Source organism: Stegodyphus dumicola, chromosome 3 (genome assembly GCF_044657685.1).
Source record: "Stegodyphus dumicola isolate Sdum_Otavi_A_Nest chromosome 3, ASM4465768v1".
In the NCBI taxonomy this organism is placed as follows: Eukaryota; Metazoa; Arthropoda; class Arachnida; order Araneae; family Eresidae; genus Stegodyphus; species Stegodyphus dumicola.
The window spans coordinates 18,202,174-18,309,659 of record NC_140770.1 but is presented as its reverse complement, the minus strand read 5'-3'; the positions used below and the strand labels follow the sequence as shown (position 1 = coordinate 18,309,659).

The 107,486-nt window shown below is 32.3% G+C and overlaps 2 protein-coding genes across 4 annotated transcripts; one reads left to right on the top strand and one right to left on the bottom strand.

Annotated features, from left to right (window-relative positions):
• Positions 1-1,078: 1,078 nt before the first annotated feature.
• Positions 1,079-34,998, bottom strand: LOC118195529 (uncharacterized). Of its 2 annotated transcripts, none has more exons than XM_035366853.2 (11): positions 34,866-34,998; positions 29,016-29,118; positions 26,443-26,500; positions 19,529-19,607; positions 14,852-15,026; positions 14,307-14,367; positions 8,924-9,009; positions 6,900-6,959; positions 5,442-5,549; positions 2,129-2,211; positions 1,079-1,947 (listed from the first exon to the last, which is right to left on the bottom strand). In XM_035366853.2, exons 2-11 carry the CDS (start codon positions 29,100-29,102, stop codon positions 1,134-1,136), a joined length of 1,611 nt encoding a protein of 536 aa, XP_035222744.1. In that variant the 5' UTR covers positions 29,103-29,118; positions 34,866-34,998; the 3' UTR covers positions 1,079-1,133. The 2 variants fall into 2 exon arrangements, with proteins under 2 accessions (XP_035222744.1, XP_035222745.1); XM_035366854.2 differs by lacking the exon at positions 34,866-34,998 and adding an exon at positions 34,107-34,125.
• A 525-nt stretch (positions 34,999-35,523) lies between these two features.
• LOC118195530 (glycosylated lysosomal membrane protein-like) lies at positions 35,524-69,285 on the top strand. Of its 2 annotated transcripts, XM_035366856.2 has the most exons (7): positions 35,524-35,796; positions 35,959-36,216; positions 44,773-44,967; positions 49,322-49,555; positions 56,925-57,193; positions 68,053-68,092; positions 68,239-68,396. In XM_035366856.2, exons 1-6 carry the CDS (start codon positions 35,713-35,715, stop codon positions 68,069-68,071), a joined length of 1,059 nt encoding a protein of 352 aa, XP_035222747.2. In that variant the 5' UTR covers positions 35,524-35,712; the 3' UTR covers positions 68,072-68,092; positions 68,239-68,396. The 2 variants fall into 2 exon arrangements, with proteins under 2 accessions (XP_035222747.2, XP_035222746.2); XM_035366855.2 differs by lacking the exon at positions 68,053-68,092 and having other exon boundaries at positions 35,526-35,796; positions 68,239-69,285.
• The last annotated feature ends 38,201 nt before the right edge of the window (positions 69,286-107,486 follow it).

Sequence of the window (107,486 nt, the reverse complement as noted above, 5' to 3'; positions counted from 1 at the left end):
CAAGAAATTACGAAACGTTGATGACAGAAATAATGCAGATTGATAAAGTCTCTTGACGCTGGTCGTGAAATTGTCATGTCAAGTGGTGGTATTGCTGAGCAAGCTATTGTTCCTGCAATGTCACAGCATGCCATCTTGCAACTCGTAACAACTCCAAGATTGTGACTTGTAAGGAGATCACATGCACAAATTTCTTATTTCTGTGTGGTCTGCTACAATACTCTGCTCTTCACTGTATACAATATGTATGAAAATTCTTCATCTCAATTTAAACTTAAACAGCACATTTTATGAATTTTAGTTTCCCATGCAAACCGTTCAGTTAATCAATAAGTATTCCCAAGAAATGCTTATACATTCACTGCATCAAAACTTCAATTGCTTTCAAAGTTGACTATCAGAATTTATACTCCTAGCATTTTTCTAAGGTTTCAGCTACTTTAAATTTCCGCCAATTCTTATTTTCAGCAATAAATTAATATATATATATAGAGAAGTCATAAATACACTGGTGTTAAATTATGAGAGCAAATACTTTCTTTTTTACATTCCTAAAAAATATCTGACCAAATTTAATGAAATTTGATAATGGATACTACAGTTTTTTGTCACAACAGTGAAAGTATCCACTTATGACTGACTGTAAGTAATGCTCATGGGAGACAGTTTGTACAAAACTGACATTACAGAATGGTTCCTAAAACAAGGCTAATGAGGATATGAACATCTCTAAGAGATACACAAGATCTTTTAGTGGACATTCACCACATTAAAAATAATCAAAATATAAAAGGTTAAGCTTCAAAATTAGACATCCTTCAAAATTTCTAGCCACCCCAAACTCAATTTATATAAAGATTATTTAACATATTATTTAGGAAATTAAATACTACAAATGCATACTTAAATGTATATTCATGGCATAAGATGCCTATGCAGTTTATTAAGCATAATTATACATGTTGGGTATATTATTTCAAAAAAATATCAAAATGGGTGTAGTATCAGTAATAAATTTACAGATAATTGCTTTGTAAATTTCTATCTTTCCAATAGTGTAAGAAAATTACAAAAGAAATGAGTATTTTTATTTTATTCCTCAATACTTATATTTTAAAAAGCAAATATACAAATTAATTTAGTGCATCAATTAAAGACTTCATTTCAGAGTGTCTGTCTTTAGCACACTTAATGCAATGCATTAATGAGTCATCTTGCACAAATCCGGAAGAATGGATACAAGTTGTATTATCTTCCTTTAAGAATATTGTTACTGAAGTATCTTCAAATGTTTCTTCTTCTAAAGAAGGATCAGCAATCACATTGTCTTTGATAACAGCATAAGTTACAGAAAATACATAGCTACTTAGATCTAAAGCAACAGTATTATTAGTTACTTCAATACTATTATCATCAGGATTTATCACAACTTCAGGCAACCTTGTGTTTTTCAGTGCAGCTATCAATGCTAAAACACAAGCATCTAATATGTTGCCATCATAACTTAAACAAATCATTTCAGCAAAAATACACCAGGCAAGTTTATCTTCAAGAATGCACAATTTTTCAGGTGACAAAAAATCTGAATTTTTCCATAAATCCATAATCAATTGAGTATAAACCTGGGCTTGTTCTGATGGTGGCCCGGGTGTAAACCGATTAGAGCATATGGAAGTTAATGTAACATTGGGCACAAAAAATCCTTTATTTGGTTCATTATTTGTAGGATTAGTTAATTCCACTTTCACTCCACATAACACTGAAGTCCCACTCAATCGAACAAGCGCTGAACCATTAGCTGTTGCAAAAGAACCAACATCTATAAGAACAGGTCGAAATTCTATCAGTTTTCTCCCATCTGGACGTATATTATTTTCCAGAAAAGTAGTGATATACTTCTGAGGTTGGAAAAGTTTCAATTCATCAGCTGTTATGTTATCTACAGATCTGAAATAAAATAGCAATATTCTTAGAATATGTTCATGAATGACTGAATGACTGTAAACAGAATATAGAATGTAATACAGATAATTTATAAAATGTGTAAGGGGTGAAGAAATATACAAGATAAATCTTAGATTCTAAGGGATAGCCGAATAAGCACTGAGGAAAAAATTAAGGAACTAACTCTTTGTTTAACAGATGTTGTTTTACACATTCACGGACATCTATTAAAATGTTCTCGCAAGAAGTCTGTAAAATTTTCAAACCCTGAAAAAGAAGAAACCACCACATGTTATTTATAATAATAATAATAAAAAACTTTTATTTCTTTGTTAATTTAAAACATAAACAAAGAAATAAATTACAGTAATTATTGAACAAGATTAAAATATCTGATGATTAAATTTAGAAAACTATAATGACCACCATTTAAGATAACTACAAATAATAGTAAAATTGTATGAAAGAAGATGAAAAATCATTCACAAAAAATTAGGGATACAGTATATTTATAGTAAAGCATTTCATGCCCAGAAGTATAACATTAAAAAAAAAAATACTGTTACATATAATACAGGTTTGTAATGGATTGAATGCACACAGAACCGATGATAGCTTGAAACAATTTATTTCCCCAAAAGACACATTTCACAGTTCTGGAAGTTTTCATAAACATATTCATACAGCAGTTCTCAGTATGACAGAGCATAACCAATAGTTACCACTTCAAACTACTAAAAATGATAAACACAATGCAATGCAAAGATCATCTACAGAGTGACGCTTGCACTAAACTGTGAACTGAAGCCCTCTCCAATCTTATACAGCTTTTCCCTGGCCGCCGAGAAATTTACAGTACCTTCAGTTTCTCGAAACTGTTGGAAGGCATACACAGTTATAATTACATAATGATCAAATTTTCGCCAAATGGCTACCTAGTTCAGCGACTTCTTGCCATATTTGGCAACAAAAATTAGTTGCTAAAATTATTGCTAGCTTGGTGCTACATTTACCTCAGCGTTAAATGTGCCTGTCCCTGTAATCTTACTTTTTTGGTGAATCCTTTCATGTTACATTATACAAAAGATACTAAAATTTTACATATAATTTAACTCTTTATACATACAAAATTCACATCAATATGACTGTACTCCAGATATAATGAATGCACCTTTTGGTCATGTCTAATTTCCTGTGCACTTTATTTATATTACTATACTAAACTTCTAGGTAAGAAAAGCGGGTATAACAAACTGTAAGAATATTTTTGATTGCAACTTTTCTTTTTAAATTTTCATTCCCCCCCCCCAGAATTTCTGCAAGTTTTAAAGAAAAAGCTACTAACCCTTCAAATCATCCACATTAGGATGGATGTTAGGATCCCCACTGCATTCACAAAGGAAACATTCTTATACTACTTTTCTTTTATCTCCACCCCCAATTTTCTCTGTTTTCTAAACAAAAGTTTCGCAAGACAAGTGTGAAACCCGATTCTATGAGAATAGTGTTATATGGTGTTACTCCATGGTGAACTAAAGAATGGGAACGGGTTCTCTGAGGCCATTCAAATTCGTTGATTTGTCAGACAAAACTCTATTTAAGACTGATGCTATGATGAAAATTTTGAAATTTTCATTAATTAAGGAAAGAGAAAGTGGTGAATCATATAAGTTTGGGGATATACAGTTGATTTGTTGAGGCAATGGAATTTTGATTGTTATTGGTTTATTTTGTTTGCTTTCCATGTTCTGTCTTACAAATGAGGGTTTTGTATTCTTTAGACATAAGACATTCTTTATTACAGTTAATACATCTCTGCTTTCTAATCTGCACTCTGTTTCAGTGTTAAAAAAAAAAAAAAAAAAAAAAAAAAAAAATCTGAAATGTTTCAGATTTAAATTACGTCCAAAGGGGCGTTTTTTTAACATTTTGTGTGTTACCTTTCTTTATTAAATATCATGTTCCTCGCACTTAAACCATAAGATCCAGTGCAACAGCAATATCGCAAAATAGTTTTAAAACGAGCATATCTTTAGAATTTCCGATACAGAGACTCACGCGCTGGAGATAAAAATGTTTTTTCTGCACAACGTTGCCATTGCTCGCTTTGAAATCCTTGAGTTTGTTAATCAAAAATTCGTCAAAGTTTTAAAAAATAGGAAATCGATCATAAAACAAATTTCAAATTTCAAATTTGGTCTTCCACATGCTCATATTCGTTGGAGGATTACGTTATTCAAAATTCGACGACTCTATGTACCGTTGTTTTATCACAATACGAGAAATATACATACATTTATGCAGATTTTTCATTATTTAATTTCTTCAAATATAATGCAGGACTCTAACATTTTGTGGCAACAGTTTGAAAAGTGAACCGACATTTATGAGTCCGACGCAAAATGCCAAAACGAAACTAATAGTCCTTCGGGATTCAAATCCCTTTGGACTAAAAAAAAAAAAAAAAACCTCTGCTTGGGAAGCTGTAAATGTAAAGCACTTTACACTGAAGAAAAAAAAAAAGAATGTTATTAGAAAAATACGAAATGGATGCAGCCAAATCAATACCTATGGGGAATGCAGTTACCTAAATTTACATCAAGTGTCATGGAAAAACCGAGACTTGATAATTTCTGTGCACAGAAAAATTCAGCAAATACAACACAAAGAAAGCCAAATATGTGATGCATTTCATTCATAAGCTTTCATTCACAAGATGCAATATCAAAAGTGATAGGAATTTTTTCAATTTTTGAACAAAAATATGGATAAAACGTCTTTGCAGTCCACACAAAGATAGCAGAAAATTACACAATATTTTTGTACTAGGAGGATATGTAAATTTATCATTTTTTGTTATTTATTTTTATTGTTTTTATATTTTTATGGATATAACAATTATTCACTGTGGAAAATGTATAATTTCATGAAAGGATTAGAACCATGATATTTATGCTAAGTAATTTATAGTGCAAAACTGTTAATGTACATAGTGAAACTGGAAAAGAATGGCCAATTAATTTAATTACTGCATGTAATAATAACTGTAATTAAATTTCAGTATTTTTTCAAAATTAGCTGCTCACCTCTTTTTGTACATGTGACACAACATTAATTTTTTTTAGGGGGAGATAATCATTTAAAATTTACCTTTAATAAAATAATTTTTTTCTGAAATAATCCATTTTTCTTTTTGGGATCGATACAGTGAACCATTGCTTATAGTAAAGTAAACTTGTAGTCCCTTACAGTTTGTTATAGCACAATTTGACTGTATATACAAAAAATTAAACAGTGATAAAAGCTGTAAATCATGAATTTTTATAAATTCTGATTTAAAACTTTGTAATGCAATATGCATATAAAAGCATTTCATGCCCAAATACTTCCAAACAATATATATGAAATAATTATGTTCACCTTTATTACAAATTTTAATGAACACATATATTCTTAACACACACATATTCTTATCAGAGTAGAATATATTAATTTACCTTATGCATTAGTTCATTCTTCACATTTCCATAACTTTCCATATAAATCACCTGGCTATTATAGGCTGCCATCATGGCAATGGTAATTTTACCAAAATCTTCTCTTAACTTAAGGAAAAAGGAAAAGATTAACATTAAACAATTGAAATAGTAATAATAATAATAATAATAATAATGAAAAATTTATTTCTAGAAGATTTCCTCTTGACTAAAACTATGACTGATCTGTGAAATAAGATGTACTAAATTTTTAAATCATAAGACTTTTGAATGAAAAAATATTTTAAATTGGTTTAATGATATGTATACAAATACTCTCTTCTTGTTTTCATTCATTTTATTGAATTACTAAATATTTTTCAAAATGGTATCTTGAAACATAAGTTTTGTTTTGCAGATAAGCAAAGATTGTTCACATCAGAGTACATATTGACAATTAAAGACACCAACTGCTGATATCAACTGAAACTTGGAATTTTTTTGCACTAATGAAGCAGAAAATTGAAACTACAGAATACTTCTGATATCTTTCAAAATTTGTTTCATTGGTGAAATTTCATAAAATTATACAATCATGGCATTGTGAAAATGGATTTTTTAGGTGGAAAAAGTAATAAAAAGAATTTCCTGTTTGGGAAAAAATTAAAGTACATTTTATAAGTTTCATTCTGGAATTTGGAGGAGAAAATCTGTTTTGTAGAGATTTCTTATTCAGGTTTAACTGTAAATGGAATTTCTTACAAATTATTAACCTTTTTCAGCTTCCATAGAAAGTTAACTGCTTATTATGACTATTTTTTAAACACTACGATGCATGTAGAAGGGGGAATATTTTCATTCACAAGAAACCATGATAATTTTGCTATAATGAATAATATTTGTTTATGATGGATAATTTGTAAAATATACAAGATTTTTCACACTAATTTTTGTACAGCCGCAAGCTAACACATCTATGAAAGATATTTTATTTTAAAATTACAGACATAAAATTAATTAACTATTACTAATTTCTAACACACTAGAGAGATGGAAATATATGATAGTTTTTAAAATTTCCATCATAAATATAAATTTTACTTAAATATTACTTTTTACATAATATCTTTGATAATTAGAAAATAATTTTATTCTGGCATGGATTTTGCAAATATCAAAATTTTTCATAAATATCATATTTTCTCCCATTATTGTATTTATTTATTTTTTACTTCTATTGCAATTACTGGATTTTTTTTTTCATATTTAAGTAGCTTTAACATTATCCCTCACCAGAATTTATGAAACTAAATATACTACAATGTATTATGTTCAAAAATTCAACCCAGAATTCTGAATTACTTTTCAATCTTATGGAATATGAGAAAAAGACATTCTGCCATTTTTTTTCTGTTATAAAATTACTACATAACTGCTTTAAATTAAATTCAAAGAAGAATTACTCTAAAAAAGACATACCTTGCTGTAACGCTCTTCTTCTGCAGTTGGATCTAATAGTACACGAGAACCACACTGTATCTTATTTAGGGAGTAAAAATTTTATGCAATTAATTTAGGATACAAAATGGGTATTTTACAGCATTTATATGTATACTACACATACAGTATACACAAGTATATATATATATATATATATATGAAAAAAAAAAAAAAAAAAAAAGACAGATAAAAAGCTTCAAAGAGTCTAAGCAAAATATTAAAGGGTAAAAAATGTTACAGTGCAAAGTCCATAATACGGACTCGTCGGAACTTCAGCGATTCTGGTTTAGCGGTTTTTCCGGGTTATACATCATCAATTTAAATCTGGTAAGATGGCATACAGAAATTATACAATTAAAAATATTAAACAGTAATTTATGAATTAAAGAGCAATTATGATCTAAAGGGTATCAAAATTTGCAAAAAAAAAAGCTTAATATTTATTTGTTTACTTTATTAAACATTTCTTTCAATGTAAGTTGTTTACTTCGTTTTTTGTGCTAAACATGCATGTGTAAACATTAAACGCGCATGTGTAAATTCATTACGTGCATAAAGAGAAATTATGATTTAAAGAAAGGGTATCAAAATTTAAAAAAAAAAAAAAAAAAAAAAAACTTAACATTTTTTTACTTTATTAAACATTTCTTTCAATGCAAGTTGTTTAAGTTGCTTTGTTTTTTGTGCTAAATGCGCATGCGTAAACGCATTATGTGCATGCATAAAGCATACAAAAAGATCATTCCGGATTACGTACTTTGTACTGTACTTGTTCTTGGATACTAATTTGATTTTATGAAAATTCTTTCCCCATTATGCAAAACCAGTAATTATTTAACCTTTTTCATAAAGGAAACACTGTTTCATCACACTTTTAAACCTATAATATAAGTAATTGGAGTCAACATTTTCATAAAAGAAAACAATGTTTTATCATTCTTTATAATTATTATATAATTAAATGAAAATGTAAGTGACATGTCACATGGTGCCAGGGTCATGAGCCATTATTTTAAGAACTGGCTGTTTGCATGGCTAGTCACCCAAAAGTGTTACTATAAAAAAAGAAAAATATATATGATTTTAATTACTGCAGATAATGTAGTTTCATGGTTTCTAGCAATAATGGAAATGAATCTGCATTTTTTTCGTTTAAATTGCTTAGTATCACTATGTTTGCTGATTAAAAGCAAAATACTTCTGTTATATCAGTGAGTTTTCTGATTAAATTTGAAACATAAACATCTTGCTGAGTGGCAACACAAAGCCTTTAAATTACTGAATTTTTAATTAAATGCTAATTAAATTTTTATAAAATATGTAATTATTTTATTAAAAAAACAAATTCAAAATTCAGAATTTGCTTTGAGATGTACATGTTCAGGTGGAAGAATGTGTGTTTAAAATTTGGTAGCTCTTGGTGCCACAGTCTGACAGAGTGATCATGTTTGACAGACAAATACATTCTGTTTTGTCAAAAGGCAAAACACTTCTTTAATATCTCTGAGTTTTCTGAGTAAGTCTGAAACAAAAACATCTTTCTAAAATTGTAACACAAAGCCTAAACCACTAAATTTTTAAACAAAGGTTCATTAAATTCACATAAAATTTTCAATAAATAAAAATAAATTAAAAATTTGGGCTTTGAAGTATACATGCTCGGGTGGAAGGTTGTATGTTCACAATCTGGTGTTCTAGGTACTGCTGTTTTTCTACAATGGTAGGAACATACATACAGATTATTCACCATTGAATAGTAGATGCAATATATTTTTTCAGTATAAGTGGTCAATACTTCTAAATAATTGAAGAGAAAGTTTACTTTCCAAATACATTATACAATATTTAGGTAATTTAAATACTACAAGACTGAAAACTAAAAATAAATCAATAACTAAATAAATAAATTGGACCAAGAAAACATTTTGCATAAGTGCACAAGAATCTATGATCTTCCACTGTGAATTACAAATTATTAGAAATTAATTGGGAAGCAAACTTACTAAACTACAGCCAATTGGAAAGTCATACATTTCCACGCCAGCATTTGATAATGCAGCTCCAGCACAAGTTATTGAAGCACTTATTGCTATAGAAAAATAAATAAATAAATAAAATAGTAAAAAATAACATTCACCATAAAAAAATTAATGTCAAACATTTAATTTCCTTTTTTTCTTTAGCATATTAAAACTTCTCTGCGCTTTTATGAAACATTTCACATCTTATGAATACTTGGATTTAAGAATCAGAAAGGAAAAAGAAAAATAAGCTTTTGCAATACACAGGGATTTGTTATAATTTTTTGTAAATTATTTTAACAATCATTTCCCAAGAGAAGGGGGAGAGACATTTAAGAAGGAAAGATTACTTAGCAAAGTACAATAATGTTACATATGGGAAAAGAGCCTTTGCAGATGATTTCTTAAGAGGAACTAACTATATTAACATTATATGTAAGAAAAATTATAAAAATGTAAAAAATCATGTAACCTGCTCACTCACTTCTATTATTGCTTCAACAATTTAGCCAGATGTAAAAAAAAAAAAAAAAAAAAAAAAAAAAAAAAAAAAGAAACCGTGTGGCTATACATAAAACAAACAGCAGTATACCACAGAGAATTCTGACAAAGGTAAATGGTAATGAGAATCATTCATATCATAACTAAAGAAAAATGTGATACAATCTTGAACATTCAAATTAATGCTAAAAGGTTAATCTTTGAAGGGTCTGGGACTGGCTTTCGGCAGTTGTCCTTTCACTAACAGAAAAATACATTAGCAGGTGTTTTGCTGTCAAGCATAAATAAAAGATGTAATAAAGATTGCTTATAATATACATGCATAATACCCACCAGTTAACATCACTTTCAGTGGCATAAATAGGGATACGGAAAGAAAGCAGCCTCATTAGAGCTCAAGATCTTAGAGGGCCCTTATATATTCTGTTGAATTAGATTTATACGTTTAAATTTAGAATGAAAATAGACTGGTTACTTTTGCTTCCATGAAAACATATATATAATGTTTTTACAGAAATTAATTAGAGGCTACATGGGGCCCATTCAGCTTTTTCCATTTTAGCTCCGTAACTTTTGTACCAGCTTTGTTTTAATGCAAGTCTAAACAGACAGCATCAGGAACTGCTTAAAAATGAAGCAGAAAAGTTGTCAATTGAAAGCAAATTCAAATACACCGAGCATTTCATTAATGATGAATGTCATTAATGATCTTACACTAGTGACAATTTGGCGATCAGTTTTAGTGCAAAAGCTATTTCCGAGTTTCTGAAGGCAAGGGCTGCTAAAATGAAGGAGCAGGATATTAGGGTTGTTACTTCATTAGATGTTTAGGTAAGAGAATCAAAAAATATTTTTGAATTATCAGTGCTCTTGGGGACATTGTCGCCTACATATCCATTAATCCTCTTAAAGTGTGGTTAGATAATCAAATTATTTGTGTTGCTCTTGTGGAGTAAAATACTGAACAAGAAAAAAAAAAGGAAATAAAACATTTTAAATTATATTTCTTTCTATTCAGTATTCTAATTTCTCCCTTTCACAGTTTCTACTTTTCCCTCTAATTTTCAGAATAGCCAATTAAAGAAATTTTGTGATGCACATAATTTCAGTGCTTATTTAAATATACTTAATTTTAAGAAAAGTACCCAAGTTCTTTGCCTAATATGAAAGGTAATTTCTTAACAATAATGTAATGTTATTCAATATGATAAGATGATTAACAAAGATATTTTTACAATTTTGTATCCCACTGATGATGCTTGTTATTACATCCTCTTGCATCCCCCCACAAAAAAGGGAATGTTATGATGTGTGGCCATTACATAAAAAAACTGCTTTAAGATGCCATTGAGGGCTTTCTGTACCGTTATTGTGAGGTAATATAACATGTATTGACTGCACTAATAATTCCAGTGTGCCTGTCTTAGAAGCTACGCTGATATCCCTTCCACAATTACAGAAAAGTGAAAGGTTAAACATTCAACTATTGAGATAAACATTGTAGGGTTTCCTAAAAAATCCAAACAACAACAATCATTTTTTTAATCGAATAATTCACGTTCCTGCAATATTTTTACAGCTTTAGAAATTTGGCATATATGGGATAGTTTAAAAGAAATCAGCATAGATCTTTCAGTTTGGGTCATTTTCAAGAATATTGAGGGAATTTCAATTAACAAATAATTCACTGCATAGTTAATGTTAATCTGAAATCAAAGTTTGGTATTTTTAAAGTACTGAAAAATGTGGCTTAGAATAGAATGTGGTTAATGACTTCAAATGACTAGAGCCCAACACTGGAATAAAAAAATTACTGAAAAATTATAATAGCAGTTGTTTTCAGGGCAAAATGCAAGTTCTATAAATGTAATGGAAACTTTTTATTTCCTTTCTATAAATTACATACAGTTAGTTATAAAATCAATATCAAGTACAACAAAATTTCATAACTGAAGTACTTGTTGAATGATGGAATTCAACTTTTGCAAACACTGCCTTATAGTGATATATAAGGACTTGGTAGCAAATGTTTCCTAGGTATGCCTAAGATCAATACCTATTCTATATTCAGTTTTTTTTTCAAACTGAATATAGTTTACAATTACATGAATTGATTACGAATTCAGACTAATACACAGAAATAATGTTTGACCATTTGTTTTGCACACAAAGCATTAACATTTAACAATTTTAGCTTCATACCTATATATATATATCAAATACCCTCATATTTTTATGATATTCTAAATTACTTTTCTTAAAAAAATAATGTTACTGATTTTTGTCTTTTGTATTACAATAAATATTTCATAATTAAAATTATATTACCATACATTTTTCTTTCTTGCATTTGGTAACTGCTTTTTATACATCTTTTTAATTTATATTTTAAAATCTCCTTTAATTTTAAAAACACTACTTTTTATAGATTATGTTTTTATTGTATTGCATTGCATTTTGCATCTTTCAGATGGCAGTATTAGTTTAGAATTCTAGTGAGCAGGGCATGGAACCACAACATAGAAAACTGTACCACCATTTAGGCATACCAGTTGATTGTCCATGATGTGGGGCTACCTACTACCGACTACCCGAGAGGGACCCACCCCAAGCTACCATTTATTTCAAAAATTCAACTTTTACAATTTAGAAATTTTACATAAACAGGTTACAATTTAGACTGTTTACATAAACATACAGAAATTCCAGAAAATATTTTGCATCAAAATGTTTATTAGTATAGGTATCATTAGTTCAGAAATATGGAAAAGTTTACAAGAGTTCTATACACTCAGTATGTTTTGTAGCTATGATTAAGTAGTGATGATTAAGTGCCTTTGAGATAATCACAATTTGTTGAGAGATATTTTATGAGATTACTTAAGTTTATAACGAAGAATTTTACTTTTCAGTAATTTAGAAAACCAAAGTTGAGCATTGTTTTGTGTATAGCGTTGAAAGTGAAGATCCTTGGTAATTTGGCATTCAAACAATGGTGCCAGGTGAATCACAAATGCAAAGATTACTATGATGAAGTCCAAAACGGAAGAGATAAACAGTGAATGCTCCATGAGCTGTAGCCAAATTAGGCGATTGAATGATTTGTAGTGATGAGATTTCTGGAGGGAGTAGGTAAAAACTGAAATGTTCTTCTTCTTGTTCTTCGTATATCCAGCTATTTTTCCATTTGGAGATGAGATTGGTTTCTAGGCAGGAATTTAAAAATGAAATAGGATTAGGAATGAATAAACGTGGCAATGAAGAAGTATTGGCTGTATCCCTGGCTAGGTTTGGTTTTTTTCTGGTTTATTTAATTACGGCAAAGCACACTAGGACTATCAGCCTAGGGAAAGGGATGCCTTCAAGGAGGACTTTCTAAAGCATCCCTGGTTAACTGATCTGCTAATTCATTGCCATGGGTGCCATGTGTGCTTTAGTCCAATGCAATTTTGGTAATAGTCTTTTTGAAAAGCTCAATAGTATTGTTTGAATGTCCTTGACTATTGGTGATTCGTTGAAGCTGGCTATTTATTGCTTGAAAACTGGAAAAGCTATGGGCAATTATAAAACTTCTTTCTTGAAGTTGATTTGCAAATGTGAGTGCTTCCTTGATTGATAATAATTTTGCTCGATATACTGAGTTTGTTATACTTAATCTGATTTGCCAGGTTTTATATAGAGTATTATGACAGAAGACAAAATAGACGCAGCCTACTCCTTTATCCACTTTGGATCCATCTGTATAAATATGAATAGGGGATTTTTTTAAAGAAGTCTTGAGCTTGAAATCATTAGTGATTAAACTGATAGGATTGATATTTGATTGCAGCGTGATATCTTCATAGTCAGCAGGTTGATAAGTTTTATTATTAAAATGTCCTGTGAGCCTGAGTCGTGATACTTTGGTTTTAACTGCTTCCTTTTCTAGGGCTAAGTTGATAGGTGGGATGCCAGAAATGATTTGTCATGAAATTCTAGTTAGCAAGAGAATTATGAGAAATTCAGTGAAAGTTTTTTTGCCCTGAGCTAATAATCCACTGCTGAAGTAAAACAAAAGGGAATTTATGCAAGCCAATAGTTTTGAGTAGTACTTACTAGTATTAAGATGTACTTAAAAAGTGAGTAGTACTTAAAAACATCATTAGTTCTAGGTAATATTTTCGTAATTCTACAAAATATGCTTAGTTGTAACAGCTTTTTTCTTTTAAAATTTTAGATAGCAAAGGTATACAATAGGTAAACAAAATTATTACATTAAATAAATTTAATATAATATGGTAAGACATAACATAGGCATGTAAAGAAATATATATCTCGATGGCGAACTGGACCAAAGGTAGTGAATAGTCCCATTCTCATCTTTGCAAGTAAAGAGACATTGGTACTGTTCTGTTGTCGGGACCGGATTCAGAAATGTATGAATGTATGTGCATGTGCATGTGGATATGTATACAAATACATACATTCATGCTTACATGAACACATACATGCATACATTTCTGGATCCGGTCCCTGATAACAGAACAGTATCAAGACATATTACAACATTATAAATACTTATTATTATACTTCAAACTAATAAATATACTCGAGAAGAATTACAAAAAAGGCAAGCCAAGAAGTAGGTTAACCCATAAGAATTTACATACTTCAGATCAATTATCATTGCTAAGTTCATTTTTGAGAAAGTTGAAAAATATATGCCAAAAGTACTTATTTCATGTAAAAGAGACGAAGTTACATTAAGATTTAATAAATATTTGTTTTTATCCATAAAACTTAAATTATTAATAAAAAATTTAGAGAAAAATAATTCACAAATAAATTAACATTAGAAAATATTAAAAAAATGCAAAATACTTACCACCACCATCATTTTCCAAAACCAAAATACAAATATCCAATCGAGCTTTTGGAAATTTGTGCTAAAAGCAAAGAATAAAAATTCATTAGAAACAAACAGGAAATTTAGTATTTGATATTAGGCAAAAAGCAACCTTAGATTGGCAAAGATTTTTTAAAGCATTTAGACACAGGACACACTTCTTCAACAAAAAGAACTAAACAAACTTAAATTCCCAAAGAATAAAAATTCACCCTTCAAGAGTGTTCAGACAGATGCCCTTTTCCTTTATGGACAACACTCCCCTCCCAAAAAAAGAGCCATCTAAAAGTTTTATTTAACCTAAGATTGCATTTCTTCCCCTCAATTTAAAATTTTACATTTTTGTGTTCTTCTTTCAATTAGGTACAATTTAGAATTTAGAGAATGTGTGATGAGAAAAAAAATATTCAACTGTCATTGAAGTGATAGATATCAAAGACTAAAATTTGTAAAGCTATTAAATTTATTTTATATCCATTATTTTATTAAATCAAATACATTATAAAATATATTTGTCAACTTACCAACATTACTACAGGTTCTAAAGCATTTTGTATAGATTTTGATATCCCCAGCTCTTCTTCAGTTGGTTGATAAGATTGTCTCTCTGTGCAGGAAAATGATGCATATTTGAATTCACAATACAACTGACCCTTTGTTGAAGAATCACTTTTATGCAAGGCATCTCGTGGACCATTTCTAAAATAAAAAATTATCTTATTGAATCAAATTTCTACATTATTCTATTTAATCTCTTCAGTACTATAAACTTAATTATCCCTGTGATCATAACAAAGCAAAGGTAGTGAAGTTAATGTTTCTGTGTTATATTTTTAATGAGAATTTGCATTAGACACTTTCTCGGGTCCAACAATTAAATGAATGAGATATTCATGTTCTGTATTTAGATATACAGGGTGTCCGAATCAAATGTACCTATTTTGAACAGTCGATTAAAAGCAAAGCTTTTGCTCTACGAAGGCGATGTTGGCCATATGTGAGAGAGCTGAATTCGCAGAGTTTGGTGACAATACTTTTTTCTCTTGTCTGACGCAACTGCACTTTTGCTGAAGCTGACAAACTGAAAAAATGGCGTCATCGCAAGAGAAGGCACAAATTGTTCTCTGGTATGCAGGACACGAATCTATAGTAAAAGTGCAAAGAATGTTTCAAATAGCTTATAAAAGAAATCCACCAAGGCTAAGAGCATAAAAAAGTGGCACAAAACCTTTCTGGAAACGGAAAGTATACGGAAAAGCTCCGGAGGTGATTGGCGTTCACATTCTGATTCATGTGTGGAAGATGTTCGACAAGCTTTTATTCGGAGCCCTCATCAGTCGATCAGGCAGACAGCTTCTGATTTATCTATGCCACGATCAACTATTCATGATGCTTGCATATAACAGGTAGATTGCCCAACCAAATGATGGGCCACAGCAAGCAGCATTTGCTGTGGAAATGTTATCTCGCATCGAAAATTAACACAATTCTCTAAACCTCACCTTTTTTTCAGATGAAGCTACATTTCATGTTAGCATCAACATTAATAAGCACAACTCCAGAATTTGGGGCTCAGAAAATCCCAATTCACTACACGAATTGGAACGGTTCAGCCCAAAAATTAGTATCTGGTGTGCTCTATCACATGATACAGTCATAAGACCATTTTTCTTTGCTAAGACATGTGTGACGACAAACATTTATTTACCAGGACATGTTACAAATTTACACAATACCCCAAATGCAGCATTTACAACCCACTGTTATCCTCCAACGAGATGGGGACCCTAATCACTGGGGAAACACGTTGGCACATTTTTAGTTACAGCTTTCCCTAACCGATGGATAGGACACAGTAGCGCAATTGCCTGGCCAGAAAGATCTCCCGACGTGACTCCTCTTGATTTTTTTCTTTTGGGGCTATGTGAAAAACAAAGTCTGCTCAGGGAACAGCCGTGATATTGAAGACCTTGGTGCCTCCATAACCATGAATACTGCTACTATGACTCTGGAAATACTACACTGGACATGGCCGGAACTGGACCACTGATAGACATTCTCAGGGCTACCAAGGGAGCTCACGTGGAATTAATTGTATTGATTGTTTAATAAAAACTTTGTGATCTAATTTTACAGTTTTCTTACACTTTTTAACTCTCTGTTAAGAACAACAACTTCTCCAAATTAGGTACATTCGATTCGGACATCCTGAACTTATTTAACTGATGACATTTTAGATGATTAATTATATAGAATCCTTACCTGAATTATTATTGTCCTATTATCTCAGGCACCCTAGAAAATCTTTAAAAATAACTTTCCATTAAAACCACAAACCTTTTACTCCATACTGACATATTTTAGCCTTTTCCATCTAGCTTTCTTCTACATAAAACAAAATATTAAAAATGAAGGCTGAATAGCCCTTTAAGTGAGCCCTCATTCCCCAAAAAAGCAGTATGACTATAATGGAAAAGTAACTAATTTTTATTATTATTAGATTACAATATTTATTTCACTATATAAACATTTCCCAGATTATATTCATGACTGAATATTGCATTTGTGCGTTACTGATATTTTGGAGCTTTTTAATGGAATTTCACAATTTTAAGGATCGTGTACAAAACCATTAACACTTTCTCAGAATGCAAAAAGATTTTATTTATTAACAGTCTATAACTAAACATTTCAATGTATGTCACATGCTTCTAAAATTCAACATCATCAGATATTTCTAGTAGTACAAGGTTCTTTTAATAATGCAATTATATAATTATGGTATTGTTCTGTTATCGGGACCAGATTCAGAAATGTGTGAATGTATGTGCATGTGTATGTACATATGAGCAAATAGATGTATATATGTAAACACACACATACATTCATGCTTACATATATATGCATGCATACGTGAACACATACAACCATACATATATGCTGTCGCTTGTGTTTGGGTTCGTAACAGATTGAATGCACACAGGTCCGATTATAGATTAATAAAAATTATTTTTATCAAAAGAAGTATTTCAGAGTTCTGGAATTTTCCACAGAAATATACGTCCACAGTATCATACAGTACGATCAGAAGTTACACTTCAAACTGCTAAGAATGTTAAACACAACACAATGCAAAACGCATCTAGAGAAAGCTAGAAGAAAGAAATCGTGAGAAAGCTAGATCTCACGCTGAATTAACAACTTGCAACAATAACAGCAACAACTAACTAACCAAGAGCAGATGCTCTCTCCAGCCTTATATAGTTTTCAACCAGCTGCAGAGATATTTCTAGTACTTCCTTCTTCTCAAAATTACTGGAAGCAATATCGGGGTCAAATTACGGTTGCAGTTACTACAGCGATCAATTACAATACTTATTATGGTGATACAGGGACTGGACCAAAATGCTGCCAAGATTTGTGACTTTTGGTAACAAAATACGTTGCCAAGACCATTGTCAGCTTGGCAATATCTTGTTAAATCAACAAGATACCCATTTCTTTTTCTTCTTCATAAGATCCACAGCCTGTTACAGGCCAAGGCTGTCTCTCTAATTTTCCTCCACCTGACCGTATCCAGCGCAACAGCTTTCCATTGGTTAACTCATTAACCTTAAATCTTGCTCGACATCATCTATCCATCTAATGGGTGGTGTTCCTTTTCGTCTTACTCCCTCAATTCTCGAAAAGGTTATCTTTTTGGTTGGAAATACATCACCATATTTAAACACATGGCCCAGCCATCTGATACGAGATGCCTTTACAATTTTCACAATATAATTTTCACCATTCCAATATTTTCCATACTGCTATTTTGTTGTACTGGTCCAAAAATCTTTCGTAGGATTTTTCTTTCAAAATCTGAAATCAGGTCTTTCTCTGCTCTGTTAAGTATCCAACATTCACTTTCATAAATGGCAACAGGTCTTATTAAAGTTTTATACAAATTTAATTTAGTTTTTAGCCATAAATATTCTATTCTTTATTGCAATTTTTATATCATTGGAACTTGTGATCAATAGATACCCATTTACTCTATAACATTATTAAATGTTATAGAGTAAATGGGTATAAATGTTATAGAGTAAATGAGTATCTATTGATATAATGTTAAAACACATTATTCTTACTTTTACAGCATAGCTTTCCTCTTGAGATTTTTTTGTGTTACATTACACAGAGAAATACAATTTCACATATAACTGCACTAAAATCATCTATCTATATACAAAAGATGTAACAATACATTTCTGAATCCAGTTCTGATATCAGAACAGTACCATAATTACTTTATACATCAAGGGAAATGAATCTGTTTACTGGGTACTTATGTGTATTATCAACACTTAACTTAGCAACAGAAGTCACCAAACTTTTGGCAACCATGTTCATACACATTCTTCAGCCCAAAGTCGTTAATAACAATCTTTCATTCAAGTAAGGCTGCCATTTTTTACAGCTTTTATAAACAAATTATGTTATTAAACTCAATGCTAATGAAATATCACTTGTTGAATTTGCGAGGAATGGAAGAAACTATGGTAAAAGTTCTGCAGTAATTTTGCCGCAAAATAACTACAGGAAACAATGATAAGATGAACAAAGCAAAGTTTATGCAATTCTCTGACTTTTTTAAGTGAAAAAGATCACTATCTAAAGTGGGAGAAGAACAGCACTAAAAAATTAAAAAAATTCTCAAAAACGAGTCTTATTTTAAATGTAAAAATTAATCCTTGTTTAATAATTAAAACATATTTTAAAATCTTTTTTCTTTTGATATGTTGATAATGTTTATAGATTTCTTGGAAATTTCTTTTGCATAAAGTCACAAAAATCACTAGCTAGCATTAATAATATTTATCTTTTCATTTGTAAATAATGTATTAATGCAGCCACCCTGGCCCAATTTAGCTGTCATTTATAATGATTGCCAAATTGTCCCAAGGTACTTGCATTAACCCAAAAGAGTCGTTTATGGTTGTACTCAACTTTTTGTGATGAAAAAGAACTGGGATCTGCTTCTTGAATTTACAAAATTCAAGAATTTTCTGGTTTCTCCATGTGTAACATTAACAGACATTAATTTTCGTTAGAAAATTGCTATGAAGGCATCTCTTCCATGAGGCACATAGCTTTCATGTGCATTACCATAATTCAAAATAAAAAACTAAGATATTAAAAATGACAATAATAAAACTTACACAGAACATATAATTTTTGTGTTCCCACATTCTAAGTAAGCAGAGCCAGTGACTTCTGGTGTTATTCCAATACTCAGTGCTAAAAAAGAAAAGTACATTAACTTTTTAAGTAGAATGTACAAAATTTAATAATTATAGCCAGTCATAATCAACCGTTTTTCTTGATTTACACAATTCAATTTAAAATAAATTATGATTATAAAATAGCAAAAAACAAAATGTTAGATATTTCATGACATTTTGACTTACAGAATAAAGGCGTTCAAGATTTTTGAATAATTTAAATTTTGTAAAAATTTTAATTTTTGATGGAAACTATCATAAAGACCTTACTTTGTACTAATAAATCATTTTTAAGAAACTTTCCTTTGCCTTCTGATTTCAGTTTCCTGCCAGAATGCAAATTTAAATGACATATGTGCAAAATATCAATGATGGTGGTGGTAATGGATTTCTGGCGCAAAGCTCTCTGAAGGCCATACGTGCCAAACACAGGATTCCTTCTTCAGCATACAAAACTACAGTACAAATTTTACATAGAGAAAAAGTTTAAAGATAACAGCACACTTATAAAATCGAGGCAAGTCAAAAGATATTGAAATGGTGGGATGAAAATGCTGAGGAAAATATTAATGAGTTTGGAAAATAGTATTAAAGTAGCAGAATTGTAGAGTTCACAGTAGAAGAGTTAGTTACGAGTAGAAAGGATTTATGCCACGTATTTGCATGTAGCTTTGTAGTTGAATTCTTGTGCTAACCACTTACTTTTACATTATTTGATATTTTAGACTCTGCTTTGCGGTGTGCAGTCAAAAATTCTGATTTAGAATGAAGTAGGAGCCAGCTGTGCAGTTGAAATTTGATCCATTCTGATTGTACATACTATTTTGTGTTAAGTTACTTCATTACATGTGGTGGTTAGTTTGTGAGCACCAAGTGTGTCCATGTTCTGTTCAGTTTAATTAAAATAAAGTGATTGTTATAACCTTCGTTGGCAGTTATCTGTTTTTCAAGACATAGCAAGAATTAGGAATCTCGTCTTCAGTAGGGTTGACATTTTATGATACCTAAATGAATAATACTCTACACTATAAAGGATGAAATATAGTATACGGATTTGAGTACTAAGACACAGAATGATTCCAAGACCAATAGGAATAAAGAATGCAACAAATGGCCAAATACAGTCAACAACATAATTAGCTTTTCTTATAAAACTCTTTCTTATAAAACTCTCAACAGAATACGACAAATTGGAAATTTTCAAGCCTAAAAATTTTATCTATGCAATAACACATATATGAACACAGCTCATGTGCATATCATTTCCAAATCTATTCCAGTACAACTTCTAAATTTAAAAAAAAAAAAAAAAAAAAAAAAAAAAAAAAAAAAAAAAAAAAACACATTTAATTCTTGACTTTACTTGCTTGTTTCTCAAAAGACTTCATTAGTATTTTCCTTTTTGAACTTTAATTCTTAAATGTTAATTTCTAAGGGAACCATTTTATTGAAATTACTTTTGGTTTTGACTTTTACCCTTGCCTACATGAATGACGAAACACGAATTGAATGATTGGAGAGTTAGGTTTGGAGGCAACTTCCCCTTGATAAGTCTGTCTCCTGTCTACTCAACGATCATTCACATATGCATTTTTTTAAAAAAAATGTTTAATTTAATTTTAATTTATTAAATTAGTAAATTTATTTTCATGGATTGATTTTGCACTTGATTTGCTTATGCTTCTGAATTTAAATGATATTGTAGATTAGTTCGAGTATTAAATCTTTTATATGTTTGCACATTTTTTTAAAAATTATTTTGGCTTTTTTCCTTTTTTACTTTTATACGTATTTGTTTAAAATTAAATTTAAATTTGTTTAAATTCTAAATTCAATAGTCATTTTTCTGATTAGTGTTTAATTTTGCATAGAAAAGATCCACCTCTTTGTAATAAATCATAATGGGACTGGGGAGTTAACTGGCTGATAAGTGGTTTATTAATCTACCGGTTCCAGATGAACTTAATTAGGCAATACAAGTTTGGGATTATCATCCCCCGACTATTATTCTTTCTAGCATTCTTTTTCATGGACATTTGTCCATTCAAACAAAATTTACAAGAACCACAACTAACACTTGTTAGTAATTACCTTATTCCATATAAGTAAACACTATATACATATATACAAGTCTGTAGAACGCAGCACACACAGTCTTTTCCAGGCCTGTCACCTGTTTCATTACTCTTCAACCACTTGGACATGATTGGTGTGCGCCATGATGGTTTTGATCCCTTTTAAGTAGAAGTCGGAAAAAAGTGTATTGAAGCAGAATGTTCCTGCTGTTCAAAATATGCTTCAGCCTAATGGCTGCCATGTATGGGCAGTCAAGAATGTTATGTAGGGCCTCTGCCTCATTTCCTTTTGCTTAGAAGACACACATAACATTTCTTTTGAGGAACCCAATGTAGGAGAATGTAAACTTCCCATGATTGGAGTACGCTTGTAATAAAAAGTAGTTGGACATGACCCTTTCGAGACTAACCCTCGGGAAGATGTCAAACATGAAACGTCCTGTGTCGCCTTCATTCCAGCTGTGCTGCAGATTTGTATGAAAGTGTCTTTTGTTATAGTATATTTAAGAATGCCCCTTGGATTTTCACTAAGTTGTTGTTTCATTTATGGTAACCTTATTTCAATGTTGTGGAAACCCTATTATGACATAATTGGTTGCGTGATTGTGCTGAAATTGACTGATGGGAAAATATTTGTTGGATGTCAGTTAGTAGTACGTAGGTAAGTTGAAAAATAAGTTTCCCCTGTCGACTGTGGTCAGAGTTGTGTATGAAAGTCAAAAAATAGAATGAGACATTAAAGATATGACATACCTTTATTTTTCCACATAGGTACCAAGTACATTGAGACATTTGTCATATCGCTTGATAAGCTTCAAAAAGCCCTCCATAAGGGCTTTGCATATGGAAGAAGCGTTGAACGGCTATGGGCGAAAGCCGACGCAGCAGGAAAACGCGCAAGTCACCGATACACTATTGGGTAGAGGTTTCTGCAAATCAAGCAGATGGCGCTGTTGCAGTGCCTGTGCAAAGCGGAGACCAGCCTCTCATTTGAGCCCCGGTAGGTATGGAGAGAAGGTGTGCTTTGAATTCGTGGTCAAAGGAGGAAGTGAGAGCGGTTATCCGCTATGAATGGGCACGTGGAGTATCAGGAACAGAAATTCATAACCACCTCGTGGAAGTCTATGGGCCAGGTGTGATGTCGAAACAAATGGTGCGGAGATGGTGTCGCACATTCAGTGATGGATGTCAGCAAGTGGAGGACATACCGAGAGCTGGACGGATGCTCACGGCCACTACAGATGCAAATGTCAGGAAGATGGATGACATGATTAGAGCGAACCAGCGTATCACCATCGATGAAGTAGCGGAAGAACTTGGAATCTCACATAAGCAAGCTCAAAACATCATCCACGACATTCTTCGATACAGAAAAGTGTCAGCACGATGGGTGCCCCGACAATTGACCTCGACACACAAGGAACAACGCATGGGGGTCAACCTGGAACATCTCGTGCGTTACCATGAATATGGCAATGACTTTCTGTTTCGGATTGTGGCGGGGGATGAAACGTGGATCCACCATTACACGCCAGAATCGAAGGCCGCATCTATGGAGTGGAAACATCCGTCATCACCTGTTCGAAAGAAGTTCAAGACAACTCCCTCTGCAGGTAAAGTGCTCCTCACAGTTTTCTGGGACACCCAAGGAGTTTTGTTGCTGGACTTTTTGGAGGTTGGAACCATCAATGCTACGTGCTACTGTGACACCCTGTCGAAATTGAAAGAGGCAATTCGGAAAAAGCGGCCTGGCCTTCTCACATTCTACTGTTGGATGACAATGCCAGACCACATTCGGCGACGGCAACGCAAAACCATATTGCAACTCTTGGTTGGGAGGGCCTACACCATCCGCCATACAATACTGATCTCGCACCAAGCGACTTCCATCTGTTTCCGGCTTTGAAGAAAAATCTCGGGGGGAAGGCAACTGAAGTGAAACAAGCCGTTCAACGCTTCTTCCATATGCAAAGCCCTGATTTTTTCCTGGAGGGCTTTTTGAAGCTTATCAAGCGATATGACAAATGTCTCAATGTACTTGGTACCTATGTGGAAAAATAAAGGTATGTCATATCTTTAATGTCTCATTCTATTTTTTGACTTTCATACACAACTCTGATCACAGTCGACTGGAGAAACTTATTTTTCAACTTACCCTCGTACTTATTTTGTAACTACCTGGTATATTAATGCAATCAGTTTTAAATAACTGTGAATTGCAAGATGGAGGTACAAGATGCAGAAAATTAGTATATTGAAATATTAAATTATAATTTTACTTTCCCTAATAAATGAGGGGAATGCTTTTAGATATGGATTAATGAGTCATGTTATTGAAAGAATAACTGAGGTGATTCTATATCCATGGAATATTTTACAGATAGATGAAGCCCATTTATATCTGCAAGTTGCCATCAGTTATGCAAAATTGCAGAATAGGAATGAATGAGAATCTGTTATTAGTGTAACCATTGTCTATTCGTTCAACAAAGATCATTGTGTGGTGGGGCTTTATGGCAGCATTTATCATTGGTGCATACTTTTTTGAAGAGAAAGGTCCTGTTACATCTTCTACAACTGGCCAACTATCTATATAAACCTCTTTTTTACAACCACATCATTTCATCACTGCAACAACAGCAAGACAGTTGCTGAGCATACATTTCAGAAATGACATCATCATCAGCTGTCATTTTCCTACAGTTTAGCTATCACTTTCACCTGACTTTAAAAGTTTGCTTCTTTTGCCTCTGAAAGTGCCTGAAAATTTTTACATAAAGAAGTTGGGTAACTTAACGCATGTACTACGCATTACATGCATGGCATCACCACCAGTACACTCTGACCTGTTCTATGCTTTCAGACGTGCAGCAGAGTACGTTAACAGCACATTTCTTGCATGAGTTATAGGTGTTGGTTTCATGATTTCCTTTTTGCAATGTTTCGTTGAATTCTTGAAACATGTATTTTTAATAAAATTGTTATTTTGCGCTAGGCACACTGCACACACACGCAAAAAAGGACAGTTCTATATCTCCCATTCTACTGGCCCAATTGACAAAATTCAACTTGAGTTTTTCATGTCTCGAAAGTGCAACTTAGGATATGTATTAGATTTACATGTAGCAGTGTTTTAATATAGGTATGTATTTTGACACAAAATCAGACTTTTTTGAAATGACATGACAATTTTTTTCCATATTTTGATTCCACGACTCAAATTGTGCCAAAATGCGAAATTTTGTAAAAAATGACATAAGTAGTTTTTTTAAAAATTAGTGCTCAAAATTTTAGCTCCTCAGTGTTAATTGAAATTGATATATATTTGTTAATATCTTTTTTATTAAACTTACTTGATTCCTTCTTCCAGAATTTGAAATTTAAGCTTAATTTGAATATAATTCACATATTTTTATGATTTATTTTAAAAATTTATATTTTTAAATATTTCTTATAAATTTTTCAAAAATATTTTGAATTATAACCTATAAAACTTTTAACATTATTCTAAGCATATCAACATTTCCGAGATATACGTGAATTTACATTTTCACACTTTTTGAAATTTGGCATATTTAATATAAGTGATAATAACAAACATGTGGTTCACGCACTTTGTTAAAATTATCTGAAAGAATTAACGATGGACCTTTTTTTCCTCTCGTGCATCAATGTAAAATAAGGAAAGTAAGTAGGTTACTATAAATTAAGAATTCTGCTAAGTGAATTATTCTTGGCACAAACTGAAAAAAAGTATGCCAACGTAAATTTTTAAATTTCTCCATAAATGTGTTACCAAAAATTACAGATGTGTACAAGTATACAGAGTTTGCGCAATTCTTTGACTTGTTATTTCGGCTTTGAGTGCCAGCAATTTTTGGCACAGAAAATCGTCGATGTACCGCCAAAAATCGCCAATGAGTACCCATAAATATATTTTTACTGTGTCTTTTATGAGAGAGTAAAAGTGTTTTTTTTTTACTAAATCTCCTGAAACTAGAACCTTTAAGCTGATGGTTGGTAATGATGTTGGCAGCTGGGCTAGCTTGTCAGCTTTGCTTGTTTAATGTTATTCTTGGCCTACTCATCAACTGGCTCGCTTCTGGCCAACTTGGCTAGCTCGTCAGCTCGCTTGTTTCCTCCTAGTGTAGCCTGGACCAAACTAGAGTGATGGGGCGGTTGCTCATGAAAGTTGCAAATATGAATGTATGGGGGCCTTAATATGTCCATATGGGGGGGCTTTTGTGTTCCTTTTATTAAGTGCTTAATTAAGTTTTATTTATATAAGATTTATAAATAAATTTAAATAAGCTTTATAATTTTATAAAAAGATTGTAAAGCTTATTTTAATTAAAATTTATAAATAAAACTGATTACTAGTATAGTCAAGTGTGTGTGTATATATGCACCTACATCGTTACCACAAATGTGCACTCGTGCTGTTGATTTCAGTAGTTTGCAAACAAAATCCGGTTGGAAACAGAAGAAAATGTTACTGAATGAAAATGAACAGTATTTTATAATGTGCGATTTTTTGAAGCAGTTAAATGGGCCATATTCGGCACTAGGGCTGGCTTTTGCCCATCCCTGCTCAACATGTTATTATGATATGTGCCACAATAAACCATCCAAAGCACTATAACTATCATCATTTCATCACCTGCCCCCCGTTTCCAAAAATAAAAGTCAGAAATGCACATAATAAATTTCAAAATGCCATTTTCATCAATAAATAGGTTTGCTTCACAAAAAATAACAACAGAATTTTATAATTACACATAGATCTCAACTCATCAGGGGTCCTTTCATCTTGTCGCAGTCCTTTTTCATTTACCTATTGAAAAATATACTTTTACATAAATAAATATAAATAAATATACTTTTACATAAAAGTACACAAAATCATAAAATTCTTTACTATATAAAATGAAATTGAACAATACTTTAATGAATTTTACATCTACTTTGTTGCACATGCTTTAAATAACATTAATGAGATGTTGAAAAAATATTTCTGATATAAATAAAGACAGCCTTAAAATTCAGTAAACTTTGATTCTGTATTTAAAAACCTACATGATCAGCTTAGCTGCATAAGCCGATCTATTAAATTCAAATAATTAATCTCTTCCTTGAACAATTAACTGACACATATACTTTTGCTTTCACATAATACTAAAAAAAATATTTCTGTACACATAAGCTTCATTTAAGGTAACAATTTTACATTATGAATTATTTCCATAAATTTCCTCTGAACTGATATGGTAATTATCATATCAAGTTGAAGTTCTAAGAACCAAGAACTTACATTCCACAATTAATTTCATAGTTTTTTCCAATTTTCTTCTAAATTAGCTGCGCATTGTTTCTTGAAGATCGTAGGATACTTTCTGAATTCCTACAAAAAGTCACCAATTCATTGGCAACTTTGTTAATTTACGAAAAACCTCTGACAATCTTTAGGGCTCATAAGTTATGTTCTGTTCATAAATAATAATGAAAAGAAACATTTTCTGAAAAATTAGAAATTTTATGAAGGAAAACAAAAATCTATATGGCTGATCACATTTTTATAGCTGGAGAATACTGTTCAGTTTAATGATAGTCAAATAAAAAAAATTCAAATCCGTATGTGGTACATGCATGCATGTAGAATAAGAAATATGGCAATTCTATTGAAATGGTGTGTGTTGGTAATTAGAAAGTACCAATTGCAAATAAGCTGTTAAAATTACTTAATTGGTAGTAAGATTTAAATTACATTCTGCAATTATTTAATAAAAATTTTTGGCACTTTTCCATGATGCACATGCCTTGCATTTTGACAGTACTGCTGTAATAACATGCGTGTGTTTATTCCTGTTTACACACAGTGTGCCAGAGAGAACAACTTTGACCGAAACCATCGAATAGCCCATACAGGGTAGTATGTCAGACTCCCCAGATTTTATCTAAAACGAAGATCTAGCTATCACAGAACCCAAGAGAGACTTAACAATTATCTTACAGTCTCAACCTGCATAGATCATCATATAGATCAGTGTTGCAGCAATCACAATAAAATGATACTATGTAATTTAAATAAGTGTTTTTGTCTGTTCTTGAACATTTCACTTACATACGTATTGTACAATGCCACTGGCAAAGGGCCTAAGCATAGGTATAAGATTTTTATATATGACCACAGAAATGATATACATATTTATTGACTCAATTTATGACGTTTCAATTCTTTGGGCCAATCATATTACTTGTTACAAGGCAAAGAATATGCCAAAGTTGAAATAGCTAATGTTTACTAAAACGAATCAAATTTATTACAGACTGCAGATGAGTTTTAATACTTTCATTGTTAACTGGATTCCAGTTTCCAAATCTAAGCATTTTAAGTTAATTTATGAATAATTCTAATTTAATATCTTAAACAAAACATGCGGCCCCATCACCACAGATATAGGTCAATGTTTCTCAATAGCAGGCCCTTCCAATTAAGTTCCATAAACTTGTTTATGTAAAGATTATGCCAATAGGCAAATTACTAAACATACCAGTCTGTGATAAAATGCTGAAATATTTTACCAGTCCTATGAGTAAATCAGGTTGAAAAACACTGATATAGATTATGATTCTAGTAACTGTGAAGTTAGCTAATCTATTTCTTACCATCCACTCTCAATATATGGTTGTTCACACACACACACACACAAAGTCCCTAGATGATGCTATTATTGGCTTCTCAGCTCAAGTGCAGAATCGCCCACTTATATGGGTGCATATGGATGTGTACATGGACAAAGGAGTGCATAATGCCAAGTTTGTGTAATTCTTTCATTTCTTTTTTGAAGTGAAAATAGGTAGATGTGTACATGGATACTATGTGTAAGTATGTGCAATTTTTTTACTTGTTATTTTTAAGTTGGCAATTTTGAGAAACGTGGGAAGCAGTGGGCGATTCTGCACCTTTCCCGGCTTCTCTTTCAAGGGGCCAAAATGAGTGGCCCTTTGAAAAAAAAAAAAATCCTTCATATATTGTGTAGTTTAACTTACATTCAATTAAAAATAAAAACAGCAGCTATAACTTAAGCTTCTAATTGCTTCTCTGTTTATGATAGAGAATATTTCGTTTTAATATGTGAAGTTATGTCCAAAAATTAAGGCTTCTCATATTTGCTTATTTTTATTAGCAGTAGTTTAGAAACTCAAAGATAGAAAAACTTGTTTTAAGAATACATATATGCAGTAAAAAAAAAGTTAAACCAACTAATACGTCAAGATATGTGAACCATTGAATTAAATTACAGGACTGTTTAAAAACAAAACAAAATTTGAGGAATAATTTGACTCACCAAGTTTGAAATGTTTATTAACTTTTTGAATGCATTAGGTGACATACAGTTATCAGGGGCTGCGATGCGCCTATTGTCTTTACCCATTGTAAAGTTTTCTATTCTAAAAACATAAATAAAGTACATTATGTGACACAAATTTTTAAAAAATTTAACGTACAAATTCGAAAATATTTACATAAAGTATGAAGATAGCTGCAAAATAAATTATACAATGCCTTACAGAAGACACAGACTTCACTTTGTTACATTCAAATTTCATAAAGTGGATACGATATTGAGTACAGAAAATCGAAACTCAATGGTGCAACATTGCCATTTTAAGAAATTAGCCGCCAAGTAAACATGAGCATGTTTTATATACAGTTCATTTCACTTCATCATGAAGCAATAACCAACTGTTTCATGGTAGAAGGTCCTAGCACCAGGGTACCTGGGCCGAAGGCCATACCCCTTATCGAACAATGTGGGTATTTATTAATTTTGCAAGCCATAAAGTGAAAAGTATAATGTAAACAATGATAAAAATTTTGAAGTTGGGAGTGCTGCTAGAAATTTAGAATTGCTCTTCTCTTACATGCACCCTAAGATCACCAAATGTGGCGATATGGGTTCTGCACTAGTTTTTGGCACGATTGCGTGTTGTATGGCAACCCTTTTGACGTTGAATACTCTTTTGCTGGATTGTTTTAATTGCTCGTTGGTTCATGTCATGCGTGTTTTGAAACAGCCTATGTTGCAATGAGAGACGTGGTTGCAAGAAGGTCTGGGAGATTATTTTTAGCGGCTGTGCATGATAGAAGTAAGGAAACGCTGATGCAGTGTATTAAAGAGTGGATTGAGCCTTGTACAACTATTTTTTTAGGATGGCTGGAAATTTTACAGGACAGTTTTGAACATTTATTTGTGAACCATAGTATGAACTTTTTGGATAGTGTGTCTGGCTGTCATATAAATACGATAGTGATTACGTAGCGGCATGAAATTGGTATTTCTGCTGTTCGAAAAATGGTAAGGGAATTTTATTTTATTCATGGTGAGGACATTTTTATTTTATTCTTGTTCTTATTTTGTAGAATGTTATGTTCATTGTTTTTTTAGTATGAATTTCTGTTGTTATTGTTGTTTTTTTGAATTGTTTGAAATTTATTTTAGTTTATTTTGTTGATTAGTGCGTAGTGCCTAGAATGCGAAATTCGTAGATGCTTTTTAAAGTTCAAACAGAATGCCGTGTAGTCTTTGAAATTTATTGCTGCTATGTTAGTTTATTAAAGCGAGGTGTGCGTAGCTCGTAGATTCTTTCACTGTCTAGATTGTGCAATGCATAGATATTTTTTAAGTTAAAAGATATCGCTGTGTACATGGATTCTAGTCAAATATTTTTGGTTAGAAACTACGTTTTTGTTATCTAATTTTTTTTGTTTCAGATTTTTTAGCTTAAATTGTGTGTTCAAAATGTGGGTTTTGCATGTGCAAAAACTGTTTTTGGAGACATTTTAGGCTTAAAGTTTGAAACGTAGACAAAAAATTTAGATAGTAATATAGCACCGTGGAGTTTCTCGCCAAAAATGTTTGACGAGAAATTTGGCAACTTGAGGACGCATATAAGAGTAGTTCCTTTAGAATAAACATTAAGAATTTTCACCTCTCGACTGGCAAGAAACCAGTCGAGAGGTGAAAATGCCAAAGCATCTGGGAAGTTGTTGGAGCTGGTGACTTGAAATACTTTACAGTACAGAAGCATTCGGTGAGATATAAATTGGGAATTAAGTTAAGTATATACTGTAGATTAAGACACTGGTAATATAACTGTACTTTTAAGATGGGAAATAAATTTACTGAAATAAGTGGGGTGACAATCATAAGCTATGTCAATATACAAGAGTGGAAACCAGTAACCAGCCGAGAATAGAATAGGTTATTTATCAAGATACATACATAATAATTCTAACAAGATATAGAATATATATATTTTTAAAGCTTATATATAAGAAATACTATACGCTGTCATCACTTTGCATAATTATTTCTTCAAATATGTTAAATAGTAGGAAAAGTTTGTCAATTGGGTTTTCTGTCGATTGAATCTCTGGCATTTTGGCAGAAATTTTCATAATTACATTAGTTAGTAAGAGTCCTTTGAACAGATTACTTATTTCTTTAAGAAAGTTGAAAACTTCACTCGGGGAACTCAGGTTAAGTTGTTGCTATTATTTTTGTTTACATCAGAATTAGTTGGTTCTGATGAATGTCTATTAGCCTTGCTGCCATTTTGGGTAATATTTGCATAAGATATGCCATTAGTGACCTGACAATACTGAGTTTTTATGGACTTCGTAATTGTAATTTTGTCATTATTCAAGAGAAGATTAGAATTGTTTTTGCTAGGTTTAGGGAACTTGGAACCACCCCTGAAATTGGCGGTATGTCCCTCTTCCAAACAGTTACTACATCAAATCTCTTAGCTATGCATTCAGAAGTCTTATGATCGCCAGCGTACTTGACGCAACACAGTCTGAATTTGCAAGTATCCGAATTGTGATGGAAGTGCTGGCAGTTATATGACTGCACAACACTTCCATTCACTTTATATTCAACAAATTCTACACAGAAAAGTAACAAGTATTTGATTGCATAAATTTTTTCGACCCCTGGAACGTTTTCTATTTGGATTTGGAATCGTGGCATGGGCACCTTAGTCTTTAGCCTGTGCATTTGGGTTATTTTCCTCACTTTAAATCCTAAATTAAATACGGTACAAAATCCAAAAGTCTATTATCCAGAATGATCTAAAATCCGGACGTCAAAACCACCAACATTTTTCTGGTAGGCTTTACACATGCGCATTTGATTCCCCCCCTCCATGCATAATAAAACACCTGGAGAGTCCTGATTCTTATTTTCACTTGGCCACAAAATACATTACCTTGTTATTGAAGAAGCAACCATTTTAGCATAAATTTGTACGATCAGTAATTTGGTTCTGTTGCTTGGCACATATCTCAAACTGAAACATTCCACATAGATACATCATTCATCTGACGCCAGTCTGGTGAATAATTATTTATTATACTTTTCTTTCATCACCACATGTTTATCAAAACATTGCCACTTCTTGACTCATGCAGCGATACCTAATCAATTTTTTTTTATGTTAGTAATTGAATAATAAAGGAGTACAGTAACCTTTTATGTTGACATTATGCTTGACGATAATTACACATTTAAGTTAAATGCACTAAAAATTGTTGATGAGGAAAATTTTACCAAAAATTTCTCTCCCTATGCTAAAAATAGATTTTGTTGATGATACTCATTACCCAAAGATTACATTTAGAGCTATTTGAATTAAGAATAATTGATTTGTTCTTCACATAAACCCAGAACCAGTGCCAGGGCTCATATGGACGCACAGAGTCACAAAATTTAGGACCCACAGAGTCACAAAATTTAGGACCCACAGAGAATGGATCAGGTGGTAAGATATCTAGCACCAGCCCTCAATAAGGCTTACGTATTTATGGCTCTACTCTTATATGCACCCTATTATGACCAAATGTGGCAATATGTGTTCTGAACTGGTTTTTGGTGCAACTGTGTGCTGTATGGCAACCCTGTTGACGTTGAAAAATCTTTTGCTGAAGAGGTTTCATTGCTCATTGGTTCGTGTCCTGCGTGTTTTGAAATGGCCTATGTTGCAATGATAGGCATGGTGGCAAGATTTCAGACACGTATTTTAGATTGTGTGGAAAGTAAATTTAGTATTAAAAGGTACAATGTTGGAGTTAACAAAGGTGAATCGCAAAACAAAGGTGAAATTTTCCAATTAACGGATTTTGTAAAGAAATTTGGAGATGCGGTAATAAATGAAGATGATATGAAATAAGTTTTTCAGTGTAATGACAATGCTTCTCAATCATCAATTTAATTACTGAATGGTGAAATCTGTAGTATGGTTCTAGATCCAGAAAATACCACAACTGATAATGAAGAAAGTGACAGAGAAGTTACTGAAAACGAGAAAATTTCGATTGATAAGTTAGTCGGAATTCTCGAAACAGCAGTTACAGGACTTCAACAATGTTACTAAACAAGAGATTATGTCTGTCTACAGAATTAAAGAGAAAGTATAAGTACAAAAAAACGAAGCAACTTAAACAACTTGCATTGAAAGAAATGTTTAATAAACTAAACAAATAAATATTAAGCTTTTTTTTGTAAATTTTGATACCCTTTAGATCATAAATACTTCATTATTTCATAAATCGCGATTTCATATTATATTTTTAATTTTATAATTTCTACATGCCATCTTACTAGATTTAAACTGATGATCTAATATCTGGAAAAATCCCAAATCCAGAATCGCCGAAGTCCCGATTTCGGACTTTGTGCTGTAGTTCATGAATGTCATTGATGGGACAATCTAGCGGAAGACCTCTTACAACTTCCTTTACTGTTCATTCATAATTCTTTGTAATGAGGTAGTGATCCACTTTTAATTGGTCTAAATAATTAGTGATATCTCCACGATCATCTTCAGAAATTAACCTTACCAGTTAATTCAGTTTCCTGTCTCATTTTTTTCAGAAATTCCAAGTACTTGATATCAGGCTTAGCCATTATGGGTTTAATTTTTGGAGCGACAACATCAATAATTTTTGTTTCCATAACATTTTTATTATCTGCAACATCTTTGGATAAATTGTTGAATTTATTGCTTAGAGGGATTCCAATGTTACTTTTGATTAACATAGATGGCCGGGCCCTTTTTTTGGGCTAAGTGAAGCCATCAGCATCTAAGTATTGTATTATGGAGTGTTTGCTTGATTTTTTGGACGGCTGTTTAGGCATAGGGGTTTTGGAAGTCACAGTATTTACATCAATCAGTATCAGAAATTGGTAGGTTGAGAATACATTTTTCATTTGTATTCATAATACAATCATCATCCATAACCTTAGTATCATTAGAATTAGCATTATTAATGGGGTTTCCATTAATTGGAGATACATTATTAGGGATAGCATGTAATATACTATTACCAATTTTAACATAATCAGATTGCACTTCACCGAATGCTTTGCACTTACTTTCGAATAATATGAGTAATCGTTCGCAGATTGCTCTTTTCCTTGTGCGGTAAAGTGCAGAATCGCCCACTTATTTGTTTTGCATTTTTTACAAGAGTAAGAATTGGATTTTTGTCAATTTTCTTTGACTTTTAAGTGAAAATAGATCAATGTGTACATGGATAAAGTCAAGTAAGTGCGGCATGCCATTTTTGTGCAATTCTAAGATGTCTTTTTAAGTGAAAATAGGTCGATGTGTACATGGATAGCGAGTATATGCAATTCTTAAAAACGCGCCAAGCAGTGGGCGATTCTGTACTTTCCCCTTCTTTTGTAGTGGTCCATGTTAGCAGGCATTAAGGCCGGTTTGAAAACAGCGAACACATCCAGGGTTTGATTGATTACGGTCATATAATTCAGAAGTTTACGAGCAACCGCTCTAGCATCATCCAAGGGGGGAATTCTTTTCCCCCATTTGAAATAATCCAAAATAATCCAAGGGAAGCACTTATAAGCTCATCACAATTCAAGCAAACACCATCAAAAGCCGAATCATAAATGAAATAATTCAGATTTTCCAAGAGCACGAAGCTCGTGTGATAAGATCTCGGCAATTTCGTCACCGCACATCGACTGGATTCTCGCAATAACCAACATACAATTTGGCTAAAATTCAATTATAAAGCATGGCGTAAAATTATATGCACTATTTTATAAAATGTACAAAAAAAAAAAAAAAAAAATTTCAATCTAAAAAACATGCCCATACAGGCAACATACTCTTTAGCTCTTTATCCTTCTAGCTTTTTTGATCACTACTTCTAAAGTTTGCACTATTGTTTATAAACATTCCCAGCGATTGCAATCCATAGGAATAATCACATACATTCTTTGCTATTTATCACGTGGCCGCGTCCAGAATGTTTAGAATCTTTTACTACATAGTATTATAATTAATGCACTTAGAAGAGATTTTTACTAATTCTTTTTTAATTTATCTTACTTTCGGTGCAGGATTTAAGTATAAGCTACGCAAGCTTACGAATAAGTTTAGGCCTCCCCCCTGAAAAAAAATTAAAATATAGTATAAATATAATATTAAAATAAAATATAACCAAGGTCAACTAGATCTAGATGGATATCTAGTTGGACTTGGTAAAACAGACTTATAAAGGGCTAAATATCTCAAATAGCTTAGGGCCTCATCAAGTCTAAATCTGGCCCAGTTTACTTTAAAAAAAATATTTGAGCAATATTTTTCATAAATTTTTGGAATACATTGTTATATTTTAGCTGTTTCTCAACCACTTTAAATTATTAAAGGATCTGACTAATATTCAAAGGATAATAATTCATCTCAATTAACGGATAATGGATACAATATTATTGTACGATATGTATATTCTTTGGTCAGATGAAGATTCTTCCTCTGAATACTGTCATTGGGATTTTCAATCATAAGATGAAAGTGATCTTGTGTTTTAAACTTTTAAATGAATTAAGTGTCCTTTTCGAACTATGACATAAATAATTAGTTAAAATTGCATTTAATTTATTGTTAAAATAATGAATTTACGTGAATCTACATTTCTTAATTAGTATTAAAGAGTTGTATATTTAATGTAATATGTATTTACGGAATTCTCCAAATATTTGTATAGCTGTATTCTTAATTACATTCTTTTCCTGTGCATATGGAACGAAGCGTGATGTAAGTATTGCTTAATTTGATCAAGAACAACAGAAGAAATCGTTAATACTTACCTTTGAAATACTATAATGAAATTCGTAATAGATATTCATTATGTTAAATTATATAGTTTCATATTTTGTAGTCATTTCGTATTTTTAATAAAGAACTCTTATGTTACAGATACACTGCACCATTTATCATGCCTTTGATAAAAATGAAAGTAAAGAAAATGTGGATGTATTCCATGTGTCTGCTACAGGTTCTAAAGATACAGTTCATTATCTATGGAGCTCTTATAAACTTCCTAGTGTAATTATCGCAAGAACAACGAGTGATACTTTGCTAAATGTTAGCCTATCAAAACTTCGTACATTTGTAACTGATGCAATAAAATTCAGCGAAACCCCTATCGAGTACGTTGGGCTTACAATTTCAGAGGTATTTTAAGTTTTGTATCATATTGTAGTGTTTTATTGGATAAACTGAAATTAATAAATGCATAAATAAAGGATTTGGTTAATATGAAAGACATTAAACATTCTTTAAATAATTGATGTAGACAGTTTGTGATGCAGTAAATTTCAATATTTTATTACTGCTGTATTCTTACAAGTATAAGCCTTAATTTGGGGAAAGTGCAGAATGACCCACTGCTTGGCACATTTTTAAGAATTACACATACTCGGTATCCATGTACACATCAACATATTTTCACTTAAAAACACAGATGCCATGTACGCATCGACCTATTTTCACTTAAACAGTCAAAGAAAATTGACAAAAATCCAATTCTTCTTACTCTTGTAAAAAGCGCCCAAACAAATAAGTGGGCGATTCTGCACTTTAGCCTTTAATTTTTACCTCTAATTGAAAAAATATTCTCACATAGCCTGTTTATCGTCTACAATATTTATTTTTATTTTGGAGGTGTGAAAGTAGCTGAAATAAAAATCGTAGGTACAACTCTGATATACGCCCTAATTTCACCAAATGTGGCGATATGTGTTCTGCACTGGTTTTTGGCGCTATTGCGTGTTTTGTATGGCAAACCTGTTGACGTTGAAGAATCTTTCACTGGAGTTCGTTAGTTCGCATCATGCTCTATGTCTGAGAAGCTAAAATGGTGGAAGTTGTTGAATTGAAGTTCGGTAAAAGGAAATATCGTCGTGGCCATTCTGTTGAAGGGCAGTGGGTATTTGGAGGTGTGGAAAGAAGGTCTGGGAGATTATTTTTAGTGGCTGTGCATGATAGAAGTAGGGATTTGTGATTATTTGTTAATTTATTTTATTTGTGAACTAAAGTATGGATTTTCTAGATAGTGTGTCTGGGTGTCATATAAATCCGATAGTGATTACGTGGCGGCATGTTAAAGGCGGTATGAAATTGGTATTTCTGCTGTTAGAAAAAGCATTGATTGATGGTTAGTGCATTTTATTTTATTCTTGTTCTTATTTTGTAGAATGTTATGTTCATTGTTTTTGTAGTATGAATTTCTGTTGTTATTGTTTTTTTTAATTGTTTGAAATTTATTTTAGTTGTTTTGTTGATTAGTGCGTATCGTCTAAATTGTGCAATTCGTAGATGTTTTTTTAAGTTGAAACAGGACGCTGTGTATATGGTATTCTTTGAAATTTATTGTTAATTTATTAATGTGAGGTGTGCATAGTTTGTAAATTCGTTTGTTGCCTAAAATGTGCAATTCGTAGATGTTTTCTTAAGTTGAAACAGGACGCTGTATACATGATATTCTTTGAAATTTATTGTTATGTTAATTTATTAAAACGAGGTGTGCATCGTTCGTAGATTCGTTCATTGCCTAGATTGTGCCATTCGTAGATGTTTTTTGAAGATAAAACATATCGCTGTGTACATGGACTCTTGTCAAATAATTTTGGTTAGAAACTTTACGTTTTTGCTATTTAAATTTTTTGTTTTTGTTTCGGATTTTTAGCTAAATTGTGTGTTCAAAACGTAGATTTTGCATGTGCGAAAACCGCGTTTTTGGAGACATTTTAGGCTTAAAGTTCGAAATGTAGACAAAAAATTTAGATAGCAATATGGCAGCGTGGAGTTTCTTGCCAAAAATGTTGGGCGAGAAATTTGGTGACTTGAGGGCGCATATCAGAGTAGTTCCAAATCGTATTTTGACACACTGACAAAATTTTTATTTTTGGTGGAAAGGAATATACTTCTGCATTTAGCATCTCTAATTCACTGAAAACTGTCAGAGTTGTCTGGAGTCTAATATTTGTTTTGACTTGGGTTTAATATTTATCTAGTCTGCAGTCTAGAATATAGTTGTCTGTAGTTTACTAGTATCACTCTTACCAGTATTCCACATCATGTCAGCATAACCTGCAACCATGGCTAAACTTGAACAGTCCTATGTAATGTTCACCTCGCAACAATGGATTTTGAACTCTATCATTGAGCATATACTGCTGTGTTGCCATATGTTTCTATCTACTTATTTCTAATCATTTGCATGGAAGTACTCTGATATGCGCCCTCAAGTCGCCAAATTTCTTGCCAAATATTTTTGGCGAGAAACTTCACGCTGCCATATTACTATCTAAATTTTTTGTCTACATTTTGAACTTTTAGCCTAAAATGTCTCCAAAAACGCGGTTTTTGCACATGCAAAAACTACGTTTTGAACACACAATTTAGCTAAAAATCCGAAACAAAAACAAAAAATTTAGATAGCAAAAACGTAAAGTTTCTAACCAAAAATATTTGACAAGAATCCATGTACACAGCGACATGTTTTAACTTAAAAAAACATCTACGAATTGCACAATGTAGGCAACGAACGAATCTACAAACTACGCAGACCTTGCTTTAATAAATTAACATAACAATAAATTTCAAAGAATACCATGTACACAGCATCCTGTTTAAACTTAAAAAAAATTCTACGAATTGCACAATTTAGGCAAGGAAGGAATCTACGATCTACGCACTCCTCGCTTTAATAAAATAACATAACAACAATAAATTTCAAATAATACCATGTACACAGCGTTCTGTTTCAACTTTAAAAAACATCTACGAATTGTACAGTCTAGACACTAAACAACAAAATAAACTGAAATAAATTTCAAACAATTTAAAAAAACAACAATAACGACAGAAATTCATACTAAAGAACCAATGAACATAACATTCTACAAAATAAGAACAAGGATAAAATAAAATGCACTTACCATGAATTAATGCGTTTTCGAATAGCAGAAATATAAATTTCATACCGCCTTTAACATGCCGCCACGTAATCACTATCATATTTACATGACAGCCAGACACACTATCCAGAAAATTTATACTATGGTTCACAAATAAATAAAATCACAAATTCCTACTTCTATCATGCACTGCCATTAAAAATAATCTCCCAGACCCTCTTTCCACAGTTCCAAATACCCACTACCCCTCAACAGGATAGCCACAATCATATTTCCTTTTGCCGAACTTCAATTCAACAACTACCATTTTATCTTTCCCTCCTATCTTCTCAGACACAGAGGCGAACCAACGAGCTCCAGCGAAAGATTTTTCAACGTCAAAAGGGTTGCCATAGAACACGCAGTCGCGCCAAAAACCAGCGCAGAACACATATCGCCACATTTGGTGAAATTAGGGCGTATATTAGAGTTGTACCATTTGCATGTATAAGCTACATCCCTGAATTTCATCAGCTTTTCTGTGAAAAAAAAGTATAGCTTATACTTACGAGAATACGGTATAAACATTTATTATTTATAAAAAGTTATGAAAAGTAGAATTTTCTATGAGTTTCAGCATTAACATTTTCTTCAACTATGCAGTATGTGAAAACAGAACTTTTTGTGACATTTTTTATACAATAGGAGTTTTGAACAGTGTATTTGCGATTATAAAGTCCAGAGTGTCGATGACCTCTGATGACTGCCTGCTTCTCCTCTCCTTGAGCCGTGTCACTACCTGTTCTCCTTTGAAGAATCCGAGACGTGCCAAGAAATGTAGTTCAGTGATCGCCTTGTGATTCTCGAGAAATGTAGTCCAGTGATTGATTGCCTTGTGATTTTTTGCACTGAATTTTCATGAAATTTGGTTATCTAAGAAGGACAGCTTCACAGAAAGGAAATTTTTGCATTCTCTATCGTTGGACCAAGTGTTCCTAACAGAATCTGTATTGAAATCGAGGAAATTTTAAAAGGGCTCAGTTGGGATTTGATAGTCAAATATGCACCAGCAATTGATCAACATGTAAAGTATATTAAAATTTTATAACAGTTATTTTAATTTAATGAACCTTTGCTGTCTTATCTAGTTTCAACTTATAACTTCCTACCAGAATGAGTATTTAGAATCGTGTTGAATGCAAATTAGCAAGAGAATAGTATAACTAAAGTTGAACTGACTTCGATGGAGAGTTGGGATTCCTGAGTAGCGAACGTTTGCCTTTTGCACTACATCTCTCTAAGCTGTTGTAGTCTCAGCCATATTATTACGTGCCTTTTGATAGTTCACCGATTAGTTTAAGATTATAGGCCAGGCTAAATCTCTTAGTTCTTACTTCTCACTTTTGAGTTTAAACCCAAGCAGAGGCTTTACTGTACGCTTGGAGAAAGGGTCCGACTGTTAATCTTATTTTGAGTGAATAAAGGGTAATTAATCCTTCTTGCTTTCTGTTCTTGGAAGTAACTGATTATTCACTTAGCATTTCACTAGATTCCTCGATGCTTAATTTAACAGAGTAAAAGTAAGGAACTCTATAAGCATAATCAAGGTCCCATTGATTATGAAAAAGTTTTATAGACAAAATTGATAATTGGATGCTTATTGATCAAGGAAGAAAGCCTATAAAATAATTCTTAAAAATATAAGAAGCACTATGAAGAAAGTGCCTATTTTTAGTGAAAATAAATATGCATTCAGCTCTTATACAGTTAATGAATTAATTAAAGATTCAAGTCCATTGGACCCATCAGTGGCTAGCAATTGCACATTGAATGTTAAAAATCGATAACTGAGAAAACCGACCCTGGTGGTGATGCATGCTTGCAAACATTAAAGTAAGGAGTGATGAAGATTCCTTATCTCATCTTACAATACATTCTGCCAGACATTCCTCAATTGTTGCTCTAGCTCTGTTTCATTTTGGGTTGCATGAATCTAGTGGCCTATCATATCCCATAAATATTAGTTTGGCGAAAAGTTTTATGACCTTGATGGCCAAAGAAGAGTATCAACAGCTGGAAGACAGTCTAGAGATATGTGAACCATATGAAAATTAGCATCATCCTGTTCGAAAATGGCTCTAGCAGGGCGTAAGGTTAATACAAGCTGTCACAGGATGTCATCAACATATCATTCAACGGTTAACACTATATGCAGGATGACTAGTGTTAGCCTGCTGTCATGAGAGATATCACCTCCACAGCATCATACCAGGAGTGATGGCTGTGTGTCTGTAAAATAAAGGCCAATTGGGACTACTAGTCTTGGTCTCTACACACATAAACCCAATGTTCATCTGCTCCTTGATTGTAGTAGGATTCATTGCTGAATGCTATGTGATGCCAGTCAACTGGCAGCCATGATAATCAAATTTATGATGTAAAATAAGAGAGGGTAAATTTTTTTGAAGGAGGGGATTTAAGAATTAAGCAGTATTATGCCATATAATAAAATAAAATAAAAAATAAAAATGTATCAGTACATCAAGTTTAACCATCCCAATAATTGATATCAAGCTTTTGTACTATTAGAATCTGCAATTTTGTTTTGTTCATGTTTATAGAATAAAAAATAATAATAATACAAAAATCACAAATTAAATCAAATAAACCATTTTTTTTTCAAAACTTTTTGTTTACATTCTTAGTTTAATTGTTATGTTTAAGTTTATTTATATACAGTTACTTATTATGATTGGATTGTATGCTGTATATTACAGAGTAAACTGTGAGAGGTAATGAAGAAAACCGTTATTTTAAAAGGAATTGATGCAAGATAAGTGTTGAGAACACTTGTGTTAGACAAAGCATCATATTCCTACAGAAATGCAGTGGTTTCTTTTCATCAAGCAAACTCATTAGCCCCATTATGACTTGTTATGAGAAAAACATATATGGGTTAACCTTTGGATTATGGTAACTTGACGATTTTTTGGCGAACAAACCTGCTACAGCAACCTACTAGTTTTTGTTTCGACGGCATTTTGTTTCCACGAAGTAAAGGCATGTTTTTTTTTTTACTCAACATTTTTTTCCGACAATCTGCTAGCCGAATTACGCTTATGCTTGAACTTTTATGGAACAAAAATGCTTAATCATGACGAAGATTAGGTGCGAAATTGGGAGAAAGTGCAGAATCGCAAACTGCTTGCCGTGTTTTTAAGAATTGCACATACATGGTATCCATGTACACGTTGACCTAGTTTCACTTAAAAAAACATCCCAGAATTGCACAAAAATGGCATTGCTCACACTCTTGGCTTTATCCATGTAGACTGCTAAAGTCCTAGCTATAGTAACCTGTATCACCTTACCAAAATGTCACCAAACTACCTGTTACCATATTCCAAAGATTAGCCCATATATGCTTAATACAAAAAGCAAGAGAGAAAAATAACAAAAGTGCAAATCCATGTGTATTTCAACAGCTGTATGTTATGGACATCTCTGGGTTGGCCATATAAATACTTCTTGATGACATCCTTGTTTACCATGTAACTATTTTGACAGCATACTGCATTGCTTCATGAATTTTTTTTTTGTGAATTTCTGTTTGGGGATGCAAATAATCATAAGTACCTTTTTTACTAAGCACTGAATATTGCCATGGAATTTTTATTGAGATGTAGTTTCTTTATTTGTCTTCCAGAATGTGCTTTTATTTATCTTAACCATCCAGATTTTCATTGGAGACTAGTGCGTGTTTGTGGTGGGGGAGGGTAATCAGAAAGTACCAAATATCAATTTGCTGTGTTAAGAGTATATGCAGTTTGCTAAAATTTTGCCATTAAATTCTGTTTTGAGAAGAACAGACATTTAAAAATTATAAAATAAGCTTCATAAATAGTCGCAAAAATATGGGTTTGAGAATAGAAACTCAAATACTAATAAATAAATGAAATATAATAATACAGAGGCTAGCAATAAATGATACTCTAAAATGAATAGGAGGTCAGATGCTGAGTAAACTGTGTAAGGTGGTATCATTACAAAGTTACACTTCAAAACTGTAATATTTTGACTATAAATAATATAGAAGAACAGATTGGGAGGGTCAGCAAGAGAAGAGAATACCAGTAGCTGTAACTTTCTCTCGATGTACATCTTTACTTTGACATGCATTCTCTTGAATTTCATTATTTTTTTAATCATAAATTATTAAATAAAATAATTGTAACATGAGATACTTGCCATGTTACAAGAAGCCTACAGGAAGGATTCTTTGTCCAAGGCTGAAGTCTTTAGGTGGCACAAAACTATCGATGACGGAACAGAGGACATTGATGATGAATAATGTGGGCTGGGCGTCCATCAAGTTCTCAAACTTCAGACAATTTGGCTAAAATTCAAGTGCTCTTGGACTCTGATTGTTGGATGAGTGTCTGAATAATTTCGAAAATCTTGGGACTTACAAAATCGATTGTTTATCAAATCATCAGGGAAGAACTTAAAATGTGAAAAATTTGTGCCAAATTGGTTCCAAGGATTTTGATCAATGGAAAGAAAACTTTGAATATGAATTATTGGAGTGTGTAATGAGTAACCCTGTTTTTTTAAGTGAGTGATTACTGGTGACAAAACATGAGTTTTTCAGTAGGATCCTGAGACAGAGTGACACCCCCCCCCAATCTCATCATGATGCTAAAGTCCATGTTCGTTGCCTTCTTTGACACATCTTTGACAAGGGAATAGTGCACAAAGACTTGCCACCTGGACAGACAGCTAATGCAATTTTTTAGAAGAAAGTGCTTCAGAAGATGAGGACTCTAACCAGGCATAACTGCTTGAAGCTCACAAACGATTGGATTTTGCATCATGATAATGTGCTAGTCCACACCTCCTTCAAAGTGACTCAGTTCCTGACAAAACACAGCATCGTAATGCTGCTCCCACCATCTTACAATCCCGATCAGTCATCACCGGAGTGTGATATTCCCTCGGTTAAAATCTTAAAGGTCATCGTTTTGACAATCTGGAGAACTTGTAGAAAAACATAACTTGTTCTGAACAGCATTCCAGTTGAAGACTTTCAGGTGGGCATCAATGGATGGTAGAGTCACTGGCAACAATATATTAATACAGGAGAAGGCTATTTTGTAGAATATTAAGTACCTGTAAAATTATCTTCAAATAAATGAATTTTATGGAATCAGTCTCATTACTTTATGGACAGACCCTGTATGATGTTGCTGGGTATATGCTGTGCTTTGCAATTTAAATTTGCATGGGCGAGTATAAAATTGCCAGTCAACAGGATAATTCATCTTTAGTTATGAGCCAAATTTGGACTGATGTGGTTATATAAAAGTACCTAATAAAGTTATCTTATTATACATCACTTTTAATGTTTTTTCCAATATATATATATATGTATATATTTTTTTCAGTTGCTAACAATTCTAGATTGAGTAACTCAAGGAACTAAGATTTACTAAACCTTTTGTAATTTTTGTAAATTATACTAAGTAACTTTTTGTAATTAAAGATGACTTCTGTAATTATAATAAGATATAACTCCATAGGTGGATTTTAGAATATAGTCTTTTGAGGTAATGAAATCTGTTTAAATTATGGTTTCTAAAATATTCCTCATAAAGGAATGATCTAAATATTTTGATTTCTTAAAAGTAATGTTGGAATTCTTATTGGTTGCATTTCTTTTATTATTATTTTACTGTTATAAATGTGTACTTATGTAATAAATGAACATTTATTTTATGATGCAGTAAATTTGATTAACTTCTTTCTTCTTTTTAAAAATTTTTTAATATAGCTGTTAGAATTCACATATAATAGTGATACAGCAGAAGTGAATCATCCAAATTCTACCAGAAAGTTAAATTTAGAATCATTTTTGTGGTCAAGTATGAATGATTCATATAGTTGTTCTCCTAAGGCAGCCAGCACAAAATTGAATTCTTATGACAACGATGATGATTTCAGCAAAAATGGGACATTTCAAGTTCAGGTATGTTTCACTTGTTAAATACTTAATGTTATTTTTCATTGTATTACAGCCAGTATTGTAAAAGTTTGCTTTTAAATACTGTGTTGCTTAATTTTGCAGAACTGGAATAAAGAAGTTATAGCCAATTAACTATTTATAAACCTTTAATCAGGCAAATATTCATATGTATTTTTATATTCAACCATAGTATTTTTTATTTTTAACAAAATTAAATAATAAGCTTAATATGTGATATAGTATTTCAGTTCTTTTATTAAAGTTAATGGAAAGAGTTAATAGAATAGTTTTAACATATACAGCTGAACTTCAGTTTTCCAGGAAATAGGGTACTCCATAAGAATAAAGTAACCAGATATTTCTGAAATTACTTCAGGACAAGACATTTCTGGGGACTGTGAGGGAGGCACAAATTTGTTTGGAGAATAATCTTGTCATTTTAAGAACTGGAGCAGTTAATCGGTTTTTACCAATTAATGTCATGTTACAGTGTATCTATCTAAATATATTTCTAGAATCTAATTAAAATGAATGATTTGGTAAAATTATTTTCTTTTATTTACCCTAGAATAAGAAACATAAATTCTCTTCCAGTGACCCTAAATTTTTAAGTGACTTAACAAAAATGACTTAGTCAGTGCTGAATTATCTGTACTTGTTTAAGCAAAAAAGTGAATTAGAAAAGAGGGGGTTGTAGTTTTAATTGAGAATAACAAAAGTAAAATCTTTGTATTTATTAGCTTTCTTCAAATTATATCTGAATAAAGAATAGCTCAATAGTTACAAATGCAAAAACTGATTAGTGGCAAAGCCACAAAGGAATGACTTTGGGCTGTATTTATGGAGTTGAAGGGGCTGGCTGTACGACGTATTACTGCTTTTTCTCATATGTTATGTAAATATCTACTAAGTTCTCTTAGATTAAAAACAAATCCAGATAAGAGCAACTATCCTCAAAGTCAACTTGAACAATTCTTTCAGTGGTTCAGTTTAAGACAATGGACAATAACAGTCTCAGTTTAAAAACACAACAGTAATTAATTTATTCACAAGTTACTAAAGCAGAGCACGAGTGCTATCTTGCCGGTAATTATTAGGGCTGGTGACTCTCTTACAAGCATTTAATACATCTAGTTACAATACAAAATTCTAATTGTAACTTGAAGAAATGGGGAAGGTAGAGCATCTTCTGTAGGTGTTTTGCAAGGCTCTCCACCTAAACTCTTTAACACAGATTTTCTAACCAATAATTATCAATATCTGTTAGTTTGATTTACATCAGTCACACTGCAGCAAAGGAATTCTCATATTTTTCATATGATCTTCCAAACAAGTTTATCCATACAAAGGTTTCCTGAGTAAACTATTATTATAAATAATAGATGAATAAAAATACTATTAGCAGTAATAATTAAAAGAATACTAAATGAAAAATTAGAATTAGATGTATACAATAAAGAACAAAAAGAAGGATTTAATGTTATGAGCAACATATTGCTCCTAAGTTTTTCGATTCAGTCATTGAGCTCTAAATTGTAAATTAATTGATCCAGTCTTCTTATTGGTCCAGTGCCAGTTTTGATCGAACTTGAGCGAACTTTGCCATCCTTTCCTGTGTGAATTTCTATAATTCTACCCAGAGACTACATATTTCTACGGTAATGTTCTTCATTGATTAACACTATGTCTTTTGGTTTGAATTCATTCCACATATCAGCAGATCTTAAATTCAATAAAGAACCTTTTTGCTAGCATTTCTAAAAGTTATTTAACACATTATCTTGAATTTTAAATTTTTTCACGATGGATTTTCTCGATTCTAATAAAATCATCCTTAGATATTCTCAAATGGATAGCAAAGTTCATTGAGATAGAGCAGTGAATGGCCAACAATTTTTCTAAGACTTGCTTTGATTGTTCTGATAATTTTACCTCGGAATCCTTCCCATCATGCTTCCCTTTCAGCTATAAACTTCCAAGGAATATTGTAAGAAGAAAAAATTCTTTATGGAAGGATCAGAAATATAGTTCTACAATTTTTTTCAGTTCAGTGTCTGCATGCTTGAATAATAATGCATTATTGCTGTATTTTGTTGAACATAGTCCTCGTCAAGCTATGAATCATTTAAAGGCTAACAAGAATGCTTCTATATTCATGAAAGGTACCAGTTCTAAATGGATGGCATGAGTCAACTGTGCAGGTAAATGCTAGAAGGTAATGTTTGCGGTTGTTCTCTTTAGAGAAAAGTGGTCTGATATAGTCCAGTCCAGTTACAGCTAATGATGGTGATTGAAGAATTCAAAGCAGAGGAAGTGGAGCTATATCTTGAATTCCAGGGTGAATATTATATCTTTTGCAAATTATGCATCTGCTCAACAGGGATTTAATTCATTGTCACCCTTTGACTACCCAAAATTTTTCACGCAGGTGTGTCCACTCTGGAATGGAAGAGCCTGTCATGGACTGTAGAATTCTTTTCATGTTCTTTCATGTGCATTGAAAGTTAAAAGGTCGATGTATTGACACTTTGACAGCAGTATCCATGGATGCAAATTGTATTCTGCTTTTTAACTGTAGAATTTGCTTTTTGTCGAGCCCAAGATTCAGCGAGTACATGTTGGACCCTTTGCCAACTGTGAGATTTATTGAGGATGTCTTTCTTGAAATACTGAAATTGATTGTTTTTAATTCACTATTTTTCCACATTCATTATTTCAGCAGCAGCTAATGATCCACAAAGTCTTTTGAATCTAGAGTTAGAATTGTTAATGAAACTATACACGCATGCTGTTAGTTGCTATACCTTACTTAATTTTCTAAATTTATTTAAATTTAGCAATGGATTAGAAGTTTGCAGGATGCTCTTGTTCTTGCAGGAGAGTGTTTCTCATTTCTACGGATATCTCTTCCTCATTTGCTTCCATTTTTTATACTTTAGGCCATAAATTTTCAGTCTCAAGAAGCCAGCTTGGTTTGTTTTGCAATAACAGGCTTGAGATGATCTTAAAGTAGATGTATTTCTAAGCATACTTGCAAAAAATTACAGTATTTTATTCAAAATTTCTGAATGGAGATATACGTGAATTTATATTTTAGCGCGTTTTGAAATTTGGAATATTTGTTGAAAGCGATAATAACATCAAATGTGGTTTAGGCACTTTGTTAAGACTATTTGAAAATGGGAAGGATGTGAATTTTTTCTGCTCATGCACAGTGTAAAAATGTAGGAACGATATGACTTTTTTTTTCCGCTCCTGCACAATGGAAGAGAAAGGAAAATAAGTCGCCATACATTAAGAAATTCGCCAATTCTCGGCGCAAACTGAAAGAAATGTGCCAAGATAAGTTTTTGAATTTCTCCATAAATTTCGCACCATATTTTACAAAAATTAATATTTAAGCATAATTTGAGTCATAGAATCAAAATATATAAAAAAAATGGTATGTTATTTCAGAAAATGTCCGATTTTGTGTCAAAATACCTATGTTAGAATAGTGCTATATATGAATCTAATGTATATATCCTAAGTCGCGTTTTCGAGACATGAAGAACGCAATTTGAATTTCATCAATCAGCCCAGTAGAACAGAAGATATAGAACTGTCCCTCCCTTTTTTTTTTTTTTTTTTTTTTTTTGCAGGGTACATCTTGTTATAATTCAAAATTATAATTGTAATTCAAAGAAATAGGATGGTAGAGCGTCCTCTATAGATTTTAGCAGTATAGATAACTGTCTACAGAGGCATCTCTTCTAGACAGAAAGCTGTCATGTGCTTTGCCATAATAAAAATAATTTGATCTGGCAAGGAACAGTCCAGTTCATTGAAAATAATCCATCCAGATAAAGAAGTTCTTTTTTGTATAAGGAAGAATGATATAATGTTTATGATAAAGATAATCTAATTCAGACTTTTTATTTATAAGATTAATTCAAAATAAAGAATAACTTTTACACCTTTTTCTAGGTAGCAGCAGATAAGGCTTTCCCCTCTATTTTTGTATCTTGTAATAGATCTGTTTATGGATAATATAATCAATAGAATTATCTAAAGATGAAAACTGTAATTTAGATTTTATTCTAATGATGAAAACTGTAATTTAGAAACAAATAATGATTCTTAGTGTTTTTATTTTTATTTATTAATTTATTTGAATATCCTGCTTGATGTAATTTTTAAATATCCTCGTCTTTCAACCTTAGTTTAACCATACTTGTGCTTATTATTTGTATTTGTATAATTTTGACTATTATTTAAATGAAAGAAAAAGTAATTTATCTAAGAATTTGAGTGCAGTGTACATAAATGATTCATGATATTTATTATATTTGATTTATATATTTTTGTATTTTCATAGTTTTCAGTTATTGGAGACCAGGTGATGGCTGATGATTTTCCTCATTTGATGTTTACTGGAAATTCCACACAAATTAAAGTGATTTTGGATCACCTTCATTCTAATTCTTCAAAAACACGATATAGCCTAGAATTTATTGTGTTCTCTCCACAGTCTGGAGACTGTTCTTCTAATCAGTGGCGGAGTCACGTTAAGAAGGCTATAAGTGATGAACATTCTCCTGGAATTTTTTCAGTAATATAATAGTTTATATTATCTCTTTGTAATTGAAGTCTCGTGTCATACATGCAGCCATTCTAGATATATATAAAAATTGCTGAAATTATACTTTTGTATTTATGAATAATGTATTAAGGTTTTAATTGATTCAAGTAATAATGCTGCTATTCTTAATAAATTAATTTATAAGTGATAAAAAGTAAAATAATAGTCGTATTGCTTTTAGACAATTTAAGCATTTTATTTTCATCACACGTTTAAAAAATTTTTAGCTTTGCTGCTCATGTTCTCCTCCCCATTTAGCATAAATAAATGATTAAAAAGTCATTTAAAAAAGTTTCTTTGATTAGTATAAAAAAAAGGCCTAAGAGAAATACTCCTTGGGTAAAAGTATATTTACGGGTACCCCTTGGCGAGAATTGGCAATTTTTGGCAGCACATGGATGCCGAGTTAGTGCAATTCTTTGACTTGTTATTTTGGCTTTGTGTAGTGCCAATTTTAGTGCTAAAAATCGCCACTACACAAAGACAAAATAATAAGTGAAAGAATTGCACAAACTCGGTATACATGTACACACTGACCTATTTTCACTTTAAAAAAAAAAAAAAAAACACACAGAATTGCACAAACTAGGCATTGTGCACTCCCGTGACTTTGTCCATGTACACATCGATATATTTTCACTTAAAAAGTCAAAGGAGCACCCAATTCTAGGTAAAAGTATATTTACGGAACATTCAATTACTCAGGTTACCATAAATGAAACAACAACTTGACGATAAACGAAACAACAACTTGGGGATAAATGAAACAAGGACTTTGCGATAATACAAGGTTTACCCTTCAGTCTACTCTAACCACTCATTGCATATGAAAAATGAGTTAGTCTATATTTTAGGGTGCCCCTTGGTTTATCACCAAGTTGTTGTTTCGTTTATGGTAACTTGAGTAGTTGAATATTATAGAAACCGAGTTATGATGTGATTGGTTGCTTGATTGCAGTGAACTTGACCTGATGGGAAAATATTTGTAATGGCTTATTTATGTGTTGGATGTTGGTTAGGAAGTATGTTGCTTATTTTGTGCTTTACGCTGTAAAATGCCTGCTGGTGGTACAATTAACCTAATGTTTCTGTACACTTTAGAACAAAAATGGGAAAGAAAACAGTGATTGACTGGTGTGTAAATGAAGATTTAAATGGCTTTGTTCACCTCTCAGTAAATTATGTAGTGAGATTTAAGGAATTCGAAACCATAGCTCATGTCAGCACTTCGGAAGGTCTGTGGGGTGTAATAAAAACGGGTTTTTGAAAGAAATGCTACCGACAGTCTGGCAGTATGGAGGATATTTTTCATTTTTACTTTTTTTAATTAATGTGGCAACGGCAGTATACATATTCTAATTTAGATGAATTTAAACAGTTTTTGGATGCTGTTAAGGAATTCTGTGTGTCTCTCATACCGATGAAACAGAAATTTTTAAATAAGTCAATATGTCCTTTTTGTATTGTGTAGATTCCATAACATGTATTTCCATTCTTATGTTATTTTCTTATTTTATTTAAAGTGCAGTTTATTGAGATTATATAGTTTTTGTTTTAATTATGTTTTGGATGCCATTTTATTGGGGAGGGTGTTGGATGTAAACAGGAATGGTGGCAAAAAATCACCAATTTTTTGGCAGGGAGGAACATAAAATATATTTTTACCGAAAAATGCAATGTTTGTTAAGGAGAAGAAGCAGACCACTCTAAAATGCTTGTAGGGAACGAAATTAAAGGAGGAAAAATTAATTAAGAAACTTTTGAAGTATTGTAAATATTTTTTGAAAAAGTCTAGACATATTTGTAATTTATCCAACAATATATATTAAAGTTAAATAATTATTAAATTTTGAAAAAGGTAGGTTATCAAAAGTGTTGAATAAGTTTTCAAATTAAATGTAATGTTTATAAATGTATATAACAGTTTCTTTTGAAAGTTTCATTCATAGTCATTTTTGAATTTATTTTTCTATGTTAGGCTAATTAAAATTTTATCTGATGTGCTGTAATATACATGTAAGTAAATGTTGATGTAAAAATTTTGTTTTAAATATCATGTAGAATATTAAAGTGCTCTTGAAACAAAATATATAAGCTTTACATATTTTTAAAATTGCATATACAATTTCTACTCTCTGTATATGCATTAAAATTGCATATACAGAAAGTAGAAAACATGCTATATTTATACAAATTCGTCTATTTTGCTTGTCTGGTGTTTCATTATTATAAAATTCATTATTTTCATTATTATAATATTCATTATTTTCATTATTATATTATTCATTTAGATTCCTCAACGTTATTCTTTACAGTCTATATTTTTTAAATAATTGGAGGGATTTTGAAATAAACTTTCATATTGTGAGAGTTTGGAAAATTATCTGTTACTTAGAGAACTATATTTCGAGGGGAAAAAAGGATGTGTGCTCAAAAAGGTCAGGTTTAAGACTTCTGCATTTCAAATGACATTTAATCAATTTGTTTTAGAAAAAAGGGCCTAATGTTACATCCCAAATTAAATTTTTTCTTAAGAAACCACTATGATGTATGCAATGTAGTCGGTAATATAAGAAATGACTAAATGCCTTCCGGAAAAAAGTTAAATTACTGTTAATGTAAATACATACTTGTATGTGTGTGTAAATTACTAAAAGAAAAATACTCAAATCGAATTTTTTATAGCGAGAAATATATATTCATATATATAAAATAAGAGGAAAAAATCAATAAAGTTTTAGTAACAAATGTTTAACTTACATATATTTGTTGGAATGTTCTGGGTGTTTTCTTCAAAATGAAAGACCTTTTTATAATAAATCTTATAATGAACACACATTCTATTTAAGATGATAACATCTGACATGATCACTTACACGATACACTGATGTATTGCAAATACAGTGTGAAACTAAAAATGACATAATTCCAATGTGTCTTCCATCAGCTCAGCTCCAAATTAAGCTAACGTTATATAACAGTCTGCAGACAGTAAGTCTTTGAAATTTGTTACAGTGGTACCGGCAGTAGATTTGAAGAACCTATAGATCTCAAATAATCTAGAACTAATTTTTCCTAAGTTTTCAAATTACTCAAACAGAAATACAAGCCAGTAATCAGTATAACTCTTTAAACCTGTAATCATATACAGTGAAAAGTCGTTAATTCGGACACCCATAACCCGGACCTCAAAGCTACAAACTTTCTGCGCATGCGTCGCGTTGACGCATAAGACCTTTACGGCTGCGAATATGCGTGTGCGCGTGTGCAAAATACGTTTATGAATGTGCATTTAATGTATAACGGACGGTATAAGCTAAGCTAAAGTTATCTAATTCAGTTAATGTTGCAGATTGCGTTGTTCCTTAATCTTCGAATTGGATTCGGCTTATTATTTTTTGCAGACTGTTAGAGCAATTTTATAAAAGTAAGCTTGAACTTTCAATTATGTCAAATAGAATTTCTGATATATTTACTAATATGTAAAGGATCTACAAAGCGAAAGTATGTTTCGAAGTCCATTAAACAAAAAGTGGAATTGCTGCAAAAAATAGATAAAGGCATATCCTTTGTTTATCTAAACTTTAATGTTTGTTTATCTAAACTTTGTTTATATTTAATGCCGTGGTGCGCAATGAATTGGAAGTTGATTTGTCAGCACTATCCTTATCTTCAGGGCAGATGTTTTTATTTTATTTGGCTTATAATTCCTTACTAAATGTAGTATTTCATCTCGATGTACTCCGTCTTTGATTTGATTTAAATCAAATTCCTCGTCATTATCGCTCCTCGTCGCTTCCGATAGCGAAGAAAGTGACAGAGCTTATTGAAAACGAAAAAATTTCGATTGACAAATTAGTCGGTATTCTCGACACAGCAATTATAGGACTTGAACAGCGGAACTTTGTAACTGAACAAGAAATTATGTCTGTTTATAGAATTAAAGAGAATGTATTATCACATAAAAAACGAAGCAACTTAAACAACTTACATTGAAAGAAATGTTTAATAAAGTAAAAAATAAATATTAAGCTTTTTTTTTTGTAAATTTTTATACCCTTTAGATCATAATTGTTCTTTATTTCATATATAACGGTTTCATATTTTTAATTTTATAATTTCTGCATGCCATCTTACCAGATTTAAACTGATGATCTATAATCCGGAAAAATCAATAATCCGGAATCGCCGAAGTCCCGACAAGTCCGGATTAACGACTTTTGACTGTGATACTTAGCTTCTTTCTTTTTCAATAAAAGTAATGCCCAATCTTGCTGCCTAAAAAAAAAAAAAAAAAAAAAAAAAAAGTCAAAACTATACCATTTGAAAGAAAAAAAAGGGGGAGGAATGCAAGATTGCAAGTAAGTATTGCTGCAGAATTTTATTCCTATCATTCCATCTTATTTTAGGAAAGGTACCCTATAAATGCATGTTTGACAGCATTTTAATGCAAGTAAAACTTCTTACCATTGGAAAGTATCAAAGCATTTTTAAGAAGTATATTTTGCTTCTAATAGTTTACTTATTGCACTTAAAAAAATTGAATTATTAGTTAACTTATTGTTCGTATTAACACTAAACTCCCTCTTTATAATATTTGTTATGTATGATTATATATGATTTTGTTAATATCTGAAAAAACCTTTTTAGGTTTTAATAAAATTAAAGAAGGAAACATTAAATATGAAAGTTAATTAAGAAACTTTTGAAGTACTGTAGATACATGTTAAAAAGTTTAGAAGTAATTGTGATTTATCCATTGATATATATTATATATATATAAGTTAAATTCTAATATATATATAGTATTATGTAAAAATAACAAAACAATTTTTTAAAAATTATAATATAATCATGCTTAGTATTTTCGTGCATTGAACAGGTGAAAAATTATCTGTAAAGATATAAAATAAAAAATTTAGAACCAATTTTTACAAAAATTGAAATTCAAAAGTAATAAATTTCAAATAATCCTATAAATACAAAAAAGAATTTAATAAAGGTTAAAACCAAAACACTTCAAACAAGTAACACCTCAATTTAAAAAATTGACGAAATTTAAAGAAAAAAGAACACAATTGAAGAAGAATTCAGTCAACTTCAACGTCACTCTGTCAGGAGGAGAAACACTGAAATCTCTCTTCCACAAAAATACTTGAGGAATACTAAAATCAATTGAAATCTATCTTCCACAAAAATACTTGCTTTTCTGTGTCCAGAATTAGCCGACGGACCATTCCAATGCATTTTAATTATAACAATTCACCCGAAAATTCTGTCCCCTCCCCCAAGCAAAGAAAAAACAAAGTAAATCCTAATTAAAATTTTTTACCTTTACACAAAGAGAACTCTATTAAAAGAATTGAAAAAGTTAAGTGAAATAATAAAATACTTTAATGAAAAATTCAAATCAAAATATTATATTTAAACACTTGATCCAAACAGAATTGAATGAAGTCTTTTCACTAAAGTTTTATAATTTCATTTACGTTTTCAATTTGGATAATGGTCTCTTTGTTTAAAGGTAAAATTTTGATTTGAATTTTTCGCTAAAGTATTTTATTATTTCACATACGTCTTTAATTCTTTTAATTCTTTATTTAGTAAAAACTTTTGATTAGAATTTACTTTGTTTTTTTCCTTGCTTTGAGGAGGAGCCAGAATTTTCAGGTGAACTATTATAATTAAAATACATTGGAATAGTTCATTGGCTAATTCTAGATAAAGAAAAGCAAGGATTTTTGTGGAAGAGAGATTTCAATGTTCCTCTTCCTGACGAAGTGGCACTGAAGCTGATTGAATTCCTCTTATGTTCTTTTTTTTAAAAAAAATTCATTGATTTTTTTGAATTGTTTGAAGTGTTTTGATTTTAACCTTTATTAAATTCTTTTTTTGCATTTATAGTATAATTTGAAATTTATTACTTATGAATTTCAGTTGTTGGTCTTTATGAAAAATTGGTGCTGAATTTTTTACTTTTTGTCTTTGCATATATAATATTATATATATAATTATAAACATATATATATAATATATATAATTATAAACATAATTATATATATGAATTAAATAATTATACATGTATGTTAAATAATTATGAAATTTTGAAAAAAATTGCGCTATTGAAAAGTGTTGAATAAGTTTTGAAATTAAATGTAATTTTTGTAAATGCATGTAACAGTTTCTTTTGAAAGTTTTGTTCATAGTCCTTTTGAACTTATTTTTCTATGAAATATACAGTTAGGCTAATTAAATTTTTACAGAAGGGATCGTCTAAATATTTTAGTGTGAAATACAGTTTTGAATTTTTGTTTAATCAAATTTGGACGCAACAACAATTCTTTGACAAATTTGGACATTCTTTACATGTTTAATGTTTAAAAACGTTAAACATGTAAAGAATTTGAAGCAGAGAAATATAAGATTATTCAAATTTTTTGAATAATTTTAAATATTAAAAATGATTAAGTATGAGACGTATTCGGAAACTAAGTACCGTTTTGAAAAAAAAAAAAAAAAAGGTAAAACAATTTTTTTTTAATCCAATTTTATTTTTACATGAAAATACATGCCTTAAACTATTTTTCAACATAGTTTCTGCCAGCGATCAAACACTTGTCATAGCAGGTGACCAGTTTTTGTATACCATCGTCAAAGAAACTTCCGGCCAGTTTTGATAACTACGACTCCACAGCATTTTTCAAGCGGTCAGACACAATTTCGAACAAAACAGTACGTGAAATTTGTGGAAATGCCTTTGAAAGAGTTGTCATTGTGAAGCGTCTGTTCTCATGAATTGCTTCATCAACTTTCCTTACCAAATCATCGGTGACAACAGAAGGCCGATCACTCCGAGCCTCGGTGTGGACATTTGTTCGACCTGCATTAAACATTCTTACCCACTTTCTCACCATTCCATCACTTATCGCGTATTCACCGTAAACTTCTGTCACTTGACGATAAATTTCGGCCGGTTTAACATTCTTCGCGTTCAAACGTCATGAATCTCACAGTCTGCAGGAGAACTAATTGTCTTAAACATTTTGAATGTGCACAGCAAACTGAAAACACAACATAGCGCAACCAAAATGGCAACAATTGAAAGTCAGTGAACAAGAAAGACTAGTGCGCATGCGCAGGACGCCTACCACAGCGCTGCGACGGCGCTATAATGAAACGGTACTTAGTTTCCGAATGCGCTATGTATTAAAAATATTATTGCTTTAAATATTTTGAAAATGAATCTAATTATTGGTTATGCATAAAATGAAATATAAATATAAGATGAAACATTTATAAATGATTTTTTTATTTATTTATATATTTATTTTAATTTTAGGACATTACACTTTCTCCTGTGTGTACCAAGAAAAATGATCATTCTTTCATCTCTTGGCGTCCTGTTTCTTATACTGACAAAACATCCTCAATAGAAGCTTCTTCAGATGTTAAAATAACTTCAGATATTAAACCACATGCCATCACTTCTGTTCGAAGCATCGCTGAATTATATTTTGGGGGAAAGCCCAATATGTCAATTAATGCTTTCAATATAACATTTGGAACAGTTGGAGATGGGTTTTATCGAAAAACAGAATACACAGCATGGTATGTAAAATTTATTTAATCTTTTTCCGAGTTTTATATGTAATAATATGTGTAAACACTTAGTCTTTCTCTTTATACTTCTGTAGTATGTTTGGAGGTAGTAGTGGCTACAAGCTTTATTTCCGTAAATATTGATTCCAGGCATGCATTTCAAATTGCAAATTCTCTTAAAATAAGGTAGAGACTTTTGTGAAACACTCTTTATAACCAGAAGACTTCTGTTAAAATTTTTATACAGTAGAAGTCCAGAAATCCACAAAGCTTGGGACCAGAGATTGTGCAGATTTTAGGATTTTGCTGATTTCAGGACAGAGAAGATAAAGTATAATATTCGGACTGAAAGTGCAAAATAAAAAAAGGTGTATTAGATACATTTAATTAAATTATTATATACATTATTGCAGTAATTTATTATATGCATTAAATTATTATTACACATATAAATTGATTGTATTATTCATTGTATTATATGTACACAGCATCGAGGTTTGCCAATTTTGCCTCATGCAAAGATTTCGGATTCCGGTGTTAGAATCACTGTTGCTGTAAAATTTCAACAGCTTTTCTTTATTTTTCTGTATATCATACACAATCGTGTCGCAATTCATACCATTCTGCTAATAATCGAGAAAGAAGCGCCTGCCTCCATCTTTTGCATAATTTGCACTTTTTGCATTAGTGTCAATGCAACGTGTTTACGTTTTTCAACGTTACAAGCAGTAACATCATAAGTGCGTTTCTTATCTGTCATTGTATTAAAAAGGGCTGAAATGTAAAATATTCTTAATTTATCCACAAAATATCTGGATAAAAAAAAATGGCAGCGCTAAACAATTTTGTGAAATAACAAAGCTAAAAAAATACAACAAAGAGTTGAGTGAATCATCTGCTTTTTTTACCTAGATGCAGATTATAGGGGAAAAACTTTTACCTTATTTATTATATCTTATTTTTTAAAACTTTTTTATGTCAGTAATTTGGTATTTCCGTTATGACTCGTTATTATTTAGTAATTATGACGTCATTATTTGTTAAGTATTTTTTATTCGATATTTCGTACTCAATGTTGCAGTTTCCAGAACCAAATGTTTATATTTTGAGAGGCGTCACAGATTTCAGGTTGGCGAATTTATGGTATTTTAGTGTATAATTCCCATGTAACAAAAGTTCTAATTAATTAAATATTTGTTATCCTTGAGTTAGTTAAAACATTTAACAAATAGGTTTATGTGTAAAATTTGCAGTTAGATTAAAACACTTTCGTACCTTTATGTGTAAATTAACCCTTTCAGGACAGGCGTCCCATTATGTTGTAGTTGCTTCCTTAACCCGGCGGAAGGCGCGTCAAGAAAAGTTACTTGAGCGGGTGCGTGGGGTATCATATACCCCAATATTTAAAATATGTTTTAAAAAACGTTTTATTTAGTTTTAAACCAGTTTTGTCATTTATTATACGTGAATAAACCTTGGGTTACAAAAAATTAATTTCCAGTATTAAGCTTATAGAGTTAAAATAAAAATAAATGAAAATAATAACAAAATAAACATCATACCTCTCAATTATTTTTTGCATCTTTGATACACAATGCTTATTTTATCTGTTTACACTTTGAACAAAATACATTAATATGTTCTTGGCACAGAAAGATTTCACATTTTGAACATCACATTCATGTTTTTCTATCCTTAGCTCGAGGACATTCATCACGTTTTATATTTAGATATTTCGAATTTCATAGATTCGTTTGAATTATTCATAGAAACTTCTGCTCTTCTTTTGCACGCCGTACGTAAATTTCTCGTTAGCGTATTAATCTCTGATCTTTGTTCAATACGATTTTTAATTAGTTCTAATGCTAAGTCCTTCAAAAACAGACGTCTGCTTCTATATCTGGTTGGTGGATTAGCAGTTGATAGCAATATGATTCAAGCATTTATTGGAGCAATATTCAGTGAAGAAAAAAAAAGTACCATTGGCCATCTCCTTGTTATTCTGGCAACTGAATAACTTGCTGCCATTTCATCTACCGTATCCACTGCTCCCTTAGTCATATTATAAAAACATAACATTTCTGGGTTTTTCTTTTCTCCAGTAGTATCATCTATACCATCATCGTTATGTAATGTTGAAAGCATAAGAACAGTTTTTCCTTTTTTAGGAACATAAGAAATTAATGTTTTATCTTTTTCAAAACCAAAAAGTGTAGAAAATATTTCCCTTCCCTTAGAAGTAAGAAAAGTAGGAGGAATTTCCCTTTTGTTTTTCCGTATTGTTCCTACTATTGTCAGCTTTTCTTTTAGAAGATCTGCAGCTAGTGGGTAACTCGTATACCAGTTATCTGTAGTAATATTTCTGTCAGATTTATACAGTGGTTGAATTAATCTTTTCACAACATCAGATGGACTGGTACTGACCTTGAAGGGACCATCTGGCTTTATACCGCAGTATATTTCCATATTAGAAGTATAAAAAGTTCTTGAGTCTACCAGTGCAAAAAATCTTGATTCCGTATTTTGCTGGTTCGAGTTTCTCGTCAATAGTGACGTACTCACCTAAATTATAGGAATCTTTGCAATTTGAAATAAATTTTTCAAAGAAATCTCTAATTGCGGCTAATTTATTAAAGTGTTTTCTCTGTGGTCTGTCTAGCAATTTATCGAAACGCATGCAACGTAAAAGAAATAAAAATCGCTTATAGTTCATTGTTGTGTGAAAAACTTCAATACCTGTACCGTCAGTAGCCCAAAGGTCCTTTATGTTGAGATGCAACGACTTGTGAAGGCCACATAAATATAAAAGTCCTATAACTGCTCTTATCTCGACCACGTCCGTAGCTTTCGCATCTCTTTCACGTTTATAATTTAAAACTATCTCAGAAATATATAAATCCATATATTCTACAATCATTGACAATATACTATTATCAATAAGAATATTCCAACTACTAAAGGGATCAGTAACATTTCTGGCTTCTCTTACAGGTCCTGGAAGATGAGTCATAATATTATGTGCACGAACTCTTACATTTTGTGTAAATTTCTTTTTTTTCCACACTGTTTTTCCATCTTTTCCAACAAAATCATCAGAAACATCATCATCTTTAGCATCATCCAGTTCATCATCTTCTTCTGTATCTGTGTTATGTTCGCTAAATATTTCACAGTCAGTATCACTTTCAATTTCCGAAATGCAATCTTCATCACTTTCAACTGTTTCTAATAAATCTCGCAGCCATTGCATCTCCAATTCATAGGGACTCATTCTTTTTGCCATAATACACTAAAAAATCTTTAAATAATGTTAGCTACTTTAAAATTCCTTGCGAGTAGAAATATTTATTGTTTTTCTCTAGAATTTAATTTCTGAAACAAATATTCCGTCAGAAAAAAAATTACGTGGACAGGCGCGTGGGGTGTGTCATACCCCAGTTCCAACAAATACCAATAAATATTTTTCTGAAACACAGATGCAACAGTAAACCAGGTCTGAAGGTCATACACTACTAGAAACTCAGCTACTGAAAAGGACACAAAATTTCCGGTTTCACAAGTTAGGAATATTCCACTGTTTAGCAGGGGTGGGGTATACTACACCCCACGCACCTTCCCGCGGTTAATCTGTTTGAGCTATTAAGTCAAAATTGACATGGAGAAATGATACATGTCAGTGAATTCCATTGAGTGAATTTTCATCCTTACATGTGAAGCATTTAGCTTTTTGATTAATTAAAGCTAAATGTTAATTAGTTATAAGGTATTTCTTCCACCTTCTTAGCATGCCATTGTGGTGTAGTCAGCACGTTCGATGCATATTTGAGAGTGGCGCCCAAACTAAAAATGGTGGTGGATGAGGATTTTTCACCACCAGGATGTCCCCTAATCCCCAATCGCCCTTCAAAAAGGGGAGTAAATAAGGTATTTCTTTCATCGCCTTAGCATGCTTTTATGGTATAGTGGTCAGCACACCCAAAGCGTATTCGAGAGGTCCGTGGTTTAAGTCCTGGCGAGGGCATTGAACATTTTTCATGTCTCTTACTTGGAAATAACCTGATGCCTGTACGTAGTGAATATTTTACCAGCTGGCATTTTTTGCTTTGCAAGGTCATGTAAAATATATGTTTTGTTTTTATAGAACCTTTTTAGCAGTAGTATTAAGGCTGTTTTTATAAAATTAACCATCTTAATATTTAAATAAATAAATTGTTTTACATACTGAATTTGAATGTTTGTGGAACTAAAATCCTAATAGTGATCACCATCTCTTGTTTTCCTTGCCATTGGGTAGGGTTATCTTGGAATTCAGGTTTCTAAAGATTCTTTTGGGCTTGGATTGTTATACATTTAAAAATGGCTGCTCATATATATATGTGCATGATAAAAATTTAGAGTAAGCTGCAATGGAATGACGATGGTTCTCAGCATTTATAACTTGGAGAGTCTGCTGCATAATTAGAAAGATGATCCTAGAAGGAGAGACTTGTAGACAGATGTAGCCAAACTGAGTATAATCTTTATTGCTGGACACAAACTAATTATCAAAACTATATTTTTCATTATATGTGAAAATTAGCACAATATGCACACCACAGTTTTATATAGAGTATCACATTTTAAATAATGGCATAGCTAGCAGCATTTTAAAGCACAGGGAAATGAAATAGCGTCCAAGTGGCAACAGAGCTGCAAGCTAACTGTACATTTATCCAATCTGGAAGTCTATTAAGAGAAAGGTTTTAAGTTAAAAGGTTTCAGTTCTAAGAATTCAGGTTCCCAAATAACTACGTCGTCAGCATTGCGCAGGCCATGCAAGGTGGATTGATCTAGAAATGACAGAATCCAGAAGAGTTATTATGATTTCTAGAATAGAGACGAAGTAAGGGGTTACCGTTAGTTAAAATTATAATTTTTTTACATAGTTTTTACCTTACACACACAACACAAACATTTATATATCAGTAAAAACATAAAATAATAAATTTAGTACCAATTTTTCACAAAAACCAAAAATTGAAATTCATAAGTAACAAATTTCGAATAATCCTATAAATGCGAAAAAGAATTTAATAAATGTTAGAACCAAAACTCTTCAAACTACACCAATTAAAAAAATTCAATTAATTTAAAGAAAAAAAAAAAAAGCATAATAGAAGAGGAATTCAATCAGCTTCAATGCCACTGTATCAGGAGGAGGAACATTGAAATCTTTTTTCCACAAAAATCCTTGCTTTTCGTGATTAAAAAAAAAATGTTTTGTAATTATGATATATATATATATATACAGTACAAAGTCTGCAATTGGGACTCGTCGGGATTTCAGGATTCCGGATTAGGGGTTTTTCCCGATTATAGATCATCAGTTTAAATCTGGTAAGATGGCATGCAGAAATTATACAATTAAAAATATGAAACTGTAATTTATGAAATAGAGCAATTTTGATCTAAAGGGTATCAAATTTTACAAAAAAGTTTAATATTTATTTGTTTACTTTATTAAACATTTCTTTCAACACACGCATGCGTAACGTTTGTGGCTTCGAGGTCTGGATTATAGATCATTTCGGATAATGGACGTCCGGATTATGGACTTTGTACTGTATATATATACATATATATATGGGACTGAAAGGAAGTATTTTATTGCAATATGACCAAACTGCAAGTAAAAGAGCAGAACATGGAAGAAAATGGGAATAATCTCAAGAGGTATATCCAGTCCTGTAACCAAGAAGCTCAATGCTGTGTTAAGTGCAGATGCCCTTGTAAAAATGTGGAAAGCCGCATCTTGTTTTAAAAAAATACTAACCTCTCTTTTTTTTAGTAAGTGGGGCATTTTTCCACTTTTGCAGCACATCTAGGAACACTACACACATAATTGTTTGCTCCCCAAATAAAAGTGGCTGTTAGGTAGATTGTTTAGATTGTTAGATTCCCCTCCCCCCCGAAAAAAAACAGTATTTATTTGATGCTTTATTAAACATTTCTTTCAATATAAATTGTTTAAGACGCTTTGCTTTTTGTGAGACATAGTTTCTTGTTCAGATACAATGTTCCACTGTTCAAGTCTTGTAATTGCCATGTCAAGAATTATCTTTGTAATTAATTGACAGTAGAAATTTTTTTATCCTTAATAACCTGTTTTTATCTACACTAGTTATATCATTTTCATTTAATACCACCTTCCCACATTCACAAACTCCGTTAATTGGAAATTTGTGCTTTTTGTTTGCTTGCAATATCTAAAACTGGCAGCCATCATCATAAACTTTAACTAGCATTAACTATATATTATTGGCAGTGTATCATGAGCTCAATGACTCGTGTTGGAAAACAAGTTGTTCCACTAAATTTTGTCTCGCCTCTATTGTGCTGAGAGGAAGTTTAACCTGAATTATATTATTTAACTTATTAACATCTCTTTCCCATGCTTAAGGCTTATATGAACAGAAAATCAGTAATTTTTGATTCAAACAGCACTAAATGTAATATTTTGGCCTGTGAATATTATTTGCATCGTCTATTTTTTGCATATGGAAAGAAATTTCTGTTAAATTTCTCTTTGTCAACACCCTCAACAGATGATAGCATAGTTGTCTGTAATTGTCTTAAGCATAATGTCAATATAAAAGGTTACCATATTGTTTGGTATTCAGTTACTAATATTTTTTAAAAAATGTTTTAACATTGCTGTGCGAGCCATTTCTCAAGCTGCCGTGTGTTGATAGTCAAGCAGTGATGAAAGCAAAAAATAATAAATGTTTTATTAGGTTAGCATTTATTCAGTAGATGTAAAATTCACGATTTTCGTAAATATAAATGTAATGATATGTAAAATGTTTCAGCTTGAGATGTATGCCAAGCAAAAAGGCAACTACAGAGCTAAATTATTGATCATACAGATTTATACTAATAAATAATTATGTTTCTTCGATATAGAGGAGTTCTATTTAGGGCCAGAGTGAAATTAAGAATCAGGACCCTCCACTTGTTTTATTAAAAAAAAAAAAAAAAAAAAAAAAAAAAAAAAAAAAACATATGTGCATGCATGAAGTATTAAGCATACAAAAAATTTCTCAATAATTAAAAAAAGTTTCTGGTTTTCCAGAGGTCTGGATTTTAAATCATTCCAGATATTAGACTTCTAGACTTTTAGGATTTTGTATTATATAAACTCTCAAAACCTCCCAAGAGATTGTGAATCACCCTATACCTCAACTAGACTGAGAAAATAGTAAGAAAATTGTAAGATGGTTAAATAATTTTCAAAGTTCAAATTGTTTTAATTGTTAATTAAAAAGTTGTTGTTAATTAAAAAGGAGGGATTAACTAACATAAAGTCAAGTAGGCAAGCTTTATTAGAGAAAATATGTTTTTGAAGTTGCTTACAAAGTTCACAGCATAAAGATTTTGTAATTCTTTTTCCTGTTAGACTTCAGATATGTTTTTGATATTCAAAAAATATTTGCTTACGACATGCCGAAAATTAAGGTAATTTTTTAAAACTTTTTTTTAATTCATTGTTTATCTTTGTAACTAATTCTTAATTTTATTAATATGAGGGCTATCCAGAAAGTAGATTACGTTTTGGAATAAAAAAATAAACAAAGTATAGGAAACAAATTTTATTATATACAGATGAAAGCCACACTCAAATACTACTTTTCTACATAGTCACCATACAAATTAAGGCATTTATCGTAGCGATGTACGAGCTTGGAAATTCCTTCGTCGAAAAATTCGGCCGCCTGCGCCTTCAACCACTTCGTTACCTCTTCTTGCTTTTCGCTGATGATTTCATGCAACAAACTTCGCGAAATTTGTGGAAAACTCAAAGAAAGTTCCGTTATTGTGAAATTTCGATTTTCACGGACTTTAGCATCGCTTTTTTCGAGAAGCTCGGCGGTCACTATGCTGGGTCTCCCACTTCGATCTTCGTCGTGAACATTGGTTCGGCCATTTTGAAATCTTATGACCCACTGACGCACTCCACCTTCAGTGATAATGTTGTCCCCATACACTTCACGAAGCTGCCGATAGATTTCTATCGGTTTACAGTTTTTTGCAGTCAGAAACCTTATTACTGAGCGCACCTCGCAGCTCGCGGGATTTTCAATTAACGCAGACATTTCAAACCGTCACAGTATCTGAACGGAGCACTGCACGAACCTCTCACTAGCACGGCTAGATGCAGACTGAGCTGCGCAACGCTCTGACCCCAAGATGGCCGCGCTAGCCCCGCCCCTAGCGGACACAGACGGAAACGTAATCTACTTCCTGGATGGCCCTCGTATTATGATATAAATCAATATATCAAATTTTAGTGTTTTTTTAACAGTCAGCTCAGAACTAGGCCAAATCCATTATAGAAACTGATAACTTATTTATCAGAGATAGTCATGCTGCGTAATGTATTTCCTTCCATTTAAAATCAAACTGGAACATCTCAGAAAGGTTTTACGGTAAGCCATTATAAAAAATCAGTAATTGTCATTCAGTCATGCTCATTCACTGGTAGTCATGATCAATAAAGAATCATTTTCCTAGAAGCTAAAAGTCATGATCATCTTACAGAGGTTTCACAGCATATATTTTTAGTGTTTGTGTTTTTTGATTTATTGTCATTTTCTTCTTATTCATCATTTTTATTCAGGATATAGTATAATGATACAGGAACTAATATTTAGTGCTGATAGATAGTAAAATAATTGTAAAAAAAAAGACATAATTTTATGACGTTCTCATTGTTTGTTATGTTGTGTAAAACTTGTGACAGGATTTTGACATTGGTGCAGTGGCTGAAATTGCTGTTGTCAACTAGAATAGCTATACTATTTGTTTAAGAATATGATATCAAAATAAGAAAAGGCTGAATATAATTTCAAATAATTCAAGATGATAAACTGTAGATAAATATAATTTAAACATTTTTCAAATTTTTGATAATTCAGCTTCGTTAGTAGAAATGTGCTTATGACTGAAGATAAAATATTTTGAGAACATATGCATCTGTTAATCTATCCATATAGAGTAGTTGGCTGTGATACCTATGAGTGATTTGCAGGTACATGAAACTGAGGATAATAGTAAATTCTGTATTAAATGTGGTGTCTAAACTAGACTTCATTTGATAAAATTTATGTATTTAGTATCGAACGTTTGACAGATATTTAATGAAATGTGCTAAATATTTTATTTAATTTTGCCAGAATTAAAACTTGTAACATACTGTATTCTGTATCATCAAATTATATTATATTCTGTATTACTAAATTAAGTAATGCAAAATGTACAATGCATTTTTTCTTTTTCTTGTATATATGGGAATAAGGGTTATAATATTTCAGCCTAACCTTCAAAATATGATAGAGTGGTGAAACAGTGCTTACATTATATACTGTTTCAAAGAGCAACACAAATCATTCTTTTTAGGATTGGTTTAATTATGGAAAAGCATGCGAGAATTATCTGCCTAAGATAAGGAATGCCTTCATGGAGGACTTTCTGACGCGCTGGTATCCATGTTAAACACGAAAACAACAAAAAGGCTCATGTAGCTAACTTGGAATTGAATTGATTATCAGTGTTCAGCAATTTTACTGCTCGGCACATGGTAAAGTCACTGGTGCTGCTGGTGAGCACGTGCATATGTGAATATGGGGAAAAGAAAACACCCTCATCAGATGATAGCATAGTTGTCTGTAATTGTTTTTAAGCATAATATCAATGTAAAAGGTTGCCATATTGTTTGGTATTCAGTTACTAATATTTAAAAAAAATTGTTTTAGATATTGCTATGCGAGCCATTTCTCAAGCTGCCATTTATTGATAGTCAAACAGTGATGAAAGCAAAAAATAATAAATGTTTCATTAGGTTAGCATTTATTCAGTAGGTGTAAAATGTGATCTTCTGGTAGATGAGACATCTTCCATCATGTTTGCTTAATGCAAAATGAGAGCACAGCTTTTAGAGATGATCTGTAACTTGAGAATACAAAAATTTTTTGTAAGGATCGTTTTTGTTTGCCTTATTTTGTTACATTGACATGAATATATATTTAGTGCTTACGATCACAACTCCTGCAGTAATTTTTTTCCCCGTCTACTGTAAGCCAAGACGATTGACTGTGTATATTGAATTATTAAATATTTAGTATGACTGTATATCATAGGTTTCTATAGTTAACAACAGATAGCTTCAAAAATTTAAAAAAAAAAAAAAAAAAAAAAAATCTTCTTAACTGTTAATTACCAATTTCCCATGTAGAGCAGGCCCACCAGCGGCCGAGCGGAAACGTCGCTGAACACTGGTAGTTCAGTCCGAGGTTCGAGTCCCGCGAACGAGCTGGCTGCATGGGTGTTTTTATGGTTTTCCCCATGTGTAACGTGTATACGAGTCAGTTTCCCTTAAAAAGTCCTCCACAAAGGCATCCCTCTCTTAAGGCAGATAGCCCTCGAGTGCTTTGCCATAATCTAATTAATCTAATAAACCAAACCAAACCCATGTAGAGCATTTAATTTTAAAATTCTTGCTCATCACAGTTTTTCAAAAAATGGTGAAACTGTAGATATGTCAGTTTCATTTAATGGAAGGGAATGGAACTAAATATTTGCAAGAAATCTTTTGTTATATTTGATTTAAGTGTGTTGTAATTGGGACAAAATTTCTTTTTGATGGGATAATGCACACATTATTTAAATCAGGTAAAAACCAAAGTGGAAAGATTGAATATGAAGGAGCAAGTAAAAATTAGCTTGAAAGTATTAACCAGTTTTCAGTGACATGCATATATATTCTTTCTTTGTTAAGTTGTTTTTATTTTCATATGTTAAGTAAACTTTTATACAAGTACTTTTTTTTTTAGTGGGCAAACTAGGTGTTGAAAACAGTAACTGTTTTTATAGGTTAGTAATGATTTGTACTAGAATTTAAGTTAAAATATTAGATGTATACTCAGACCTGACAGATGTATTTCAGAATGTACAGATTTTAATATCTTTACAAAGTGTAAATTCTTAATTTTTATTTCTCTTAATATTCTTTACTTTAGGTCTTTAATGGTTGGAACGGGTACTACAGTAAGCATTGGATTATCATCAATTGCAATATTATATGCCAGTATTGGCCTCAGTGCTTTAGTTCTATTTTTTGCAAGTGGTGGGATTTTTCTGGCCATTCAGAGGTGTTGGCGAAAGGATGATGATTTGCTTTTAAGTAATAACAGCGTAAATTAAAAATATTAATGTATTTCTATTAATGTTTATTTTTAAATATGTTGTTTAAAATTATTTTTTAATATTCTTAAATTAATATTTTATTTACATAAAAATATTACTGTGATTAATTCATCTGTTGTAAATGTTCATATATTTTTAATAGTTAGTTTTCTCTAAGTGTTATGTTTTATATTATTTTACTGTAATATTATGTAAATTATTGACAATACACATCTCAGATGTACATATTTCATTGATGTAATTCCTTTCCTTAAAATATTTAAAATTAGTCCACAAGAAAATAAAAGATTTAAATTTGCACTGCAAATTTCATTGCATTTGTTGGTTAATGAACCTAAATCGCCACTTAGGAAATCTTTTAAAATTGCTCGCAGTGAAGCAAAACAAGTATCGTAATTTAAGATGTAATACTTTTTGTTCTTAAATTTGTTTTTCCTCATCCTTAGTTTATTATAGAAATCTATGGAAAATTATTTCTTGTGATCGGCAGGGTGTTTTCCTGCTTTAGATGCTTCCAAAAGATGTATCATAATAGTTGTATAGAAGTAAAGGAATTTTTTGTTTGGTATATTTCATCAAGTATTAATTCATCATTCATGATTAGATCGGTGAGTTTAGGTCAGTGAATACTGTTCACTGACAGAAAGAAAATGAGTGTGTCAAAACTTAATGCTCAATTTACTCTTCATGTAACTTAATTCCTATTCTTTAAGTGTTATGGTTCTTATAAGAATATATAAATTTGTAATATTTAATGCCATTTGTATTTTTAATTACTTTTGTCAAAGTCTATTGTTGTAAAAATAATATTTTCATACATAATTTATAAAAATGTAAATAAAAATTTTCTTTTGCTTGCAGTTATTATTTGCATTGTTATTAAAATTGAATTAAGTTTCATTAAGTTTGTGTATGAACATTTATGAAGTTTTGTTTTGTTTGTCATGGAAGAGTGAAAATTTTAAATACAGGAAAACAAATTCCAAAACCTCGTAATTATCAAAACTATATACTACAATTTCATATTCCTAGTTTTATTTTAAAATCTGAATTGAAGTACTAATTTTGTTTCTCGGTTGTTGTTCAATATAATTTTGCAGCACATAACAAACTGTATATATCATGTCCATAAAAGGCCTTACTCAGTTTATATTTTTACAACTGTTGGTTGTAGATGTTTACTTCCCATACAAAATGCTTTAAATGTAGAAGATATTCATGTTATGGCATTTTTAAGTTTGAGAAATCAGTTTTGTAAAAATTATCACATCTAACTTTTTATACAATCAAACATTTCATATAGTTGAATTTAGAAAAAGTTAGTACGTATTCTAAAGGATAAAATACACAAAATATGACAAAAATTGTGTAAGTTTTTAATGTTTGGGATATTTCTTTTCTGAAAATTCAGAATTTGTACACAACTTAGAAAGTTCAATATTTAAGTTTGCATGTAACAAAAAATTAAATAACAGTTTCTAAAGAGTTTTCTGTTATTGATACATTAAGTAATAAGTATTGCTATGCAGACTATTATGAAACATTTTAATAGATACATTTTTTTAATCTGAAAAGAGATCTTATTCATAGAAACACAAGTTTGAGATTTGGAAAATGATGGTAGGATTTACTTTGCCATATAGCCAATTCATAACATTATTTGCATAAATTTAATGTGAAAAACCTAAGTCCGGTGCATTTTTTGTGTAAAATTAGTATTTGATCATGACCTTAAAGTAATAAAAGTGCCTGTGCCTATTAATACATTACAGCATTTAGAAACTTTGTGAAAATATTTTCTACAGTAACCACTGGATTATCATTTTGCACTGTTGCAGGGCAGTGTTGGTCTTAGGCACTGTTACTTGACTGAAAATGTTTTTGGCACATTAGATGATTAAAATTATAAGTTAAAGAATGTTACACAGTAGTAAATTACAAAATATTATTGACTACCATTAATCAACATAGAATTATTCTGCTTTTAACTGACTCTTCAATGAAAGCCCCTTGGGAGGGGCAGAACTTTGAAATGAAATCTGTTGGCCAAGTATTGTCTTGGAAGTCAAGTTTTTTTTTTTTTTTTTGTTTTATTTTTCAGACCAAGCATAAATCTGTACTAAACATGACAACACTGGTGTTCAAATTAGAAGAATTTTTATATTTATATGATTGTGTTCAGAACTGATGAATTAATTGTAATAAAATTTGATATGGACATAGCTTGATGAAATGCATATAAAATATACTATGCAAAAGTCATGGTATACACACATGATTGTGTATAAGGCCCATTAGTGCAGTAAAATCTATAACAGAGGATGATATCTAAAACAGAGACATCAAACGAAAAAGGAAGCTATGGTCCCCTCTAACAGTCATACAGATTTCACAATTCAGTTCATACTGAAAATGAGGCAGTTGAGTATGTGTGACAATTAGTCCTACTTCTGAAGCAGCTGTGTTTCTACGTTCTGAAGGATTCTGGATGTGGGACTTGAGCTGCAGTTTGCCTCTCGAGAGCACCAGGCACATTCTATAGGGTTTAAGTCACGAAATCTCATTCGCCAATCAATTTGTAACTTTTGCACTAATAATGGGGCAGCCATCCACTTTGTTGAGTCAGCATCTCGGACATAAAATCCCATTATCAGAACTATTTTACAAGCTTGAGCTGCATGATTTGCGATATGGGTTGGTCCTATTATAAAAGATGATGTATCTACTGAATAGCAAGGCATTCAACGGGGTAATTGATAGAAAGTCATGAATTGAGAATAGAGATATTTCTTATTAGTGCTATGAATATACTTTACTATATAAAATACATAACTTATTTCTGCTATGTATGGAGATGAATACATATAATTTCTTGAGTCATGAAAGACCAGTCTTGGTGCTGAATGAATTTATGTTGCAGGAAGAAGAGACATAGGAGTAAGGGAATGGGGAAATAAATAAAATGAAAGGAAATATATAGATAGATTGATGTACATACATACATACATACACACACGCACATATAAACCTTACTTACATTTGATTATTTGTTAATATTTATATATATATATATATATATATGTAGTAATTTATTTGATTAGAAGGAATCTGGTACTTTTAACTTTTGGCTGTAGACAAGACTGGGTGGAAAGGCATACAGATAATGACAACAAAACTAGATTTTTACGAAACGCCTATCTTTATTTTCACACATATCAAATCATTTCTTAGTATATAAGATCACTGGAAAGCAATTGCAGAAATTTTTATATACATGTTGCATCATCTTAGAATAAGAACAAAGGAGGGCATAGCAAGCATAGAGTTGTTGACATGGAAGAAGTTAGGAAAAGAAATGGCGTAGCTGCTTTTGAGCAGTATTTATAGTAAGAAGTGCATAAGTACAGCTAATATGTGATTGGTTAATTTTGGGTGTTAGTTCCATTTTTCAAGCAGCATTATGTAACATGAAAAGATCTCGAATTTGGTATAGCAGATGAATTTGGGGGGGGGGCAGAGAAAACCAAATTTAGAATAGTTAATTTTGAGGTTGCCAATCGTTTCTTAGCACAGATATCATATTTTGTTATATCTTACATATATATCTTTATCTTATCTTACATATATATCTTTATATTTTGTTATATCTTTAGCAACAGTCCTTTTAATTCAGCTATGCCCTTTTACTGGCAACTAAACTGCGCCCCTTGAAAACTAATCTGCATTATGCCATCTTTTAATGATGCAGTATGGTTAGCTGTTGTCCATCAACGTTCAAAATTTAAGCAAAGGATTCAACTCTATAGATATACTTTGCTGAAACGCACACAGACTTTTCCTGCCTTCCTATCACTGTGCAAAAGCATGTTCCTCATTTCTCTGCTTGTCTAATGTTATTCGTTATTTAAAAGTGTGAAGGATGCTTATCATATCCAAAATAATGTGTGAACATGCTTATGCTTATCAAGTATATCCACATATAAATTGATATATTGTTATTGACGAAATCTCTCTCAATTATGTGATCTTGTGAACTTTTTCCAGGTAATTACAGATAGCTTATCGTCAGTAACAGCTGTCTTATTTCAAGTTATCTACACAGGATAGTCACAATTAATAGAGTGGACAGGATGTGAACCGCTTTATGACATGTAATGCTTACATTTATATGTAATGCTTTTAATGTTGTTTTAAAACTGTAAATGCAGACAAGATCAAAAGTGCCTAACAATAAATTTGAAATTGTTTCTGTAAATAATCAAAATTTTCTTAACCTTTCCTGCAACTAAGGTGACACCCCATGAGCAACCTCCATGTTAAGCAAGAGGGCTAAGCAATGTCTGCAGAAAAGCCTCAAAAGACGGACTTAATGAAATCACTTGTTAGACCATCTGGGCCTCAATCCAGCAATGCAGGGATTTTAGATTGTGCTGTCTCTTTCAATCTTGAAGGCTGTACCATGCACCATGCACTCATCAAACCACAGGTCTGAGAGACCACCAAGGGGGTGGGGGAGGGAAATTATAGATTCTGTGATGGCTTAAGCCACAACCATCTGGGGTTGCCCAGCATAGGTTGCCCTTTCTGGTTGTAGGAAGTGGGTCTGTGTAAATGTGCCTTCAGAGCTGCTACTGTTATAGTAACATACTAAGCCAGTGTACACAACCCCAGGGGAAAACCTGTAGATAAATTTACCTGTCCAGTATTTGATCCGACATAGGATCTTCCCTTTGATAAGTAATTTAATTTTTTTGAAAAATGATGTAGTACAAAACCTATTTCTGGAGAAGAAAAATTAACTATATTTCTAGATTTTTTAAAGGTAAGACCTTGTTATTTTATATCAGTGAATGTATTCGAATTGATGACTTAATGTATTCAAAATTTTTTTAGTAGTGCTAGAACACCTAGTGCTTCTTGTAGTACTATCACTTCTAGTAATGCTGGTACTTTTACTACTTCTGATAGAACTACTTCTCATACTACTAGTACTTGCCATCCGTCCATCCATCCATTTTTAGGAGGTGGTAAAATGAAAATTGTGTGAGGGATTTAAAATTTTGCATCTAAATTTAGTAAAACATTCCGAAATTTTAATCGTATTAATTTACAAATTTTGTCTGCTTGATTAAAAAAAGTAAACAAAAGAAATTTGATTAAATGTAAGCTTTATCATCTGTAAGTGAACCTTTTGAATTATTTATTTATACTGTTGATGATTTAAACTATCATAATTCCAATAAGAAGCATATTCACATTATTATAGATCATGCTACTCTTTATAATAGGGGGACCGGAAAGTAATGTCGTTTCTGCACATGTTGACAACAACATGCTAAGGGCAGGAGTGGAAACAAATCCATGTCAAACACTCTTAACCAACCTTGGTCGACCATCCCAGAACATTTAAAGCAGAATGGAAAAATAAGCAAAGCAGATGTTTGAGTCCCCCATAATCTGTCCGAAAAGAACAAAGCCAACCTGTCCATCACATGCAACGTATTGCTTCAACAGCACTGTACAGAACTGTTTTTTAATTGATTAGTGGAGACAAAAGAAAAAAAAAAAGACCTATATGATAATCCAAAACTCAAAAGGCAGTTTTAATTGTTCATTTTGAATTGCTGAAACCTGGAAAACTCTCAATGTAGACCTTTATTCTGAACAATTGGATCTAGTGAACCAATCTTTAATCGAAAAATATCTGGCGATTGTCAACGGAAAAGGCGTCATTCTGCAACACGACAATGCAAGACCGCACTGTGCAAGATGAACACTGGAAAAATATAATGAATTGGGGTGGGAGGTACTGCCTCACTCACCATATTCGTCCGATATCGCACCCTCAGATTTCCATTTATTCCGATCCCTACGACATTTTCTTAGTGACAAAAAATTTGAAAATTTGGATGACGTCCAAAATGCCATCTCGAGATATCTTACTCAAAAACTAATTGATTTTTATCGGTCTGGGATTGAAATCGGCAAACTAGATGGCAAAAGGTTGCTGATAACGAGGATGATTATATTATTGATTAAAAATAAAAACTTGTTACAAATTTATTCATTTGAATTTAATGTAAGAAAGCGACATTACTTTCCAGTCCCCCTATTATTTGGACTTTTGCTTCTAAAAGTGTAACTACAGATACTTATATAAAGTGTTTTAAGACAAATTTATTTATTTATGCAAATGCCAGATGTTTGGCCACTAAGCCATTAGTCTTGATCTTGCTCCCCAATACTTAAGAACAATAGAATTAAAAGATAATATTGCAGTGCATTCGTCAATATGCTTCTTATCCATGTACTGTCCAAAGTTATAAAGAGTGTAGACTGAAGAGTCCTCAAGTCGAATTTTATAAAGATTCAAACAATTGTGCCCAATCAAAAGATGAAATAAAGCCACAGCTACAGGACGAGAAAAATCGGGACCGCGGCTCTCTGTTGATATAATTATAGCCATCAAGCAGATGTGTGTCAGAGGTAAATTGAGTCCTGAATCTGACTCCTAAGGATGAATGTAAAGTTGCTGGTTACACTTTTCGCCCCCCCCGTAAGACGATGTATAGGACGTACTTGAGCAGTTTATCTCAGTATTTCACGCTTATTGTACTCGCAGTTACTTAACTCACATTTAAGAACACAAATTTTCCTTCCTGCGAGGATAACTAACTGTAAGCATCGATAACAATACACTAGATACGATGGCATGGCGAGAAATTTACGTGTTCCTAAACAAATTCCCCCTAATTTATTGCTCTTCTTAAATAAAAAGGTTTCTGCATGTGAGTTAAGGGACTTTGCTTGAATGTCTCATGAGTTCGTATTTCTAGGGAAATAGAGTATTGCAAGGTCTGCTTATTGTTAAACTAAAACGTTAGGAATTCTAATTTTTTCCCCCCTTTAAATTGTGGTTCAGTTCTATGAAAAGTACCGGCGCTCATCTTATTTAGGGCTTCGCTGCACTCCGGCTAAAAATGTAATTTATTTTAAAGATTGAGAAGTACCGGAGCCGGGCTCCGGCGCAATTTAAGCACTGATTTTAGTAACCTTTTTCAAGCAGTGTTATGTAATTTGGAATGATCACGGATTTGGAAGAACAGTTAATTTAGGGAGAAGAGCACAATTTAGAATGTTAATTTTGAGGTCACCAATTATTTTTTAAAGCAGACATCTAATTTTGTTATATCTTACATAAGTCAAAGGAATTTAGGGGGCAGAGTACTAAATTTAAGATGTTAATTTTGAGGTCGCCAATTATTTTATAAAGCAGCCATCGTATTTTGTTATATCTTACACACATATATATGTATACCCACTCTGGTAAATTGTGCAATTTTTGCTTTGCAAATGATTGAATTATGTTGTTCTTATCTTCCGGTTAAGGTTTTTAGGCCTTTAGTCAATCTGTTTGCAATAGTTGTAGAATTTTCAACAATTTGAAAATTGTTTAAGTGCAGCTAAACCTATTTTTTTTTTTTTTTTAACCATAGCAGCCTTATTGAAACTTAGCAGAATAGTGAATTAAGTTAGTTTCTGCACCTTCAGTGTGTTTTTGCCGTGTGTGACAAAAACAAAACTTTTAGTTTTCTGCACCGAAAAATCTGCCTTCTTGCATGCTGGCCGAATTGCTTGTTTTTGTTTAGAAACTAGAATTTTTAATTGTAAAAATTGTTTTTTTTTAAATTGTTTTAACTGTGCTTGGTGTTTTAAGTTTTTCTATATGTTTCAATTTGTAATGAAGATATTTCAAGCTTTTATCTATTTTTGCCTTGCCGCAAAGTGAGAACTGAATTAATTGAATGAGAAATATAATGAAATTCGAGGAAATAAGTTAAAATGAAATTCAGGAAAAAATGCGCATAATTTAATATTCCGTACAAGGAAGTCATGTGGTGTACACATCAGACTTGTTTTCAATTAAAAGAGAAAAATTAACATTTTGAATGATTAAAAACACATTTTATTATAACATTTGAACTCTGTGCTTTTATTCTTATATGATGATAATTTTTGCATTTTGTGCTTCAAATGCAATTGTTGCGGAATTACGAACAGTTTAAAAGTGGCGGCTAGGCCCAAAGTGCAGTCTGTTTGTTTGCATTTAAAACTCTTAGTAATAATATAGTGAGTTCAGTTGGTGCACCAACTTCGGTGTCTTTTTGCCCAACGGCGCCAAAATTGACTTAAATTAAAGTTAAATTTTTATGGACCGGAAATTTTATCTTACTGGTCATCGGTCGAATAGCTTGTTTTTGCTTAGAAATTCTAATTTTAATTGCAAATACAGTTAAAAATAGTTAAAACTGTTTTTAACTGTATTTGGTAATTTAGGATTTCCTGTATTTAATGGGCAATTTTTAAGTTTCTATATATTTTTGTCTTGCATCAAAGTCAGAACTGACTGTATTTGGTAATTTAGGATTTTCTGTATTTAATGGGCAATTTTTAAGTTTCTATGTATTTTTGCCTTGCATCGAAGTCAGAACTGAATTGACTGAATGAGAAATCTATCTCTAATTAAATTTGAAGGAATAAGTTTAAATGGAGGGCAGCAAAATATGTGTATAATTTAACAGGCCGTACACGAAAGTCCTGTGATGTCATCAGACTGTTTATTTTAACATTCTAGATAATTAAAAACATTTTTTGTTATATCTTCCTAATATTCTTAAATTGTGGCGAGGAACTTGCAATATATTTCAGAAATTTTGATTAAATTTAATGACCTTTATCCCTTAAAAGTTATTATTCGTGGCTAATCAAGATGATTATTTTATGAAAGTGAGCTTTCATTGCTTAAAGTAGATTCTCCATCACATTAATTACAACAATTCCTTTTTTTTAAATTCATTCTTATATTTTTATAATTATCCTTTTTATATGTAATATCTAAACACTTTTTAGCCCAGAAGGGCTATTAATTTCATTTTGGCATTTTGCTTTGGTTCACTATAAACGACGAATCTAAGTTGTTGCCACCAAATTTTAGAACCCTGTACTCTATTTAAAGAAATTAAATAATGAAGAATCTGCATAAATGTATTGTCTCATTGTGATAAAACAACGGTACTTAGAGTCATCGAATTTTGAATAACATATGTCTCCACTTGAATACGGGCAACTGAAAGCCCGAATTTGGGATTTGTTTCATTATCTATTTCATTCGATATTTTTGTAAAGCATTGACGAGTTTTTGATTAGGAAATTCAACGATTTGAAAGCGAGCAAAGGCAAGACTGTGCTGCGAAAAAAAAAATCTCCAGCGCGCGAGACTGTGTATCGGAAATACTAAAGGTCGAACTGCGCGAAATTTGATCGAAGATCCCCTCCCCCTCTTATCTAATCCACGAACTGCGCGACGTTTCCTGTCTCCTCTTTCTTTACCAAGAAGATTGGGTGCTACAAAAACTCATTTATTGCCATTAATGGGACATTTTATTGAGACTGAAAGCCTCTATTTTCGTTTATCAATATTGTAAAAATTGGGCATACAAAACAAATACTAATTTAAAATCTGGCGCGTGCTAAATTAAAAATGAATTTCTTTCACACTCATTTTAAAGTTTTATGATGCTTAAAAGAATGATGAGCCAGATCTTTTTTATTCTCTGTAAGAATTAAAAACTTTCCAAGTTGTAGTTTTTAGTATCTGATATATGTATGTAATAATAAAATTCCATAGTCAAAATTACACTTAAAATTCTAACTGTATGTTCTTTTCATTTTTAATGGCGACGTTCTCTTATTTGAAAGTACGTGGAATTAAATCCACAGCCCCGTAGTCAAGTTGTTTTTCCCGCCTTTTCTACACGTACAGTTATAGAATGTTCTGGAAATATTTAAAGCGAACTGGAATGGCTGACGTCTTTTCTTGGAAGCTCCGCCTTTCCAGAGGCTATAAAAGGACTCGCAAAGGAATATCGGGGGCTTTTCTTAAACGTCACGATGCAGTAAACTTCATACAAAAAGTTATTAGTAATTCTTTTTTATTTACCCCGGAGATCAGATGTTTGTAATTGCTATTTTTTCCTGAAATATAATAAATGAATTCGTTTTTTTAAACTTATCGTCTGATAATTTAAGCTACGACTACATCTATGATTCTTCACCAATCTATTTATTCCGAACAACATTATTTAGACCAAATTGGTCTTACGGTATTGTACTAACTACCTTGCTTGTTAATTATATATATATCAGTTTTGAATAATAAAATTTATAGATTAATGACATAGACAAAACTGATACGTAATCAACCTATCAAATATTGGATTTGTAGCGCACCTTAAATAAGTTTCTTGTCTAAATAAATATTAACAAATCAGAATGATAGCAGAATGATTTTAACTATCAAATTTACCATTTTAGGTAAACAGTTCTAATTTAATTTAAATAATTATCTTCATTAAATCTAAAAGTTTTATTTCTTAAGTGGTTCTAAATTCACGCTAATATTATTGCAATATATTGCCGTATTAAGCTTTGCATTTTTAGTCATTGACAACTATTTATGGTTATTTTAAGTTTATTTAACTTTCTTACAAATTCCATATTTTAATAATTGAAACGTTTAAATATTTATTGTGTTTTCCAGTTACTCTACTTGAAGTACTTTGGCATACATTTAATTTCTAATGCACATTTAATTAATAAATTGATAATTATGAGCGTCTACAGAATTTTCATAAAAAAAAAAAAAAAAAAAAAAAAAAAAACCCGAACTTTGTATTTGTATCTTGGGATTTTCAGTTCCCTTTTAATCCATTCCTTTTTCACATATTGTTGCACTGTATTCAAGTTTCATATGTATGTTATGATAATACTTAAAATTTATTTACAATTTATACGTCAGAGTTCCAAACGCATACTAATGCTGTTATAATAGATTTCATGCTAAGCTTTTTTTAAATTTAACTATTAATTTCCGTAAACATTTACATGATTACTTTAATTAACAAAAAATATTTCTAGCACACTTTGATACGGAATAACCTTTTGAATGCCAGTGAGCTATACTAAGTTTTCCAGTCTCGTTCAGACATCATGACTATTACTGAAGTCATTTTATAAAAAATACAATTGGTATGCTTTTTAATTATTTAATTTATGATATTATTATAATATTCCTTGCTGTAATGTAATTAATTAAAGATGTTTGTAATGCTAATATGCATGTTTTACTAATACCTTTTATTTTCTTTGTTAGCTCTCGCATTTATTACTGTTATTCAAGTAATTAGCCTGCTTATTAAATATTCTTTACTTGTTCTTGTGATTGTAATATGTAATCCTATTTCTTTATTTTTATTTTCCTCTTGGCTACAATTGGCTTCGAAAAGTAAAATTGCAACCCTGTAGGCAACAGAGGTAAGAAATTTTGATTGGCGCAGTTGGACTATACCAGGACGAGGGAGGGGGGGGGAATTTTTCATTCGCGCAGTTGGAGTAAACCCATACTGAAGATAGGCTCATTTTAAAATTATTTTGCGATATGGCTGCGGAATTGAATTTTATGGTTTAAGTGCGCAGAACATAGAGTGTCTCAAAAAAGTGATGGGACACTTGTGCTTTACAAAAGGAAACTGCAATAAAAAAGATTTTAAAAACATGTAAAATTTTTTGTGGGTGTGTTTCATACTTAAATTTAGTAACAATTATTACATAACATTCATTTTCTCAAAATATTAAAATATTAATTTAATGAAAATACAATTGTTTAGAACGGAGCAGAAAATGGCTCACTTAAGTGATGGGACACTTACTTTTCTATCAAATATTTATCCAAAAATTTTACTTTTTAAAAGGTTTTAATATTTTGTTGGATTTCCTTTTACTTTTAAAACATGATTTAATCTTCTTGGGATGGATTCGATTAATTTTTTTGCGATTTCTGGAGTGATTTTACCCCATTCTTCTTGAAGTAATGATTTTAATTGTTGTTTTGAAGAAATGGTGTGTTTGCGAATTCTTGATTCCAATTCTTGCCAAATATTCTCTATGGTATTTAATTGTGGGGGTGTTTTTATTATTTCAGGACAGTTATACAGCAGCCAGAGTCTAACGTTGAAAGCATTGTGCTTGGGGTCATTGTCCTAGTAGAACTTAAAATCGTTATGAAGGTTCAATTTTCGTGCTGAAGATTTCAAATTTTGATTTAAAATGTCAATATACTTGTACTGATCCATTATACTGTCAATAAAAACAAGATTATCAACTCCAGCGGACGACATACACCCCCATACCATAATTCCTCCTCCACCATGTTTTACTGTTGGCATCAAGTTCCGTTTGCGAAATTCTTCCCTGGGTTTTCTCCACACCAAGATTCTACCGTCAGAACCAAATATATTAAATTTACTCTCATCAGCAAATATAACTTCATTACAGTAATCAGAATTCTTATTTATGTTGGATTTTGCGAAAGCCAGTCTGAGTTTTCTATTCTTTTCACTTACGAAGAATTTTTTCCTGGCTGCTCTACCGTGATATCCAGTAGATCGAATTACTCTTCTAATAGTCTCAGATTAAAAATTACTCCATATAATGCTTGTAAATCAGCAGCAACTTTAGGAGCATTCATTCTTGGATTTTTTTAAAATATTTCGAACGATAATTCGCTTTATTCCATTAGATAGCTTTGATGGTCCACCAGGTCTTCTTTTATCCTGAATCATATGATTCTTTTTAGACCGTTTAATGATATTGAAAACTGTTGAATGACTGAAGTTAACTGTTTCAGTAGTTTCTCTAATAGATTTTTCACGTTCAATATGCAAATTAATAACTAATTTTCGAATTCCAGGCAAAGTTTCTTTCCGTTTAGCATTCATGGCTGCACAGAGCTAAAAGACACCAAAATTACAAAACAAACTGGAGAGAAATACTGCAGACGATTTTATAAATTATTGGCAATTTTTTTTGAGTAAAAATAAATACCCCAAAAGACATTTTTATTGCTTACTTCAGACGATTTTTGTTGCATAGTACGTAGTGTCCCATCACTTAAGTGAGCCATTTTCTGCTCCGTTCTAAACAATTGTATTTTTATTAAACTAATATTTTAATATTTTGAGAAAATGTATGTTATGTAATAATTGCTACTAAATTTAAGTATGAAACATACCCACAAAAAATTTTACATGTTTTTTAAATTTATTTTATTGCAGTTTCCTTTTGTAAAGCACAAGTGTCCCATCACTTTTTTGAGACGTATTTAATAAATAAAGATGACACGCAAAACGTTAAAATAGTTCCTTTGGGGGTAATATAAAATCAGAGAGCTTTCAGATTATATTTAACCTTTTGTGATTACCTTTATATCGTTTGCTTTTTTCATGTGAATGTATCAATGAATATTATTTTATACTTCGAACACATTTTGATTAACAGAATATATTACTTACTTTAATTGTGCATTGAAGTACTGACATTTATATATATCAATAATAAATACATCAATCACATAAATAAGACATCTCTCCAAAGACATTTCCCTTAATTCGTTAAATCTCCCAACGAAAGAAAAGAATTCGCACCTCCATTTCAACCAACTCAACTTCTATCAAGATCGAAGTAGAAGTTGGAGTTACCAAACGACGTACATAGAAAAGAAGTGCAAAAGAATCGGAGAAAAGGGAAATTACATCTGCTACATCAGGGTTTGCTTTCTTTGAAAAGAAATTTGAAAAAGGAATAAAACCAAACCGACATTCGCAGAAACTTCCTGATAAGTTGAAAGAAAAACAAAGTCGGAACACGCTTGTGTGTTTCCAGATTCCAATAATGAGAAGTTGAAAGTTTAGCAAAGATCCGAGTGTTTTCAAAATCGGATAAATGCATTTGGTGTGTTCTGCTGAGCTTGTTGAAGAATATCCGCTGAAAGAACAAATCGTACTAGTACGCGATAAATTTGATTGTCGCTATTAAGACTTCAAGAACTTGTAACTTTGAAAGTTATGAAAAATATCGAGGAATTTACATTTTTCAATTAGTTCTGAGTAATATGCCATTATGTTTGCTCATCCAGGATATTATGTATGCACGAATAAGCAAAATGAAAATCCATTTTTAATTTTTTTGAAAGATTTTCGTATTTTAAATCATTGTGTTCCTTTTGGATAGTCTAAATTTTTTTTTATCATCTCTCTGAAATTTAACTTTCTAATATTTTGGTGTTTCTACTCTCAGTCCCTTAGCGATTGCTTTTAGTTAGCACAATATGGCGGCAAAATTGAGGATTAACTTATTAAATTACGGAAAAGAACACGAGCGGCATCTGCTGAAGGAAGAGTTTCCTTAATAGTGGACTTGTAAAGAGAAATTGTCTCGTATTCATGTTATACATCCTTTGTCAGAAAAGTTACAGGACAAAGATCGTAAAAAAATAGAAAGTTGCATTTACTAAGTAATGATCCCAGCTGCTATCATAGTAGTCCCCTTGGCAAGCTATACACAAGTGCCAACGTTTCTGCAGGTCTTGGAAGAAGCGGGGAAATCTTCAACTGCGATGCCTTGTTAGCTCATTTTTCACAGCCTGTTGGATGTCTGCAATAATCTTAATGAAGCTTTCCTTTCAGTCACCTTTTCACTTACGGAAACAAGAAATCTCAATCACAATAATCATCGACACAAATGTGGGATCACATCTAATACACTGGTTATCATAAATTAAGGAAAAGTCACAAAAATCACGATTACTGAAAAATTTACATGTAAGAATTTTATGAAACTTACAATATACAACACATAGTAAGGTATCAAATAACATAAAAATAAATTACCAGACAATTACGGTAGTATAGAAATTAGCACATGTATAAAATGAACAAATCGAAGATGTAAGTTTGCTATAGTAAAAGTACCTGCAATGTGGAATATAATCGTCTCTAGAAGGAATACAGCACATTCAGCGATGTGTGATGCTTTCAATTATGCGGTCTATCACTTCCATAGGAAGCGAGAGCCATTGCTCTTGCAAAGCAGTTGCAAGCGCGGCAACGGTCTAAGGGGGCGGATTGAGAGCAGCTAGACGTCTCCATAAAGCATCCCAAACGTGCTCGATAGGATTCAAGTCCGGGGATCGAGCTGGCCACTCCATGTGCATAATTGGTTTTTGTTGAAGATAATCTTGCATTGTCGTCCTGTAACAGGAAAGCATCACCTATTGCTCCGGCATATGGGCGCACATAAGCATCAAGGATGTCATCTCTATAAACATGAGCATTCATGGTTTCCCTTGGTAAAACATGGAGGTCTGTGCGTCCACCCAAAAGAGATGCCACCCCAAACACAGACACTGCCTCTTCCGTATGCATCTCTTTCACGGATGTTTGACGGATGATAACGGGTTCCAGGTTCTCTCCATATCAAATAACGCCTACTATCGCGTTCTAGACTAAACCTGGACTCATCCGTAAAGAGGCTTGCCCTCGATTGCTCAGGCGTCTAGTGGACATGTTGTACCCACTGCAAACGTTCTCTGCTACGGCGTGACTTGAGCGGCATGCAAATGGTTGTTCGCCTCGCATACAGACGACCTTCGTGAAGTTGACGTTTGCACCAACCTTCCGGTGGCTGTAGGAAGGGAGGATCTAAGAAGAGTCGGAGTAACAGTTCTATTCTTAAGTGCACATAATGTCAAATATCGGTCATCGGCACTCGTCTTAGCAGTTGGCCGTCCTCGGCTGAACCTCCTAGGTGCCGAATTTGAAATTGCCTCCAAGGTCTATAAACCACAGAAGGACTCCCATTTAGCCATCTGGCAAGTTCTGTTGGACTTTGTCCTGCCTCTAGTCTCCAAATGGCTTTCTATCGTAGTTCTGCAGGCAAATGATGCCTGGAGATCATTATTACGAATCGGCTATCTCAGATTTGTGATGTCACTATCACAGCGAAATATGTGGGCTTGCTCTCCAACATGGACTTTTATGCTCCTCGCAGATGACGTGTTCCGAATGCGGCGCCACTAATTTGCATATCGGAGTTTTACTCAGCTACTCTTACTTAGGAACATATTCAAATTTTACACGGTTTGGCTTATTTTTGAGGGAGTTATCGCTATTTTTGTGATTTTTTTTAAATTTATGATGACAAGTGTAGTTTAGCAGAAACTTTTCGTCTTTCCACTTTCTGTTCATCTGTTAGTGAGTGAGGGACGATTATTGCATTAAGCTTCCGTTTCCCTAAATCTTCGCGTAAAATCCTATGACACACATCGCGATTCAAATTCAGTTCTTCTGATATCATACGCACAGTTACACGACGGTCTTCTTGCAATAAGTGCCTTACATGCTTCAAGCATCGGTATCAGCTCTGGGGTCGTCTTACACTGAATCTCTGCCTTCACGGAACCTTTTATGCCACTCGAAAACACGACTTCTTGAAAGTTTCTCGCTTGCATATGCTTTGCTTAATCATACTCCACGTTTTATTAGGGGTTTTCCAGAGCTTAACGCACAACTTAATGTTCATTCTTTGTTCACAATCAGCATCCATTGTGTCACCTTAATGCGACAGAAATTCGACTCATGTGCTGCTAAGCACATCCCTGCCATCTAGTAAGTTTGTGTAGAACATGTCCAAGGTCATCTCAATTAAGAATACATACCAGGTAACATAAAAACAACATTTATTCCTTTTTAATACTGAAAATTCAGAAATAAAAAAGAAGATAGTCTTGGAACATTTCTGACAAAAGATGTATATATTCATAATAATAAAGATTTAAATTCTATCTTTTCTTTTTCTTTTTTTTTTTTTTTTACTGAAAGTGCCATGCGTGTAAAGTTACCTAATGTGAAAATCTACTTTATTTGATTCTTTTCTTATAATGGAATGTTTTTCTTTCTTCCACTAAATAACCAAATTTTTGCGTCAGAAGCATTTTTCAGAAAGGAGCTGAATCCATCGGTTATTTATCATGAACCAAAGCGTTGCCTACAGAAAGGATGGACCGATATTGCATCTCCGTGAAAGGGATTGGTTGGTTGGTTTGATTATAGCAAAGCATTCGAGAGCTATCTGCCTGAGTGGATATGCCTTCGTGAATGACTTTCTAAGGGAACTGACTCGTATACACGTTACAGATGCGGAAAACCGCGGAAGCACCCACGCAGCCAACCTCTTTCGCGTGATTCGAACCATGGACCGAACTACTAGTGTTCAGTGACTTTACCGCTCGGCCGCTAGTGGTCCCAGTAAATGGCTAGGTATACAAGGTTCTGCGTTTACTCTGCATGTAAATACAGACGAACCACTCTCTCTCAGAAAGCCATCTTAAAACGCATTCCTCTTGAAACAAAGAACCCTTGCGTACCTTGCCATAATCAGTTACCCAATCAAGGAACCCAAACGTTTTGCCATTCAATGGGCGAAAAAAGTATTTTTGTACTCTTTATCATCGAATAGTCCATGCGAGTCTTTATCATCGAATAGTCCATGCGAGTCTTTATCATCGAATAGTCTATGAGAGAGTTAAATTTCATAAATTTTATAACTACAAGACTAAATTTTTGCATATATATATATAATTAAAGAAAAGAGAACAAACGATAAAAGACCTATGTGGTCAAAAACTTTGCGCATTGAGCTGCAAAATTTAGAAAAAAGTTAAAAGAAAATTCCTCGTTCATACGCTAAAAAGTTGCTTAGATACTGTAGTTCCGTGAAAATATTAAGCAAAAATACATAAACAAAGAAGCGGTAAATGGAAGATTAGCCCAATTCGAATCTCATTATGGCTCTTCAGGGGAAATTATTTTAAATGATTTTCGAACTAAGCTAACTCCATATCGCGTTTCGCCGAAACAGACAATTGAAACTGTATACGAAACACTTTTTATAAATTATTTGAAAAAACTTCGCCATAAACTTTAGTCTCAATTCTCTGTTCCAATTTCCCGATCGCTTGAAGAAACGCATTAAGGTGTAATAATAACTAACCTCCCTAAGAAAGAAAGAAAAATTGGCCACACTTGATCTAAATTACTGTTTATTTCCATCCATGTTGCGCTGCAAAGTGTTAGGAAGGGGGAAGAGAGCGAGAAGGGGGAAGAGTATACACTAATTTACTTTGGGATTCGAATCTGCATTCTAAAATTCAGACTAGCGTTCAGCCTCAGCTAATCACTGTAGCACCTAGGAAACTATGAGCTTAGGACCAACCACTAAAGACGAATTTAATTGTACAGCTCGTTGATTGTACATTGACCTATACCAATTGTTGAAAAAGGTGATCAAAAACTTTATGCCTATACCTTCAAAGTTAAGCCAATAGGTAGCCAAACCTGGTATGATTATTCAGGAATTGGCTTCAATAAATCTTGCTGCCAGAAATGTAGTACATTTTCTTTTTGTTTTTTACTTCCTTGTACGAAGTAAAAAGGAAGTATTGTAATCGCCAAAAGCTGCAGGCAGCATATTTCAACGAAAATATCCACTTTGATCGCTTTCGAATGCAATTTAACGATGTTTTTGCGTGATATCTGTGCGTAAGGACAGAATAAAAGACACCTTTCCTCCAAACAATTATAAAACTGTTTAAAATTAATTCTGAAGAAAATTTTTCGTGGCGTCTGTACGAACGTATGTACGTACGTGCGTACGTACGTATCTCGCATAACTCAAAACGAGTAGCCTCAGAACGTTGAAATTTTGTATATAGGACAGCTATAACATGTAGATGTGCACCTCGTATTTTGGTTGCAATCGGCCGCACCAAACGTATATAAATATATTTATATATATATCCACTCTTTTACCCGGCTGAGTGGTCTCAGTATCTTTACTCTTATATGTTTGTAAATTGTACATTTTTTGCTTTAAAAATGATTGAATTATATTGTTTTTATCTTCCGGTTAAGGTTTTTATGCCTTTCGTAATTCTGGAAGCAATATTTGTACAATTATCAACAATTTAAAAGCTGTTTAAGTGCGGTTAAATTTTAAACAACATGGCGGACATATTTGTTTACATTTGAAACAGCAGAATTGTAGATTTGTTGCCAATCTAGAGAGACTAAGCTTCGCAACACAAAAATAACGCCTTCATTTATTATTGCGAATTGAATCATGCTCGCAAAGTGAGAGCTGAATTAATTGAATGAGAAATACTAAATCGTCTGTGAAAAACTGTTTCTTTTTGTTTTGTTTGCTCAATTTCTTTCATACAGCGTCTTAGCTTTATTATAGTATTTGAATAGAACATGTGGCAACGATAATTCTTCAAATGATATAAATTTTGTGCATTCAGAGTGTCGTTATAGTAAACTAATATAGTGAATTTTAAAGAGTGCATTTATTCCATGGCGGTTTATGCGCTGTCGACGAAGTAATTTAATTCAATCCAATCAATTTAGATGAAATTCAACAAAAAAGTGCGTATAATTTAATATTCCGTACAAGGAAGTCATGTGGTGTACACATCAGATTTTTAATTCTAGTCTTAGTCGATTCAATTGTAAAGTAAAGAAAATCAAGAGTATTTATTTTCCAAATAAGAAATAGTCGCTACCTCATTATTATTATTTTATTAGAGAAACTGGGAATGAAAAGATAAAACTGGACATCGCGTGTTTGCGGAACGCGATAAGGCGATAAATAATGATAAATATACGGCGAGAACTTAGTTCTCTTTGATACCTGAAAACGTATTGTAGTTTCCCGCATTCTGCTCACTATGTACGTGGAGTTAAAAGGCCAATTTTCGCGTTACTAGTCTTTGTAAAGTATCTAAAGTTTAGTTGCTATTTAGTTAACTTAGTTTTACTCCTTATTTTCTACGTTTTAGACCATAAGTGCTGGTCTTTGTACCCGAAGTGCGGGAACGGTTGTGAACTGTGAGAAATAAGGGGTAATTTAACCCTTCTCATTCTTGTTGGGGCCCACCAGCGGCCGAGCGGTGAAGTCGCTGAACACTGGTAGTTCGGTCCGAGGTTCGAATCCCGCGAACGGACTGGCTGCATGGGCGTTTTCGTGGTTTTCCCCATGTGTAACGTGTATATGAGCCAGTCTTCGCTAGAAAGTCCTCCACGAAGGCATCCCTTCCCTTAGGCAGATAGCCCTCGAGCCTTTGCCATAATCACACACACACACATTCTTGTCGTATCTTCTACACACGCGAGCATAGATTCAGTAAGCTCCTACTCCCATTCCGGATTTGCAGGTGTTGCCAAAGGCTGCTTACAAAATATTTTCTATATTTGAACTCTAAAATATATGTAGATTTGAACTGTGTAATTAAAAAATACGCAAGTTCTGAACCTATTTTGATAAAAAAAATTACGTACGCAGCGAGAGGGTTAATTTGTTCAACGCTAGAATTTCATTCATACGCGGTTCACCGTTGATTCATCAACACCGAATGACTGCTGGCCACCTCTGGCCAAAAGTTATCAACAGTTTTAAAGGACTTCAATCGATATTAATCGATAAATGATGAATGGGATATCATATAACACTAATCGATAGTGACAGCAGAGATATTTAAGAAGAGACTAAAGCTCGTTTGACTCGTTTCAAAGTTAAACCAGTTCTCAAAAACGCGCAGGAACAATCTGATTTTGCAGTGGAGGTTGATCTGAATGAACAGAGAAGTGGATACTCTATGAAAGGTACTGAAAAACACTGTGATCCTTACTGCGAATCTACGCTACGTCCAAGCGAAAGATCATCAGCCTAAAAAAGAATAATTGTATTATACATTTATTAATCAGTAAGAAAAAATACTTATAATTAACAGTTTTTAGCCCAAAGGTCGTTAGCCCAGAAGGGCTATTAATTTAATTTTGAAATTTTGTGTTGGTTCATTATAAATAGCGTTTCACTTTTCAAATTGTTGCCACCAAATATTAGAGCCTCGCATTATATTTAAACAAATTAAATAATGAAGAATCTGTATGAATATATATAAGTACGTTTCTCACACTGCGAAAAAAACAACGGTACCTAGAGTCATCCAATTTAATCCTCCATTCGAAAATGGGCAGCTGGAAGCCCAAATTTCGAATTTGTTTTATTATCTGTTTCATAGTTTGTAAAACTTTAACGAACTTTTGATTAACGAATTCAATGATTTCAAAGCGAGCAATGGCAACACTGCACGAAAAAAAATTTTTTTCTCCAGCGCGCGAGACTGTGTATCGGAAATTCTAAAGATATGCTCTTTTTAAATTATTTTGTGATATTGTTGTTGAATTGAATTTTATGGTTTAAGTGCGAAGAAAAAGATATTTAATAAATAAAGGTAACAACAAAAAGTTAAAACAAACGCCCCTCCGGGGTAATATAAAATCTGAAAGCTTTCGGATTTTATTTTTCTGTTTTTACTTCCTTGTACGAGGTAAGAAGGAAGTATTGTAATCGCGAAAAGTTTCAGGCAGCATATTTTAACGAAAATATTCATTTTGACCGCTATCGAATGCAATTTAACGATGTTTTTGCGTGATATCTGTACGTAAGAACAGAATAAAAGACTCGTTTCCTCCAAAAAAATTATAAAACTGCTTTAAAATTAATTCTGAAGAGAATTTTTTGTGGCGTCTGTACGAACGTATGTACGTACGTGCGTATCTCGCATAACTCAAAAACGAGTAGTTTCAGAACGTTGAAATTTTGTGTATAAGACTGCTATAACATGTAGATGTGCACCTCGTATTTTGGTTGCAATCGGCCGGGCCAAACGTATATATATATATATATATATATATATATATATATCCACTCTGTTACCCGGCTCAGTGATCTCAGTTTCTTTACTCTTATATGTTTGTAAATTTTTTGCTTTAAAATTCAATCATTTTTTGCTTTAAAAATGATTGAATTATGTTGTTCTTATCTTCCGGTTAAGGTTTTTATGTCTTTAGTAAATCTGTACGCAATATTTTTAGAATTATCAACAATTTTAAAGTTGTTTAAGTGCCGCTAAGCCTAATAAGGTTTTTGATGGCGGCCATTGCTTGTTTACATTTGAAACATGAGACTAGAGGATTTGTGTCCAATCTATAGAAACTTAGCTTCGCAACAACAAAGATAACGCATTCATTTATTATTGCCAATTAAATCATGCTTAGTCTTTTCTTGAATTTTTTCGAGGAAATAAGTGTTTAAGATTTACTTCGTAATTTTTAATACAGATATTTTCAGTTTTTATGTATTTTTGTCTTGTCGCGAAGTGAGAACTGAATTAATTGAATGAGAAATACTCAATCGTCTGTGAAAAACTGTTTTTTGTTTGCTTAATTTCTTTTATACATTGTTCTAGGTTTATTATAGTTTTTGAATGGAACATGTTGCAACGATCAGATAATTCTATTCTTAAAATGATATAAATTTTGTGCATTGTGAGTTATAATATGAACGAAATATAATACTGTTAAGTGAATCTAGCGCCAGAGTGTCGGTATGGTAAACAAATACTAGAGTGAATTTTAAAGAATGTATTTATTCTATTGTGGTTTATGCGCTGTCGGCGAAGTAGATTTAATTCAATCCAATAAGTTTAAATGAAATTCAAGAAAACAATGCGTATAATTTAATATTCCGTACAAGGAAGTCATGTGGTGTACACATCAGATTTTTTCTTTTCAATTACAACAATATTTATTTTGTGCAAGTTATACATATTTTCTGAATTTAAATTATACCTAGTACTAAATAGCAATCTAAATTATACCACAAAGTTAATTTTGTATGGAAAAAAAGTAGTTTTCCAGAGAAAATTAAGTTCTTGGAACGCGATTTTGCTGTACACGCAATGTATTAATAATGTAACTTCCGCCTTCGGCGGAAGAGAAAAAAAGAAGCATGCGGAATTAAAGATAAACTGTACTACTTTTACCTATGAGTGTTTTGGCTGACGTCGTTCAGTTATACAAAGAATAAAAAAACGATAATCACAGTCTTACTATATATGCTTCAGTGTATCCTTTGTTATCTTGTCCATGGCAAAAATAGAGTTATGAGATCATACATATTTGTGTGTGCAAGGTGTATACGAGCCAGGTTTCCTTAGAAAATCTTCCACGAAAGCTTTCCTCACTTCAGGCAAATAGCCTTCGAGTGCTTGCCATGATCAAATAAATCAAATCACATCTTGCATGTATATAGTCAATTTCAGCAAAGAACAGGATTAGGTTAAACGTACTTTCCAAAGGAGCAAATCGCATGATATAGGATCCAGTGATATAGTTTTGAAAAGGAAGCCATCCTGTCTTCTGGGTTTGATCCAGTGATATAGTTTTGAAAAGGAAGCCATCCTGTCTTCTGGGTTTGATTCAAAGCGATAGGAGAATTTTGTTAAGAAAACATAGGTATTATTCTAAAACTTTGACATTTTTATTTTCCAGATGATGTTTATCGAACTAAAGTGCTGTTAAAAGGTATGGAATTATGCTCATATGAAACTGTGTCAATCGTTTTGAATCGTTCCATTTCGATGTTCGTGTAAATAAATAAAGGTACTTACATGTTACTGCAAACTAATTTAATACGTAAGTCACCAAATTTTCAGAATGTGCCAAACTCTGGCAACCATGCGCATAACCACTCTTCGGGTAACCATGCTCGTAAGAATCCTTCAGTCAAGCAATGTCACCATTTTCGTATGCGTTCTTTTCGTTGTATTCAAGTTCTAACGTTTTTTTATAAACAAACCGTGATATTTATGTCCTTAAACTTAGTTTTAAAATATGCGCTTGCGGAATTTGACAGCTATGGAAGGAGCTTCGGTAAAATTTCTTCATGAATACAGAATTTTGCCTCAAAATATCTTTACAGGGAACAAGGAAGAGATGCCTTTGGTTGATAGCAGTGTTGCCGAGGTTTGCCCGATAAGTCTATAGAATTCTGGATGTTTTTTTTTTTTTTTTTTTTTAACAAAATTAGATTACTGTGTTTTTGCGGAAAAGAATTTTCCCCCCAAAAATGGCAGACAAGTTTGAAGACGAATGTAAGTTTTTAATTTTTTTTAATCTATCGCGAAATTTTTACTTAACAACTAAAATTTTTACTTAAAATTGCTAAAATATGTTTATCTGATATCGTCAATGGTAAAATCCTAGTATACGGTGCAGCCTTGGCGCGATTTTGAAAATTATCGCCAACACCAAAAATGACCCAAAGAACGTCTATGTATATACTATACATTATATACTTTCACTATATACTACATAGTATATAATATGTATAACTATATATATTCTTTGAATGACCCGTTTACTACCCATCGTATATGTCCCGTTTTTACTGTTCATCATAAAAGTCGCCAAATGCCGAGTGCACCGGATAGTAGGATTAAACCTCGTCAATATCTGTCAATATAAATATCGATAGTTTGGAAAGCTTGTTAAAAAATGTCTCGAGAACCGTTGACTTATATCCGATAAGTAACTTTTACCTTTTCAACAGTAAAAAATTAGCCAAGTTGCACCAATGGTTGTGTTAATACGTTGTACGTCGAAATAATTTGAGACAGTTCCTATCTCTCGTTTTACTGGGCCGATTGACAAAATTCAACGTGCGTTTTCACTGCGCTAAAAGCGCGACTTAGGGTATATATTAGATTTACACATATCATTATTCTAACACAGGTATTTTGACACAAAATCGGACATATACTGAAATACCATACGAATTTTTTTCCCATAATTTGATTCTACGATTCAAATTATGCCAAGTTTTGTAAAAATCGCACGAGTAGATTTTAAAAAATTAGCTCTCAAAATTTTAGCTCCTACATGTTAGTTAAATTTGGTATATATTTATTAATCTCTCTTTTTTTTTATTAAACTTATTTGATTCTTCCTTTCACATTTCGAAGTTTAGATTTATTCCAAATAAAATCTGCCCATTTTTGTGGTAAACATTTGTATTTTTAAACAATTCTTATAAATTTTTCGAAAAAAATTTTAATTATAACCTATAAAAATTTTACCATCATCTTGAAGTAGATGTATTTCTTAGCATATCTGCAAAAAATTAGAGTTTTTTTATTTCAGAATTTCCTAAGATATACGTGAATTTACAGATTGGCGCGGTTTGAAATTTGGCGTATTTGTTATAAGCTATAATAACGCCAAATGTGGTTTACGCACTTTTATTTGAAAATATGGACGATGACTTTTTCCGCTAGCTTTCTTACATTTAAACTGTGTTGAACGTATTTTTAGGAGCTCCTAAAGCGAGAAAATTGAATTGCGTAAATAATTGTCCGAGGTGAAAAATTTTTATATCATTTTAAAGCCCTAAAAAAGATACATAAGAGGATGTAATCTTTAGGAATGTATCGCCAAGGATTGAAAAGATATTGTCATTCAAAATTATCAAGTTCGTAAGTTATTAAAATTTAACAATACTCAATGTTAAACTAATATTACAACGACTGGAGCCAGATCTTTTAAATAGCCTTTATCTCTGTGAAACTCAACATATTGTATCAAGAATTACAGTACCAGATAGAGCAAAATTTTCTCTTTCAGAATATATAATTTTTATATAAATTTATGTAATATTTTTTCTAAATATATTGACTAAAATATTGAATTTTCACTAATATTTATTTTTAAAATTTATAGAAAACCATTGTTGACATATCAGTTTTAATATAGGTCATGCAATAATTCCTTTATAAGATTTGTATTACATATATTGAAAAACTGTTTATTAAAATATTTCACGTTATCTTTCTTATAATAATTTAACATAACAAGGATATAGACAACTCAACTTTTCTCATGTAATTTAATGTAACATAAACATTAAAAATAAATATTAATTTAACATCTTTAATCCTTATATATATTTTGTTTTACAACTGAACTCATAAAGTTTTTAAAATAAAATAAATAAGATTTACACTGATTTAATGCTTACAACCCTATAATGCATAACTCTAGATCTTCAAGTTTAACATCTCTTGATACCTATCATTCCACTGATCCAACGGCTGTTCTTCAGCGTTTTAAACTTTCAAGGATTTGCAATACTAATGCTAATTCACCAAGCACAATTAATGATATTGATAATATGGATCAAAAAATTCAAAACGCTTATGAGGAATGCATTTCATTACTACAAACTCGAATATCTGGCAAAAGAGGTCTGTCTAAGAATTTATATCTGAAAGTCAAATCTTTGATTGATTTTATAAAAGATTCAAAACTTGATGCAAAAAACATGCATTCATCTTCACTCTCATGTGAAGATAATGAAATAAAAAGTTCTAATGATATTAGTTATCATATCAATTCTAAGAGATATATGGATTCAGCAACTTCACCTATTAGCTGTCATACAAGAAAATTCTATAATGACGCAGCTCTCTCACCAATCAGTTCTAACTATGAATACGAAACCAATTTACAAAATATATCTTCACACAAGCAAAGGATTTCAACATCAAATCAAAGTCCTTCTCTGCAACAAAATTATATCCAGGATGCGAACAATAATCCATCCATGGGTTACAATGGCATGCAGATTTTACCACCAAATGAAGAAAGTTTTATTTATCATCAAAACATCAATAACGCATTTATATCTCCTATATCTCATGGCCAAATACAAAAGGAAAGATCCAGATCTTATGCAGAAGTAACCAAAATTAATAAAAATCCAACTAAAAGACAGACTCCAACACTTCTTATTATCCCAAAGGCACAAATGACGAATCGTGAATTGCAAGATAATTTAGAAAATACAATCCAGTTTCCAAAATGGGTGTAAAAATTCAAAAGATTTCATTTATCCGAAAAGGTGGTATTGCGGTTTCATGCAATACCAAAGAAGAAATACTCAAGATTAATTCCATATTGGAAAGCAATAAAAATATCAATAATTTAGTTTCTTTCAAAATACCTTCCAAAAGAAAACCGAAATGCACAATAAACAATCTACCTAACAATACTGGTCCAGAAGATGTCACTGAAATAATTAAACAAGCAACTAATTTGGATGAAAATGAATTCATACCCTCTTTTAAAATTAATGACAAAAGAAATAATGGAATAAAATGGGTAATTGAATGCTCTCCTCTAGCTTTCAAAATACTAATGAAACAAAATATTATAAACTACGGCTGGAGAAGTCACAAAATCGCAGAATTTTTTGGATTACGTCGATGTTTCATATGTCAAGACTTTTCACACTCAGTCAGAAATTGCAAACATAGAAACTATTGTGCATTCTGTGGCGGCAACCACAATATCAAAGAATGCCAAGCAGAAAGTCCCTTATGTATAAACTGCAAATTACATAACGATGCTAATAATACGGATCTTAATACATATCACCCTGCTTATGCACCAAACTGCCCAATATATCAAAAAGAAGTGACCAAAGTAATTACAAGAACCGAATATGACATCTTAGATTAGTTTCATCCTTACCACTAACAAGTTAATACCACTTCTTCACTTAGATTCACCAAAACAATATAATTAATATGTCACCAATACTAATTAAAAATAAAGAATTTTCGACTCTCAAAATACAACAAATTAACCTTCAAAGAGCCCACTCTTCTATGACAAACCTGGTCCAAATTTCAGCCGAACTCAATCCAGACATAATCCTCATACAAGAACCTTACTGCGTCAATGGAAAAGTTAGCGGAATACCAAACTGTTGGAATTGTATTCAATATGAATCTTCAGATAAATCTTCAGTCAGATCAGCTATCATCATAAATAACAAATACTTATCTCCAATAATAATCTTTACAAGTAAAGATATAGTTTCCATATTATTAAATAATAACGAAAATCAACTTATCATCACCTCCTTCTATGCATCGCCATTAGAAAATTTAGAAAATAATATTACAAGCCTTTCTTCAATAATAAGGAAACATTCAAAATATCAACATGTAATAGGAGGCGACTTTAATGCCCACCATACAATATGGGGATATAATAATATTGATACAAGAGGTGAGCATGTCGAAGATTTTATAGCAGAACATAATTTAATTCTTCATAATAATGATAACAGCCTACCTACGTATGAAACAATACATGGACGTGGATGGCCTGACTTAACTATAACCTCATATCAAATCGCTAACAAAATTTTATCATGGGAAGTTTTAGATACCATATCGCTATCTGACCATAAAATAATCTCATTCAGAATAGATCTTAATTTTGAAATAACCTTAGCTCATCGATTTAAAATTAATCCAAGATCTATTAAAACTTTTATTCAGCTCATGAAACAAGATCTCTTCAAGATCCATCGGGAAATCAATAATTCATCTGATAAAATCACACTCAATAAATCAATGGAAAACCTTACAATATTCATACAGCACTGCTGCAAACAATCATTTATAACCCAAGAACCAAATAATAAACTTAACTTAAACTGGTGGACTAAAGAATTAAGGATACAGAGAAACAAAACAAGAGCATTCTATAGGAAAATGAAAAAAGCCTCCCTTCAAGAACTAAAAGATAAATTTTACATTATATACTCACAACAAAAAGCAATGTATAAAAAAATGATACTATCAGCTAAAAATAAATGCTGGAGAGATTATTGTACCAAAATCACAGAAAGATATGGAAATATTTACAAGATCTGTATGAACAAAGTTTTTAAACCAATCCAAATCTCCATTACTTCAAACCTCAATCAATCTCAACATCAAGATCAAGATGCAACTTTAATAACTCTTTCTAATATAATGGAACAAGTTTTTCTACAAGACTCCTCTCAAGAAGATACTCCTGAACAATCGTACATCAGAAATAAAAATACAGCTCCAGATACAATGGATGATTTTCCATTTACATTAAAGGAAATCTCTAATATAATAAAAAATTTAGCAAGAAATAAGGCACCAGGACCAGATGGAATACCCAACCAAATAGTCCCAACCAAATACCAACTTATTCATTCTATTGATCGAACTATTTTCTTAGATCTCAGTAATAAGTGCCTACAATTAAGCACATTTCCTACTCATTTCAAAACTGGTCAAGTCATTTTGTTTAGCAAACCAAGCGCAGATACAAATACTCTAAAGACATACAGACCAATCAACTTATTACCGGCAATAGGAAAAGTCTTAGAAAGAATAATAGCAAATCGCCTACGACATCATCTAACAAAAATAGAATTTATCAGCAATAATCAATTTGGATTCATCCCGAATAAATCGACAACGAATGCCATAGATTCAGCTTTAAACCAAATTCATATCAATAACTCCAATAATCTGCATTCTGCTTTTATTTGCCTGGATCTAACCAAAGCTTTTGACTCATTATGGTGGCCATCTGTACTTGAAGCATTAAGAAAAGCAAATTGTCCAAAAAATATATTTAACTTACTTCAAGATTATCTATGTGAAAGAAAAAGTTTTATAATATACAACAATAAGATAATAGAATATGCCCAACAAAGAGGTTGTCCACAAGGTTCCTGCCTTAGTGCTGACCTTTGGAACCTTACGTTTAACTCAATAACATCTTTCAAATGGCCAACCCATACACAAAGTGTTGCTTTTGCTGACGACGCAGCTTTTGTGATCAGTGGTAGAACAAGAAATATTCTGGAAAATAATGTAAATGAAACTCTTCATCTTTTTAAAACTGAATGCAACAAATTGAAACTGACAATAAGTGAAGAAAAATCAAAAGCTATAATTTTCCATAAAAAATCTCAAATTCACTCGACTACCAAAATTTTCAATAGAAAATAATAGAATAAAAATAGTTCCAAAACTTAAATTTCTAGGCATAATCATTGACAAAAACCTCAACTGGATTGAACATCTCAAATATATCAGAACTAAAACACAAAAAATAGCAAACAACTTACGTTATGTCCAAGGACTAAATTGGGGACTAAATCCTCATATTAAAAAAATATTGTTCAATACAGTAATAACAAAAATAGTCTTATATGGTGCAGAAATTTGGGCGCAGCCTATGACTGTTCGGAAACAAAAACAACTGCAAGCCATACAACGTCCATTCCTTCTCCGGATCACAAAATGTTATAAAACAACATCAAATGCTGCCCTATGTGTACTTTCAGGAATACCACCTCTTCATACTTTAGCACAAACTGAACATGCAAAAGCCACAGTTCTCAAATTAAAAAAATCCTGCATATTACATGATGAAATATTTAATCCAAACAATTTTGAAATTTCAGTCAATCCCTACAGAAGACATCCTGCCTCTAATCCTAAAATATATAGCACAGTAAAACCTCCAACCAATCATATATCTCCACCAATAATATATACAGATGGATCGAAAATGGACTTAGGAGTTGGCTGTGCATGTATAATACAAATTGATCAAACCCAGAAAATAACTCTCCAAAATCGTCTCTCCAAGGAAAATAGTATCTTCCAAGCAGAATTACACGCAATACGAATGGCAATAGAATACTCTATCGATAACAATTTACAAAAAATCAATATTTTCTCGGATAGTCAATCAGCAATACTAGCTCTACAAAATCTCAAACACACATCTGAAATAATTCAAGATATTTTTAACAAAATTATCCAATATCCTCAAATATCACCAAACATTTATTGGATAAAGGCTCACGTCGGAGTTCTTGGTAACGAAGAAGCCGATTCAGCAGCCAAATCAGCTACTACCAACAATAATATCCCTTCAAGAAAAATCTCGTGGCCGAAATCATACCTCAAGAAATATCTACATATAATCAGCCTCCAAATGTGGGAAAAAGAATGGACAACAATAAATACAGGAAGACAATTAAATCAAATAGCACCTCATGTAAATGATACATGTACAATGGTCAACGGTTATATAAACCGCTTTTTAACTGGACATGGGCCATTTCCCACATACTTCTTCAGATTCAACATCTCTAACTCTGAGCAATGTGTATGTGGAAATAAAGGTGATCCAATCCATTATATTACTCAATGTCCCTTAACAAAGTCAACTCATATTAAATTGCCTAATTCAAATATCAATGCCTTCCTTCGTTTTGCAATTACCAACAAACATTTAAAAAGTAAAATAGAAAATACAATCAAATATCTATCTTCAATAGGCAAAAATTTATGTGAGCACTAATGTAATTAATGTCAAAATTCATTTTTGAAGCTGTAATTCATCTGAAACTTTTATTATCTAATTATCTTAAAAACAAACCCTTGCAATAATAATGATATAGTAAAAAAGGGAAAAAGAAGAGGAAGAAGATACAGATTCATATAATAAACTTTATCTCAAGGAACTATTAATAACTGTTATAAATTATGACTGTTAGCCTACTATTATTATAGCTATTATAACTACTATAATTATATCTAATAGATATATCAATCAAAATATCGACATACTATTTATACTGTTATATTATGTTATATTATACTATGTGTTTTATTATACTATGTACTATTTTGAATATTACTTTAAAAATAAACCGAAGTGTAGTGGGACTATACCTACATTACTTATAGTAAACATTGGGTGTCCCACTACATTTCTACCTGAACCTGAACCTGACTTTTTCCGCTCCTGTACAATGAAAGAAAGAAAAGGAAACTAGGTTGCTATAAATTAAGAAGTTCGCCAAGTGAATTATTCTTGGCAAAAACTAAAAAAAAAAAAAAAAAAAAAAAAAAAACCTAGATAAATTTTTTAATTTTTTCGTAAATTTCGCACCTAAAATTACATCATTTAATATCTAGCTTTAATTTGAGTCGTAGAATCGAAATATGGAAAAAAAAAAAAATATATAGCATGTTATTTCCGAAAAAGTCCCATTTTGTGTGTCAAAATACCTATGTTAGAACAATTTGCTATACATAAATCTGTTCATATATCCTAAGTTCATCCCTGTTCATCATATCCCAAGTCGCGCTTTCGAGACATGAAGAACGCAATTTAAATTTCGTCAATCGGCCCTGTACAACGGGAGCTATAGACCTGTCCCATTTGTTTTTATGCAGTGTACCTAAATAACAAGCAAAAGTTGGATAGCTTTCTTTTAATTTGAATGCATTACTTCGTACTCCATTCTCATAACTTACAGAGGTGAATCTTTACATTATGGTAACTTGGCGATTTTTGGGGAAAATTTGGCGACCAACGCTGCTACAGCAACCTGCTAGTTTTGTTTTGGACGCCATTTTGTTTTCACGAAGTAAAGGCATGTATTTGTTTTTTACTCAACATTTTTTCCAACAATATGATAGCCGAATTACGCTTATACTAGAACTTTTATGGAACAAAAATGCTTAATCATGACGAAGATTAGGTGCGAAATTGGGAGAAAGTGCAGAATATAAAATTGCTTGCCGCGTTTTTAAGAATTCCACATACGCGGTATCCATGTACACGTCGACCTATTTTCACTTAAAAAAAACATCCCAGAATTGCACAATGTGTGTGTGAGTATGGCAAAGCCTCGAGGGCTATCTGCCTAAGAGGAGGGATGCCTTCGTGGAGGACTTTCTAAGGGAAACTGGCTCGTATACACGTTACACATGGGGAAAACCACGAAAACGCCCATGCAGCCAGCCCGTTCGCGGGATTCGAACCTCGGACCGAACTACCAGTGTTCAGCGACTTTACCGCTCGGCCGCTGGTGGGCCCCCCCAGAATTGCACAAAAAATGGCATTACGCACACTCTTGACTTTATCTATGTACACATCGACCTATTTTTACTTAAAAAGTTAATGAAAATTGACAAAAATCCAATTCTTCTTACTCTTGTAAAAGGCGCCAAACAAATAAGTGGGCGTTTCTGCACTTTAGCAGAGAAATTCTTTCTAAGTGCTTATTAACTAAAATTACGATCGGAATTTTCCGGAAAATGTCACATGATCTCTCATTTCTCTGAGACAAAATAATCTGTGATTCGAGCACTTCTCAAATTATTGCTAAAGTCCTACCTAGTAACCTTTATCGCCTTACCAAAATGTCGCCAAACTACCTGTTACCATATTCCAAAGATTAGCCCTTACGCAAATAAAATCATTTGAAATGGTAACAATCATTTGGAAGTATCTTGTGTACATTTTAGAATCTTTAGATGATCGAGAAAAATCCTTCTGTGAACTAATAAATGAATCACAACTGCAAAATTTTCGAGTTCGATAGAAGCATTAAATTGTAGGCTTAGTTTCAGCTTGACAGAACCATTAGTTTGTGGGAGTATAAAAAAGGAAATCTACAACTTATTTATCCGACTTAAGTTGAGGATTTTCTTTTGCGGCTTAATCTTCTACGATTTTATGTGCTTCTCTTGCATCTTATGAGCAAAGAGCTTATCTATAATGGTGTCTTGCAACGTTTTTGGAGTTTCTTTTTCAGGAAACGTTCCGCTTATATGTGTCATTGCTTCTAAGGTTGAAGTTCTTGAATTTTTAGTTTTAAAATTTATGAATCTTCTTAGTTTTGAGACTAGTGAACGATTCTTAATTTTTAAAACTTTTGGTCACTTCTTGGTTTCAAAACATGTGCCAGTTCCTCAATTTTATGCTTGTGACGATTGCAATAGATTGACCGCAACCAATACATTATAATGGTCTCAAAATGGAGACAGGAATTTGAATACCTAAAAGCTGTTTCTTTTACTTCCTTGTACGAAGTAAAGGTAGTATTGTAATAACGAAAAATTCCGGGTATCATATTTCAACGAAAATATCCATCGAATGCAATTAAACGATGTTTTTGCTGTACCTAAGGACGGAATATAAGGACTCCTTTTTCCCTCCTAACGAATTATAAAACTGATTCAAAATGGATAAGAGATTTTTTTTGTGGCGTCTGTACGTGCGTAGGTATGTATGTATCTCGCATAACTCAAAAACGAGTAGCCTCAGAATGTTGAAATTTTGTATATAGGACTACTAAAATATGTAGTTGCGTACCTCCCTTTTTGGTTGCAATCGCCCGCACCAAACATATATATATATATATATATATATATACCTATTATGTTACTAGGCTCTGTGAGCTCAGTATTTTTTATTCTTATATGTTGGTAAATTGCGCATTTTTTGCTTTGTAAATGATTGAATTATGTTGTTCTTATCTTCCGGTTAAGATTTTTATGCCTTTAGTAAATCTGCATGTAATAGTTGTAGAAGTTTCAACAATTTGAAAATTGTTTAAGTGCTGCTAAACCTATTTTTTTAACCATAACAGCCTTATTTGTTTACATTTGAAACTTAGCAAAATAGTGAAATAAGTTAGTTTCTGCACATTCAGTGTCTTTTTACAGAGTGGGACGAAAATTAAACTTTCACTTTTGTGCACCGAAAAGTCTGCCTTGTTGCCTGGTGACCGAATTGCTTGATTTTGCTTAAAAACTCTAATTTTAAGTGTAAAAACTGTTTTTTTGGTTTTTTTTGGTGTTTTATTTTCTCATTCTATATTTTTCAAATTTTAATGATAATATTTTGAGGTTTTATGTATTTTTGCCTTACCGCGAACTGAGAACGGAATTAATTGAATGAGAAATATATCTGTAAGGAAATTCGGGCGAATCTTTACATTATGGTAACTTGGCGAATTTTTGGCGAAACTTTGGCGACCAACCCTGCTACAGCAACATGCTAGTTTTTTTTGACGCCATTTTGTTTTCACGAACTAAAAGCTTTTTTTTTTTTTTTTTTACTCAACATTTTTTCCAACAATCTGCTAGCCGAATTACGCTTATGCTAGAACTTTTATGGAACAAAAGTGCTTAATCATGACGAAGATTATGTGCGAAATTGGGAGACAGTGTAGAATCGTCCACTGCTTGCCGCGTTTTTAACAATTGCACATACACGGTATCCATGTACACGTCGACCTATTTTCACTTAAAAAAACATCCCAGAATTGTACAAATATGGCATTGCGCACACTCTTTATTTTATCCATGTACACATCGACCTATTTTCACTTAAAAAGTCAAAGAAAATTGACAAAAATCCAATTCTTCTTACTCTTATAAAAAGCGCCAAACAAATAAGTGGGCGATTCTGCACTTTAGCAGCGAAATTGTTTCTAAGTGCTTATTAGCTAAAATCCCCATTGGAATTTTCCGCAAAATGGCACATTACATGTCTCATGATCTCTCATTTCTCTGAGACAAAATAATCTGTGATTCGAACTCTCTACTTCTCAGATTATTGCTAAAGTCGTAGCTAGTAACCTTTATCGCCTTACCAAAATGTCGCCAAACTACCTGTTACTATATTCTAAAGATTAGCCGAAAACCGAGGAAATACGTTTAATTGAAATTTAGGAAAAAATGCGTATAATTTAACATTCCGTACAAGGAAGTCACATTGGGTACACAGCAAATATGTTTTAAAATTATGCTTACATATTTCGCCACTATAACAGAATTGCAACTGCTAAATGGGAATTTCCGAAATATTATGCATGTAATTATTAGCTTAAATGACTCGTGGAAAAAGATATATCGAAGCTACAGGAATTTAAAAGTTTACAAGTGAATAAATGAGCAATTTAAGTTCAGGAATATATTCGTGTTCAGAATTAAAAGAATAAACACGTTTTCCCGAATTTCTCAAAAAATGTCATGCGAAACTTATGGAAATTTGGTATTGGAACAGCGTAATATGAGACAGTAAATTTTAGCTCAAAAGTACATATAGCAAATATAGAACAGACATATGAAAATCACCACTTACATATAGAAAATAATACGATTATATATTCGAACCAGTGTTATTGCCTAATTATATGACCATATACTTTTCAGGTTTGATTCAGTACTTTTCGTAATTTGGAAAAACGTGTTTATTTTCTTAATTTTGAACGCCAGTGTACATCGGTGATCGAAAACTCCGCCAATTACTGCTAGAATGTAGAACGGGAATCAAATACTTCAAATTCCGAAAACACAGGAGTTCGAAGCTTTCATAACTGCGAGATCTGCTTGTTTTTGAATGCTGAAAGACTTAAATCTCCCTACGTCATTTAATACAGCAATATGTTTAAAATTTAATGAAGTAGTGATGATACGAAAACAGACGAAAAACGCAACAACGGAGTCTTGCCATATATAAGGTGAGATCTGCAACTTAGAATATTTAAAAATACAGTTTCATGAGTCTAAAATATAAGTTTGTGGGATATTAAATTAAATATTTTTTGTAGTTATAAAATACTGGTGGGATTTTGATGTTCGTACAAATGAAATATATTTTTTCTTTGTACTCTGATTAGTAGATTTTCATGTAATTTTCAAACAGCTTGTGCATCGCTACAGAACAATTATTTCTAGGAATTTTGAACAATAGTTTTTTTGTAAATGCATTTTTCTAGTTTTGAAGGTTACTACTGAATTCTTGCCATTTTCAGTTTCTAAGACCTAAAAACGCTGTTACGAACATGATACGACAATACTGACTTTTTAAACGGAAAATGAATACTGCGTATTTCAGTTATCATAGACCGACGGTATTTGTAACAGATTCTAATTATTCAAATTAGGAAAGAACGTAAGAAACTGATCTGTCAGTTTATAAGGAATTATCGCCCTCCACATGCTTGCTGTTGTAGTGTAGTTGGTTGGCACGCTTGTTTAACAATCGGAAAGATGCAGAGTTTAAACTCCGGCTACAGTATATCTGATTTCTCACGTTTCTACTCAAAAAACGCCAATAGCTCTTCAGCGGTCTCAACTAAAATCTAATAGATGTGGGGACGTTCTTCACCAGGTGGACTTTCCACTTCTTACTAGGACCCAGTGGACGTTGTACTTCTTAGTGCGACCCAATGGGCGTTCTGCATCTTACTGAAACCCACTGGACGTTTCACTTCTTACTATGATTTAGTGGATGTTGCACTTCGTACTGGAACTCAGTGGACGTTCCACTTCTTATTGCTGTCCAATGGACGTTCCACTTCTTACTGAGACCCAATGGACATTTCACTTCTTACTGCAACTTAGTGGACGTTCCACTTCTTACTGGGACCCAATGGACGTTTCACTTCTTACTGCGATTTAGTGGACGTTGCACTTTCTACTGGGACACAGTGGACGTTCCACTTTTTACTGCAACCCAATGGACGTTCCACTTCTTACTGGGACCCAGTGGACGTTCCACTTCTTACTGAGAGCCACTGGACATTTCACTTCTTATAACAATTTAGTGGACGTTGCACTTCCTACTGGAACCCAGTGGACGTTCCACTTCTTACTGCAACCCAATGGACGTTCCACTTCTTACTGAGAGCCAATGGACATTTCACTTCTTATAACAATTTAGTGGACATTGCACCTCCTAGTGGGATCAAGTGGGCGTTCCAGTTCTTATTGCGACCCAATGGACGTTCCACTTCTTACTGGGACACAGTGGACGTTCGACTTCTTACTGAGAGCCAATGGACATTTCACTTCTTATAACAATTTAGTGGACGTTGCACTTCCTACTGGGACGCAGTGGACGTTCCACTTCTTACTGAGAGCCATTGGACATTTCACTTCTTATAACAATTTAGTGGACATTGCACCTCCTAGTGGGATCAAGTGGGCGTTCCAGTTCTTATTGCGACCCAATGGACGTTCCACTTCTTACTGGGACCCAGTGGACGTTCCACTTCTTACTGAGAGCCAATGGACATTTCACTTCTTATAACAATTTAGTGGACGTTGCACTTCCTACTGGCACCCAGTGGACGTTCCCACTTCTTACTGCAATCCAATGGACGTTCCACTTCTTACTGAGAGCCAATGGACATTTCACTTCTTATAAGAATTTAGTGGACGTTGCACCTCCTAGTGGGATCCAGTGGGCGTTCCTGTTCTTATTGCGATCCAATGGACGTTCCACTTCTTACTGGGACCCAGTTGGACGTTTCACGTCTTACTGCGATTTAGTGGATGGTGCACCTCGTACTGGAACTCAGTGGACGTTCCACTTCTTATTATTGCTATCCAATGGACATTTAACTTATTGAAACCCATGGATATTTCACTTCTTACTTCAATTTATTGGACGTTCTACTTCTTACTTGGACCCAATGGACGTTTCACTTCTTACTGCGATTTAGTGGACGGTGCATTTCTTACTGCCCCCCTCCCCCAAGGGACGTTCCACTTCTTACTGCTACCCAATGGATGTTCTACTTCTTATTGGGATGAAGTGGACGTTCCACTTCTTATTGCTACCCAATGGACATTCCACTTCTTACTGAGACCCAATGAATATTTCACTTCTTACTGCAATTTAGTGGACGTTCCACTTCTTACTGGGACCCAGTGGACGTTTCACTTCTTACTGTGATTTAGTGGATGGTGCACTTCGTACTGGAACTCAGTGGACGTTCCACTTCTTATTGCCATCCAATGGTCATTCCACTTCTTATTGAGACCCAATGGATATTGCACTTCTTACTGCAATTTAGTGGACGTTTTACTTCTTACTTGGACCGAATGGACGTTTCACTTCTTACTGCGATTTAGTGGACGGTGTACTTCTTACTGCCCTCCAATGGACGTTCCACTTCTTACTGCTACCGAAGGGATGTTCTACTTCTTATTGGGATGAAGTGGACGTTCCACTTCTTATTGCTACCCAATGACATTCCACTTCTTACTGAGACCCAATGAATATTTCAGTTCTTACTGCAATTTAGTGGACGTTCCACTTCTTACTGGGACCCAGTGGACGTTTCACTTCTTACTGTGATTTAGTGGATGGTGCACTTCGTACTGGAACTCAGTGGACGTTCCACTTCTTATTGCTACCCAACGGACATTCCACTTCTTACTGAGACCCAATGGATATTGCACTTCTTACTGCAATTTAGTGGACGTTTTACTTCTTACTGCGATTTAGTGGACTGTGCATTTATTACTGTTCCCCCCCCATTGGACGTTCCACTTCCTACTGCTACCCAATGGATGTTCTACTTCTTATTGGGACGAAGTGGACGTTCCACTTCTTATTGGGATCAAGTGAACGTTCCACTTCTTATTGGGATCAAGTGAACGTTCCACTTCTTATTGGGAACCAAGTCGTTGTTCCACTGTCAGCTACTGGGTCTTGCTCCTATCTTTCCAGTCGCTCTTTCAGTAGGGAAAAGTATG

Excerpts from the sequence above, each read along its gene's own strand:
- LOC118195529 (XM_035366853.2), bottom strand. The coding sequence starts at position 29,102 with ATGGGTAAAGACAATAGGCGCATCGCAGCCCCTGATAACTGTATGTCA. Across the intron at positions 26,501-29,015 it reads TAATAAACATTTCAAACTTG|GTAAATGAAAAAGGACTGCG; the intron begins GTGAGTCAAATT and ends ATTTTTCAATAG. Across the intron at positions 6,960-8,923 it reads TTCCAATTGGCTGTAGTTTA|ATACAGTGTGGTTCTCGTGT; the intron begins GTAAGTTTGCTT and ends TCCCTAAATAAG.
- LOC118195530 (XM_035366855.2), top strand. The coding sequence starts at position 35,713 with ATGTATTTACGGAATTCTCCAAATATTTGTATAGCTGTATTCTTAATT. Across the intron at positions 35,797-35,958 it reads CATATGGAACGAAGCGTGAT|ATACACTGCACCATTTATCA; the intron begins GTAAGTATTGCT and ends CTTATGTTACAG. Across the intron at positions 44,968-49,321 it reads ATGGGACATTTCAAGTTCAG|TTTTCAGTTATTGGAGACCA; the intron begins GTATGTTTCACT and ends GTATTTTCATAG.